At 39.4% G+C, this 144179-nt stretch overlaps 1 protein-coding gene across 1 annotated transcript; it reads left to right on the top strand.

The window, feature by feature from the left end:
* The first annotated feature begins 3522 nt into the window (after window positions 1–3522).
* Window positions 3523–94758, top strand: PDIL5-1 (PDI-like 5-1). Its single transcript, XM_089404874.1, has 4 exons — window positions 3523–3894; window positions 35244–35302; window positions 35769–35944; window positions 94211–94758. Exons 1-4 carry the CDS (start codon window positions 3778–3780, stop codon window positions 94303–94305), a joined length of 447 nt encoding a protein of 148 aa, XP_089261000.1. The 5' UTR covers window positions 3523–3777; the 3' UTR covers window positions 94306–94758.
* The last annotated feature ends 49421 nt before the right edge of the window (window positions 94759–144179 follow it).

Genomic DNA, 144179 nt, shown 5'->3' on the forward strand with positions numbered 1-144179 from the left:
TTCATCTAAAGGATTACTTCGTAATGATTTTTTTTTTGGAGGGTACATTTGATTTCTAAGGCTATTGTCTAACGGTATTTTTCGTGAGTGTGATGAAATTAGGGTTTTTGGATCATTCCTATTATAGAGTTTCTAACCCTTTCTTGGTCTCTTTAGCGAGTTCTCTAAAGGTCTTCACTTCTCTAGACCACTGCTCCTTTGATATACATATGGTGGTGTACTTTGCAAATTAGTTTCTATTTGATTCAAATGATGCATTGTTGGTATTGTCTCCACCTTATATAGAGCTTCATATTTTAGGAATTGTTACTATTATAATGAATATCATAGTTGGAGGTACAACGTCGATTCCTTAACTTATGGAAATGATTCAAGTGACTCTTACAATCTTATAGATATTTGTTAATGAAAGGAGACCCTTCTCAGCTCCTTTCATGCGGCTTCCACTCACATATCCATATGGTATGTCTAGCTCTATTTTCTTGATGATTTTACATATGGCTCTCAATTTATTTGAGTGGATCTCTTTTTCCACATTATGACATTGGTCCATTTTGGTTGTACTTTTCATGGATGTTATAGTCCTATCAAAATATTATGCTTCTTAGTGCTCTTTTAATTGACTATGTTATTTAGAGGCTCCATCTTTTAGATATTCACCCTAGACACTTGTTACCTAGTTGTGGAATTATGTTGGTATTGGTATTATGGTGTTTTGGGTTTAGCATTTGTGATGGGTATTGATACACCCACACCTTTGATGTGTTTAAACTCTCTCAACTATGTTCAAACTCTCATATTATATTTGAGTTCTTTTCTTACCCATGCTTTCTCAAGGGTATTCATACACCCACTTCCTTGTTGTTTTTAAGCATTTTGAATTGTGTTCAAGTTTTTTCAAATATTTGGAAGTTAGACTTCCTAACTTCATTTTTTTTATAACTGATATTATTAAAGTTGGGTACTTCCATCTCTTCCCCCTTATAGGATGTTCCTTCTCACACCTCTTCAAATGGGAAATTTAATTACATTACTCTTCCAATAGATGTGCAATATGACAAGGATGTCTCTTTATGTCCTCCATTGGATAAGAAATTTAGAGATAGTTCTTTCATACACATGAGCAACTCAGTGATCACTTACGTCTAAGGAATGAGCAGCTCATGGTTGGGACCTATTGCTTTTTTTTTACGTTACTCTTCCAATAAATGTGCAATATGACATGGATGTATCTTTATGTCCTCCTCCATTGGATGAGTAGTTTAGAGATAGTTCTTTCTTACACATGAGGAACTCAGTGATCACTTCTGTCTAAGGAATGAGCATCTCATGGTTGGGACCTATTGCTTTTTTTCTTTTTTTACATTACTCTTCCAATAGATGTGCAATATGACATGGATGTCTCTTTATGTCCTCCTCCATTGGATGAGCAATTTAGAGATAGTTCTTTCCTACACATGAGAAACTTAGTGATCACTTCCGTATAAGGAATGAGCAACTCATGGTTGGGACCTATTGTTCCCTTTTTTTTTACATTACTCTTCCAATGGATGTGCAATATGACAATCATGTCTCTTTATGTCCTCCACCATTGGATGAGCAATTTAGAGATAGTTCTATCCTACACATGAGCAACTAAGTGATCACTTCCGTCTAAGGAATGAGCAGCTCATGGTTGGACTTGTTGATTAATATTATTATTATTATTATTATTTTATGAGGATGTTGCTTCTAACACTTCTTCATTGGATGGACAATTTAGTAGTATATCCTCCCATGTAATGAACAATTGAACGATAACATTTTTTCAACATATTATTGGATCCACTTTTGTATGGAGTCAAGTCATCACAAGCCCACTCTCTTCTTCCATCTATGAGTAACATCACATCAAGTTAGGTATGCCCACTCACTTTATCCCTACTCTCTCTTGTATTTATGTTTCTTTACAACACTCCAATATCAGATGTCCATATAAGGATTGTATTCCACCATATCACAAGTAGTTTAGTGATGGTATTCCTTCATGAGTTGGATAATTTTGTGATGGTTGGGTATTCATCAATGCTTCCACATTTGTATTTAGTTGGGTTATCACAAACCTAATCTCTCCCCTTCAAGCAATCAATGGTTTTACAGTGAGTCAACCATGCACACTAAATTTTTTCTCTTTTACTTGTGCCTATTTTTCAACACTTCCTTATCAAATGCCCAAATTAATGTCGCGTGTCTCTAGACAAAGAATTTACTAGTGACATTTCCCCATGAGTTGAGTAGTTTTATGATGATAGATGGGTCTTCATATACCCCATCCACATTTGTATTTTAGTTAAGTCATCTCATACCCTCTCTCCTTTACATTTTAGTCACCAATGCATCTTTATTAACTTAGGTATACCCACTCATTTTTTTTGTTCTTTATCATCCTTCTTTATTTCCACATATAAAGTATAAAAGTATTAAAATGATAATAATAATTACATGAACTCTCTTAAAAACGGAAATATATAATTTTCTTCAAAATTATTTCTTTTAAAAAAACCCTCAAATATATAATACTTTCTTAAACTTCTAATAATCCACAAAACTCCCATTCTTAATCCCCAACTTCTCTCATCGATTTCAGCCTCCTCATACTAACCCATTCTCATTTCGTTCTCATAATAACACATCTTCCACCCTATAAATCTATCATCACACCCAAATCATATTATACTAATCCTTATAGCAACCCCATGTCACAATAAAATCCATATTAATCTTTATAAGTAAATCTCACATTTCTCCTTATTTTTCCACGAATCTCACATTTTCCCTCTTTTTTCTGTCGATCTCACATTCTTCCTCGATTTCCCATACATCTCACATTTCACTTTTACAGAGTCGAGCCTCGACTCTTCTATGTTTTCTTATTTCCATATAACGGAATTTTGAAAGATCTGCTGAATGGACAATAGTGGGTTCGATTGATATTCACAAGTAATACTATCGACAAATTAAATTCGCCGTAAACGAAACATCTTCTGGAGGGTTGAACGTGAAGGCAGTGGCTTCCCGTCTGTATGCGATTTAACGCAATGGTGAGCTTGAAGTGGGTGCTTTTCCTCTTCCTTCTTGCTGGCACATACTCGGTCAGGGCTGATGTTATCAGCCTAACAGGCGACACATTCACCGACAAGGTAACATTTCTTCTTTCCTTGTCTGTCATTAAATTTCGTAACGAAAGCATTATATATTTACTCATATACCCTTTTTAAAAGAATTTTTGAATTTGGGTATTTCTGTTCAAAATCCAAAACAATGCTTTCCATTCCTAGAAGACCTTCATTTATGGTGTTGTTGTCCTTCCCATAAGAGATCTATCAAGTTTCAGCAGTCCTAATGAACACTATTGGATTGCGTTCCCTGAAATTTTGAAAACCCGAGAACTAGATGCCAAACACAACGTGGACATGGCCGCTTGATGATCGAAGGTGTTAATTTTCATTAATATCCATACCAAAGCATTATACACGAATCTCACATTTTCCCTCTTTTTTCTGTCGATCTCACATTCTTCCTCGATTTCCCATACATCTCACATTTCACTTTTACAGAGTCGAGCCTCGACTCTTCTATGTTTTCTTATTTCCATATAACGGAATTTTGAAAGATCTGCTGAATGGACAATAGTGGGTTCGATTGATATTCACAAGTAATACTATCGACAAATTAAATTCGCCATAAACGAAACATCTTCTGGAGGGTTGAACGTGAAGGCAGTGGCTTCCCGTCTGTATGCGATTTAACGCAATGGTGAGCTTGAAGTGGGTGCTTTTCCTCTTCCTTCTTGCTGGCACATACTCGGTCAGGGCTGATGTTATCAGCCTAACAGGCGACACATTCACCGACAAGGTAACATTTCTTCTTTCCTTGTCTGTCATTAAATTTCGTAACGAAAGCATTATATATTTACTCATATACCCTTTTTAAAAGAATTTTTGAATTTGGGTATTTCTGTTCAAAATCCAAAACAATGCTTTCCATTCCTAGAAGACCTTCATTTATGGTGTTGTTGTCCTTCCCATAAGAGATCTATCAAGTTTCAGCAGTCCTAATGAACACTATTGGATTGCGTTCCCTGAAATTTTGAAAACCCGAGAACTAGATGCCAAACACAACGTGGACATGGCCGCTTGATGATTGAAGGTGTTAATTTTCATTAATATCCATACCAAAGCATTATACATTGCACATATAGCCCTTTTCTTTGGGTATTCTGTTCAAAATCCAGGCGATGATTTCTATTTCTGTAAGACCATCGTATCTGGTGTTTTTGTCTTTCCCATAAGAAATCTATTGAGTTTCATCACCTGTAAAGAACGCCATCGGATTGCGTTGCCTGAAATTTTGAAAACCCGAGACCTAGATACTAAACCCAACATGGGCATGGCCTCTTGATGATCCATGGTGCTGTAGCTGCACCATGTTGTACTTATGGTGGATATTATTTACAGTTAGTGATTGACAATTCTGTATAATTGTTCACAATTTCAATTATCTGTAGTTTTGATTTGGTGGTGGGGAAGCTCAGTGATCAAGGGTAACTCTATGCTTCGTAGGCACCCATGTTTTCACTGTGGCTTAGGATGTCCAGACCAGCCCAAGTTTTCCAAACTAATTTGGGAGCTAGCCCATCGCGATGAACCCAGTCTCTTTCCTGCCTGCAGGGAATAGATTCTAGAACCTTAGTATATAGCATGGTGACCGCTCCTATACTAAGCCAAGCCCAGTGTATGTAATCCATAAATTCACTTGATTCATCACATAAATCACTTGACGCAGATGAATGTGCCCGACTCAAGTATGAGCCTTTATAAATTATCCAGCTACAGCTTTTTGTGTTTGCCTTGCTAGTTTTGTCGTTGTTTCATTGTGCTTAGCTCCCCCTAATTGTAGCTCTTGATTGACCTAATCCTAGCCATTAATTGGGTTAATGGGGTCAAGAGCTGAATTATAATAATACTAGCCCAAACACATCCAAACCCGGTTTTGATATGCAGCTTGAGGTTGCATGTATTGGATTTCAACATTTGATATGTCGGCCATTTGTGTGAACTCGGGATATGCATCCTCAAGATTTGCAACTTGACGTGCATATAAAACCTGCGTTTAGAGGGGTCTGGGCTACTGTCCATACTCAATGCACTCAATGCATCATCTAGATTCAGTGCACCATTACATGGGCACACTAAGAGTTGATGGATCACCCCCACCCATCAGGGCTGCAGAATATACTGATACGAGAGTTCAGCCAATTCATGAATTGGATTTTGAACGGCAGAAGAAATCTGCCCAGTTTTAAGAGTAATCCTTGGTCTGAGCCAAAGGATGCTCAATGAGATGAGAAGGTCTAGTAAATTCCATATTCAAGTCTTCTCTAAAAGGGGTGGTCCATACTCTGGGATGGGCCTACTGCAACCAAGGATTAAGACCCTTATATCAACAATTCCAAGTGGTTTTTCAGCCATTGCTATCATTCAACATAAAAACTGCAATTTTGGACCAAGTAGGAGCAGGTGATTTTGCAATATGAGATGGAGCAGCTATCAACTCACCTAAAAATATTGTAAAGTTGGAATTTTGCTTATTTACTTTTAATTAGGGAAAAATTAGAAAACATTGAAATCATGACAGAAGATACTGTTGCTAAAGCTGGAATTTTGCTTGTTTAATTTTAATCAGGGAAAAATTAGATAACACTGAAATCATGACAGAAGATACTGTTACTAAGAGTTAAATCAATCAAGAGAAAGTATGATTCATTATGTTTTCTTTGACATGGATGAAAGTAATCACTCAGTTTACGGCACATCATCCACACATATAGATAAACTTGAAAAGCTTAGAAAACTAAATGTCAAGCATTAAAATAAATACCATTGATCATAGCCTGTATGTAATCCCTCTACTTAAACTGTTACCTTTAGTGTTCTTGTGTGGCCTGTAGTGATCTTCTTGATGAACTTCTTCACTGTAGAGGAGATCTTCATGATGCCCTTAGATAACCTTAGCTCTGAAACCATGTTGAGAATTCAATAGGGCAGTGAATATGTTAATTCTCTTTAACTTGATAACTGTTTGTGTTACCTTTTACCTTATTAGCTTTGTTCCTTATTATTATAGTGTGAGATACATCAAACAGCTACCAAAACAATAAGAACAGTGACACAGTATATAGGCTGCAAGCCAGGGCCAAAACCCCTCCTCTTGAGGGGAAAACCCTTAAATCTCTTCTCTTCTTATAGATCCTTCAATTGACGAATACCATGACCTAGTGACTCAGACAAATACCCTCCAAGATCAAGATCAACTTGGCCTCCTACTGCAAGAACTTTGACCTCCTACTGCAGATCCAAAATTCTGTCTCAACTACTGCTGCTCCTCTTGAAGACTTTGATCTTCTTCGTATGGCGTTCTCTCCCATTCGCTTGCCTTTACTTGAGACTTAGGGCTAGTGAGATACCCTAAGTGACCTTCACTTGACTTCTGTTCTCTCTTTCCTCCACGATCGAACCAAAGATAACTCTAGCGCAGAAACCCTAGCTTCGACTTGCACATGAGAGAGAGAGAACTAGCCCAAGCACTTCGACTTCCTTCGTCCTTCTTCTTCGATCTCTCTTTATCCTCTTCTTCGCATAGAATGAGATGTGAGTGAGTGTGTCTAATGGAGGACAAGTTCCTCTCTATATACAGGCCTCTTCAAGGGTAGACGTGGCTCTTCATGTAGGCCGACTTTATAGCTTCTAGGCCGACTTGATCGTGGAGGGCATTTTGAAGCACTCAATGGGTGCTTGACCTATAAAATAAAAGAACTTGAGCATGAAACCCATGCTCCAATAATAATAATTTCTTTTCATTTTATAATTTACAAGAACACATTTCATACTTATGAAGACCAAACCCAGTTACACATTTTTCAACATACCAATGGGCTGAGATTTGACGTACAAGATGAATTAAGTTTGTTGTCATTGAGGTCTATGGAGGATGCCTATCAGGCTGCATTAAAAGCTGAGGAAAAGTTGGCAAGAAAGAGCCAAGGCAGAGGTAGAGGTATGGCGAGAGGAAGAGGTCAGTAGAAAGGGAAGAAGCCTGCTAAAGCTAGCAATTCTGGACAGCAAGAACAAACAACCAAAACCAATGATTTCTGAGGTAGAGGATCTTCTTCAAGAGGAAGAGGCAGAGGCAAAGATCAACAAGTTTGGTGCTACACGTGATAAGTTAGGCCATATGGCATGGGATTGTTCGGAAAATGCTACCAAACAGAGAAATGTACAAGTTGTGCAAGCTGAAAATGAAATTAAGAGGAAGCACATGCTGAAGCTTCAGAAACTCGAGAATTTCTACTGATGAAAAGGGTATTGCTGAAACCAAATAAGTGTGTGAGCCACTTGAAAGAAGGAACTTGTTTCAGACAATATGTAAGGCGAAAGGTAAGTGGTGTAAATTAGTCATTGATAATGGCAGCACTGACAGTTTCGTCTCTGTAGATATGTTAGACAAGTTGGGATTGAAAAGGATGCCACATCGTACTCCATATAAAGTTTTTTGGCTGCAGAAAGATCACCAAGTGTTAGTGAATGAGAAATGCAGAGTAGAGTTTCAGATCAGAGGATACAAGGACCAAGTACTATGTGACATTATGCCTATGGATGTTTGCCATGTCCTACTAGGAAGACCTTGGCAATATGATAGGAGTGTAAGTTATGATGGCAGGAAAAATACTTACACCTTTGAGAAAGATGGCAAGGAGCGCACCCTCATGCCACTGAAGAAAGAACAAGCTGAAGAATAGACCAATCCAAAGGTGCTTTTGGTTAGTGGAAAGGAATTCTTGAATCAGATCTAAGAAGAGGTAAACTTCACTTTGATTCGAAAACCTAGAGTTATTTTAACCAATACAAAGACGATTTACCAATAGAAGTTCATAATTTGTTGAATGAGTGTGCTAATAATGTAGTAGATGACTTAGCAAATGAATTGCCACTAATCCAAAGCATAAGTCATCATATAGATCTGATTCCTGGATCAAGCCTGCCAAACAAAGAATCTTACAGAATGACACCAGCAGAGAATGACGAAATCTTAAAATAGGTGGGAAAGTTGTTGGAGAAAGGATTGGTTAGAGAAAGTTTAAGCCCATGTGTTGGGCCCACGGTTTTGAGCCCAAAGAAAGATGGAGAGTGGAGAATGTGCACTGACTCCAAAGCAATAAACAAGATCACTATCAGGTATCGATTTCCTTTGCCACACACGGATGATTTGATGGATTGTGTAAGTGGTGCCAAGTCTTTCTCAAAAATTGATTTAAAGAGTGTGTATCATCAGATTAGGATAAGGGAAAGAGATGAATGGAAAACAACCTTCAAAACTAATGAGGGACTGTATGAGAGGCTAGTCATGCCTTTTGGTTTGACTAATGCCCCTAGTACATTCATGAGATTCTTGAATGAATTCCTTAAAGAGTTCTTAGGAAAGTTTGTAATTGTATATCTTGATGATATCCTTGTGTTCAGTCAAAGAAAAGAAGAACATCTTAGGCACTTGAATTTGGTTCTGAAGAAGGTGCATCAAGAAAAGCTTTTGATAAATCTGAAGAAGTGTTATTTTATGAAAACAAAATTAATTTATTTGGGCTTTGTAATTTCTCAAGAAGGTTTGAAAATGGATCTGGAAAAAGTGAAAGCCATCAAAGGGTGGCCTTCCCCAGGAAATATCTTTGAAGTTAGAAATTTCCATGGGTTAGGAAGCTTCTATAGGAAGTTTATCAGAAATTTTAGTGGGATATGTGCTCTGATAGTTGAAACTATCAAAAAAGAAAATCAGCCTTTTAGATGGACAACGACAACTGAAAGAAGTTTTAATTTGTTGAAGAAGATCACTGAGAATCCTATATTAGCTCTTCCACATTTCAATAAGTTGTTTCAAGTCAAGTATGATGCCAGTGACAATGTGATAGGGGCCGTTCTTAGCCAAGATGAGAAACTAGTGGTCGATTTCAGTGAGAATTTGAATGAGGCAACGGAGAAGTACTCCACATATTATAAGGAGTTCTATTTAGTCATCCAAGCTCTGAAGACATGGAGGCATTATCTTATGCCTAGGGAATTTGTTTTATATTCAGACAATCATGCTCTGCAATTTATTACTAAGCAGGACAGATTAAATAAAAAACCTGCCAAGTGGGTAGAGTACATGTGGAATTTTACATTTGTTTTAAAACATATTAGTTGAAGTATTAATAAAGTTGCGGATGCTTTGAGCAGAAAATGTCTAATTTTGCAGAAGTTTCACGTAAATGTCTTGGATTGGATCATCTTAGGGAACTACATAAGGAGGATACAGATTTTAAGGAAGCTTATGAGGCATGTCAGAATCCAGTAAGCAGAGATATGAGTCGTTGGATGGACTATAAGCTGCAAGGACTGCTGTTCAAGGGTTGCCAACTGTGTATACCAAAAGGTTCAATAAGAGACAATTTACTGCAGGAAAAACATAGTGAAGGATTGGCAGGACACTTTGGGAATGACAAGACATATGCTCAGCTAAGTACCTATTATTTTTGGTTAGGGATGAGAGCTGATGTTAAGAATTTTGTAGAGAGATGTTTAATTTGCCAGCATGCCAAAGGAAGACATCAATAAACAGGGTTGTATCAGCCACTACCAATTCCAAATCTATTGTGGGATGCGGTAAGCATGGATTTTGTTTTAGGACTGCCTAAATCTCAAAGGGGAATTGACTCCATATTTGTAGTAGTGGAATGATTTTCAAAGATGGTGCACTTTATACCCTGTAACAAAACAAATGATGCAACACACATAACAATTTTTTTTTAAGTAGCAAGACTACATGGTCTTCCTACAAGTATAGTTTGTAATAGGGATACAAAGTTTGTTGGTCATTTTTGGAGAACATTGTGGAAGAAGTTAGGAACCAAGTTCAGTTTCAGCTCAATCTATCACCCTCAAACGGATGGCCACACCGAAGTCATCAATAGGAGTTTGGGAAGTATATTGAGAAGCTTGACAAGTGAGCATCCCTATCAATGGGATCAATCCCTTCCGCAGGCTGAATTTGCTGACAATGACTCACCAAATTGAAGCATTGGATTCAGCCCATTTAAAATTGTTTATGGAATGCACCCACGAGGAGTGTTTGAACTTAGAGATTTGGGAAAATCGGGGCTAAGCAATGCTGATGGAGAAGACTTTGCTACAACCATGCAATCTTTGCATGAACAAGTTAAGGGGCTGCAACAAGAAAACACTCAGAAGTATAAGAAAAAGGCATATTTGAAAAGAAGGGAGGTCAATTTTGAGGTTGGCACACCTACGAAAAGAGAGGTTTGCCAAGAAAGAATATAGCAAACTCAAATTGAAAAAGATCGGACCATGCAAAAATTTCAGGAGTTCTCAGCTAATGCTTATGAGACGAACTTCCAGGCGACATTGGAATATCTCGTATCTTTAATGTAGCGGATATATACCCTTATGTTGAAAACAACTTAGAAATACCGACAACTAAACTAGATAGTGACAAATATCAACAAAGAAAATGGATGAAGCAACCACCTATAGCCAAGCCAATGCAAATGGAGAAGATTTTGGACAGAAGAATGGTGAAGAGAACCTGAGACAAAGAACACTGAGTACCTGAGACAAAGATCACCCAATAGAAGATGCTACTGTTGAACAATCTAGGGCAAATGTAGTTTGTGTGATTCTTCTTAGCATGATAACTATTTGTGAGGTATTTTATCTTTAGCTGATTAGCACAATATTTTCTTTATATCATTAGTGTGTGTATTTCTTACTTCATCAAATAGCTACCAAAACAAAGAGACAAGAACACACGATGTTGGCTTTCTGCGAGGGCCAAAACCTCTCCTCTTGAGAGGAAAACCCTTTAATCTCTTCTTATAGATTCTTTTATTGACGAATACCAAGACCCTTAACAAAACTGCTTGACTCAGACTTACTTCCAAGACGCTTGTCATTATCTCACGAATTCTGCACAATCATTCTTTTCACATACTTCTAAGTTCTTTCTCCTTCTAGCTGTCGTAGCACTGGAGAAACTCGGCCTCTGAAACCTTGACACTGATCTTATGCCAAGTTTTGTTCTCCTCCTTCGCAATGTATTCCACAATCTAGGACTTTCACTTGACAAGACTATTCTAACTTCGATCATCTCTGTCTCCGGATCATGTTACATATATATATATATATATCCTTATAAGAGTACTGTCCCAAGACAGTGATTGATTCTTTGCACACGATGAGACAGAGGATATCCGAATCTGTGATGGAACCCTTCTTCGTATTATTGTAATGAACAACAGAGGTTGCCTTACTTCGAAACAAAGATATATGTATTTCACCATTCTTTCATATCACTGCGATGAAGACAGAGACTCCTTTACCCGAAACTTGTAATTGCCTTTGTATCACTGTAATTCTTCACCGAGATACGTAGATGTATCAAGTTAACTTCTTGTCCTTTTGGAGTGAGATCACTTGCATACTTATAGTGGTTCATGCATTACCTTTGAAGGCCGACATAAGATCCTTGGTTTGGGCTGACATATTCATATGAAGACTGTTCTATTCGTTTTAACTGATGGTGAGAGATAGTGACAACGTCTTGGAGTATGAGTTCTCCTTGTGTAACATAACCTTTCTAATTATATTCATAAATCCTAAAGACATCAAGAAGAAGTCTTTGACCTAGATAAAACACTTCTTGCTCATGAAACCCATGATGCAAGGAATACAATAAATACATTTGTTTCTTCTTTTCATGAAATCATAATTATAAGTCATTATGAAAACCGAACCTAGTTACACCTTTTTTCAACAACTACTTGGGTATTTGCTACAATTATACAAAAAAGTGGCAGAACAATCAAAGACCTCATGGATGAGAGTCTATGAATACTTTTTGTTCCATGGGATCTGATGTAGGTGCATTAAAAAAACAAAATTTCTTCTCAAACTTTAGGAGTCCTAATTTTATGTTTTGAGAAATAGTTGAATGTTATTTCCTATTGTAATAACTAGGAAAAAAAAGTAATAAAAACAAGAGATTAGATCTCTTTGTTAAGTATTAGTTAAGTTATGGGTCAGTTAGTAGTTAAAGGAAAAGAAGTTAGTTAGGTTACTAGTGGTTTCGATCTTAGATTCTAGGATATGTGTAAAAATAACTCTGAAATAAAAAATTGGGGTTAAATTGCAAAAAGTTTGAAATGGTTCCACAAACTAATGAAGGCAAATTGAAAGAGGAAAGAACCTTTGTGATTTCTTTTCTAAGATTCAAACCCGTGCACTCATTTTCTGGATGAAATAAAGGCTCTACATTCATGTTTTTAAAAACAGAAGGAAAGACAAAGCACCATTGTTATCTCCATGATCCAGTGGAATCTTGGATTCTTGAGTTAGGGTGTCACAACCTTTTAGATCTCATCCCATTTTTTAAATACAGAGTAAGTTTCAGGTAACACGTTTTTTATTATTATTTCATTGTTTGAAATTGATTTTGATGTGAGCTAGTGCATTGTCAATGTGAGCTATTGAGGATGAATCGAGATTGATATTCTCAGAACTGAGTTTAAATTGTCAAAGCAATCCAACTCCTGTGGGGAGGAAGTCTCTCCCACATGATCTTCCCCTGATATCCTCCTGGTTACCAACTTGCCATGCTGATGAGGTCCCCCATGCCATCAACGAGTCACAAAAGCCCAATGGAAGATTTGGATGATCTCCCCCCTGTAGCAGCGAGATCACCCCTAAAGGTCGTTGAGCTGTCTAGTATTACGATGCCTGGGTCCCATGCTCATCTCAGGAAAGTGCCACCCTGTTGTCGCTGCACTACTCTGACTCTAATAGGTTGCCCATTGTGTGCAGAGTGTGTCCTCCTCCCCTGAAACCTGGTGGCGAAATACCGACTAAGGCCAAGCTCATCCTGCCCAGGTATCTCTATGATGTCAATATCTACCCACTCATCGCTAATCTTAATCTTGAGTTGCAACTGGAAAAGCTTGCCTTGCCAAATAATGGAGGTGTCAACGATCTCCCATGTGTCAACCCCAAAGTGAGCTAGATCACCCTCTGCTATGGTCCTGCTCCTCACGAAATGGAGTGGCCTGTCAACCAATTGAATCCCTGGATCCCCTAGCTAGACTTGTTGCGGCATAACTTTAACAACTACTGGAATCCATCTGTGCCTCGCCCTTGGTCCCTGCATACAATCAATATATAGGCCCCGTATATCATGAACTAATCTGTTGCATGCTAAACTGCCCTGTGCTTGCCACTGTGTAGTATCGATGACCGTTGGAAGCACATGTGTCAAATAGCTTCCCTCTGAATGCAACTAATGGATGGGTATTTGATACTCACAATCAACTCAGTATATGTAGTTCCATCCTACTCTTACCAACCATCACCACTAGGTCTGCCACCTGCCCTCTCGATAATGTCCCAATACAATGTCTAGAGCCCGGACACATACTGGAAAACTGCCTCAGCCATACATAGTATCCTCTGCTCATGCCTAGTCTATACGTGCCCTGTGGAAAGAGTGACACATGTCTCTCCCGTCACAAACTCCCAATGCATAGGCTCAGTGATGAACGATATGCAACCCCTGCAGATGATCACCTCATCCCCCAACCTGTGGGCTGTTAACTCGCGCATCGACCTAATGCCACTATTGAGAAGTCTCTCCCCTAGTGCGCTGAGTGTCATCCAAATATCTCGAGTGAGCTCCTCGTCCCCTGCCGCTTGTGCCCAGAGTGTCAAAGGACAACAACCAAATCATTTGTGCCTGTAAGTGATGTAGAAGAGTTATAGGCGTGTGAGTCCCAATGGATACCATCAAGTATCCCTCACCTGCATCCCTGCTGGTCTTAGGTGAACTACACCCAAAGGTATGCCTGGTGTCTTCATCCATAAGTCTCCCTGGAGGCAACACTCTAGGACTTGTGCAACACCATACGCCTCTGCATACCTCTGTACTCCTTGATATGCCACTATATATTGCGACCTACCTCTGTACATCATTGGAGACCCCTTGCTACTGCTGTCCCATTCTGTATCATCTCTTGTCCTGCCTGTGTCACTGTACCTAACACTCATGGGTACTCAATGCAATGTGAGTCACTCCTACTCCACAGTGTAAACCGACATCCTACAACACACCACCATGCATCTTCATGCTCCTCTGCATGCCACTGCTCCTCGCTGCACAACCCTACACACCACTGATATCTCTACTGTGCCAATCCTTGACGACTCCTGTGCCCAATACCTCAATGGGAGAACATGGTCTCCGTACAATGCCCGGTCCGATGGCCTACCCATGCCACCTCATCCAACCAAATCCTACCAGAGAATGCTAATCATCTTGCGACCCCATGTGCAACCAACATGCCATAACAACCTATGGAGTCTGCTTGCAAATAGCCTGGCCACTAATGTCGACTGGAACTCCCCTAAGGAAGGTATGCGCTCAGTCACTGGTTCAAGTACCTCATCAATGCCATAGCCATCCCGCATGTCTGATATCGGATAGGAAGCCCCACCTGGATCCCAATGCCAACTTGGGCCTCTAGTACCCCCGGTGTCTGAGAGCTCCTGCTGAGCTTCACTCCGGACTACGACCATCTCCATGAGTCCAGCCCACTCCACCAAGTACCAAATCAAAATTTCTTGCCATCCAACCCCAAGGGCATGATCGAATGTACGTGTACCTGTACGCACAACAACCCCAACATGCAAACGCTGTGCCATGTGCAACTCAAGTCGTCTCACCACACTGTCCTGGTCAACACATGAAATCTGACTAGGTAGCTCTGCCTCTCTCTCTCCAATGGGCAAAGGTAACCTAACAATGCTACTAGCCCCATCTACGTATGCTTGAAGAGGCCTGCTCCGACACTCCAGTGTGCACTCTAGCTGTACCATTAGGGAATCCAACCGTTCCCCAACGTGAGTCAGTTTGGTTGCTAACTCGACACAAACCATTCTCATGCCCTCCAACTCCTCATTCTGCTACATAATGGCCTCTCACACTAATGTAGCCTTCCTTTTCAATGCTAGAATGTCAGCCTGAAACTGATAAAATTGTTGTGGGCGGCCATCATCTAATACCACTATACCTCCTGGCACCTCATCAATGGTGGATACGTCTCCTGGTACCTCACCTCTTTGCTACGCGCTGCTATCCACCCAAAAACTCGGACACGATCCTGGACACCTCATCAATGGACACCTCAACAACGGATGGCACTACTGGCGTATGCTCTACGCTTCCTACCAAGGTGTTAGTGGGAGCTATCGAAGGAATCTCCAACAATGGTGACTCCTGTGTCACACTAGGTAGATCTACATGCTCCTCATAGTCCTGCATGCCCTAATCCTCTCGACTCTCCCCACATGGTATAAATGGTTGCACCCCCACGACCTGCGCAACTAGTGTCTCTGCTGTAAGGACGAGGATGGATCTAGTCTGTCACCCTCCTCAACTGGACCAACCTCTCATTGTTCTAGCAGATTCCACCCCAGAATTCCTGCATACAGAATCTCCCTTGAGCCATGGGTTTGTCTATGGTTTCACTCGTCATTGTGCATACATGCCCAAATCTTCCATGATCTTGTTGGCTACCCACAACTGGGCCAAGATCAAGGCTCTGATACCACTGTAATATTCCTAATGAAAATATTAAGTGATAACAATAGTGAAATCATAAACATGCAATAAAAATTGTACATATATGCAAAAGTACCAGATTACACCAGAAATAACACCCAAAACGCTGAGCCTTTTTATTATATTAACCAGAGGGAGTGCAATGAGTAGGAACAAAATAACCTGGGCTTGCTATAACAAGCAAGGCAAGATCCCTGATGAATATGATGGTACCCAAATGCTGGAAATGGCTCTACCACCAAATTTGTGTCCACCTAGAAAACTGCTACTGCCGCTGGAAAGGAATCGCTGATTTAGCCCTCCAAATTGCTCCAAATTTTTTGAGAAATTAGCCACAAGCACTACTCCACCAACTCAACATTACAAAGAAATATCTCGCGAACCCAAGTGGTGGAAATGATCCTAGAATAAACTATTCCCTCATCCAACAATTTCTGTTGTAGACTGCTGAATGCAACTAGGAATTCTGCCCTCAGGATTGCTCAGAAAATTTTGCTAAATTAATCTTGGCCTCTCAGCAAATCTAGAAAAACCCAGAAAGGGCTGGGCCTAGTTCCAACCTTCGAAATTACCCCCAATTATAGCGTACTCCTCCCGTTGGGTAATTCGTACAACCTTGAAATGCTGCTACCAATGTCCCCCAAAATGTTGAGAAACCACCCCAACAGATCTCCTTATGACCTCTGGCAAAGCTTAGCCCTAAACTCCTGCCCAAACCTCCTCCTCAATGAACAACCTCTACAAATGACTACGCGGGCCTTGGTTCGTCACCTCTGCGTGTGCCTAGGGAAGATAAATTTGGCCTGAGGAATGGCCACTCAATCCGCCAATCAATTCCTTGCAAAAATGCTGCTAAACCCCAAGAGAGTGTGCCCCTAAATTCCAGGAATTGACTCTGCTTTGTAGCTTACCTCCCACAAGAGTGTGTCGTCCTTTCCTATGCCCAGACTGCTCCAGAATAACTCGAAGCTCCCTGAAGAATCCTCCTTGGAACAACTCCACAATAAAGCAAAGGCTCCTCTAGGGTGGCACTCGAAGTCCACCGAAGGAGTTGAGATTTCCCCTCGGAAACCTCGTGTGCTGAACAACACAATGTTGACTTGGCTCAACAGCTCAAGCAAACAATAGTATAATTTTCAGATTGACAAAATCTACCAAATGATGGCCCCTCCTCTTCTATTTATGCTTGCTGCCCTCTTCCTTTCCTCGTGGGCCCCATTCTCCACTAGTACGCCTTCCTTCTCCTTCCTTCTCTCTCCACAAGTGTGTTTTCCTAAGGGAGTGCATATTCCTTTTGTGTGCCCCCCACAACCCACCAAGAATTTGATTTTTTCCCTCTCCTAAGTCAAAATACCCAAAATTGTTGCTAATTCCAAAATTGTCAAAAAGTATAATATTTCCTAAGTGGCTTAGGAAAATTGGGGATATTACACAAGACAAAATCGTAGGGTTGAGCTGGCAGGAAAAAGTAATAACAGTAGTAGAAAATAAATATTTATAAGAAGGAAAAATGCATTGCTGCTGACGGAAGCTTCAACAACAATGGTCTCTTTTCTTGAAAATTCTTTTGTTTGCAGAGAATCTTCGTAATTTTGCTGTACAAATTGGTACAAACTTTAGTGTTGTAGGCAAAATCCTCAACGTGGGTACCATCCAAGAGATGCTCAGCTTCATGGTTGCTGATGAAGATTTCTGTAGTTGTCTTTTTAATATCCGCAATCATAAAAGGGTGCCTTGCTTGACAATTGCAAACCCATAACCAATTAACATTCACCAAGGCACACAAAATTGTTAACTTATTATAAAAAAAAAAACTTGTTCATTACCATTGGATCCAATCACTCTAATTATGATGAATAAGTGGAATAGGAATGGATGAAAATGGATGAAACAAGTGATTTTTATAAAGAAAATGGTGATAAAAGGGTTGATTAGGAGTGACAAATCTAGCCCTCATCAATTGACATCTCACCAAGTGAATCTCTCCCACCTGTCAACTTCGGCACATTTTCCACTAGGAGGGGGGAGTGTACATGATAGGTGGTAGATTTGGCTTAGCAATTTTGGATAAGACATTTTTCCAGTTGATCAGGTAGGGCACCATTCTTATTGACTTCATTGCCCATTTGTTAGGCACATTGGTTTGCAGGTCATTTTATGCAAGTCATCATTTCAAAGATATAGGTACAAATGATTTTGAGGTTCTTGGTGTTCCACAGGGGGATCACATTCCCTTGAGTTGCCATTGTTAACCCCTAGGTTTGACCTCATGTAAATCTGGAGCATTAAGGGCCAACACCTTTCTTCAAGTTGATATTCAGAGGTATTTCTTGAGACTACTTTTCATGACATAGAGGTTGGTTCACACAAAGTTCATATGCAAGATGGTTTAGTTAGATGATCTAGGATTAGAGTTGGCTTTCAGAGAGAGAATACATGTTTTCGTCAAACTGGAGAGAGTTACTATTTTTGGTAATACACCTTTATTTTAGGAGAAAAAGTTGAAAGGTTCGATGGTAGTATTGATAATAAGTTCAAAGTTCGTAGGAGCTCAAGATTCTATTGAGACTTTTCCTTGTTACATGCATGATATTTTTCGGCATCTCTAGTTCAGTGACTTGCATGTCATAGATGATAATATATTTGAGATTCTTGCGAGCTCGGAATTTCGATGAGTTATATTCGGGCTGTTGAAGAAAATGTAACTAGGTTTGGTCTTCATAAATGTAATTTTGATCTTTGTATTTATAAAAAAAAAGAAATATTATTTTTTGTTATTTATATCAACGAGTTTCTTGCTCATTGCATAGGTCTAGCACATGTCAAAGTGCTATACTGAAGTTAAAGAGTCAAAAATATATGTTGAAGACCCTTAAGGGCATGTTACACCATGTATATTTATGTATTAGAGTCAAAGAAATACCTCCCAGCAAAGTCACAAGTCTTCCTCCATGCAATGACATCACTAAAAGAAGCTATCCAAATTATTTATGACAAGTCGGCGTCAAGTCGGCCTAAAGAAGGGACAAACCTCTATATATAAGAGGTTGTCCACTCCTCCAATGACAACACAATCTACCTCTGAAATCAATGAAGTAAAGGGACAAGTTAAGGGTGAGAAAGGGACGAAGAAAGGAGCCTTTAGTGCAGTGAAGAAGGAAGGAAGAACATCGAGCCTTACAAGATTGTTCTAAGGTCCACTGTGGTCACATGTGCAAAGGAAAAGAGGGTCTCTTTGCTGTCATAGAAACCCTCCACCACAGTCTGATCCAGGTGGATATTGGTGGCCACCTGCCAAGTCCACCTGGACCCCCACCATTGTTTCTCTTAGCATTTTCAGTTTCCTTAATTGTAGCACAACTTACTATTTTTAGCAGTTTTTCGGGTCCTGAACTTCTGGAGCCGTTTTGAGGCCCTAAACGACATTTTTTGGGAAATCTGGGGGCAACATGGGTCCATGGACCGATGTTGCCCTTCCCAAAGTGGTAGTGCTCGGATAGATCTTTCTAACGAGCTATTGTACGCGTCAAACGGAGATCGTATGCCAAAGTTACGACCCCGGGAAGTTGATGTACCAATTTACCCAAACGGGGCCCACAGTTTGGCGTTTCATCTCCTAGGGTTATGTTTTGGAATGTTAAGGGTTTTCCATTGTTTCTCAACAATAAATAGGCCTTCGAGCCTCATTGTAACACAGTTCAGAGGCATGTAGCCACCACATCTCTTCTCAGAGATAAGCTACCATCGCCCTAGCTGGTTTATTTCCATTTCTGGTTGTAAGCATATTTCAGTATTTTCCATTAATGAAATGAAGTATTATTTCCGCTGCATCTTTGTGTATATGGTTATCTCTGTAATTTGTTGCGTTCCTGTTTAAATCCGGATCAGTGGTATCAGAGCGGTCTGCTTTTTCTCTGTTTTTCTTTGCATGTCCCCAACAAGGTCGGATACAAGGAGTTAGGGCTTGAACTGGTTGAACCTTTGCAAGACCAGCGTCGCAAATCCCGACGGCCTCCCATGGCGGATGAGAAGAAAGACGAGGGGGCAGGAGATCCCATCAAAATCTTGCTCGAAGAAGCCCTCGAGCGACAACGGAACGCGATGATGGACAGCTTTGCCCAGATCCTTCAGCGGCTACCCAGAAGCGACGCATCGGCTTCCAACAGCTACTCTGGAAACGCCACGCCCTTTAAGGTACAAGTTAATTTTGAAATCCCCATATTCGAGGGTCAGATAGACGCAGATGCCGTAGATAAATGGTTAAATCTGCTAGAGGGTTATTTTTCTGTTCATGAATTTTTGAGTCGGGAAAAGATTGTTTTCGCTCTTCTCAAAGCAGCCCCCCACGTCAAGGACTGGTGGGAAACCTACTGCGAGCAGAAGGATGAAAGTACTGGCTCACTATTTTCAGCCGCACCCACCTGGAATTCATTCCGGGATGCCATCAAGGAGCAGTACTACCCTGTCGGAAGCTATGAGGATGAATACATAAAGTGGACCACGCTGCAGCAGGGAAGGGACCAAGACGTGCCGGAGTTCACCAATCTTTTCCATACCCTTCGCACAAAGTTGGGTATCAAGGATTCAGAGCAACATTTGATACTCAAATACCGTGGCTGCCTGCACAAGTACATCCAGGAAGAAATACAATTCTTGAACATCTCCTCACTCGGCGCAGCATACCGATATGCCGTCAAGGTCGAGTAGAAGTTTAAACAAAAGAAGCGAGACTTTGGATCTGCGAATCCAAAGCAGGGGAAAGGTGCCCCTAAACCACAGAACAAAGGACAAAGCCAAGGCGGGACAGCCCAAGACAACTCGCTGAAGCCGCAAGCAAAGAAAAGCGCCGCGAAGCCGAAAAAGGACACTGGAAAATGGTGTGAGTTCCATAAGAGCTCCACTCACAACACAAGTGAGTGTCGAGCCAAGCAATCACTGGTGGCTGAGCTAAAGGTTTCAGAATCAGATGCATGTTCTGACTCTGAGTCAGAACTCGATAAGGGGAATGAAAAAGGGAAGCAGATCATTGATGCGGATCCCAACGCCACTGTTGCTACCGCCAAGATCCAGAAAAATGAACCCGAAGATCCAGAGGAGGAGGAGCGTCTCTTCCACTCCCAGATGTGGGTAAAGGGCTCCCCGATACAGTTCATTGTTGATAGCGGGAGTCAAAAGAACCTCATTTCGGCAGAGGTCGTGAAGCGGTTGGGCTTACCGACCACAGCACATCCACAACCATACACCATTGGGTGGCTTCACCAAGGACGAGATCTTCGCATGAGCCAGCAGTGTCGCCTTCCATACAACATCAAGCCCTTCACGGATGAGGTATTGTGTGACATTGCTCCCCTTGAAGTTTGTGATGTATTATTAGGACAACCATACTTGTGGAAGCGACATGCTGTGTATGAATCAAGGCCCCGTGCTGTTATTATTACATTGGGAAATAAGTTGTATAGGATACCAGAGGTAGCACCACCTACTGCCATCTCTTTGATTACTGCAAAACAATGCAGTAAGATCATTTCCAAAACCAGGAAATTTGTTTTCCTGATGATACGCCCTCAAGGAAAGAAGAAGACGGTGGCTGCGGCCTCCAGACGGGGCCCCTCTACACGACAACTACAGATGGACAAGGTTGTGGAGGAGTACGAGGACATCTTCACCTCCCCTGCAGGGGTTCCTCTGCACTGTCAGGTCAAGCACTCCATCGATCTGACCCCAGGTGTGCCGCTACCCAATGTACCAATTTATCGGCGCTCCGTTCTAGAGAACAATGAAATCAAGAGGCAGATTCAGGAGCTCCTGCAGAAAGGTCACATCCGTCCGAGTTCATCGCCTTGTGGGAGCCCGATCGTGTTGGTACAGAAGAAGGATGGGACGTGGAGACTCTGTATTGACTATCGGGCGCTGAACAAGATCACTGTCCGTAATAGGTACCCGATCCCGCGGATTGATGACCTCCTGGACCAACTAAAGGGGGCGAAATATTTCAGCAAGATCGATCTGAAGTCAGGATATCACCAGGTACCAATCGAACCCTCTGATGTGTGGAAGACTGCCTTCAAATCCAAGGAGGGCCTCTTCGAATGGTTGGTTATGCCTTTCGGATTGACGAATGCTCCTGCAACCTTCATGAGGCTAATGGATGACATCTTGTGGCCATTCACCAACTCCTTTGTAGTAGTATACTTGGATGGCATTCTGATCTTCAGCCAAAGTTGGGAAGAGCACCTCCACCACATCCGACAGGTTCTCCAAACACTGCGGCAACACAAGCTATGTGCCAATTTGGAGAAATGCACTTTTGGCATGACCCAGGTTCAGTATCTGGGATACATCATTGATGAACAGGGGGTGCATGTCGATCCAGCCAAGATCCAAGTCATTCGGGATTGGCCATCTCCAACCACTCTAACAGAGCTCCGCAGCTTTCTAGGTCTTGCCAACTTCTACCGCAGGTTCATGTTGGGGTTTTCTCATATTACTTGGCCCTTGAGTCAAGTCACCAAGGGAGGGGCGAAAGCAAAATTCTTTTGGTCTGAATCTCAACATAAGGCATTCATGGAGTTGAAGGATCGCCTCTGCAGGGCACCAGTGCTCGCGTTACCAGATTTACAACAACCATTTGAGGTCGAGACAGATGCCTCTGACTATGCTATTGGGGCAGTCCTTACTCAACATGGACATCCAGTGGCATATCACAGTGAAACACTTTCAGACACAGTCCGGAAGTACCCCACTTATGATAAAGAGATGTATTCCATTGTACAGGCCTGCCGACAATGGAAGCATTACATTTTGGGGAAGGAAACAGTCATCCACACAGACCACCGACCCCTGCAGTTCATACAGACCCAAGGGAAATTGCAGAATGATCGCCATCAGAAGTGGTCTACATACCTGCAATAGTTCCACTTGAATATCAAGTATAAGAAGGGCAACACCAATAATGTTGCAGATTGCCTCAGTCGACCACCGATCATGGCGTTAACCACCGTGCTCAACTCTTGTGGGCACGAGACTTCTGATTGACCACTTCTCTACAAAAGCGACCCAGAATTCGGCCACACATACCAGACACTCTTGGAGGGTCGGCATGTCCCAGATTTTCACCTCCAGGATGCCCTGTTATGCCACCTGGGTCACCTTTGTGTTCCTTCAAGCAAGTGTGCCAAGATGATTTGGGAAGCACACTACAGTCGGGCTGCTGGGCATTTCGGGGTCGAGAAAACAGTGGCAGTACTGCAAAATTATTTCTATTGGCCGAATCTTCGATAGGATGTTGGGAAGTACATCAGATCATGTACTGCCTGTGCCATTGCCAAACCGACCATTAAGAAGCACGGCCTCTATACCCCGTTGCCTACCCCTAGTCGACCTTGGGAATCCATCTCCATGGATTACATGTCAGGCCTTCCTTCCACTAAGCATGGAAATGACTGTGTTTTTGTGGTCGTCGACAGGTTCTCGAAGATGGCCATTATGGCGGCCTGGAAGAAGAATATCACAGCAGAAGCCACTGCTAAACTCTTCTTTGAACGAGTGTGGGTGCACTTTGGGATCCCACAGTCTATCATCTCAGATCGGGACAGTCGGTTTCTCAGCACATTTTGGTCCAACCTCTGGTCAATGCTGGACACCAAACTCACGAAATCCACAGCCTTCCATCCTCAAACTGATGGCCAGACAGAGGTTGTCAATAGGATGATTGTGCACATTCTGCGCATGTATAACTCAAAGCATCCACGCACATGGGACGAGAGCCTCCCCTATGTTCAGCACAGCGACAACCGAGCTCTTCACAGCTCCACTGGCCATAGCCCTTTTCAGGTGGGTTTGGGATTCCAGCCACTGTGCCCCATTGATGTGGCCATGCCACTTGCAGCTACTCACATAAATTCAGCTCATGTCCAGTCCGAAACAGATAAGGCCACTAGCTTCATTGAGCGCATCCAACATATTCGCCAGCAGGTCCATGACATTTTTGAGAAATCAAATGCCAAGTACAAGCAACGACATGATCAACATCGGGTGCCACACAAGTTTCAGGTGGGCGACAAAGTCTGGTTGCATTTGCAAAAGGAACGCCTTACTGGAGCCTATCGGAAATTGAGACCACTCCGGTATGGTCCTTACACCATTACTAAGGCTATGGGAGACAATGCATTTGAGCTCAGCATTCCCCCATTCCTTGGCCTGCACGCAGTGTTCAATGTGGACCGCCTTCGGCCATACTTTCCACCATTGCTAGACACATCCGACATTGCAGAACAGCTCAAACCCACAGAATTAAATCCAGATTGCATGGAACAAGCTGCAACTGATCGGATCATGGACACACAGATCAAGAACACTCGCCAACAGAATATCCAACTGTATCGAGTTGTCAAAGCAGGCCAACTCCTTCAGCAGGGCAAGTGGCTCACCAGGGAACAAATTTAGCAAAAGTTTCCTCATCTCATGGAGGAACTCAACGCAATGGGGACCATTGCTTCCTAAGGGGGGAGGAATGATCCAGGTGGATATTGGTGGCCACCTGCCAAGTCCACCTGGACCCCCACCATTGTTTCTCTCAGCATTTTCAGTTTCCTTAATTGTAGCACAACTTACTATTTTTAGCAGTTTTTCGGGTCCTGAACTTCTGGAGCCGTTTTGAGGCCCTAAACGACGTTTTTTGGGAAATCTGGGGGCAACATGGGTCCATGGACCGATGTTGCCCTTTCCAAAGTGGTAGTGCTCGGATAGATCTTTCTAACGAGCTATTGTACGCGTCAAACGGAGATCGTATGCCAATGTTACGACCCCAGGAAGTTGATGTACCAATTTACCCAAACGGGGCCCACAGTTTGGCGTTTCATCTCCTAGGGTTATGTTTTGGAATGTTAAGGGTTTTCCATTGTTTCTCAACAATAAATAGGCCTTCGAGCCTCATTGTAACACAGTTCAGAGGCATGTAGCCACCACATCTCTTCTCAGAGATAAGCTACCATCGCCCTAGCTGGTTTATTTCCATTTCTGGTTGTAAGCATATTTCAGTATTTTCCATTAATGAAATGAAGTATTATTTCCGCTGCATCTTTGTGTATATGGTTATCTCTGTAATTTGTTGCGTTCCTGTTTAAATCCGGATCACAGTCATACTTATCTCATTGTTTGGGCTAGAAAAGTAGGCCTATAAGGTCTCTCACTCAAGCGAAGAAGAAGCTCACTCAAGTGAAGAAGGAAAGAGGACTTACACATAAGGTTTTTGAAGGAATCCCCTCACACGTGCGAAGAAATAATGATACACTGCTTTTTTATTAGACCTGCAACTATATCTCAAGAAAGAGCTCGATTGGAGGAGGGATAAAGTACTCTTCATATGTGAAGGAATCTACCAAGGATCAAAGAGGAATATCTCTTATAGAAGAAGCATAACAAGGACTACTATTAGTTGCCGAAAGAAGGACGAAGTGCTGGAGGAAGGAGGACAAAGTGCCGGAAGAAGGACAAAGACTTGACTTGTGCTTGGAGGATATTCTTGTCAAGGGTCTAGGGTTTGGCATTTATCAATAGAAGCTTCAATAAGAGAAATTTGAAGAAGGGTTTTCCTCTCTAAGAGAGAGAGGTTTTGCCCTGGCAGAGAGCCAACATCTTGTGTTCTTGTCTTTTGTATTTTGATAGCAGTTTGATGAAGTAAAAGAACATACACTAATAATAAGAAGAAGATCAAGCTAACAAGAAAAAGTAAAAGTGCTTCACAAATTGTTATCATTGCTAAAAGAATCCTATCTTAACTATGATGCCCTAGATTCTTCAACACGGGCAACATGCGAGACATTTCTATTTTTAGGAGGGTGCATGTTAGTTTTGATCACATATTCAAACTCTTCATTGAAAATCAAGTCCCATGAGTATAGTTTCATGGACATGTGAGAACTTCTTATTTTTAGTAGTGTCGATTTTTAGGTTCCCTTAGCAATTCTGGTCATTTTCTATTTTTCCTATTTTTAGGGGGGGTTCTATTCTTGACATGCCTATTTATAGTAGGGTGACGTGTGGTTCCAAGTCATGACACAATGCAGTTCCTAAGGGTGACAAATGACAAGTTTAGGATGCATGCATGTGGATTAGTGCGCATGGATAGGACGAAGAGTGCCTTGAAGTTAATTGGAGCGCTTGCATTAGTTGACGAAAGACCACTAGGATGCACACATGGATTTAGGAGTGAGTTGGCACTTTCTTGGAGTTAACTAGATCACATGCATGGATGGGGCAATTAATAAGGTGGTTAGTTTGAATTAACTAAATGCATGCATTAGTTAATGAGGATGCTTTGTTAGTTGACTAAAGAAAGGACACTTCACATCAATTGATCATTAGTTGAACTCAAGCAATCTCCGTTGGACTAGTTCGCATGCCTTACTTCACTCAACCTCTCACTAGTTCCCATGCTTTACTTCACTCAACCTCTCTCCTACTTAACAAAGCACATGTCTATCTCTCTCTCCACCACATCCTTAGTTCACTAAAGAACATCTCAAGATGATTAAGGCACATGGGGAAAGGAATCCAAGAGATCTAAAGCACATGGCTATTCTTCATCACTTCAACACCAACAAGTTAATACTTCACTCCTCCCTTTCATAAGTTACATCTCTATTGGATCAAAATGTGCGAGGGAGGAAGACTTCAATGCAAGGGTACTTTACTCCACTCATTCATGTCGAGAATTCAATAGGGCAATGAATATTTTAAATCTCTTAACTTGATAATTGTTTGTGTTATCTTTTACTTATTGGCTTTGTTCGTTATTATTCCAATGTGCAATACATCAAACAACTACCAAAATAGTAAAAAATAGTGACACAATATATAGGCTGCAAGCCCGGGCCAAAACCCCTCCTCTTGAGGGGAAAACCCATAAATCTCTTCTTTTCTTAGATCTTTCCATTTAACGAATACCATGACCTAGAGACTTAGATAAATACCCTCCAAGATCAAGTCTATCATGGTCCCCTGCTACAATATGTTCGACCTCCCAGTGGATCTGAAATTCTGCTCCCTAGCAACTGTTGCAACTGTTGCTGATTCTTGAGGAGACTTCGATCTCCCTCTAATAGCCTTCCCCTTGACTTCACTTGCCTTGTCTTGAGTCTTAGGGCTACTAATATGCCCTAAGAGACCTTCGCTTGCCTTCCCTTCTCTTCTACTTCCAAAATCGAACCACAAGAGATCCCAGCGCAGAAACCTTAACTTCGATCTTCCAAAGAGCGATAGATAAGGCCTAGAAACACTTCGACTTCTTTGACTTCCTCTTCTTTGCACTTCCTTCTTCGACTTCTTCTTCTGCTTCTTCGCATAAGAGATGAGTGAGTGAGTGATCCAAGTGGAGGACAAGTTCCTTTATATATAGGCTTCTTCAAGGGTGGACGTGGCTCTTCATGTAGGCCAACTTGACAACTCATTAGGCCGACTTGATCTTGGAGGTATTTTGACACTTTAAAGATAAAATATTTTTTTCTTTACAATTTACAATGTGTCCATAGGGTCTTCAATATATGATAATGACTCTTATACGTAGGACAAACCCTAGAAGCACTCAATGGGTGCTTGACCTATAAAATAAAAGAACTTGAGCATGAAACGAATGCCCCAATAATAATAATAACTTCTTTTCATTTTATATTTACAATAGTACATTTCACACTTATGAAGATCGAAACTAGTTACACATTTTTCAACGCTCCCTCTTAACTAGGGAGGTATGCATAAGAGGTATAGGGTCATTCTCAATCTGAAGAGATGTCGTAAGAAGAGTCGGATTGGTAACCTATCTCTCTAGCATCATAGTAACCAACATTGTCATATAACAAGGTTTTGACTAACAATTCTATCTCTCCACAAGATCAGAGCACAATGTTGGCGAGACCAATGATGTATAGACACCATTCATCATTGTCTCCCAAGGTACATACTTGACCCTGGTGTTCACAGAGTATGACCTTCCATTAGACTATTCTTATCTTGGGTAGCTAATCCTCAAAGAATATCGGTCCACGACAACTCTTATCTTGAATGCCCTACCACATTCTCAAAGAGTATCGAATGCCAAATGGTTACCCAATCCTCCATTCTTTCTTCCCAAGTGAAGACAATAATGTAGCATCTATCTCTCCTTCTCAATTAGGGAGGTCAAATCAACCAAACCAATCTTGTCCCTTAAGTATACAAGCTTCTTGTTTGGAAGTGATTTCGTCAATATGTCAGCGACTTGTTCATCAGTGGAGATATACTGTAGCTGCAACACACCATTTTGTACTAGCTCTCGAATATAGTGATACTTGTTGATGTGCTTTGTCTTTCCATGAAACATTGGATTCTCAGACAAACAAATACAACTGGTGTTATCACAAAGTATCACTGTAGGGTTCATCGGTCCTTCAAACAAGTCGGATAACAACTTTCTTAACCATACTGCTTCTCTGCTTACTTCACATGCTACAACATATTCAGCCTCAACACTACTCAAAGCAACGGTGTCTTGCTTTCTGCTCATCCATGAGACCATGGAGGATCCTAAATTGAAACATCCTCCCGTAGTGCTTCTTCCATCCTGTTCACTGCCTCCCCAGTTAGAATTTGTATATCCAATCAATTGGACATCATTCCTTCTATCATATTTTAGACAATAGTTGATGGTTCCTTGCAGATATCTCAGAATATGCTTTGCTGCTATCCAATGATCATGCTTCGGCTCCACTTGGAATTGACTGAGTACATTTACTGCAAAACATATGTTTGGTCGAGTATTCACCAAGTACATCAATGAGCCAACAAGTTGTCTATACCTGGAAGGATCCACAGGGCTTGATTTAGAACTCCTCAGTGTCTTCAAGTTTGTGATCATCGGAGTGGTCAGAGGTTTATAGTTCATCATGTCGAACTTCTTTAGAATCTCTATCACATACTTTCCTTGACCCAAATAGATTTCATTCGGTCCTTGCCAGACTTCTAGTCCCAAATAGTAATGCATCAACCCAAGATCCTTCATGTCAAATTCTATTGTTATTTGCTTCTTACATTCTTCAATTCGACTTTCTACACCTATCAAGAGTAGATCATCTACATACAGAAGAATAATTACAGGTTCATTATTTTCAACCTTAATATAAAGGTTCGAGTCAGCAAAACCTCTTGTGAAGCCTATTCTCTGTAGGTATGCATCCATTCTAGCATACCATGCCCTTGGTGCTTACTTGAGGCCATATAATGCTTTCTTCAATCTGCAAACATATGCCTTCGCATCTTTGCTTCAAATTCCAAGGGTTGTTCTATATACACTTCTTCATCTATGGTGCCATTAGAAATGCAGTGTTGACATCCATTTGGTGGATGTTCCATCCCATTGATGCTGCTAGAGAGACTAATGATCGAATCGTTGTATATCTTGTTGTTGGAGCAAATGTTTCTTCATGGTCAATGCCTTCAAGTTGAGAGAAACCTCTAGCCACAAATCTTGCTTTATACTCATCTATACGTCCATCAGCTACATGCTTGATCTTATAGATCCACTTGGAAGTAACCACATATTTGTCTTCGGGCCTAGGCAAGATCTCCTAGACTCCATTATTCATTATAGATTGATACTCTTCATTCATGGCATCCTTCCATTCTCGATGTTTTACAACCTCTTCAAAGGTGGATGGTTCTGCTTCCATTAATTTTGTCATGTATGTAGCATACCCAGAATATTTCTTGGGACTCTTACTTTCTCTAAATGATCCTTGTGCCCATGACCTTCTGCATCAAATAGTGTGGATTTCAACCAATTAGGTCTTTTCCTTGTTTCTGGAATGACCACGGGTTGAACATGTTCACTAGGCCCTTCTTCTTCATGGTGTGATTCTCCTCCTTCCTTGTCAGCTTCCTCCCCAAATATCGGAAGTTCTTCATCATCAGAATCTATAAAAAGTTCTTTTGACTTCTTGAATGCTATACTCTAATCAAATATGACATCACGACTAACTTCAATGCGATGTCCATCTTTCATATAGATTCTATAAGCTTTCGATGAGTTACTATACCCAACAAATATACCTTTCTTACCGGAAGGATCCAACTTCTTTCTTTTGTCCTTTGGATATGAATATACACAGGATACCCAAAGATCCAGAGATGATCTACAAAAGGCTTCTTTCCAGTGAACACTTCTTTAGGAGTCTTGTTATCTAGAGATCCATGAGGACATTGATTTTGAATGTAGACCACTGTCTTTGTTGTCTCTTCCCACAGAAACTTAGGTAGATCTTGATCGTGTAACATTGCTTTTACACTTTCTTCAATAGATCTATTCTTTCTTTCTACGACTCCATTTTGTTCGGGATTGTATGGGACTATCAACTCCCTCTTAATCCCAGACTCCTTACAGAATGCTATAATCTCTTTGGATGTATATTCTCCTCCATTATCAGATCTTAGTATCTTGATTCTTCTTTCTATAAGATTCTCCACTTCAACCTTGAATTCTTGAAATTTTGTAAATACTTCATCCTTGGTTTTCATTAAGTAAACCCAAGTCTTTCTTGAATGATCATCTATGAATGTGACATAGTATAGATGGTCTCCAAGTGATTTTGGAGTCATAGGGCCACACACATCAGAGTGAATGAGATCCAAGATTTCTTTCGACTGCGAAGCACTGCTTCCAAATGGTCTCTTGGTATTCTTGCCCAAAGCACATCCCTTGTAGACACCTTCATGATCTTCCTTTAGATTCGGGATTCCATCTACTATGGAACTTAAAGTTGGAAGTATTTTGAAATGTAGATGACCAAACCTTCGATGCCAAAGTTCACATGGACTAATCTCAGTGTGAACTAGGGCTTGGTTTACAGGAGATATTAATCTGTAAAGCCTTCCTTCTCAGATACAGATAACTTTAGCTTGATCTAAGCTTGAGTCTTTTCCCCAAACAACTACTTTGCCATCAATGAAGGCTACTCTATCTCCTTTATCTTCTATACTTGAAATAGAAAGTAATTTTTTGTGCAAACCTAGAACAAATAGAATGTTTTTGAGGTGGATGTTGCTTCCATCTTTGAGTTTTATGGAAGTTGATCCAACACCCTTCACAGGATAGCTTTTGTTGTCTCCAAGTTCCACAGAGTAGGCGGATTTTCCTTTTGATAAGGTCTTCAATCGGTTGGAGTGGCCAGTAATGTGCCTTGATGCACCACTATCAATTACCCAGATGTCTTCATCTTGGAATGTACCAGAGAGAGCCGAGAAGAGACCTTCATCCCTTTCATTGATTGATGCTTTCTTTGAAGAGAACAAGAAACTCCATGCTTCATTGATACCTTTCTTGAGTTGGCTTGTAATTTTCTGATGACCTTCTTTATTGTAGAGGAGATCTTCATGATGCCCTTAGAGAACTAAAGCATACCATGTTGAGAATCCAATATGGCAATGAATATGTTAATTCTCTTAACTTGATAATTGTTTGTGTTATCTTTTACTTATAAGCTTTGTCCATTATTATTCCAATGTGCAATACATCAAACAGCTACCAAAACAGTAAAAAAAATGACACAGTATATAGGCTGCAAGCCAGGGCCAAAACCCCTCCTCTTGAGGGGAAAACCTTTAAATCTCTTCTTTGCTTAGATCTTTCAATTTGACGAATACCATGACCTAGAGACTCAAACAAATACCCTCCAAGATCAAGTCTATCATGGCCTCCTGCTGATTGTCTAGGAGACTTCAATCTCCCTCTGACTTCGCTTGCCTTGTCTTGAGTCTTAGGGCTACTAAGATGCCCTAAGAGACCTTTACTTGCATTCCCTTCTCCTTTGCTTCCAAAATCGAACCACAAGAGATCCCAATGCAAAAACCCTAACTTCGATCTTCCCAGGAGAGATAGATAAGGCCCAAAAACACTTCTACTTCTTCGATTTCCTCTTCTTCACACTTCCTTCTTCGACTTCTTCTTCCTCTGCTTCTTCGCATAAGAGAGGAGTGAGTGAGTGATCCAAGTGGAGGACGAGTTCCTTTGTATATAGGCTTCTTCAAGGGTGGACGCGGCTCTTCATGTAGGCAGACTTGATCTTGGAGGTATTTTGATACTTTAAAGACAATAAATTTTTCTTTACAATTTACAATGTGCCCATAGGGTCTTCAATATATGACAATGACTCTTATACCTAGCACAAACTCTAGAAGCACTCAATGGGTGCTTGACCTATAAAATAAATAACTTGAGGATGAAACCCATGCTCCAATAATAATAATAACTTCTTTTCATTTTATATTTACAAGAATACATTTCACACTTATGAAGACTGAACCTAGTTACACATTTTTCAACAATTCAATGGGTGATCATGACTCTTTTCAACTCAAACTCATCAATGTGCATTGGTCAGAGGAAGAGTCTTGCATGGGTAATTCAACCTCATTGATCATGAAAAGGGGGAGATCGCTCTTGGATAGTGGTGGGATTTTCTTCTTCATCAGCAGCAACATATCTTTCTCTCTCATGCTCTTATATTCTCTTCATGCTTCTATACTTTCTGCAGGAATCATCATTGGACCAGTTCTGTACTCTGTCTCTATGGTGCAATCAACCATTTGGTTAATGTAGAATAAAACTTGACTATGCTTTTTTCTGGCTTTTGAAGTTATTTGGTACCTTGTGGCTTCTTTGTGCATCTTATTAGATTGTCCTTTTAGTCTTGTATCTTGATAAGATTATCATTTATAAGCGATTTCTTTTGATTTTCTTCTTATCATTTTTATGCCGAGTAAAGAGAATTTCCCCCATACAAATTCAAAACTATTTTCATAACCCCTTTCGCTGTTTAATCGCATGCCAAAGAATATATCGTGTGCTGTTATATGAGTTTTATGTGCAGATTTCAGGAGTATTTGCAACGCATGAACAGTAAGGGATACCCCCCTGAGGTTGGGAAGCACCAGCCCAAATGGAGAGGAGATCTGTTGGTGACACATTGGGCAAATTTTCCTAAATGTTGCACTAGTTTCCATGTTAATTTCATACTTTTTAGAGTGCAGAATTTTGTGCTAACATTGAGTTACAATGATTTTTTTAATTTAAACAAGTTATTCTAGAGTTGCACTTTTTTGTTGAGTTCTTCCACTAACAAGCCATGGTCATGTGGTTGGTAGAAGAAATGTTATTATGTTAAGCATGTTTTTTTTTAATCCATGTGGCTTTCATTTCTTTCTTTAATGGTATGTTTACCTTTTAGCATTGTGGCCCGTGGGTTGATTTCTGAAAGGGTGATGTTAACCTGAAAGTCAAAGCTGGAGAGCCAAGGGGGCACTTTGTTCACTGGACGACTTGATTTGTAGAATGCCTAAGCTTTTGATAGGTTGAATTAGTCTCAGCAGTTAATGTGTTATAGCTCCACTGCATTTAGAGTTAGAACAATAATTATTTTAGTTGCATTTGAAGCCACAACACCTCAAAAGCTTATGCACCTTAGTCAATAGTTTAAGTAAAGCTTAGGGCACTCAGCAGCTTAATATTTTGCTGTAATTCTTTTAGCTCACCAATAAACTTACTATGAAATCAAGACCATGGGTGTAAAGTAACTCGTGCAAAGAATTTGATACTTACAAAAGATGTGGTCAAGTACACAACATGGAGAAATAGGGCTGCAGTATTGTGTAACTCAGGAGCATACTGCATAGATCTTCACCAAGCCCTTTGTTCCAAAATCTTAAGGAGAAGTTGGTGTAGTGTAACATATGACAATTAAGTGAGAGTGATATGTAGCACAATGATCATATTATTATGTACCTTCTGTATTGTATTAATTTTTAGTTAGTGGTCAAATAAAGTAACTTATGATATTAATTAAGTCACGTGTGATTTTAGTTATTTATTGTAAGTTGCTCCCGTAGTCTGTTTCTCTCATAAGACATCTCTTTTTACTCATTGAATGATAATCAAGTCTTTCTCCCATTCTAGGCCCCAAGACAGACACCTGTAGATTGGCAGAGGGATCAGCTTTAGGAGGTCCCAAATCGAAAACTCTCTGCTTGCAAACTACTTTCTAGGTTTTGGCCAACCAATATTCGATTTAGAGAATCTTTCCCTTGTCCTTGGATGATAGGAGTGATAGACCTTTTTGATCTAGGGCTCCTTCCAAGATTCATAGTGGGACCCCGGTCTTGTGTTTTCTCCATATGACATTATCAGACAATGCTTCTACCCCTTTGTGGTGATTGAAGACTTGGTTGAGGAACCTTCTTTTCTCTTTCCTCGTTCGGCCTTGGCTTCTGGTTCTAGCATACTTCGACATCCTCTCTTTATACTTGTCACGGTTTAGTTTCTGCGTCCTTTTGTACTTCTTTTAGCTACACTTAGCTTTTCTTTAATCTTTTGATAGTGTAGCAATAAGAGCTGGATGTACCATGTACTTAAATTGGATGTAGTTTTGAGTTCCATTTACCTACTTATTGTGGTCATTTGTTGGACTATAATAAAATTTTGCTATCTTTTTTTGCCTTTGCAACTTTATGTATTGCTGTGTATATGCAAATTTTATAACAGATTCAATTACTTAGTTATGAAGGGATTCTTCGGAAGTGTGAAAGCGTGTTCCTAGATTCTGTGTTTTAGAAACATTTCTACAGTCAATCATGATAAGGAAATTTCATTGTGTATTTACTGTACTACAACTTGTAGGAGGACTCTGAAACGTAAATCATTTCAGTCAAGTCAAATATTCCAATCAAGTTAAACGCTTTAAAATCCAGTTTAATTCTAATCGAAGTCATGGAACTGTTGAATAGAATTGACTAATGGAATTGTTAGTTGAGCTGATCACCAGATCATCTAAGGTTCTTCTCTTTTTCCTCATGTGCATTTGTTAAAGTTAAAAATGTTCATAGTTTACACTAAAGAATTATGGGATTTTTGTTAAAATTAAAAATGTTCATAGTTTATGCTAAAGATTTATGGGATTTTGTTATGAACATTGCAATTCATCCAGAGTTCCTGAGATGCGTTTTAACCCTTTGAAGTTCAATTTTATTGCTAACATGGTTAAATCTGCTGTAAATTTGTAGCATGGAAAGGAACAACAAATCAATATAAGCAGGGAATTGTTGAATGTGAACATTTAAAGCTATCTATCCTGGGCTACGTGATATTTTTACTGAGTTAGCCAACAATTCAATCAGAGTTCCTGCGTTCTGTTTTAATCCTTGTGTTCAATTTTATTGCTAACGCGGTTAAATCTCCTGTAAATTTGTAACCTTGAAAGGAACAACAAATCAATATAACTAGGGAACTGTTGAATCTGAACATTCAATGCAATCCATCCTGGAATGCACAATATTTTTGCTGAGTTAGCGAACTATTATCTAGAGCTTAGCCTTATTTGTTGTTAGATTTATCACTTAATTTAAATATGCAGTTTCCTGCATATATGTGCTCAACATAGCTCAGTTTATTTGATTTTCTGCTGATTCAGACAAAGGAGAAGGATACCCTCTGGTTTGTCCAATTCTGCGTGCCATGGTGCAAACACTGGTACATCCTAATACTTAAGATTCTTCTATTAGTAATTCTAAATCATCTTCGCTTGTCTTCTTGGAGTAATGTTGCTTGGTTTTGCTCTATTTTTTCTAGTTAGTAAGTTACTGTGGTTTTCTTATTTGATAAGGAGAGTTTTAATTTTTGTGTGTGTAATAAGCCTACCTTGGCAACAAATTGTGTGACAAGGGTGGTATATGAATTACTAAATGCACCAAAATCTATGCCAATCTGAAAGATGGCTGTGGGGGGGCAAGTCCCTAGGTTGATGTGATAGCATCCTCCCTCACTCCAGTACTAACATTCAGAGGTGCATGTGTGCTGTGCAGGGCCACTTGATTATAATTGTTGTCTTTATAATATCTTATTAAATGACAGTGGCATGCCCCTTGTGGAGGAATTCTTTTCACATTTATTACTATTTGTTAGATTAATATAAGGCCAGTGCTTTGGATATGTGCAGCAAGAAGATAGATACTTTGTGGGAAGAATTAGGGAAGGTTGTTGAAGGTGAGGATGCAGTGGAGATAGCAAAGGTGGATTGCAGCACAAGTAAACCCGTTTGTACAAAAGTTGACATTCATGCATATCCTACGTTTAAGCTATTTTACAATGGAGAAGAATATGAAAAGTATACAGGTATCTCTGTTAAAGAGTTTATATTAGCAAGTTCAATTATATTATTTATTATGATTCTTTTCACTTGAAAGAAAGTTATGATATACTTATTTATGTGCTCTATGTCAATATTCTAATATATATTAATAGATAAATGCAATGCTGCTGTTAGTTTATTGTTGTAACATACATAGATACCCCTATAATAAGCATCATCATCATATTAAACATCATCAAATAAATCAAAGGTCACATGTCTATTCAAGTCACATGCTAGTGTAAATATCAATCATATTATTTCATTACAAATATATTTTTATATCCTATGGGGATTTATTTACTTCACCATATTTATTGTGGATAATGAACTAGTTTAGTTTGTTACGTTGGTATCAGAGCCTGTCTGATCCCTGATGTTTGGCCACATGTTTATCAAAGTCTATTTGTTCAGCTTTTAGCCACAAATTTTCAGAGCACAATTCTATTATGAAGATTCCACTGCAAATTTAAAGAACACAACCAGAAAATCAAAAAGGTTAACTTATAAAAAAGAATTATTAAGAAGCATAACAAGAGTCGAGGCTCTGTGAAAATAAAAATAAAAAATACAAAACCAAAAATGTATTGTGAAGTCACAAGCTGCTAAGGAGATAAAATAGGGGGTAGCTGAGATAATAACAGCCACCATTCCAAATGATGCCATCGACACTGTAGTATTGTCAATAACCATCAAAGAACACAATGGTTTCTATTCAAGTTTGTGACTATTCCATGTGTACTTCCACAGAACACCACATCCTAGTGTAATCATCACTTGTATTATTCAATTAGAAATATATTTTTATATCCTGTATGGATTTATTTACTTTTTAATTTCTGTTGATGAACCAGTTTGGTTCATTACATTGGTATTGGAGCTTGTCCGATTCCAGTCTTTGGCCACATATTTATCAGAGCCTATTTGATTCTGGCCTTTGGCCATTTCCATTATTAAGCTGGCTTGGAGCAAGTCTTTTTGAAAATTCTATCACGAAGATTCTACTGCAAATTTAAAGAACAATGCCAAAAACTCAAGAAGGTTAGCTTATAAATTTTTTTATCAGAAGTATAACAATCCTATATGAAAATAAAAATAAAATAGGGATAAAATAGGGATGAGTTGAGATATGATAGCAATCACCATTCCCAACTGTTGAGAATTCAATAGGGTAGTGAATATGTTAATTCTCTTTGTTGACCACTTTGTGTCAACGACCCCATAGCAGTACACCCCTTTTTGTGCAAAAGGGATCCATCATGTTAGAGTGTCCGTGCCATTCAGATTTCATCATCAGGGAGAGACATCTTATTTTATTTTGGACACCTTGTGCTGCACATTGTATTGATTTGATGTTGGAGGACATAGGAAAAATTTCCTTTGTCAAAGATATTGTTGACTCATCAAAAAGCATTACAAAATTATATATAATCATGCATTTGTGTTTAGCTTGATGAGAAAATTTACCAACAACAAGGAGTTGGTGCACCCCGCCATTACATGGTTTGCCACTAGTTTCATATCTCTTCAATCCCTCTTGAATTCTATGTGGGATGTGAAGAGAATGTTTTTTCAGAGGAGTGGCGTGCTTTGCCAATGAACCACAAACCAGAGGGAGAGGCCATATGCAGATTAGTTCAATACCAAGAATACTTCTGGGCGGGAGTGCAGGAGGTGTGCACTGCCACTGAATCTTTGGTAAAGGTTCTTCAATTAGCTGATGGTGAGAAGCCCGTAATGGGCTATTTGTATGAGGCCATGGACAGGGCCAAAGAACCCATTCGGACCTACTATGATGATAAGGGAGATGAGGGGTTTAAGATCAACTCTTCCTATGGGAAGTGATTGATGAACAATGGAACAACACACTCCATCGTCCCATTCATGCTGTAGGGATCTATCTGAACCCTGCATTTTCTTACCGATGTGGGTTTTTATTTGATGCTGAGCTCATGGATGGATTCTTAACCTGTGTTCAGAGGATGGTGCGATCTCCAGCAAAGCGTGCATAAATCTCCAAAGAAATGGAGATATACAGGATGACAGGTGGCACATTTGGCTTTGAGATGGTTGTGGTTGATAGGAAGACTACAATGCCAGGTATTTTTTAGTTTGTCTCAAATTTCATTGTCTCTTCAAGTTCATAACTTCATACTTTGCTTTAACTTTCAAATTTCATTTTTTTTCTTATGCTTATTTTATTTGTAATTTTGTTGTAGATACCTGGTGGACTCGCTATGGTGCTAGAGTACCCCATCTGCGAAAGCTTGCCATTCGAATCCTTAACCAAACATGTAGCTCCTAAGGATGCGAGCGCAACTGGAGTGTATTTGAAAAAATACACAACAAGAAGTGCAACAGGTTAAACTTAAAACTTAAAATATTCCAAATTTCCAATTAATTTTTTGAATTCATTAAATAACATATTTTTTTTTTTATAATTACTATTTTATGATCTTTGTACAGGTTGGAGACCCAGCGACTTAATGACATGGTCTACGTCTACTACAATCTTCGATTTTGTGTGAAGCAACTTGAGAGGATACTTGATATGGAGGCCATCTCATTGGATGGGGTTGACACCATTGTTGTATGGAGGGTTAAGGCCGAGAGGCCTCTCATGGAGTCTGCCGATGATTGGTTAGAGCAGGAGGTAGTGGAAGGCGTAGAGGGGGAGGAGGAGGAGGAGCAACAGGAGGAGGAGGTGACACCACCTACCCAGGCTACCCCTGCCACCAGTAGGGGACGTGGTCTACCTCCTATAGCTTCTACTTCTTCAGCTTCTAGAGCACAGCAGAGTCCATTACCAACTCCATCGGCATCTACATCTAGAGGGAAAGGGAAATCTATAGCATTTTATCGCAAGAGGGGCAGAGGAAATCAGTAGTATTAGAATTTAGTTATTTGGTTCATTTCATTGTATATGACATTATGATTCATGATATGAGATACATTATTATAATTTTTGTTGGTATTTTGAGGCTGAGTTGGGACTTAGGAGTCAGGACTTACTATTCAGGACATGATTCATTGTTATGTGTGATGTAGCACTAGAAATGATATTACACATCTTATATATTAGTTCTTTTATCATATTTATGTGCCAATATATTTATGTTATGTTGTAGATGCTTTAGATATTAAAAAAATTGAAAAAACATGAATATTTTTGTATTTTGTGATTTTTCCCAATTTTTACCAATTTTTTCCCAATTTTTCCGATTTTTTCCCCTCGCCGATTTAATCCCGATAACGATTTTCGCAACATTGATTTCATCCAGGAGGTCGAATTACCCCCTCCCGGGTCGACTTGATGAGGCAGGGTTGACTTGGTCTTGTTGGTACATAAATGCAATTTTTGACTCAAATCCAATTCTTTTTCCACTTTCTTTTCAAATTCCATGTTACCGTTCAAACTAGTAGGGGTCCTAGGAGGGGATCCTATAAAACAACTACTAGGTTGAGGGAAACAATGGAGTGATAGCCCACTGTCACCTCAGCTAAGGCTCCGTGCTCTTTACGGACTTTCACACATGGGAGGAGTCCTGGTATGTGAGGAATCACTAGAATACATATAGTCAATGATAAGATAAGGAAGTGATTCCTAAGCCTATTTGCAAGAGAGACTCAATTAAATGAGTTGATTGCTTTAGAAGCAAGGTGATGGGCTCTCTCTGAAGGGCTAAGAGGCCTTTTGAGGATAGGATTTGCGAGTAGGCTTTGTTAAGGAAGCCCCTAGTTTCAAAGGTATTATGAATGCTTGGCTTCTAAGTGATTTTTGTGGAATTGGAGTCAACAAGTTGCGGGACCACAAAGGGCCAAGTGGACCTGAAATTAGGTCAAGGATATGGAGTTGATTAGTCAAGGATGTACTTGACCCAATTAGGGAAAGCAAGGGGATCAAAGAAATAATATTCTTTTGATGATTTGATGCTATGATCCCAATGAGGTCACTAGTCAATGGGAAACCAAGGGCAAGAATTGATCTTCGAGATAGGGCTTGAAATATCTCAAGATCGCACTATTGGAATCTTGTGAAATTTGGAGGGATCGTTGAGGACACACCAACGCAGTTGTGGGCAAGAGATCGAATTCTTTTGATGGTTAAATCGTGAGAAAAGTGATTCCCTAGGTGACCTATGGAGGTTAGACCTAGAAAAGGAGGGGAAGGTGAGAGGAATTCTCTTTGAAAATGATCACCTATGGAAGGATCAGTGCCTTATCCTTAGGGGAAGATGGAGTCAAGATGAAATTTGTGATTTAGAGGAACTACACCCAATCAAGGAGCCTTCTAGACAACTCTGCACGGAAATTAGGGCATGGGAGTAGCTGCTAGAAGAATTTATACTTCAATTAATTGATGACTTATCAAGATATGTTCAATAGAAACAACCTCTAGGAACATTCACCCTTTCACACACGATACATGAGATGACACAATGCTACAAAAGACTAAATTTCCACAATTTCGCATAAGAAAAGCAGTAAATTTCAGATCTAGTACAGTGAAAATCCCAGCAACATCAATGTATTAAAGTAAATAACCAGAATAGACATGAAATGATTACTTACATGCGTAAAGAGTATATCCAATCACCAAATTATGCCCATAATGAAGCTCCAAGAATAGAGAGATATCCAAACATCAAAATTCATCCATTACATCCAAAATCCTCCTCCAAGAGGGATAGCGAAAATCTCATAAGAGATAATAACCCAATCCAAGTGATGATGAAAATGAATCATCTCACTTCTATTTATACACTTCTCTAATTAATTTGATTTAGCTAAATTTGTCTAATTGAGCCCCTAAAATAAAATAATGTGCATAATAATAATACTTTTGGTGACAAGCCCACCAAATAGCTCAATAATATAAAGATAAGCCTCTCAAGAAAGCAAAATGGTTAACATAGTGAGTCGTTGGGCCTTTGAGGAGGCCTAACGAAGTCCAAGGGGTGCCATGATGAAGAAGTTAAGAACTAGACTCCAGAGTCCAAACATAATAAACAAGGGATTGGCCCCTTGTTTTCCAAGCAATAACCTAGGTGCTCCCAAGTGGGTGTGGGGGCACAAAGGCATCCTCATATGTCTCCAAGTGGATAAAAAATGCCTGTAGACCATCTGTAAGGGCTAGGATGATGACATAAGCCCTCCCTCTGTAGTGGGAGACATCCTCTGGATCTTGGAACACCTGCCAAGTGTATGGTACATTTGTGGAGTCGGCTAGGCACGGTGAACGAGATGCATCATCCTCATCCAATAGGTGGAACACGAGCAATCACCGAGTGGTGTTAGGGATCCATGAAGTACACTTTGCTATAGTGGAGTCCCATGGCTCTCCACGCTCACCCTAGAAATGCCATGTGGCCCTTTGGAGGGCTAGGAACCCGTATAGGGAGACAAAGCCCCAAAAGGAGACCCACTTGCAATCCTGCATAAGATCCAATACGTCCCCTTGCCCTCCAATATAACAAATTGTTAGAATAATCAAGTAAAATAGCTTACAAGTCATGGGATCAACTGGGCACTTCATGGTGGCATGCCCTTCCACAGTGGCCTTTCGCATGTACAAGTGTTTCCAAGCTCAATAGGGGGGGGGGTAACCAAGGACCCTATTAGGTGGTTTCAACCTCTAAAGGGGGTGACATGTCCGTGGTACATCCCTCAAGTGGTAGGTGGCAAATGATATAGTAATGGAACAAAGTGGGGATCAGGGGAAACATTTAGACCACAAGTCATGGTGCAAGGGTAGCTATAATGAGGGAAGTGCACAACTGGGTATATGAGTATAGGAGGGAGCAAATCGTGGTACATGAGTTACCGCGACCTTTGTTTTTCCACCCTTCTTCATATGCCTTTTGCCTTTGGCTAATTTTTCTTTTTAACTGCTCGAGGCTCTAGGGGATGGGAGCATGATGCGTAATATGTAGCAGTGGATACCCCCTTAAGATGGGGCAGTTCATCGCGCACCAGGGGTTGGGACAATCATGGGTTCCTTAATGATGGAGGCAGGCTCATCTAGGGCCCATAGGAACCAGGGTGATCACACAGATAAGGGGTAGAGCTCATGTTTGGCTTTTGCCCACGTGCTAAATATTTATGTCCCGACCATTTTTTGCATGTTGTGGTACATTTCTTGTTGAGAGTGGCCAAATTGTGCTTTTATTTTGTTTTTAGTTGCATCAACCTCTGGGGCACTGTTCCATGCTCGACCCAAGGTGTGGACAAGGGAAAGGGGAGGCTAACCCTATATGACCCAGTGGACACATGTGGACTCGGATGAGAAAAATGATGAATGGGGTTAAAATGAGTGGAAGGGGGGTGATGTATATGGAGTTGGGAAGCGGGACCGCGCAACCAAAATCGGGATTTCCCATGCAGTGTCAGCCCTAAAGCTAATGGCTAGTAAAAGAGATCGCATGGGACTAGGATACAAGGGTAACCACAAAATCAGACAATGGAGACAAGAATACAGGCCTAACCTACTCTTTCCGCTGAATCCCCCCACTAATCCATGTCCAAAAGTGCCCATGAAAAGTAAGGAAAATTAATCAACTATACCAATGAAAAGCCATACCTTCGAGGTCGGGAGGCCCACCTTTAAACATACAATCATAACAAGTTGGCGAGGGGACACATGGTTGGCTCAGGTGGTATAAACAATGGCACATTGAGCTATCTGGTGGCTGTAAGGGGCTTCTGACTAAGGATCATCTAGGAGAAATTTTTTTCCTATATACACTATCCACAGGTGGTGGGTAACAATCCAAATGGGACTTGACTCCAATACAATATTGACTTATGACAAATATCCTTTTGATTAGAAGCATGAAGAACATGCTTGACCTAGATGACCAAATAATTTGAGCATGAAACCCATGCTTATAAAATAATATTTATTTTCCTTGTTTTGATGTTTACATGAAATATACAATGATATAAGTACAATAACAATTATGAAGACCGAACCTAGTTACATTTTCTAACAAAAGCATGCTCTAGGGATTTAGGATCAAAGAGACACACCTCATGTTGGATGCTTTCCATTAAAGTTCCCACAAAGAGTTCTAAAAAATTGTCCTTTGAAATGTTCTTTATCCCAAGACTCATCTTTTGGAATTGTTGAATGTGCCATGTAATTGAACTTGTTTGTCGAAGATTTCCAATTGACTAAAGAATGTATTGCACTTAAGATTCCCCATATTGTGCTATCAGTTGCTTCGTAAAAATGGACCAAGATACAATAGAATCCTCTTTCCTTTCACAAAGTCATTGATACCATACAATTTGATTTTGTTCTAAATACATGGATGTAATATTTGTCTTTTGTAACGTTGTCACTTGGTGTAGATCAAAGTATTGCTCCATTTGAAATATCCAAGTTATGGGATTGTTACCATCAAACTTCCCCATATCAATATTCCAAATGAAAGTACTTCCTTGGGGTTGACTTGAAGCCATGATGATGTGGATCTTAGATTGAAAATCTTTGAAAATCATAAAGGCAAAAAGATTCTCTTATATTGATAATTAATTGTGATATTCTTGTGGACGTATTATCTTCTCTTTTTGTTCTTTTTATCTTTGTTTCATTAAGCAATCATTAAAACAAAAATGAAGATCAACGACACTATATGTAGGCACTCAAGAAGGGCTAAAACCCCTCTCTAGGGGGGAACTTAGTCAAACTCTTCCACTAATCAAATTGAGATAGACCAAGACTTTAGAGTTGACCAAAAGACCTTCCTCCTCCACCAAGTCAGCCTTTCAAGATGATTCAACAAACTTCAGTAGTCTCTTCTTGTCTAGCAGCTTCAGCCTAGCAACAATCCAAAGTTTTTGCCCTCAGCGTCATAATTTCGGCCCTACTACAGCCCAACAACTTCGACCTCCCTAACAATTTCAAAATTTCGCATGTGTGAGAGTAGAGAGAGAGAATTCGACTTCTTTTTCCTTGACAAAGACTTCCTTCTCCTTTGCGAGGGTTTTCTTCCTCTTCCTTGAACTTCGTGCCCTTTTTCTGCCTCTTGCTACTGCAGATTGAACTTGTATATGTGCTTCAAATGAGTCGAGTTGCTGCCCTTTTATAGTGATTTTTGCCTCCCTAATTAGGCCGACTTGTCCATGTTGAGGCCAACTTGGCGAAGGAGGCCTAGATGACCTATTTTACATAAAAATACATTTGTTTCTTGATTGATAATGCCTAAGAAATGTATGTTACATATTGACAAAGACAAGGAATCTTGACATAAACCCTAGAAGCCTACAATGGAAGATTTGACCTAAAAACCATTGACCCAAGCAATGAAACCCATGCTTTAATAAGTCATTTTCTCTTATAAGTCAATTTCTTTTTTCTTTCTTTTGACAAATACATTACATTGTGACTCAAATATAATTATGAAGACCGATACTAGTTACATTTTTCAACACTCCCCCTTAACTAGGGAGGTCTTCATAATTCCATTTATACAGAGGTTGTTAATTTTAGGTATGTTCTATGCTGATAGCAAATTTACTTAATTTTCCATGTTAGCTCAATATCAATTCGAGATTAGCAATCACATTTAGCATGATAGTAAAATGCAGATAGAACATAAACATAAACATCAGAAAACAAGCCAAGACAAGAGGACACAAGATGTGGCGCCAGCCAGGAACAAACCCCAATGTGGGGAAACCCTTGATCAATTCTTCTTATATTCTTCAATAGTTCAGCAGAGAGAGAGATAGTACATATACATCAGAAGTCAACACTTTGACTTGACTAGATAAGAGCAGAGATCTTCACCATGAAGATGACACAATAGTTCTGATGACAAGGACTGCAGATCTGAACTCAAGTGAAGGCACACTTATTAGATCTCATTCTTCAACTCCAAGGTGATTCCATCACCATGCTACATCCATCATCACTATGCTGCACTCATCATCACTATGCTGAACTTCACTGTTCTGCACTCATCATCACTATGCTGCACCATCACTCAACTATGTTGCACTCATCATTTTGCTGCACTCATCATCACTATGCTGCACTTCATTGCGCTGCACTCATCACTGTGCTGCACACATCATCACTATGCTGCACTTCACTGTGTTGCACTCATCATCAGTACGCTGCACTTCATGCAACTATTCTGCACTCATCATCACTATGTTGCACTTCACTGTCATGCTGCACTAAGTTGTACCCTTCATTGCACTATGCTACACCCATCATACACTCAATGCATATTGCAATACATCATGCTACTACTATACATCCATCATCATGTTGCTGTAATACATCCAGCTATTGCTATACATCCATGCTGCTGTAATACTTATGCTGCATTTAACATACTGCATCCAATTTGCTGCAAATGCATACCAGCCTTAGCTGCTTGTTATGGCTTGCAACCTAGCAGAGCAGCTAGGCTATAGTTGCAAACTCCTTCAACAGGTCTTCATGACACAGTGTTTAGGATACTTAAGGACAACGTTCAAACTCGGAGATAGAGGACCTTCTTCATGCTTAAGGTCATCTCCTATGACAATGCAAGGCTTCTTCATATTTAGGCAGCGTAGAGCTTCTCCATGATAGTGTTAGGCTTCTCCGCAGTACGACAACGTAGAACTTCTTCATGTTTAGGTAGCGTAGAGCTTCTCCATGATAGGGTTAGGCTTCTCCACATTAGGGCAGTGTAGAACTTCTTTAGGACAACGTTAAGCTTCTTCATATTTAGGCAGCGTAGAGCTTCTCCATGATAGTGTTAGGCTTCTCCACATTAGGGCAACGTAGAACTTCTTTAGGACAACGTTAAGCTTCTTCATATTTAGGCAGCGTAGAGCCTTCTTTCTCATGACAACATCTAGATCTAGGGCATCTCTTCTTAGAACAACGTATTCTCTTAGGATCTTCTTCCTTCCACCAAAATCCAAACAAGTGGAAAGGAAGAGATCACATGAGATGAGTGACTAAATGATTTGCAAGCCACCTCTTTTTATATTAAGATGTTAAGGATAGACAGGGGCAATTTCGTTGCTGTCTGACCTTGACGAATTATTGCATAACACAAATAAATTCATATCTCTATGAATACATGTCGGAATCAAATGATCTTTAGATCAATACTGCACCTCTCGACAAGAGGAATCCAAGAAAAATATCAGTTGCCATAAATAAGAAGACCCACATGGAGTTTGGCACTAGTTTCCAATTTTAACACTCCCTCTCAACTAGGGAGAACTCCATCTGCCAATCCATGTGCCAGACTGTACTATCTCTGTCATCAGTGCCTTGCACTGCTTTGCTTTGCTCTGCTCTGCTGAACTATGAAGAAGAAGAAGTGATCGAGAATGTATCATACCATTCTCTACTGACCCGAAGTTAGTCCCATATGAAGAGAGTGTCTCATACCACTCTTACTGATCCGAAATGAGTTCCAAATAAAGAGAGTGTCTGATACCACTCTTATTGATCCGAAATCATTTCCAAATAAAGAGAGTGTCTCATACCACTCTTACTGATCCGAAATCAGTTTTATTGATCCCAGATCAATATCATCCTAGCATAGGGAGTATGGTAGATACACGATGCGTCCAGTGATACTACTATGGTCCCTATCCTCATTGCCCTACTCATTGGCTAGATGAGAGGTACTTCTCATGAGTCTCGGACTGCATGGGTAGGATGTCTCAACAGGAGAAGGATGAACTAACATGTCGCCATGGTGTATCCCAGGGGAAGGCTGAACCACTCACCTTGTAAACAACAAATCACTAGGGGAGGCCTGAACCACTCACCCTATGATTGTATCTCAGCAAGAGAAGGATGAACCACTCATCCTACCTACATAGCAGACAATTAGGGGAAAGTTGAACCACTCACCCTATGGTTGCTCATTGCTCCACAATGTACCCCCAAGCCCCTCAGAGCTCTTAGAGCTCAATGTCCATATTATACAGGACCTTCAGGAGAGAGTCTCTCCACGACTCCTAGCCGTTCTCGGAAAGTCAAGAATTTGACCTTTCCCAGGGGCTTCATATGAATATCGACGACCTGCACATCAGACCCAATACGAAGGAGCCTCCTTGCTCCTTGTTGTACCATATCCCAGATAAAATGGTACTTGATGTCTATATGCATAGAACACGAGATTCCTCAACAATCGAATCCCCCTTTGGTTGTCACAGAAGATCACGATGGTATCCAACACGTGTCTAAACAATGCACCGAAGAGCTTCCACAACCAGATAGCTTCACACGAGGTCATGCTCACAGCTATGTATTCGGCCTCAGCGGTGCTCAGAGCAACCGACTTCTGCTTCCTGCTCATCCACGATATCGAAGCAGAATCCAAAGAGAACCAACACCCATAAGTGCTCTTGCGATCCTCCACACTGCCTGCCCAGTCAACATTCGAATAATCATGCAGCTTCACATTTCCGACAGTATATTTCAATCCATGAGAGATTGTGCTGCGAAGATATCTCAAAAGATTCTTGGCACCAATCTAGTGAGGCTCAACTATATATGAGCTCAACATGCTAACTGCAAAACATATATTCGAACGAGAGTTCACGAAGAACATCAATGCTATTATGAGTTGACAAAACTCAAAAGGCATTTCCCAAATCAGGCTCGGTATCACTACCACATAACTTCTTAAAGTTAAGCTCCATAGAGGTAGTCACGGGCTTGCAATTCACCATTCCAAATCCGGAATCCAACTCCCTCTTACTTTTGCAAATGAGAGGGTCTGCACCTGTCAGAAAGAGGTCGTCCTCATAAGGTACTAGCATGAGAGGTCTATCATCCACGACCTTTAAGCAAGGGTTTGGATGGGCTTCACTCCTAGTGAATCTCAGCTTCATCAGACAGTTACCAATCCTTTCATATCAAGCCCGAGGTATTTGCTCTAAATCATAGAGAGCTTTCTTCAACTTGCATACATGAGATTTCTGATCATGAATCTCAAACCCCTTGGATTTTTCCAAGTCTGTGGACTTGCTACATGAGGGGAATGGTCTCCTTGTAAGTTTTCCTTCAGTACATCTTGAACATGTACCTTCATGCTCTTCTTGAGTTCAGGCATCCCTGTCATCATATGATACACATCGGGTAGGACCCCATAATGAGCAGACCTCCGGTGCTATGGAAGAGATGTGTCAACTAACATGGTCCCCAATGGACTTCCTGCAACTTGATACAAATTGCCAACCCTGAACTTCAAGAGCATCTTTAAAAACTTTCTCAAATACGTACCTTTCCATTGATGAATGTCTTCCATTGCCAAAATGGACATCAGGTTCTTCTTGAGATCAGGTACATAAAGAAAGAATCGAGTTACCTTGATCCAATTGAAGGGTAAGATTCCCTACACCTTTTCCGGGATAGGTGGCATTGACTCCAAGTATAATCTCCATGATTGTTTCTTTTTATCAAATTAGAGAGAGCTTCCTTCTATTCGATGAAGTGTCTTGAAGCACTACTATCAATAAGCCAGATTCCCAATGAGTTCGAAGAAGTAGTGGAGAGGGCCAATATAAGATAATACTCCTTTAGCTTATCAGAAACAACATTTGATTCCTCATACCTGGAGTTCCTTGATTTCTTTGAAGAGTTGACCATTTCATTGATGACCTGCATTCCTCCGATCATTGAAGATGCCCCTGGAATGATTGTTATCATCATCAAGTGATGTGTCCCTTATATTTGGATACTTCCTTGCATAATGGCCAAACTTGTTGCAAGCAAGGCATCTGCCTTTCCTTCCATTCTTAGCTCCGGACTTCTTATTGAAGTGACCTAGAGGTAGGCCACCAGATGCTTCCGTTGCGCCACTTTGATGATCTTCCTTTGCTTCAACTTCACCCTTGGTGAATTTGAAGTGGGATGAGGAACCCATTGATCCTTTTGACTTTGTCCAACTGCCTTTGGTGATTACTCTTTCACTCTTGCTTGGGCTTTGTCTTCGCTTCACCTCTGATACCATGTTAATTTTAGGTATGTTCTATGCTGAGAGCAAATTTACTTCAATTTTCCATATTAGCTCAATATTAATTCCAGATTAGCAATCACATTTAGCATGATAGTAAAACGCAGATAGAACATAAACATAAACATAAAAAAACAAGCCAAGACAAGAGGACACAAGATGTGGCGCTAGCGAGGGACAAACCCTAATGTGGGGAAACCCTTGATCAACTCTTCTTATATTCTTCAATAGTTTAGCAAAGGAGAGATATTACGTATACATCAGAAGTCAACACTTTGATTTGACTAGATAAGAGCAGAGATTTTCACCATGAAGATGACACAATAGTTATGATGACAAGGACTGCAGATCTGAACTCAAGTGAAGGCACACTTATCAGATCTCATTCTTCAACTCCAAGGTGATTCCATCACCATGCTACATCCATCATCACTGAAATTGATGAAGATGAAGCCCCTGCTGTTGGTGTTGACGCATGGAACCTGGGAACCAAGGGGCCAGATGGGGGTGGCATCTCAACTCGATCGTCATCATTCTGGATAAGAGCATCCTCTAATTGCTCTAATTGCAACACTCCATCCTCCAAATTGGGCTCCTCTGGATTTCTGTCCCAAACCTTAAGGTCTTTATTAGTCTTTGCATCATCACAGTAATGGGACAACAATCACAAGTTGTAGTGAACATAAACCAAGCTCTTTGCCCGGTCTAAATTTAATCTGTTCCTTTAACACTGTGGATGAAAGAATAAGAGCTCCAACACCTCTTTGCAGAAGAATTGTTTGCCACCTGTGATAGCGCCCACAATGCCAAAGTTTGTAGAAGTGGAGTAGCACCTCCATGCATGTTCCACTACTTAAGAGAAGAAAAATTCTCTCGATCTCTAATTGCATGCATGCTCCCAAATGGACCAGTGCTAAGCATATAGTTGCTCAACTGTTTCTGTACCATGGCAACATCCTCCTCATCAGGGACTAATTTATCTAATGCTCTAATATAAGCCTCTAGAACCTATGGATCTAGGTGTGGTTTTCTCCTGCTCTCCCACCCCCACAACCCCCACCCCCCACCCCCCACCACCCAGGTGCTGGTGTTGAAAGCCATGATGGATGATAATATTTAGGTGTCAGAACATATGCTAAGTGAAGCAATGGAATGTTTAGCATATCCCATCGTTTTTCCACCTCTGCACAAATATAATTGTACAAGGTGATATCTCTAGGCTCAACAATGTCTTTAATCTGCCCCAACATGCTATCCATTTGCTCATACACCTCCCCAATTATTGGTCGATCTGAATCTGCAAACTTGATCATGTAATAAATTGGTTTGGTGAATTGCAAAACATATTTAATCTGTGACCAAAATAACATGTCAAGAGTAGTGCCCTTGGTTACATTAGCACCATCTCTATCAGTGTTAATTTCCTCCCATGATTCAGAGGTCACGATATTAGTTAAAGGTTGTCTCACCTTCATTATCCGCCTAAAGGTGAGGTAATAACTTGCAAATCTTGTTTCTGCAAGTTTAAGTAACTGCAACTTGGAGTAAGTGCCATAAAAGTAGTTTACCCTTGTATGCCCTGTGATAAATTTAATGAGTTGCTTCCCTCTCTTGTAAAGCTCATTAATCCATCCACATTCTTTATGCTTCACAATATCATGCATCAAAAGGTTCAATGTGTGCACCAAGCACCTAGACCAAAAGATGTGTGGATGAGTACGCTCAATAACTTTTCCTGCTGCCTTACAATTTGCTGTATTATTAGTGATCACTTCAACCACATTATTAGTACCAACATCTCTAATTGATTGCAATAGGTACTACAATGTTTTGGGAAGTTGCACTGACGAAGGAAGAGTCATGACATGTAATAAATACTGCTCCACTAGCAGAAACACCAAGAACATTTATCAAATGTTGGTTTCTAATATTTGTCCACCTATCTAATACAATGGGTACCCCACAATCCACCCACTCATTTGTAAAACGTGTTAAAGATCTTTGAACCTTTGCTTTTTCTCTTTCTAATAACACTGTTCCAGCTTTCTCATAATTGGGGCTTTTGTATCCTTTTGGGACTTCATTGATGGCCTTAACCATATCATGCCAATAGGGAGAGTGAAGCACATTGAATGGTACACTGCAAGCACAAAAAATCAAACTATCTTCCCATCCACATCATCCCTCCCAGAAACATTAAGGAAATACCCTATTGTTCTACCTCCAGAGGTTGCAAAAGTACCATGAGGAGATGAGCTACCAAATCTAGAGGTTGACCTTGATTCAGACTGAGTTTTTTGTTTCTTTTTTGTTGTGCAACCTCTATTTGGATGTATTTTCTTCTTTGTTCAATTGAAACGTTTGGGCAAATTTGTATCCCCATGACACTCTTTTTCTCATCACTGTCCATCACCCCACAAAGATACCTCCTCACATGGGTATATGAACCACTATATGGTTTTCCTCCATGACAACCATGAGGGCACAAAAACTTGTAGCTTCCACCACCTTTTCCCTTTCAAGTTTGGTCACATAGTTCCACAACGGTGTCAATGCAACTTTCCCCTCTAGTGTTTCAATGTTCTCTTCAGGTTCATCCCCTTCCTCTTCAAATCCTTCCTCCTCATCATACATTGGGTCACTCATATGGGGACCACTATCCTTTTATTCTTCTTTTCTTATATTCCTACTCTCCTTTGTCATCATGAAAACGAAAAGTGGAATGATACATAGAAGCCAAAATAACACCATTTTGGAATATGAATATAGCTGGTGGACAATCTGAAATTAAATAAGCAAGAAGAAAGAATGGGAAAGAGTAAGAGAAGGAGGAGAAAAAAATACAAAAATTAATGACAGAAAAATGAGGGAGTTTGGGGTTTGCACTTACCTCTTTATCTCTTGTAGATGGAATCCCTTCTTTACTACTCCAAGCTCCTCCTCCTTCACTTCTCGAAGCTCTCCTCAAGTCTCTCCTCTCCAAGCTCTCTTCTCCATTCTCCTCCCTTCTCCAAGCTCTCAAAAAATACAAGAGTGAGGAAATGAGAGGAGAAATAGACTTTTATTCCCTTCATTCTTTTCCCTAACCCAAGTTAAACCCACCCCAACCACAATTAAAAAAAAAATTGAATATTGTGGGTCCGCATGGCAGTACTACCCGACGGCCCACGGAAGCGGTCGGGATCTGCCGGAGTCTGCCCCGATTCGCGGTGGATCCAACAGGTGATCTAGCCCCGGAACCACGTGTCAGGTGTACGAAAACACGAATCAAGCCGGACAGTTCCCACATAACAGGAATCATTTTTTTTGCCCCGATTCGCGTTTCCAAATTCCAGGACTTGGTTCTAGGGCCAGATCACCCATGGATCTGTACGGGTCGCAAATCCGGGTTTTTATCCAAGGGGGGTTTCGTAAAACACTGATTTATACACTTTAATGAATTCGATTTAGCTAATTAGGCCTAATTTAGCCCCTCATAAAATAATGTGCATTATAACAAAACTTTTGGTGACAACCCACCAAATAGCTCACTAATGTAAAGATAAGCCTCTCAAGAGGGTCAAATGATCAACAAAGTGAGTCGTTGGGCATTTGAAGAGGTCTAATGAAGTCCAAGGGGTGCCATAATGAAGAAATGGACTCCAAACATAATGGACAAGGGGTCGGCCCCTTGTTATCCAATCAAGAACCTGTGGTGACCCCAAGTGGGTGTGGGGGCACAAGGACATCCTCATGGGTCTCCAAATGGATCAAATATGCCTGTAGACCATCTGTAAGGGCTGGAGTAATGACATAAGCCCTTCCTCTGCAGCGGGAGGCATCCTGGAACATCTGCCAAGTGTATGGTGCAACTGTGGAGCTGACTAGGCATGGTGGACTAGGTGCATCATCCTCATCCAAAAGGTGGAACACGAGCAATCAATGAATGTTGCTGGGGATCCATGAAGTAATAATTGCTATGGTGGAGGCCCATGGCTCTCAACGCTCACCCTACAAGTGCCAATGTGGCCCTCTGGAGGGTTAGGACCCCGTATAGGGAGACCAAACCCCAAATGAAGACCCACTTGCAATCCTGCATAAGGTCCAATGCGTCCCCTTTCCCTCCAATACAACAAATCATTAGAATAATCAAGTAACACTGCTTACAAGTCATGGGATCATGGGGCACTTTATGGTGGCATACCCTTCCATAGTGGGCTTAGGCATGTACTGTTAAGAAAAACACTGAGAGTGGGGGGGGGGGGTGAATCAATATTTTAAAACTTACTTCAACTTTACTTTTCTTATTCCAATTTCTGTACGCAACTGTTATTCAATAAACCCGCGTACATACGCGACTATGATGAAGGCAAACTACGTATATCTAGTTAACTAGATTTACATATAATTCATAATTTGTTAAGCTTTAAGCAATGCATCATTACTTCATTAAAACATGTAATAAGAAGAAACTATGAGCAGTAGGGAGCAAATAGATCATAAACACATAAGAAACATATCAATAGACATGAACACCAAGATTTTAGGTGGAAACCCAATGTGGGAGAAAACCACCGCTACTGTCGTCTTTGTCTTCTTTAAAAATAAACTTCTTACAATCTTGTACTGGTGCAAACTTTAACTAGTAGGTAGGCTCGTACATGCATAATGCTACAACCTTCTCTCATTTTCCAGCTCCTATTGGAAGGGAGCTACAACCTTCCTTTTTGAAGACGGCTATCCTCAGTGCTTTATAGATCACTCTTGAGAATGTTTCAAACTGGATCCACTTTCAACTATTCTTAAATCAAAAACTCAAATACTGAACCAACTGAATCATCAACCAATGTAACCAATGTAACTAGATCAAACTGTTAGAAAATCAGAAAGGCAAAAATATTTTCTTATACTTGATAATTACTTGTGATGTTCTTGATTTCTTATTAAATTTCTTTATATCTTCTTTATTTTAGTTCATCAAGCAATTACCAAATCAATAGCACATAAAACAATGGACACCAGATATAGGCTTAGAGCCAGGGCAAAACCCCTCTCTAGGGGAAAACCCAGTCAGTGATTCTTCCGTCAATAGTTTTATGGAGATGTTCCAAGAATCTAGACCTTGACACAAACTTTCCTCCACACCAAGTCAAACTTCCTCTTTTCTTACAGATGATCCTACTTGACCTGGCAACAACAACAACAATAGCAATACTTTTCTTCGACCCAACAACTTCAAACTTGCCTTGGAGACTTCGATCCTCACTGGAATGCTTCGATCTTCACTTAGAAACTTCGATCTTGGTCCAATACAACTTCTATAGGCAACAACACCCAACAACAACAACTTCGATCTATACTTTGATATGGCAGTAACAACTGGCTGCGACATCAACAAGAGAACTTCGATCTTCCAAACTAGGGCACGAGAGAGAGGGATGGATGCACCAAAATTTCGGACTTCCTTCCTTCCTTCTCCTAGACCAAACTCGCACTTCCTTTTCTTCCTTCCTCTATTTTGCACCTTATCTAGCTTCAAGGAGATACCAAAGTTGCTTGTTATGAGTGTGCTTCAAATGGATTTCGAACTACTTTATTTATAGTCCTTTGTGTTGAAGAATCTAGGGCAATTGAGATTCTTCTAGTCATGAGAACTATTTGTGAGGTGTTTTTCAACTTTTCTTATTAGCACTATTCTTCAACTTGTTATTATTATAGTGTGTCTTTTCAATTCATCAAATAGTTACCAAAACAAAAGAGGCAAGAACAAAAGATATTGGCTTTCTGGCAAGGCCAAAACCTCTCACTCTTTGAGAGGAAAACCCGCACAAATTCTTCTTATAGAGATTCCAATTGGCGAAGACCAGAACCAAGACCTTTGACCTATACTTCCATTCCTAGGCCAAGACACTGTCATCCTTCTTCTCTTGAGTGTTCGATTACTTCATGGCACCAAAACATGATTACTGCAATATTCCTACGTTGTGATCTATCCCTGAACTTTGGCCTCATCATTCCTTCATCATGTAAAATTTAGTAGCATCATGTAGTACCTTGCATCACTGATCATATCACTATAACACCTTCTATCATCGAACATCACTGAGCACCACTGTTCATCCACATTTTAGTGAGTATAATCATGAGACAACGAGGAGAATATCACTGTAATATTACCCCAAAACAATCCGCACTGTGATCACTACAATAACCGATCTTCTTGCTGCCTAGATCACCGAGAAACTTAGAGAATACGCCGAGAAGGTTTCTGTGTATAATCCGCATTTTTCTTTCCTGTACCCATTCGAAGTTTCAGAGATATGTCGAGTTTGTCCACTGTGGAAATGCAAAGGTACAGACTCCTATTTATAATTGTTGGGTCATACATTTAAGCCGACCTGTCCTTATGAACTGACGTGTCATTTTTGTTGAGCCAACATGTCATATCTATATATATGATGTTCTCCAAACATTTATTGAAGCCGACATGAAGTTTGAGCATATATATATTGATGCCGTGAGGATGAGTGTGCTTGTCTATTTTGGAGGACTCTTACAAGTGTAACAACACTTCATAGACTGAATTATATATTTATGACAAGATGATAAATCCCTAAAGACATCAAGAAGAAGTCTTTGAACTATGAAAAACACTTCTTTTTCATGAGAGCCATGATGCAAGGAATATGATAAATATATTTGTTCCTTCTTTACATAAAAGCATAATTACAGGTTGTTATGAAAACCGAACCTAGTTACACTTTCTTCAACACTCCCTCTTAACTAGGAAGGTATTCATAATGGTTCTTGGTCATTCTCAATCTAAAGAATTTCTCATAAGAAGAATTGGATTGGCAATTCATCTGTATAGCATCATAGTAACCAACATTATTTCCACAGCAAGGCCTTTACTGACAACTCTATCTCTCATTAGATCAGAGTACAATGTTGGCGAGACTAATGATTATAGACACCTTTATCATTGTACATACCCACCCGGGTGTTCACTGAGTATGACCTTCTAGGACTATTCTTATCATGGGTTCCCAGCCCTCAAAGAATACTTGTCCTCTTGCCTACTCTTATCTTGGATGCCCTACACATCCTCAAAGAGCATCAGATGCTAGATGATTACCCAACCCTCCATTCTTTCTTCCCAGGTGAAGAGAAGTATGTTGTGTCTATCACGTGTCTACATTTCCATTCATGGCCTTCACCTAGACTTATGGCTGTTAGTCCTGGTCTAGTGCATGACACATGAGATATAAAAAACACAACTGTCACTCCTTTTTAATCAGGGGTGATCTAATCCAAGATCCCTCTTGATCAGGGACCTGTAAGAGCTCCCTCTTAGCTAGGGACTCTTCTATACATCAACAACTTCTTCTTTGTGGGTCCTTCAGCTGCTTGATCAACTTCTTCTCCTTGATGTCATGAAAGTTAGTTGAACTTCTTTCTTGTAGGGCAATAATCATTGATCACTTTCCTCCTTAGTTCGTAATGTCATTCCTTTCTTCATGGAAAGTGGCCTTCTTCATATCTGGAACCTTCGTCATATGACCACTTCTTTCTCATCATGCTTCTTTCATTCATCATGTGAATGCTAGTTGTACTTGTAAGGAGCCATGCATGAAATTATCCATATATTATTCAAGAAACCAAATATATCATTAAATCAAATCGTACCTTACTAGGTGTTTCTTCATCATGACATCTTTCTGTAGGTATTAACTTCCTGCATTCATGTTGACACATCTCCGAAAGATATCCATTGTCAAGGGTCTACATTTTTCCCATCAGAGTCTTCATATCTTTCCGGGAGATTTTCTAGTCAAATCTTCTTGACCTTTTGGATGTTGATTGCCTTCATCATGGTTGCATATCTCACGATCTCATCTTTCTTCACACATTCCATTCCCATGAGCTTTCAATCAGAGTTTCTTAATTGTAGTCAATCACCTCATACTTCATATGAGGACATATTGTGTTGATTTCATCTAGTGTGACATATGCCTTCCTGCATCCTTTCAGAGGAGGAGATCTTTTTCTCTTGATCGTGCTTCTCAAGATAGAAGCAATGATCCATGTTACCTGCAACCATATGACATGACATTATAATATTAAATATAAGCATGCATACCTTATTTTACCTTTAGATCATCGAGGCTTCTTCCAACAACTTCCTTGATTGAAAAGATCTTCAATCCCTTGATCTGCTTCATGTCATCATCATCTCATGGATTCCATAAGTTGGATTTCCTGTTGAAACACTTGCTTCGTCTCTAGATTAGTGAACCCTACGATGAGGATTCTATCAGAGAATTTTGAGGATCTTGTATATCCCCAATTGGCAGATGTTTCCTCTGATGTATGATGAGACTTATCCTAGATGATTTCTTCCTTTCCTTCAATATCCACTAGGTTCCCAAGAGCTATATCCTTCATGTTTTGTCTGTCATTGATTTTGTCCTTCATGATTCCCATGGTGATGTCACGAGCTCTTGTTTCTAATGCTTCCATGATGCCACGATGCATCTTATCATCATTTTCATAGATTATAGCAAAAGCTTATGATAGGACCCTTTTGTCAGGGATACCATCTTACTCCTTTTGTTGACCCTTTTCATTGGCCCTTTTCTTCAGCTTCCTCCATCTTCCCGGTGATATGAGCTTCCATAATCTCTCCAATCCTAGCTATACTATTCGATCTTGTTTGAGGACCAAACTTCTCTTTTCTTTCTGCACATGTTTGAGTCCTTTATCCTTCAATACTTTTGCCATCAACTTGTCTTTCTCTATCTAGCATAGAGACCACAAATTATTGAATGAGGTATCCTTCTTGTTCATGGACACTTGTTACTTTGCCTATCAGTTAGAGCAATGATGATTATCTCATTATCATCTTTTCCAGATCTCCCAATGGAGATCTCATGAAGATATTCCTTCTTTGATATCTTCAATTTTGTGTAGATCACGTCTAAGTGATGTGACCTTCTTTACTACATTTTTCAGAGAATATATCTTCTAGTATGTCATTTGTCTCCTTTCCTGCTACATAGAGATGACCTAGGACTGATTTCATAAGAATCCTATGAGTCCCTTTATTCAAACAATGTTTGACCTTCAGAGACTTTTCCATAGATATCACTGACTTCTCTTTTCTATGAGGATTATGACAATCCTCGTTATTTCATGCAAGGACCTTTGATGACCCATCCAATCTATAGATTTCCTTGCAATCATGAAGTCATTTTACCAAATTGATTAATGAAAATACTTACTTGACATGTGAAGATAAAATCTTCACCTTGATCATGTTGAAGATGCACTGATGCTTTCTCCGGGTGACCTTCTCCAAGGGTAAGGATGAGATCCTTGCCACAATGTAGAAATGTTCTAGGATCTTTAGGTTATTGCTTTACTGTAATGCCTGTTCAACACCTTAGAAGAAACTCGAGCACTGTGGTTACTTGTAGCACTGTGACCATCGAGACTGTGAAATGAATGTCATCTGACTGTGGGTGGTACTGAAATGTATATCCGAACTGAACTGTTGTATGAGCTCTCCTAATCGAGTCTTCTGTGTGTGACCATTTGCATATTTTGTCCGAGCTTCCTGAGGCTGAGACTGTGGGAAGAATCCGAATATAGGCCATCAAGCTGTGGGAGACTGTAATCCAAAATTGTGACTGTGGTCCAAGTTGTGAAAGAGATCCAAGATTCTCTTATCGAAAACATCAAGGGGAATGCTGAGGTTCTGTGATAGCATCGAGTAGCGTTGTTCAGTACTGGACTTATCATTATGTAACTTTACTGAAACCTTGCACTAAGCATTATCCTTCATGACATGAGGTATACTATTTGTGCTGCAATACTTGTAGACTTAAACGAAAGTGCAGTGTAGATGACCCAACTGAAAACTACAATACTATTATATAATCTAGAACTCTTCTGTGATTATACACCGAGCCTTCAGAGGCAAGATCCGAACTGTTGCTGTGATCTTGATTTTATCCAAGACTTTGCCAAAACTGAGATATAATTTCGTTGGTTCTGATCTTGATTACTCCATCCTTTGAACTGTTGATTCTGAACTGTAATCAATCACAGTGATTCAATGCCCTTCCTTGATTGTAACCATAGCTCTGATACCATGTTGAAGAATCTAGGGCAATTGAGATTCTTCTAGTCATGATAACTATTTGTGAGGTGTTTTCAACTTTTCTTATTAGGATAATTCTTCACTTGTTATTATTAGAGTGTGTCTTTTCAATTCATCAAATAGTTACCAAAACAAAAGAGACAAGAACAAAAGATATTGGCTTTCTAGCAAGGCCAAAACCTCTCACTCTTTGAGAGGAAAACCTGCACAAATTCTTCTTATAGAGATTCCAGTTGACGAAGACTAGAACCAAGACCCTTGACCTATACTTCCATTCCTAGACCAAGACACAATCATCCTTCTTCTCTTGATTGTTCGATTACTTCATGGCACCAAAACATGATCACTGCAATATTCCTACGTTGTGATCTATCCCTGAACTTTGGCCTCATCATTCCTTCATCATGTAACATTTAGCAGCATCATGTAGTACCTTGCATCACTGATCATATCACTACAACACCTGCTATCATCGAACATCATTGAGCACCACTGTTCATCTGCATTTTAGTGAGTATAAGCCTGAGACAACGAGGAGAATATCACTGTAATATTACCCCAAAACAATCTGCACTGTGATCACTACAATAACCAATCTTCTTGCTGCCTAGATCACCGAGAAACTCAGAGAATATACCGAGAAGGTTTCTGTGTATAATCCGCATTTTTCTTTCCTGTACCCATCCGAAGTTTCAGAGATATGTCAAGTCTGTCCATTGTGGAAATGCGAAGGTACAGGCTCCTATTTATAGTTGTTAGGTCATACATTTAAGCTGACTTTTCCTTATGAACCGACGTGTCATATATATATATATATATATATATTTATGATGTTCTCCAAAGGTTGTGTCTCCATTTATTGAAGCCGACATGAAGTTTGAGCATATATATATTGATGCCGTGAGGATGACTGTGCTTGTCTATTCTGGAGGACTCTTACAAGTGTAACAACACTTCATAGACTCTGAATTATATATTTATGACAAGATGACAAATCCCTAAAGACATCAAGAAGAAGTCTTTGACCTATGAAAAACACTTCTTGCTCATGAAACCCATGATGCAAGGAATACAATAAATATATTTGTTTCTTCTTTACATAAAATCATAATTACAAGTTGTTATGAAGACCGAACCTAGTTACACTTTCTTCAACACATTGGTGAGGTCGAATAGCCCTCTTTGAGGCCGACTTGATCATCTTAAGGCCAACTTGGTGTGGAGACAACATAATTCTTATTTGACTCAATACTTAACCTTTTACATGATTCAAAAGCCCAAGAAGGGTCTCTTTAAAAGTACAATGACTCTATTGACTCATAACAAATCCTAGAAATCCTTAATGGGGACTTTGACCTAAGACATGATGACCTAAGCATGAAACCCATGTTTTAATAAGTTATAATAATAATAATAAAAATTCTTTTCTTTATTCTTTTGACAAGTACATTACATGATGACTCAAATACATTAATGAAGACCGAACCTAGTTACATTTTCCAACACAAACTAGATCAAAACAGATCATGCCAATGCATAGCCACTCACCAATATACCAAGCCAAACATTCTTACCCGTCACAAAAACCAACTGCTGCCACTGCAAACCTTGATCAATCATACATTAAATTGTATACACTACTGCTCTTAATCATACCTGTGTATGTATGTGCTTCCCCTGAAGCACACCCACATATAAATCTCAAAAACACTGATACCTGAATCTGAATCACTGTCACACTGAAACAATCACTGCATCACATACTAAACCCATCACAAATCACAGAACCAAATACAGATCGTTATACAACATCACCACTTAGTTAACATTTCATTCCACAATTAGTTCAACCCAAACAATAATGTCAAACATAGATCATTATGAGAGAGAAATCATTTACAGACAATAGCAAGCATATCTGAACTGATCAACCATAATTAACAGTTCATGCTTCAAAACCAAAACAGTTGTATGCGACATTTATAAATAACACCCACGTATGTACGCGCTTTTAATATTTCACACCTGCATATAGATTCTGAAATTTTGCAGAATATATACGCGACCCCACTGAAGTAGATCTGCGTATGTACGCGACCTTTCTGAAGAAAACCTGTGTACAGATCTGTAATTACTGAATCATTCCTTTGCTGCAACCACAAAACATATTTCGCAATCCTTATTGTCACATGTTCATGTCAGAATATTATTACCATCACAGATTTATCATTGTTAGTCATAATCATAAAGGATCAAGCAAGCATGTTTATTAGTCACTACAATGCTTTCAGATTTATCCAATCTGAACCTCCTTCATGCTGCTTGGTGCACACCTGTTTCAAATCAAACCATTCATTCATAACCCATAACTTGCACCCATATCACTTTGATCAACATCTATTTATATAGCTTAGGCCTTAGTCAATACCTTAGGCCAATCCTTTAGTAATGCCGATGGTATTCTTTGACATGATCAAATATCCATTGTTGCGCTTATTACTATGGGCCAATACCATGGTAAAGACCCTTGGTATTGGGAATACCATGGTGTGGAAACTATACGTGACTTTGCTTCAACATACTCGCATATGTATGCGGTCTTTGTTCACAGGACCCGCGTATATTTTCCAATATTTCACCTTTATCATTCCTTTGTCTTAGAATTGATATTCCTTTGTCCAATCTCTTTGTCACATCTGTACTAGCCTGTATAATCATCCTGCTACCATCATGTTGACATCTTTATCAAGTAGGTTTCCATCAAGGACAACACATTAGTCATAATGCCAACAATCTCCCCCTTTGGACTTGATGACAACTACTTTGGTGTTTGGTTACCACCACCTGTAAATACCTGTAAACACATTTGTAGACATGTCAAACTTCTTTCCCAAGTCACCAAGCATTCTCCAAACACCAAGCTTCTCCTTCCCTTTGACATCGAGGGCAAAGCGCTGTCCAATGCTGAATGAAGACTTGGTTCTCCTTTTGCAGAGATGAACACTGTAGATCTGATGCTGCTGAATATGAACATTGACCATGTTCCCCCCAAGCATATGTTGAAACTTCTAGAAGATATACAAAGAAGTACATGATGCTATGACTCAGCCAAATATGGCTTTTCCTATCATCAAGGACTCATGCTGACATCAATCACCCAACATAGTGGGGTTACATATTTGACTCAATATTACATCAAGTGCCCAAAACAATGGGATTACATACATAATTGACTTGACTCCAATAGTCCAAACATAACTGAATATTACAATTTTACATCATGGGTCTTTATATGACCTTTACATCAAGAGACAGATATGACATTTATAACCAAAACTAAAGACCTCAATAGAGAGGTAACAAGACCATGATAGTCATCAACAACCATCATTCACCATATAAGAATTTGTACTATGAGCATCTAATAGCAACAATATGATCATAATTATGCAACAATGAATGCTCAAGAAGTCATAATGCCAACATTCATTGTCAGCTCTAATCCTATTCATAGTAAAGTCATCAAAGCAACTTCATCAATCAGTAAGACCATCAAAGCAACAATGTCATTTAGCAACCATCATAAGCCAATATTACTTCTAAGTTTCATTTGAGCAACAATAGACTATAACCAGTCAACATCAGAAGCAGAGGGCCACAAAACCACTGACTGAAATATACCAGAACCTCTCCTTGAGTCTGTCCCATAGTTTCTTCTTCATAGAGAAACATACGCTACTGTCTAGAACCAAACTCGCGTATATACGTGACTGTCCCTCATGTGATCCGCGTACAGAAAGTAAACTGTAGTAATTTCAGTTTCAACTCCCCTGAACATGAAAGATCTGTCAGAATAATTAACAAAGTGATGAGGCAGAGACCACTCCTAGTTTCTGTTTGAGATATTCAAAGGAATCACTGGAAGTGGCTTTGTAAATATATCTGCAACTTTTTCCTTTGAGGGAACATATTCTAGTTTGACCTTTTGTTCAAGCACTTGTTCTCTCAGAAAGTGATATTTGATTGGAATATGCTTGGTTTTTGAGTGCATGACAAGATTTTTAGAAATACTTATGGCACTAGTATTATCACACAGAATAGGTATAGGTTGAGGACAAGTGATTTGAATGTCTTGCAATGTTTGCATCATCCATAGAAGTTGAGTGCAACAAGATGCAACAACATATTTTGCCTCAACAATAGATAAAGCAATGGAGCTTTGTTTTTTGCTGAACCATGATACCAAGCAAGGTCCCAAATAAAATGCTCCTCCACTAGTACTCTTTCGATCATCAATATTACCTGCCCAATCTGCATTTGTGTAAGCATGAAGTGCAAAATCTACATCTTTGGGATACCATAGACCAAAATCTTGAGTTCCTTGTAAATACTTGAATATTCTCTTGACTGCATGGAGATGAGTTTCTTTAGGATTTGCTTGAAATTGTCCAACAATCCCAACTGCATGCATAATATTTGGTCTTGTTCCTGTAAGGTAGAGTAAGCTCCCGATCATAGATCTATATTCTGGTTGGTTTACTGAAGGAGAATCATCATGTGAACTAAGATTACATCCTGTTACCATTGGTGTGCATACAGGCTTGCAGTCTTCCATTCCATATTTCTTCAAAATATGCTTGAGGTACTTGGTTTGTGAGAGAAAGATACCATTCTTTGCTTGCTAAACTTGAAGACCAAGAAAGTATGTTAGTTCACCAAGTAAGGACATTTCAAATTCTTGTTGCATAACTGAAGCAAATCCTTGACTCATAGATTCTTCATTGCTTCCAAATATGATGTCATCAACATAAACAACTATCAAAAGTTTATCTTTATCCATCTTTATATATAGATTGTTGTTGAGTCTCATTTTTGATGCCTTTCATACCCCATATTGTCCTCTATTTTTGACCAACTTTACCTCGAAATCTACTCACCATTTGCCTACTCTCTTTAAAAACATAACTTTTTACATCCATGTGTATATACGGGGTAATTTATATTTTAAAGCATGGTTTTTATGATTTCTTGTTAGTATGAATGAAATAATTGATTCTTTGTACTCTCTAACTGTTTGAATTGCCTCACATAGATTTTTAGACCCTGTTCCTACTCATCCGATACCAACATAGCTCATCCGGTATGTGTGTTTCTGCTTATCCGATACCCGTGCACTTGCGCCCATCCGGTACCCATGCACCTGTGTTCACCAGTACTCGCATGCCTGCGTTCATCTGACACTGAGATCACCCATCCGACTATGTTCATCTGGTACCTGCGACTGTCCTACACCACCTGCGTTCATCTGGTTCTTCACCCGATTCTTCAACATTGACGGTTTGAGTGAGCTGCCTTAAATGAGACTGAGGGAACTGATGGTTAGCTCATTACCTTTTTATGGAAAATCGAGATGATATGCCTCATCACTCATGCACTGCGTGTCATGAGGATGAAGCCAAACATGTAAAGAAAGCGCATTGCATATTTTTATAATGATTTGATCATATCCTTTAACATTGTATGTAACGACCATTTCTCTATAAGAGAAGGCTCGTAGATGATGGATGTTAGTTAATAAGAGAGAGTTAGTGAGACAGTAAGAGAGAGTTGCAGTTAGAGTTGGAGACAGAGTTTTAACATTATTGTTATGTTGGAGACTTGATTTTTGTAATCCTTTCTTCTGAAATCAATAATATGAACAACAATTGATGAATTCAATGTGTTAATAAATTCCTTAGTTCTGTAAATTCTTCCAGCGTTTCTTGGTAGCTCGACAAGGGCCCACCGAAGCCATCAAGGCAAGTTTTTATTGTAGTTATTATGAGTTTAGTTTGGTTTATGTGTGAAGAGTGACTTAGTGTTATAATTCAATTTTAGAGTGTTTGATATGATTCTAGTTTTGATTTTATGCAAGTAATCTATTTGAGAGTGTGAGACATAAATCTGGAAATGTTAGTTTCTGAGTGATAACTCATTGGTTTTATGAATGCAAACTTATTTCTCAAGCTGTAGGTTTAAGTGTTGAATTCTAATTTGAAAGAACAAGAAGAGTTAAGGACATAGATCTCACCATTCACCTACATGTGTTGTTAAGTGAAGACTCTTGTCATACCTAACATTTCCTGTACAAGAATGTATGGATTCCTTTAGAACTATTTAGATTAGGAATGTTTAATTTGATGCTTGATTGCAGTAAGTTAATTGAAATTAGTTGCTACAGGAAAACAAAGTTGAATCCATCTTTTCATTTCATGAGCTTGTAAATGGACAATCTTGTTACCCGAGCAAGAATCATTAGATTACATGCTTATTAAGATTTTATTTTTGAGTTTTACTTCTGTTGGTGTGAGGAAGTTAGATTGAAATTTGTATCTAGGCTATACTCATCAGACATATGAACTTATCCATTAATGGCACATTTAGTGTATCATATCTATTGATTACGAATCCCTGGTTAAAAATTTAATTTGTGGTGATATATCATTCATATAATTGCCCCAACAGTTGCTATCTGCAGACCCCTTGGTGAAACCTTGTTGTTGAAGATACCTGTCAAGACGATAATACCATGCACGTGGGGCTTGTTTTAGCCCATATAGAGCCTTCTTAAGTTTGCAGACAAGATTTTTATCATTTCCTAGAATGAACCCTTCAAGTTGTTCAATATAAACTTCTTCTTCTAGATCTCCATTTAGAAATGCAGATTTAACATCCATTTGATATACTTTAAAGTTATGAAAGCTTGAAAATGCAAGGAACATTCTTATGGCTTCAAGTTTGGCTACGGGTGCAAATGTTTCTTCAAAGTCTATTCCTTCTTGTTGAGCATAGCCTTTGCATACGAGTCTTGCTTTGTTTCTAATTACCTCTCCATTTTCATTTAGTTTGTTTTTGAATACCCATTTTGTCCCAATAACATTTTTATCATGAGGTCTTGGTACTAGTTCCCATGTATGGTTCTTTTCTATTTGATCAAGTTCTTCATTCATTGCCTTAACCCAACATTCATCTTTGCTTGCTTGATTTACATTTTGAGGTTCAATAGTAGATAGTAAGGCTAGATAATTGGAAGTCCCAACAAGAGTTCTTCTAGTTTGTACTCCAGCTTCCTTTTCACCTAGAATTTGAGATTTCGGATGATTTTTCTAAACATACCTTGAAGGAGTCTTTTCTAATTCTTTTGTGCTTTCAATTCCTTCTTCTGGTGCTTCATTAATTCCCTCTCCTACATCCTTTTGGCTTGTTGTAGGAACAAGTTCGTCATTTGCTGGTGCTTCCCTTTTGGTACCTGTGGATGCTTCATCAATTACAACATCAATGCATTCAACAATCTTTTGAAGCCTTTTATTATAACATTTATATCCTTTGCTTCTAGAGGAGTATCCAAGGAGAATTCCTTCATCAACTCTAGATTCAAACTTTCCAAGTTTATCATCATTATTCTTTATGTAACATTTGCTTCCAAAAACTCTAAAATGTTTGATAGTTGGAGACTTACCAAACCATAGTTCATAACGAGTTTTATCACTGTTTACTTAAATATGTGCTTTGTTGAGGATATTTACAGTTGTATGTGCTGCTTCTCCCCAGAAGGTATGAGGTGTTCTGGACTCATCAAGCATGGCACATGCCATTTGTTGGATTGTTTTGTTCATTCTTTTTGCCACTCTATTTTGTTGAGGAGTTTTAGCTATAGAAAACTACCTCTTGATACCATGTTGTTCACAAAAATAAAAAAACTCATATGATATTGTTAAAATTGGCAACTAGGGCCAAACTCCATGTGGGTCATCTTATTTATGGCAGCTGATATTTTTCTTGGATCCCTCTCATCGAGAGGTGTAGGATTGATCTAAAGGTCATCCGGTTCCAATAAGTATTCATGGAGATATGAATTTATTTGTGTTATGGGACAATTCATCAAGGTCGGCTAGCAACCAAATAACCCCCATATGTGCTCAACGTTTTAGTATAAAAGGAGGTGACTTGATAGTCATTTGTGCACACACTTCACTCTTGATTTCTCTCCACTTGTTTTGGGTTTTAGTGGAAGAGAAGTCTAAGAGGAGGAAGCCCTAAACGCAGGTCTAGAAGGAGACCCTATTCGCAGTAAAAGAAGGATGCCCTAGCCACAGGTCTTGTGAAGGTTTGGCCGTAGTTCAAAGGGAGATCTATCACAGTGAAGGAGGCCTAACAACTGTCCCTAAACGCAGTCTTATCATACCTTAGATGCCCTAATCTATACGCTGTTTGAGACAACCCTTAGATGTTAGAAAAGAGATACCCTAACTGCAGTAAAGAGGCTCCCTAACTCGCTGTCTAAAGGATGCCCTAACCAACAAAGAAGGTAGGGACAACATGGGTGTCTTAGGGCTGTTGGAGCCTCTTGGTGACTGTGTGGAAGGTTGTACTATGCTATAGCCAAGCCGAGTTTGAAGAAGGGAGCACACATGTCTGTGAGGGCAGAAAGAGGTAAGGTATGACTGTTTTGGAGGGCTGTTAGGGTGCCATAGAGATCTGTTGGAGGCTGTTTGTGTGGGTTGATAAGGAGTGTTGCAACATGCACATGCCCTAACCAGGAACAGTAGTACCTCAATATTGCAGGGGATTGTGTAGTGTGTTGGGTCAAAGTTTCGACATAGTCAACTCTAATCCTATACAAACTTGGAGCAGCATAGCAGGATGTATAGGGCACATAGGAGCAACAATGAGTACATGTTGTACAGTGCAGCGTAGTGCACATAGGAGCAATAATGCATAACATGATGTACAGTGCAACATATGATGGTGCAACATGGTGTAGATCAGTGTTGCTGGACATTGGAGCAACAATGGGACAACATGGTAATGATGGGGATATAGCAGCAGCGAGAATGCATACAGCAACAAGATGATGAGGTATTGCAGCATCAGGATGATGAGGTATTGCAACATGCATTTGGGTATAGCATAGTGCAATGAAGAGCTCAACATAGTGCAAAGTACAGTGATGGGTACAATCATGATTGGTGAAGCATGATGAGAGGCAACATTGTGATGATGGGTGTAGCACAGTGAGGTTCAACATGGTGATGGAGTCACCTTGGAGAATCAATTGAAGTAGCATGTCTTCAACTGAGTTCAACTACCTCATGTATCATCTTCTTAGAGATGATCTATGCTCTTATTTAGATAAGTCAAAGTGTTGACTTCTGTTGTATATGTACTATCTCTCTCTTTGCTGAACTATTGAAGAACATATAAGAAGAATTGATCAAGGGTTTCCCCATGTTGGGGTTTGTACCTGGCTAGAGCCACATCTTGTGTCCTCTTGTCTTGGCTTGTCTTCTGCGATTTATGTTTATGTTCTATCTACAATTTACTATTATGCTGATGTGATTGCTAATCTGGAAAAGATATTGAGCTAACTGTGAAAATTGAAATAAATTGCTCTAATCATAGAACATACCTAAAATTAACATGGTATCAGAGCTAAGGTGAAGACAAAGCCCAAGCAAGATTGAAAGAACAATCATTGAAGACAGTTGGGAAAGGACAAAAGGCCCAATGGATTCCTCATCTCTCTTCAAATTCACCAAGGGTGAAGTCGAAGAAGAGAATATTATTAGAATGACGCAACAGAAGCTTCTGATGGCCTACCTAAAGATCACTTCAATGGGAAGTTCGGATCTAAGGTTGGAAGGAAAGGCAGATGCCTTGTTTGTAATAAGTTCGGCCATTATGCAAAGGAGTGTCCAAATGGTAGGGACACATCACTTGATGATGATAAACAATCATTTCAGGGACATCTTCAATGATCGGAGGAATGACAAGTAATGCAAGTTATCAAGGGAATTACCGACTCTTCAAAGAAAGCAAGGATCCCTAGTTATGAAGAATCAAATGTTGTTTCTGATAAGATAAAGAACATTATATTATATTGGTCCTCTCCTCCAGACTCTTTGGGAATCTGGCTTATTGATTGTAGTGCTTCAAGGCACTTCATCAGATAGAAGTGTGCACTCTCTAATTTGGTAGAGATGGAAACAATCATGGGATTATACTTGGAGTCAATGCCACCTATCCCGAAAGGGGTGTAGGGAATGTTACCCCTCAATTGAAAGAGGGTAACTCGATTCATTTATAAGAATCTCTTTATCTACATGATTACAAGAAGAACATGGCGTCCTTTTCGACAATGGAAGTCAAAGGTTTCATGGTGGCATTCATCGATGGAAAGGTATGTGTTTGAAAATAGAATTTTCAAAAATGCTTTTATCCTTGAATTCAGGATTGGCATTTGTATCAAGTTGCAGGATGATCCATTGGGGGCCATGTCAGTTGACACATCTCATCTATAGCACTGGAGGTTTGCTTATTATGGGGCCCCACCCGATGTGAGTTAGATGGTGATAGGGATGCCCGCATTCAAGAAGAGCATGAAGGTACATGTCCGAGATGTACCGAAGGAAAATCTTAAAAGGGGACCATTCCCCTCATGTAGCAGGTCCACAAGATTGGAGCAACCTGAGGGGTTTGAGATTCATGATCGGGAATCTCATGTATGCAGGTGGAAGAAAGCCCTCTATGGCTTGAAGCAAAACATCCCGAGCTTGATATGAGAGGATTGATAGCTGTCTGATGAAGCTGAGATTCACTAGGAGTGAAGCCGATCCAAACCATAGGTTGTGGATGATAGACCTCTCATACTGGTACCTTATGAGGACAACCTCTTTCTGACAGGTGCAGACCCTCTCATTTGCAAAAGTAAGAGGGAGTTGGATTCCAGATTTGGAATGGTGAATTGCAAGCTTGTGACTACCTCAATGGATCTTAACTTTCAGAAGTTATGTGGTAAGGATGCCAAACCTGATTTGGGAAATGCCTTTGAGTTTCATAAACTCATTCTATGACGCAGAGTCACCCCCGCTTATAAATCACAGTATGCATATGCCATGCATAATTACATTTGTCTTGCCCTAAGAATATCATTTCCCTTGCCTAATCAAACCTTCATTCGATTAAGGTTTAAGGCTCCTTAATTAATCTTCATTTCGGAAACATGTTATTTGACTAACCCAAAGTCTCAACCTTCAATTGCCTTTAAGCAGAACTTAATTCAACCTTATTGCCTCCCATAAACCTTATCTGTGCATTATTTCTATTATAACCTTCGTATAATAGGAATATACATAAATACACGTAAACTCACCTTTTTCGCCAATCTTCGGCCTTTGCACAATTCTCGATGCTTACCTTTATCGCTATCGCAATCTCGCTTCATCACATATCGCTGTTTCCACCGTTCACCAACACTTGACTTCTGCGAAATGCGATTCGCGATTAAACCTTGACCGTTGATCTGACCTTACGATCTGACGGTTGACGTTACACCCGATCAACGAAACTAATCGCTGATCCTCCACTGTAGATCAAACCCCATTTGATCCGACGATCCACAATCATTTCGGGTGGACTACTTGCACGATGGTTACCTGCCTGAAATAAGCGGTTTCCTCTCTCCTCGGTGTGCTACGTGTCACTTGGTTAGTAGAATTGGGCGACTCCCTCCTATTACCACTTACCACTATTTCTTTGTCCGATAACCCGCTTTTGCTTATAAATCTGCCTTTCTTCTTCGTTAACGTCTAGACTTGTTCACGCCTGATGACCGTAGATCTTCAACCATCGACGGCTGTGACGACTCCTCCAGATTCCTCTTCCACCAGTGCTTCTGGTTAATCTCTACCGTTCATTCCTTGATTCCAATCTATGCGATTTAATCTTGGTCGCTTATCATCTGACAAACTCGTCCGTTGATCTCCAAGATCCAACGGTTCCTGTGTACTGACACCTCACTTCTTCGTTCGTCCCTTTTCTTGACTTCGCTATTTCTTCAATGTTTTCTTGTGGTTTTGGGTTCTTCAGGGTTTCATTCTTCTGCTCTTCCGCTGCTCAACTCTCTCTGAGCTTAACTCCGCGAATTCTCACTTCACTGCCTCTCCAGAGCTTCACTCTGATCCTTCAATTGGATTCGATGATCCATTATGATTCCTCCGAATCATTCTTCTCCTCTGTGTATTCTACAGAACTCTGCCTGCACACATATATTATACAGAATTCCGATTCACTCATAAAACATCATTCAATACTCAAAACACACATTTATACAGTTTCAGGATAAACCTCTGTATTATATAAATACAAACAACTGATTACATATCGAGACTCTCTGTCTCTTTGGCCTAATCTTCAATATCAATGGCCTCTGTATTACAGTCTGCCCGTAGGCTTACAATCAAACATATCTCCCCTATCTAACCTTTTTCTAACCTGTCTCCCTACTGATCATGCCTTTTAGGCTTACATTTATACAAAGGGATTTTAAAACCAATTTCTAGTTTAGATCTACAAACTCCTCAAAAAAATTCTAAAATCTCTTCCTCATTCCTAAAACTCTTCTCTAATCCATAAATTCATGAACTAACTCCTAATCTCAGATTTACAACTAATTCTCAATCCTCTCATCACTGAACTATCCTAAATCTCTCATGTTCTCCTACATTCGAGAACATTTACAATTATGCCTCACAATATTCAATTAAATCTGATTCTCATTAAAATCACTCAAAACCCTTAATAATTACATTAATTCAACACTTAAGAAACCAACTTCCTTAAAACACAAGACCCACTATGTCTACTAGAATACAATGATTTTCCTTGAGCTGAATGCTTTTGCATCATTCTAGCATTGATGTTCTTGGTGAACTCCTGTCTGGATATATGTTTTGCAGTTACCATGTTGAGCTCATATATGGTTGAGCCTCACTAGATTGGTGCCAAGAATCTTCTGAGATATCTTCGGGGCACAACCTCTCATGGATTGAGATACACTGCCGGAAATATGAAGTTGCATGACTATTTGAATGTTGACTGGGCAGGCAGTGTGGAGGATCACAAGAGCACTTCTGAGTGCTGGTTCTCTTTGGGTTCTGCTTCGATATTCTGGATGAGCAAGAAGCAGAAGTCTGTTGCTATAAGCACCGCTGAGACCGAATACATAGCTATGAGTATGACCTCGTGTGAAGCTCCCTAGTTGAGGTAGCTCTTCAGTGAGCTGTTTGACACATGATGGATACCATTGTGATCTTTTGTGACAACCAAAGGGGGATTCAACTATTGAGGAATCCCGTGTACTATGGTCGCTCCAAGCATATAGACATCAGGTACCACTTTATATGGGATATGGTACATTGATGAGCAAGAAGGCTCCATCGCATTGGCACTGATGTGCAGGTCGCAGACATTCTGTCAAAGCAAAAAGGTCAAATTTGTGGCTTCCCAAAACGACTTGGAGTCGTTGAGAGACCCTCTTATGAGGGTCCTATATGATGCATGCATTGAGCTCTGGGAGCTCTGGGGGGCTTGGGGTACTTCTTGGAGCAACAAGCGACCACAGGGTGACTCACCCTCCCCTAGTGGTGCATTGTGTATAGGGTGAATGGTTCAGCCTTCCCCTGTGATACCCCATGGCGACTTGTGGGCAGGATGGGTGGTTCTCCTGCCGAGGCATCCTACCCATGTAGTCTGGGACTCATGGGAAGTACCTCTCATTTGGCCAATGAGCAGGAAACGAGGATAGGGGCCATAGTAGTACCGATGGACGCATCATGTATCTATTGTACGCCCTATGCTAGGATGACCAACATTGATTTGGGATCAATTGGAACTGACTTCGGGTCAGTAAGAGTGATATAGTTCACTCTCTCTTGGAACTGATATGGGATTAGTATGAGCGGTTTGAGACACTCTCTTTTGATATTGATTTGGGATCAATGAAATTGACTTCGGGTCAGTATGAGTGGTTTGAGACACTCTCTTTTGATATTGATTTGGGATCAATGAAACTGACTTCGGGTTAGTATGAGTGGTTTGAGACACTCTCTTTTGATATTGATCTGGGATCAATGAAACTAACTTCGGGTCAGTAAGAGTGACATAACTCACTCTCTTTTGGAACTGATTTGGGATCAGCAAGAGTGGTATGACACACTCTCTTCATATGGGATAGACTTCGGGTTAGTAGAGAATGGTATGAGAAGTTCTCGATCAATTCTTCTTCTTCATGGTTCAGTAGAGCAGAGCAGTGCAGGGCACTGATGGCAAAGATAGTACAGTTCGGAAGATGAATCAGCAGATGAAGTTTTCCCTAGTTGGGAGGGAGTGTTAAAATTGGAAACTAGGGCCAAACTCCATGTGGGTCATCTAGATGGAGACCCTATTCACAGTAAAAGAAGGATGGCTTAGCTGCAGGTCTTGTGAAGATTTGACCTCAGTTCAAAGGGAGATCTAGCATGGTGAAGGAGGCCTAAAAGCTGTCCCTAAATGCAGTCTTATCATACCCTAGATGCTCTAATCTATACACTGTTTGAGACAACCCTTAGACGCTGGAAAAGAGACAACCCTTAGATGTTGGAAAAGAGATACCCTAACCGCAGTAAAGAGGCTCCCTAACTCGCTGTCTAAAGGATGCCCTAACCAGCAAAGAAGGTAGGGACAACGTGGGTGTCTTAGGGTTGTTGGAGCCTCTTGGTGACTGCGTGGAGGGTTGTTCTATGCTACAACCAAGCCGAGTTTGAAGAAGGGAGCACGCAGGTCTGTGAGGGCAGAAAGAGGTAAGGTATGACTGTTTGGAGGGCTGTTAGGGTGCTGCAGAGATCTGTGGTAGGTCGCAGGCCTAGCCACTCCAAAACAGGGCTGCGTGTAGGCTTGAGAGGCTTCCATATGCCCAGAACAACAACATATGGAGGCAACACTTTACCTTGACTAGGCCGCAGTTATTTGGAGGCTGTTTGTGTGGGTTGATAAGGATTGTTGCAACATGCACATGCCCTAACCAGGAACAACAGTATTGCAACAACGATTGTGTAGTGTGTTGGGTCAAAGTTTTGATGCAGTCAACCCTCATCCTATACAGACTTGGAGCAGCATAGCAAGATGTATAGTGCACATAGGAGCAACAATGAGTACATGTTGTACAATGCAACATAGTGCACATAGGAGCAGCAATGCATAACATGATGTACAGTGCATCATATGATGGTGCAACATGATGTAGATTAGTGTTGCTGGACATTGGAGCAATAATGGGACAACGTGGTAATGATGGGCATATGGCAGCAACGAGAATGCATACAACAACAGGATGATGAGGTATTGCGGCAATAGGATGATGAGGTATTGCAGCAACAAGATGATGAGGTATTGCAACATGCATTTGGGTACAACATAGCGCAATGAAGAGCTCAACATAGTGTAATGAAGAGCTCAACATAGTGCAACAATACAGTGATGGGTACAGTCATGATTGGTGAAGCATGATGAGATGCAACATTGTGATGATGGGTGCAGCATGGTGCAACACAGTGAGGTGCAACATGATGATGAGGTGCAACATGGTGATGGAGTCACCTTGGAGAATCAGTTGAAGCAACATGTGTTCAACTGAGTTCAGCTACCTCATGTATCATCTTCTTAAAGATGATCTATGCTCTTATTTAGATAAGTCAAAGTGTTGACTTCTGTTGTATATGTACTCTCTCTCTCTCTCTGTTGAACTATTGAATAACATATAAGAAGAATTGATCAAAGGTTTCCCAACATTGGGGTTTGTCCCTGACTAGAGCCACATCTTGTGTCTTCTTGTCTTGGCTTGTCTTTTGCGATTTATGTTTATGTTTTATCTGCAATTTACTATTATGCTGATGTGATTGCTAATCTAGAAAATATATTGAGCTAACTGTGAAAATTGAATTAAATTGCTCTAATCATAGAACATACCTAAAATTAACAAATATAAACTCTCCTCCTCTATTAGATCTAAGACATTTGATTTTTAAGTCTAACTCATTTTCTACTAGAGCTTTGAAGACCTTAAATTTATCAAATGCTTCATCTTTATGTTTCAATAAGCCAATCCAACATATTCTAGTAAAATCATCAATGAATAATATGAAGTATTATTCACCTCGAGGAGACTTCTTTCTCATAGGACCACACAAATCAGTATGAATAAGTTCAAGTGGCTTACTTGAAGTACCTTCTTTAGCATTAAATTGAACTCTAGTTTGCTTACCGAATTGACATGATTTGCATATGTTGTTTTCTAGCAGAGAGATGTTAGGCAAGTCACGTACTGCTCCCATTCTGCTTGACTTGTGTAATTGAGTGAAGCTTAGATGTCCCAATCTTTTGTGCCAAAGCCAACTTTCTTCTGATTTTCTCAAGTAACAATGCTCTTGTTTGCCTTCCAAGACATAGACATTACCTGGAGTTCTTGTTCCTTTTATTATGATCTTACCTGTATCTAGATTTCGTACCACACAATTCTTTGATATGAAAACAACTTCATGTCCTTGGTCACACATTTGACTAACACTCAACAAGTTATGTTTTAATCCATCAACAAACAAAACATTTCCATCTTTAACCTTATCCTTTAGCAAAATAATTCATTTTCCTTTGATAGCAGCAGGTGAGTTATTTCCAAAGGTTATGTTCTTTTCTTTCTTTATTTCATTAAAGGACATAAACTTATCTTTATCACCTATCATATGCTTTGAGCATCCACTGTCAATGTACCATAAATTTTCTTGATCTCTTGCATACAAAGCTAAACCACAATTTTCAGATTCTATGGTTTTATTTTTCCATACCTTGGATGTTGTTGCCTTTTGTTCATTCTGAAGAGTTGGTCTCATTCTGCTTTTGCATTCAGTTTCTCTATGCCCAAAGTTATTGCACAAGGAACATTTTGTTTCATCTTGGAGAGGTGAGAAAGTATTGTAAGAGTATTTCTTTAATCCAATCTCATTCTTTTGTTTTCTTGCTTCTCTAGTCATGATAGTTTTATAAGCGACACATTGAGCAACCTTATGACCAAAATTATGACAAGTGAAGCATTGACCATTGAAGTAGAAGTTCCTGTGAGTATAGTACCTTTTTGTGTAATTTCCCTTTTGATTGTGGTAAGGGTGATTTACTTGAGAGACATTTGATCCTTCATTCCTTTCCTGAGAGCTGGAATTTTGTTGACTACCTCCCTTTACTGCATTGAGATAGTTTCCTGTACCATTTTCAGAAGATGTTATAGCCTTTGATGATTCTCCATTGTATCCAAGACCTGTTTTTATTAGAGGAGAGTGTTGTATTTTGATGATTTCTTCTAGGGTCTCGGATCCTTTAGCAAATCTAAGGTTTAGACCTTTTGTTTTCTCAAGTTCCTTTCTTAGACTTACTATTTCTAGTTCTAACTTTTCATTATGCCTCTCCTTTTCTAGAATTTGTTTCTTCAGTGCTTCTTCTACTAATTTAGCTTCTTCTAGACGAATTTTAAGCTGAGTTATTTCTTCAATGAGATTATCCTTTTCTTCTAGAGCATCCATAAAAACATCATCAGACTCATCAATACATTTATCTTCAAATGCCATAAGTAATTGATATTCTTGATCAAACTCACCCTCTTCACGATTTGAAAGACCATCATTATCTTCGTGTGTGTAGAAACTTTTCTTGTTTTCAAACCTTCCTCTAAAATTTACTTTTGCAGAAATTTTCCTGTTAAAATTGGCAACCAGGGCAAAACTTCATGTGGGTCATCTTATTCATGGCTAATAATATTTTTATTAGATTCCTCTCGTCGAGAGGTGTAGGATTGATATAAAGATCATCCGATTCCGATAAATATTCATGGAGATATGAATTTATTTTGATTATGGAATTATTATCAAGCCGACCTACAACTCATGTAGGCTCAGAAGCTCAACAGTCGCATTTAATCACCCACCAACGTTGTGTATAAATATAAGAGGACTTTTCCTCATTTGGACTCACTCATCTCATCACATCTCTCTCTCTCTCTACTGCGCAGAAATGAGTCTCTTCTCTACTGCGCTGAAATGGGTCTCTCTCTCACACATGTGAAGCCGGAAGCTGTTGAATTTGAAGCTGTAACTGCAGAAGTAAAGATTGACTTGTGTGGCCTAGAATATCTCCTCATTTGAACTGCGCTGTAGGTTCATCTGAACCTCCTCTAAAAGCCGCAACTTTTGGTGGTGGAATGAAGTCAATCTGACGAACGGTTTGCAAGATATCGACTGCCCTAGTTTGAAGCCGGAAACTGCTGAAACTGAAGCTGCAACTGCAGAAGTAAAGATTGACTTGCGTGGCCTAGAAGATCTCCTCATCTGAACTGCACTGTAGGTTCATCTGAACCTCCTCTGGAAGCCGAAACTTTTGGTGGTGGAATGAAGTGAATCCGACGGTCGGTTTGTGAGATATGGTCTGCCCTAGTTTGATAATGAAGCCGCTAATGCTGATGTTGCTGATCTAGGGTTTGCTACTGCTGATATGAATCAGATTTATTGTACTATTTCTCTCTGCTGAGTTATTGAAGATAAAAGAAGATTTGATCAAAGGGTTTCCCCACACATTGTGGGGTTTGTCCCTGGCTAGCCGCCACATCTTGTGTCTCTTGTCTTGGCTTGTTTTCTGTCGATCGTTTACTGTTCTATCTGCACTTTACTTTATGTACATGTGATTGCTAATCTGTGGGAATATAATAAGAAAAAGAAGTAAACTGTTATAAGCATAGAACATACCATAACTTAACATGGTATCAGAGCTGAGGTGAAGACAAAGCCCGAGCAAGAGCAAGAGCAATCATCGAAGAGAATATTGGCAAGGCTATCATAAAAGAACTATGGGGTCCTCAACACTCTTTCCTGCTGAAGACAAAGCCTCCATCAAATGCATCCGCTGCTGCCTGGAACAAATGAAAAAATGGAGAAGTCAAAACAATAGAAGATCATCCGGGACTCTATCGACAAGCACTTGGTGGCCTACATCTCTGAACTGGACACCTCCAAGGAAATCTACGATAGACTGGTGAATTTATTTAAAGTTAATGATGCAAATCAAGTTTTGTTTCTTAGAAATAAGCTGAGGGAAATCAAGAAGGGTAAAGATGAAAGTATGCAAGCATACTTCTTAAGAATCACCGAGATCAAGAACGATCTCCTATCTATTGGGGAAACTATTATTGACAGAGAAATGGCACTCACAACTCTTGGAGGATTGCCATTTGAATGGTATGTGTTCAGGACTATTCTTTTGAACTATAATGTGATTCCTGGTTTCGAGGAATTAATCGCTAGATGCATTCAAGAAGAAACAAGGGAAGAAGTGCAAGAAATGCCCATGCCTAAAGGTCCTCCTGCTGCCTTTTCTTCTCATGCAAAGAAAAGAAATAATTCCGAGACTAAATCAAAAGGAAAGGCTGGACCTAAGGCTAGAAGAAAATGACGATGTTACATTTGCGATAAAGCAAGTCACTATGTATGAGATCATGAGCATCATGATGAATGAGATCATGGACATAAAGGGCAACATGAGATCATGGACATATAGGATAGCATGATGATGATGCACACTAGTTTGAGCAGCATTATGATGGATAAAATCATGGACATGGGCAGCATGATGATAATCATGATTAGGGAAGCATGGTACAGTATGCAGTGGTGCAACTCGAAATCCCTCTGATGGCAATCAAAGGAATGACAAATTCAACAGCAAAGGTAAGAGGAGAGCTGGGAATCAAGGAAGAGGACAAGCATTCAAGAAGGCTAGAAATTCTAGGATGTATTAAATGCACCTGACCTCAAAAGGAACCTAGTGTCCATCTTGGCAATGGAAGACAGAGGCTACAAGGTAACCTTTAACAATGGCAAGGTATGTATATGGAAAAATAATGTTAAAGATGCCTTTACTCTTGGGTTTAGTGTTGATTCATTATATCAGGTCGATGGAAGTCCGCTAGGTGTCATGTCTTGTGACACAACTCTTTAGTCCGAACTTTGGCATCAGAGGTTTGCCCACCTTCATTACAAAGCTCTACCTGATGTAAGACAGATGGTAACAGGGATGCCCGAATTCCAAGTAGAGAAAGAAGGTGTATGTCCGGGATGTGCCAAAGGAAAGCTCAAAAGGGGACCATTCCCCTCAAGCCAAAGCAAGACCTCCGATATATTACAATTGGTTTACTTAGGCATACCTGAGGTTGGCATTAAGAGGGAGACTACTACACCACATACTCCTGAGCAGAATGGTGTGGTGGAAAGGAAGAACCACACGATGATGGAAGCTGTCCGGGCCATGCTACATGATCAAAGACTTCCAAAGTTTCTATGGGCTGAAACTACAATCACCGTCGTATATGTACAAAATCGATGCCCTCATCAAGCATTGGGTTCCTAAACTCCTGAAGAACTGTTCACCACCGGTCAAAGGGAAGTTGTGATTAGTCATGATGTCACCTTCGACAAAGATATGGCTCTCAGCAAGGTGGATAATCTACTGACTTTGAGTAGCTCTCAAGAAGCCGACACCAGGGAACTGAAAGAAAAGGATGATGAATCAATGCCTGATGTAGAAGAACCCATGGATCCGATTGATCCTCATCCACATGAGCCTTCCTCTTCTAGGAAGAGGCCTTCATGGATTAGGGGGATACTTGATGATGCTGAAGGACATGCTGCACCCTGAGGAACCTTCCATCAAAGTAAGAAACTTAACAGGTATCAAGGACACTTGACCATCATGAGCACGATCATACAAAAAGAACCTTCATCATTCTCAGATGTCATCAAGCATTAACTATGGAAGGATGCTATGACCATAGAATATGAGTCTATTATGGAGAATGATGTCTGGGAAGTAGTTCCCAGACCTTGGACAAGACAATTGTTACTTCAAAATGGCTTTACAAGATAAAGCATGCAGCAAATGGAAGTATGGAAAAGTATAAGGTTCATTTTGTTGCTCGTGGTTTATCCCAGAAGGGCGGTATAGACTATGATATGCACCTGTTGCCAGATATACGACCATCTGCTTGATCATAGCCTGTGTGGCTTCACAAGGATGGAACCTACATCAGATGGATATTAAGACCACGTTCTTGCATGGTTCCATCAAAGAAGAGGTCTATGTGGAGCAACCTAAAGGATTTGAGATTTATGATTGAAAATCTCATGTATGCAGGTTGAAGAAGGCTCTCTATGGGCTGAAGCAAGCACCCCGAGCATGGTATGAGAGGATCGATAGCTACTTGATGAAGCTGGGATTCACTAGGAGTGAAGCTGATCCTAACCTTTACTTTACTTTAAGGTTGAAGATGACAAGCCTCTCATACTGGTGTTGTATGTGGATGACCTCTTTCTAACAGGTGCAAACCCTCTCATTCACAAATGTAAGAGGGAGATGGCTTCTGAATTTGAAATGAAGGACCAAGGACTTGAAGTGTGGGAGAAGCCAAGGGAAATTTTCCTATCTCAAGGAAAATATGTGGTAAATATATTGGAAAGATTCGGTATGATGGACTGCAAGCCTGTGACTACCTCAAGGATCTTAACTTTTAGAAGTTATATGGTAGTGATGTCGGACCAGACTTGGGAAATGCCTCTGAGTTTCAAAAACTCATTCGCATTGATGTTCTTGGTGAACCTCCGTCCGAACATATGTTTTGCAGTTAGCATTGTGAGCTCATATTTGGTTGAGCCTCACTGGATTGATGCCAGGAATCTTCTGAGATGTCTTCAGGACACAATCTCTCATGGATTAAGATACACTACCGGAGATGTGAGACTACTTGGATATACTGATTAGGCAGGCAGTGTGGTGGACCGTAAGAGCACTTCCGGGTATTGTTTCACCTTGAGATCTGCTTCGATATCCTGGATGAGCAGGAAGCAGAAGTCAGTGGCTTTGAGCACTGCCGAAGCAGGATATATTGTTGCTAGCATAACCTCGTGTGAGGCAGTCTGGTTGCGAAAGCTCTTCAGTGAGCTGTTTGGATTTACATTGGATACCAATGTGATTCTCTGTAACAACCAGAGGTGGGATTCGATTATTGAGGAATCCCGTATTCGTCAATTGCTCCAACAGATAGACATCATCTGGGATATGGTAAGTCGATGAGCAAGGAAGCTCCATCACATTAAGATGATGTACAGGTTAATACACCTTGTCAAAGCCCCGAGGAAAGATCTAATCTGTGATTTTCCCAAACGACTTGGAGTCGGTAAGAAACCCTTGTACAAGGGTCTTGCATGTTGCATACATTGAGCTCTGGGAGCTCTGAGGGCTTGCGGTTCCTACTGGAGCAACATATGACCACAAGGTGACTCACCCTCCCTTGGTGGTGCACACTGGAACAAGATGATTCGCACTCTTGTGGGACAAGATGATTCGCTCTCTTGTGGAACAAGATGATTCGCTCTCCTGTGTAGCAGGATGATTAGTTCTCCTGTGAGGCCTGGATTGATGTGTTCTCCATGGCAGCCTAGATTGATGTGTTCTCCACGGCGATTGTAGCAGGATTGATGTGTTCTCCTGTGAGGACAGGATTGATTAGTTCTCCTATCGAGACATCCTACCCATGCAGTCTGGGACTCATGGGAAGTACCTCTCATCTGATCAATGAGCAGGGAAATGAAGTTAGGGACCATAGTAGTACCGATGGACGCGTCGTTGTATCTACTATACTCCCTACGCTAGGATGACCTCCATTGATCTGGGATCAATGATACTGGTCTGGGACCAGTGGTAGGAGTTGTACCATACTATGACGCTGACTTCGGGTCGGTTGAGACTGGTCTGGGACCAGTGGTACATACTCCGAGACTGACTTCGTGTCAGTGCAGTACTGGTCTGGGACCAGTGAGAGTGGTACATACTATGACGCTGAATTCGGGTCGGTTGAGACTGGTCTGGGACCAGTGGTACACTCTCTGAGACTGCGATACTGGTCTGGGACCAGTGGTAGGAGTTGTACCATACTATGACGCTGACTTCGGGTCGGTTGAGACTGGTCTGGGACCAGTGGTACATACTCCGAGACTGACTTCGTGTCAGTGCAGTACTGGTCTGGGACCAGTGAGAGTGGTACATACTATGACGCTGACTTTGGGTCGGTTGAGACTGGTCTGGGACCAGTGGTACACTCTCTGAGACTGCGATACTGGTCTGGGACCAGTGGTAGGAGTGGTACTTACTATGAAGCTGACTTCGGGTCGGCTGAGATTGGTTTGGGACCAGTGGTATGCACTCTGAGACTGACTTTGAGTCAGTGGAGGATGATACTGGTCTAGGACCAGTGGAGTTGTACTCACTATGACGCTGACTTCGGGTTGGTTGAGACTGGTCTGGGACCAGTGGTACATACTCTGAGACTGACTTTGAGTCAGTATGATACATCCTCAATCATTTCTTCTTCTTCATAATTCGGACAAAAGCAGAGCAGAACAGAACAATGCAAGAGTAGAGCAGAACAGAGCAAAACAATACAGATCAGTGCAGGGCAGAACAGAGCAAAACAGTACAGATCAGTGCAGGGCAGAACAAGACAAAGCAGAACAGGTAGAATAGAGCAGAGCAGGGCAAGGGTCAGGCTGTATAGGGCAATGCATTTGATGGATGAATAGTAACGACCAATAGACAGATTGCAGATGAAGTTCTCCATGGTTGAGAGGGAGTGTTAAAATGCAACCAGGGCAAAACTTCATGTTGGTCATCTTATTCATGGCTGATAATACTTTCATTAGATTCCTCTTGTCGAGAGGTGTAGGATTGATATAAAGATCATCCGATTCCGATAAATATTCATGGAGATATGAATTTATTTTGATTATGGAATTATTATCAAGCCGACCTACAACTCATGTAGGCTCAGAAGCCCAACAGTCGCATCTATTCACCCACCAACGTTGTGTATAAATATAAGAGGACTTTTCCTCATTTGGACTCACTCATCTCATCACATCTCTCTCTCTCTCTCTACTGCGCAGAAATGAGTCTCTTCTCTACTGTGCTGAAATGGGTCTCTCTCTCACACATGTGAAGCCGGAAGCTGTTGAATTTGAAGCTGTAACTGCAGAAGTAAAGATTGACTTGCGTGGCCTAGAAGATCTCCTCATCTGAACTGCGCTGTAGGTTCATCTGAACCTCCTCTAAAAGCCGCAAATTTTGGTGGTGGAATGAAGTCAATTCGACGAACGGTTTGCAAGATATCGACTGCCCTAGTTTGAAGCCGGAAACTGCTGAAAATGAAGCTGCAACTGCAGAAGTAAAGATTGACTTGCGTGGCCTAGAAGATCTCCTCATCTGAACTGCGTTGTAGGTTCATCTGAACCTCCTCTGGAAGCCGAAACTTAAGATCCCATGAAGCTAGTCAACGGTAAGGTTCTTCAAATCCTGCTTTTGTTTAATGGTTGAGACTTTCGAATCGAATTTTGGGGTTAAAGATCTTAGTATTTTCTCAGCAACCATTGATTCTTTTACTTCATCACCAAGATTTCTTATTGAATTAACTATCTCATGTACCCTAAGAAAGAAACTTGCAATACTTTCATCACTATGCATTCTGAGGGTTTCATATTAAATTCGAAAGGTTTGAAGTTTGACACTCTTTACTTTAGTGTCACCTTCATAACTCTGGATGATCTTGTCCCATATAGCCTTTGCGGTATTTAGCTGCATGACCTTTACAAATTCTGATTCTGCCAAGCTTCCCAATAGAGCGTTGAGAACCCTTGCATTGGTCTCATATTTTTCTTTTCTGCGTCATCTGTGGGAATGGGCAATGGATACTAATAGCCTCCAATGATTTCCCAAACATCAGATAAGCAGATAAGCTCTTGTTCTGACTTTCCAGAAAACCAAGTTGGATCCATTAAATAATGGTAGCCTGATAGATGCTATGCCCTTTTGATTGCGCATCTTGATGAATCTTCCTTTAAGCGATTAGGCTTCTTTTGAAGGTCATGCTATGAAACCAATTGTTAAAAATATTGAGAGGAGGGTGGGGGTGTGAATCAATATTTTAAAACTTACTTCAATTTTACTTTTCTTATTCCAATTTCTGTGCGTAACTGGTATTCAGTAAACTCGCGTACATATGTGACTATGAGAAAGAAAACTGCATATATCTAGTTAACCAACTTTACATATAATTCATCATTTGTTAAGCTTTAACTAGTGCATCATTACTTCATTAAAACATGTATTAAGCAGAAACTATGAGCAGTAGGGAGCAGATAGATTATCAACACATAAGAAACACATCAACACACATGAACACCAAGATTTTAGGTGGAAACCCAATGTGGGAGAAAACCATCGCTGTTGTCGTCTCTATCTTCTTTAAAAAAAAATAATCTTCTTACAATCTTGTACTGGTGCAGACTTTAACTAGTACATAGGCTCCTACTTGCAGAAGGCTACAACCTTCTCTCATTTTCCAGCTCCTACTGGAAGGGAGCTACAACCCCCTTTCTGAAGACTGCTATCCTCAACTCTTTATGGATCACTTTTCAGAATGTTTCAAACTAGATCCACTTTCAACTATTGTGAAATCAATTACTCAAATATTGAACCAACTGAATCATCAACGAATGTAACCAATGCAACTAGATCAGAACAGATCATGCCAATGCATAGCCACTCACCAATATACCAAACCAAACACTATTACCCATAACTGAAACTAACAACTGCCACTACAAACCCTGTTACCCATCACAAAAACCAACTGCTGCCACTGCAAACCCTGATAAAGCATACATTAGATTGTATACGCCACTGTTCTTAATCACACTTGTGTATGTACGCGTTTCTCCTGAGGCTTGGGGACCTCTCCTGCGTATAGATCTAAAACATACTAATACATAAATCTGAATCACTGTCACATTGAAACAATCACTGCATCACATACTAAACCCATCACAAATCACATAACCAAATACAGATCATTATACAACATCGCCACTTAGTTAACATTTCATTCTACAATTAGTTCGACCCAAACAATATTGTCAAACATAGATCATTATGAGAGAGACATCATTGACATATAACAACAAACATATCTGAACTGATCAACCATCATTAACAGTTCATGCTTCAAAACCCTAGCAGTTGTTCGCGACTTTATAAAGAACACCCGCATATGTATGCACTTTTAATATTTCACACCTGCGTATAGATTCTGAAATTTTGTAGAATATATATGTGACCCCCCTGAAGTAGATCTGCGTATGTATGCAACCTTTCTGAAGATAACCTGCGTATAAATCTGTAATTACTGAATCATTCCTTCGTTGCAACCACAAAACATATTTTGCAACCCTTACTGTCACATGTTCATGTTAGAATATCATTACCATCACAAATTTATCATTGTTAGTCATAATCATAAAGGATCAAGCAAGCATGTTTATTAGTCACTACAATGCTTTCAGATTTATCAAATCTGAACCTCCTTCATGCTCCTTGGTGCACACCTGTTTCAAATCAAACCATTCATTCATAACCCATAACTTGCACCCATAGCACTTTGATCAACATCTCTTTATATAGCTGAGGCCTTAGTCAATACCTTAGGCCAATCCTTTAGTAATGCCGATGGTATTCTTTGACATGATCAAATATCCATTGTTGTGCTTATTACTATGGGCCAATACCATGGTAAAGACCCTTGGTATTGGGAATACCATGGTGTGGAAACTATACGTGACTTTGCTTCAACATACTCGCATATGTATGCGGTCTTTGTTCACAGGCCCCGCGTATATTTTCCAATATTTTACTTTTATCATTCCTTTGTCTTAGAATTGATATTCCTTTGTCCAATCTCTTTGTCACCTCTGTACTAGCCTGTATAATCATCCTGCTACCATCATGTTGACATCTTTATCAAGTAGGTTTCCATCAAGGACAACACATTAGTCATAATGCCAACATGTACAAGTGTCTCCAAGCTCAATATGGGGTTAACCAAAAAACCTATTAGGTGGTTTCAACCTTTAAAGGGGGTGGCATGTCCATGGTACATCCTTTGAGAGGTTGGTGGCATGTGATATAATAATGGAATGGAGTGGGGGATCAGGGGAATCATCTAGATCACATGTCAAGGTGCATGGGTAGTTATATAAAGGGAAGCCCACACCTGGGTATATGAGTGTGGGAGGGAGCAAATCGTGGTACATGAGTTACCTCGACCTTTGTTTTTCCACCCTTCTTCATATGCCTTTGGCCTTTTATTGATTTTTCTTCATAACTGCTCGGGGCTCCAAGGGATGAAGAGCATGATGTGTAATATAAAGCAGAATATACCCCCTTAAGGTGGGGCAGTTCATCGCCCACCAGGGGTTGGGACAATCATGGGTTCCTTAATGATGGAGGGGGCTCATCTAGGGCCCATAGGAACCAGGGTGATGGCCATGAATAAGGAGTAGAGCTCATGTTTGGATTTTGCCTAAGTGCTAAATTTGTATGTTCCAGCGATATTTTGCATTTTGTGGTACATTTCTTGTTGAGAGTGACCAAATTATGCTTTTTACTTTCCTTTTAGCTGCATCAACCTCTGGGGCATCGTTCCAGGATCGACCTAAGGTGTGGACAAGGGGAGGGGAAGGCTAACCCTATGTGGACCCGGATGGGAAAAGAGATGAATGGGGCTCAAATAAGTGGAGAGGGAGTAATGTAGGTGGTATTAGAAAGCGGGACCACAGAACCAAAATCAAGATTTCTCATGTAGTGCCAACCCTAAAGCTAATGGCCAGTAAAGGAGATCCCATGGGACTAGGATACAAGCATAACCACGAAATCGGGCAATGGAGACAAGAATACAAACCTAAACCACTCTTTCTGCCAAATCTCCCCACCAATTCAAGCCCAAAAGTGCCCATGACAAGTAAGGAAAACTACTCAACTCTACTAATGAAAAGACATACCTTTGGGATCGGGAGGCTTCAAACATACATTTATAATTTATGAGCGAGGGACCACATGGCTGGCTCAGGTGGTGGAGAAAATGACAAAACACGCTATCTGGTGGCTACAAGGGGCTGTTGGATACCCACTGAGGACCATTAGGAGAATTTTTTTCTCCTATATACACTACCCACGGGTGGTGGGTAACAGTTCCTTCCTCCTCAACTCTTCTTTCAATTGACCTTCAAGCTGCCTTTTCTTTCTTTCTTCACTTTAGCTTTGATACCATGTTAGAAAATTAGAAAGACAAAAAGATTCTTATATATTGATACTTACTTGTGATATCCTTGTGGACTTATTGTCTTCTCTTTATGTTCTTTTTATCTTTGCCTCTCAAGCAATCATTAAAACAAAACATGAAGATCAACGACACTAGCTGTAGGCATTCAGCCAGGGCTAAAACCCTTCTCTAGGGGAAAATCCAATCAAACTCTCCCACTAATCAAATTGAGATAGACCAAGACCTTAGAGCTGACCAAAAGATCTTCCTCCTCCACCAAGTCAACCTTCCAAGATAATACAACAAACTTTAGTAGTCTCTTCTTGTCCAACAACTTCAAACCAACAACAATCCAAAGTTTCAGCCCTTGGCTTCAAAATTTCGGCCCTACTGCAGCCCAACAACTTCGACCTCCCCAACAACTTCAGAATTTCACACGTGTGATAGTAGAGAGATAGAATTTGACTTCTTTTTCCTTGACAAAGACTTCCTTCTCCTTCACTAGGGTTTTCTTCCTCTTCCTTGAACTTTGCATCCTTTTTCTGCCTCCAACTACTGCAAATCGAACTTGTTGTGTATGTGCTTCAAATGAGTCAAGTTGCTACCCTTTTATGGTGGTTTTTGCCTCCCTAATTAGGCCAACTTGTCTAGGTTGAGGCCGACTTGGTGGAGGAGGCCTAGATGTCCTATTTTACATAAATAAATTTGTTTCTTGATTGATATTGCCCAATAAGGGTCTGTTACATATTGACAAAGAGAAGGACTCTTGACATAACCCTACAAGCCCACAATGGAGGCTTTGACCTAAAATCCAATGACCCAAGCATGAAACCCATGCTTTAATAAGTCAATCTATCTTATAATAAAATTTCTTTTTCTTTTGTTTGACAAATACATTACATTGTGACTCAAATATAATTATGAAGACCGACACTAGTTACATTTTTCAATAGAAAAGTCATGATTATCGTTTTATGATTCAATATTTGTCCTCCCCAATTGTGATAAAACACTCCCCCATATGTGATTGAATTTCAACACAATTGTTCTCCTTAATTTCATGATTTCATGGGATCTCCATATCTTTTTAAGGAAGCCTCTTTGAGAGAAGCTTTTCCATATATTTCACTGACCCTTGCACCTGTGACAATTGGCTTTTCAACTCAGATACTGAGTATTAGACATTTTCTCTTTCTTCATGAGTCATGGATGGCCTTTTTGGAGGTTTAAGGGGTGAAGTAACTTTTGAAGCACCCTTAGGAGCCATGTGTGTTTGTAATAATACTCTTCCTTTTCTTCTTTATCACAAATTTTGTATCACCAAAAATGGATCTTTCCTTCAAAACTTATGCCAAGTGTAAGTTACGTACCTTTCAAAACCCTATTTTGTAGGCTATTTGGATGGATAACATTTGACCTGATATATGTATAAAATTTGAGCCCTTTTGACTTTGAAATTTTGGCGTGTGGTACTTTGATATGTTTTTCCTACAATTCCATAGGTCTGACCAAAATTTGATGCGCTGAGTAAAAGTTATGGTAACTTTCCCAAACCTTGTTGATTTTTGGCCTCCTCCCAAGTGCAATCTTGTATAGTGTGCCATGTGTCTAGGTTTTCAAATATTATTATGAAATTTTCACCCAAGGTACCACAGTATGTCTTCATCAAATCCCTTAAAATTTTATAGTCTAAAACTTCTCTGAGAGAAAGTTAAAGCAAAAATTTCAAGATTAATTGTTTGAAATTGATTTGGGGACTATTCACAAACCCTAACTTCCATAGGGTATATCTCCAAAATTGTAGCGAACAATAATCTAAATTTTTTATGAGTTTTACCCTAAGATCTCTCCTGTGTCCTTTTCAATACTTCACGGTTTGAGGTGTCCCATAAAAATCATAATGAAAATTCCAAGATAACTCAATTGAAACTAATTTCAAGACCATTCACAAACCCTAACTCCATAGGGTAAATCTCTGAAATTATAGAACTAGAACTTGTTTTTTGTTTTTTTTCCAGATGTACTTAGAGATACTTCTTGATCATCTCAAAATTTCACAGTTTGAATGTCCCATGGGCCATAACAAAAGTTATAACAAAAATTCCAATATTACTTGTTTGAAATTGATTTTAGGACCATTCACAAACCCTAACTTGCATGGGGTATATCTTCAAAAGTATAGTGAACAAAAAATTGGATTTTTTACTATAAATACTTAGAGAGCTCTTTTCAATTGCCTCAAAATTTCACGGTCTAAAGATTTGCAGGAAAAAGTTGTAGCGAAAATTCCAAAATGACAAATTTGAAGTAGCGAAAGTTGACCAGTGTTGCACGAAGCGCCCCCCCCCCCCCCCCCCCGGATCGAAGCTCCGAAGCGCGCCCCGTACGGAAGCGTCGTACGAAGCGCGCTTCCAAAATTCCGAAGCGCGATTCCTGAAATTTTTAGCGCTTCCTGGAATTTCCGAAGCGCCGGCTCCGAAGTGCGCTTCGTACGACGCTTCGGGCCGCCAAAGCGTGGCGCTTCGGAGCAGGAAGCGTGCGCTTCACGCAACGCTTCCGTACGCTTCGGCGGAAAGGGGCGCGCCCAAGGGAGAAAAACACATTTTTTTAATTTTTTTTTTTAAGTTATGTTCACTCAACCTTAAGGGGGTGGGTTAGGGTGAGGTTAGAGTGAGGTTAAGGTGAGGAATGAAAAGAATAAAGCCCCCATTCATTCCTCATTTTCTCACTTTGAGTTTATGAGAGTTGGAGAAGAGAAGAGAGGAGAGGAGAAGAGAAGAGAGGAAAGGAGAGGAGAAGAGAGGAGAGCTGGGAGGAGTGAAGAAGGAGGAGCTAGGAGAAGGAGGAGGAGCTTGGAGCAAGAGCTTGGAGGACTTCATCTACAAGAGCTAAAGAGGTAAGTTCAAACCCCAAACTCCCTTGTTTTTTTGAAATTTTTTTTGTATTTTTCTCCTCCCTCTCCTACTCTTTCCCATTGTTTCTACTTGCTCCTTTATTTACAGGTTGCCGTTGTCCACCACCTATATCCATATTCCAAGATGGTGTTCTTTTGGCTTCTATGTATCATTCCACTCTTGGCTTTAATGATGGCAAGGGTGAGGAATAGAAGGGAAGAAACAGAAGAGGACATTGGTGATGGTCCTAATAGTAGTGACCCAATGTATGATGAGGAGGAAGGGTTTGAAGAGGAAGGGGATGAACTTGAAGGGGACACTGAAACACAAGATGGGAAAGCTACATCAACACCCTTGTGGAACTATGTGACCAAACTTGATGGGGGAAAGGGTGGTGGATCTTACAAATTTGTGTGCCCTCATGGTTGTCATGGAGGAAAACCATATTGTGGTTCATATACCCGTCTGAGGAGGCATCTTTGTGGGGTGCTGGACAGTGATGAAAAAAAGGGTTCTGTGGGGGTACAAATTTGCCCAAACATTTCAACTGAAGAAAGAAGAAAATACATCCAAATAGAGATGGCTGCACAACAAAAAAACAAGAAACAAAAAACTCATTCTGAATCAAGTGCAACCTCTAAATTTGGTAGTTGCTCATCTCCTCATGGTACTTCTGCAAGCTCTGGAGGTAGAAGAACAATAGGGGATTTCCTTAATGTTGCTGGGAGGGATGATGTGGATGGAAAGATAGTCCGTTTTCTTTGTGCTTGCGGTGTATCATTCAATGTGCTTCGCTCTCCCTATTGGCATGACATGGTAAAGGCCATCAATGAAGCCCCAAAAGGATACAAGGCCCCCAACTATGAGAAAGCTAGAACAGTGTTATTAGAAAGAGAAAAAGCTAAGGTTCAAAGAGCTTTGACACGTTTTACAAATGAGTGGGTAGATTCTGGGGTATCCATTGTATCAGATGGGTGGACAAATATTAGAAACCAACATTTGATAAATGTTCTTGGTGTTTCTTCTAGTGGTGCAGTATTTATTGCATGTCATGACTCCTCCTCCATCACTGCATCTGCACAAAACATTGCAGATCTCCTATTGAAATCAATCAAAGATGTTGGTCCGAATAATGTGGTTCAAGTGATCACAGATAATGCAGCAAATTGTAAGGCAGCAGGAAAAATTATTGAGCGTACTCATCCACACATCTTTTGGTCTGGGTGCCTGGTTCACACATTGAACCTTTTGATGCATGATATTGTGAAACACAAAGAATGTGGGTGGATTGCTGAGGTTTACAGGAGAGGGAAGCAGCTCATTAAATTCATCACAGGGCATACAAGGGTAAACTACTTCTATGGCACTTACTCGAAGTTGCAATTGCTTAAAATTGCAAAGACAAGATTTGCTAGTTATTACCTCACCTTTAGGCGGCTAGTGAAGGTGAGACAAGCTTTAACTAATCTGGTGTGTGCTGAAACATGGGATGAAATTAACACTGACATAGATGGTGCTAATGCAGTCAAGGACACTGTTCTTGACAGTTACTTTTGGGGACAGGTTAAATATGTTTTGCAATTCACCAAACCAATTTATTACATGATCAAGTTTGCAGATTCAGATCGACCAGTAATTGGGGAGGTGTAGGAGCAAATGGATAGCATGTTGGGGCAGATTAAAGACATTGTTGAGCCTAGAGATATCAACTTGTACAATTATATTCGTGTAGAGGTGCAAAACCGATGGGAAATGCTAAATATTCCATTGCATGCATTAGCATATGTTTTGACACCTAAATACTATCATCCATCATGGCTTTCAACACCAGCACCTGGGGGGGAAGCAGGAGAAAACCACACCAAGATCAAGAGGTTCACCAAAAATATATGGCTGCATTGAGTAAATTAATCCCTGATGAGGAGGAGGCTGCATTGGTACGGAGACAGGTGAGCAACTATACGCTCAACACTGGTCCATTTGGGAGCATGCATGCAATTAAAGATCGAGAGACTTTTTCTGCTCTTGAGTGGTGGAACATGCATGGAGGGGGTACTCCACTTCTACAGAGTTTGGCATTGCGGGTGCTATCACAGGTGGTAAACACTTCTTCTGCAGAGAGGTGTTGGAGCTCTTATTCTTTCATCCACAGTGTTAAAAGGAACAGGTTGAATTTAGACCGGGCAGAGAGCTTGGTTTATGTTCATTACAACTTGCGATTGTTGTCCCATTACTGTGAAGATGCAAAGTCTAATAAAGACTTGTTGATTTGGGACAAGAATCCAGAGGAGCCCAATTTGGAGGATGGAGTGTTGCGACTAGAGCAATTAGAGGATGCTCTTATCCAGGTATGTCCATTGTGGTATGAATTTTCCAATTTTCCCTTATAAAGCATTTCTCTAATTCATGTTTTTTAATTTTTTTGTTAACTAGTGTTTTTTTTTTTTGCATGAATTTTTTGAGCGATTCTAGGATGATGATGACCGTGTTGATATGCCACCCCCACCCCCATCTGGTCCCTTGGTTCCTAGGTTCCATGGTTCAACACCAATAGCAGGGGGTTCTTCTTCATCAGTTTCAGTGCCACGACTTCCACAGGCACCATCTTCTTCATTGCCACCACGTGGAGGCCCGCCACCACGTTCTGTTCGTGGTGGAAGGAGGAGAGATTAGTAGATATATTCACAATCTACTACTTTTTGTCATAGATTACTCATTAGACTTGTAGACTTGTGAATTTGAATTTTGAACCTTTTTGGCTTGGCGGTGACCAAGTGACATATTTTGTAAACATTATTATTTGAATTTTGGACATGACAAATGTTGACAGTTGCTCACTTGCTAGATAAATCATAATATGCTCTATGTTTTATGTTTTATAATATGCTTAAATGTTTTATGTTTTATAATATGCTTAAAAATTTGATGTAAGTTTGTAATAGCTAGAATATAGATGATTGTTGTACATACTAGTAACTACAATGGAATCATGGATGCCATATCTATCTTGATTTATGCAAAAATATGCATGTTTTCATGTCTTCTACAATTAATTTGGTATTTGGGATGTTTGTTTTGAGTATAAATGCAAAAAAATATAAAAAAATATATATATATAGCAGACGCTTCCGCGGACGCTTCGCTTCCTAGATTTTTGGAAAATGACGCTTCGGCGTCCCCGCTTCCGCTTCGCTCCCGCTTCGTGCAACATTGAGCGAAACCCTAGGTTCATATTCTCTGATACCAAATATTATGAACCTCGTGCCTTAAAAATGATAAGAAGTCAATGAATACAATCCATTTCGAGTGTGGAACATCCCTTTACAATGAATATGGAATAAGACAAGTTATGATGATCCTATGACTAGGTCTCCTTGCTATATATATAGGGGATTAAGGGTACAATTATAATGAAAGGGTACAATGAAAGGTTTGGCCTACATAACAATATAATGAAATAAATGTAATAGTTCAATATCTAGGGCTTAATCATAGAGTTTTAGGGTTAACAAGGGGCTTGTCTAGGGCTTAACATTTCTGAATCTGAATATGAATCATGTTTAAACTTTATTCATTTATAAATTTGAATTTAATATTTACATTGCACAATGACGAATTTGCATGGGATGAATTGTTATTGTTGGGATTTTATCATTTTAATATTTATAATTTTAGACAGTTCCTCCTATGCCAAGGTCTCGACGACCCCCCATCCCCCATGTATTTCCCTAAAATTTGGGGGGGGTGTCTCCACGTGTACCCTATGTGCATTTCCATTTCCACACTCGAGCACACCCACATCCTAGAAACTTGGTGGAATATTGAATATATCATGTAATGATACTTGATTGTTGTTGGCTTTCTGCTTTGTTTGATTTATTGTCCAAGCTTCTATGTTCTTCTTAACACTCCATTGGCAAAAGCAGGATGCTTGTAGAAACACAAACACAAATATGGTGACAAACTGGCTTCCTGTGAGATCTTTTTGTTTATTCGCACTAGACTGTAAATACAAGGATACAGTGGGGGCATATTATGCTATTACTATCTCACAAAGTGCACTAATAGCTGTTACATTTTAAGTCACTATCTTTCTGTGCATAATGTAACTTAAAGAAAATGTTGTGTATGTGCATCAGGGCTCAGGGATGTGGAATCCTTAAAAACATATGTGGAGGATAAAGCAGAAAAGCTTGCAAGAGGAGAACTGGACAATGAGAATGCCTTGCTATGAGAAATGTGGAGGGACACTTTCTGGACCTATATATCAGTTTCACTTGTTTTAGCTCTGAGTCTGGATATTATGTGGTCCAGGATTTATGACGAATGGATTCTTCTTGAGAGAAAAATATGGACTTTTCTATCTTGCTTTGTTTTTATTGCAGCAGGGAGTGGCGACACAGTAATTGCTTTGCTTTCAAAATTCTGGATAAATGAAGAGGTTAATAAGATTGAACTAGGATACTAATAGAGTCAACCTCTCTTGGTTCTCTAATGCTATCACACTTTACCTCCCATGGAAAAGTGAAATGGACATTATGTTTTACAGGGTTTTCAATGCAAATGTAATATATTCTTTCTGTCCATTATCAACAGTTTTTTAACTGTAGCTCATGGCATTGTGAAATCACTTCTAAGTATTTAAAATAATCTTCATCGTAATGGACACTATTAAATATTTCATTAATCTTGCATTTGAATGCTGTCAAAATATGGAACTAGTGGTTTGTTCAGCCGTTTGATAATATTATTGTTTTTAATACTAGGGGCTATTACCTCAGAGTTGCCAATTTCCTGAAAGACTTGCCTGTCACTTTTTTAGCAGTTAGCTGCCTCTCTTGATCTTTAATTGGCAGTCAATAATGAACAACCAAACAAGAGAAATTATCTACCATTTACAATCAATACCCAAATTTCTTGTTATTTCTGGAGCAAAAATCAACAAATTGCTCAACCATGCATCTAACATTTTTGTAAACACCAAGACAAAACACAGCCAAATGAACTGCAAGTTGCTCCTCCTGTAGAAATATGAATTTTATTCTTACAGAACAGTTTCTAGATGAATTTGAAGGAAACAAATTATATGCCTCAACAAGTATTTGTGGAATAAACTTTGTAAACATCTACCGGTTGAAATTCGCGAACGTTTAAATACTTAATTACCATTAGGTTTGTCAAACATGTGATGCTGAAGCAGCATTTGAAGAAAGTGTTTACGAACATGAAAGCGCATGTCATGTTCCAGGGAAATATTTGCCAACAGGATTTTGTGATTTACAGAATATCCTATGATTACGTGTTAAAAAAATATTCTGTCATCATGATACATAAAAGCATGCAAAAGAGTAAGAATGCGTTTTTTTATTGCACTCTTATATTTTGGTTTCCATCTGTTTTATTGTATGGCAAAGGCAGAACACTCTTACGTTTCCAGCAGAGATTTACATATTGCATAGGAAGCACCGAATGCGTTTGTTTATTGCACTTTTATTTATTTTGGTTTCCATCTGTTTTATTCTGCGGCAAAGGCAGAACACTTTTACGTTTTCAGCAGAGATTTACATATTGCATAGAAAGCACCCACTTGTCTCTGGCAACAATATGTCTAGGAGTAATTAGGGACATATTTTGTGAGTTATTGCTTTGCTTCCAACAGCTTCTTTGCGAACGGCAACGATAATGTTGTAATTTTACATCAACATGTTTCTCAGATTTGCATTCGAAGAATTTGTCCTACATCTAAGGTAGAAACACTGAAACACCAATTAATGCTTCAGATTTGCATAAACAAAAGCATTAAATGGAAAATTTAGAAATGCAAACACTAAATATCAAGGGATGAAATCAACCCTGCAAAATATGATATCTGACCTATATGGCAACATGTTGAAATTCTATAACAATTGCTATATTCTCATTAACACAATGTTCTCAGGGGAATACAATGGCTTCTCTCAAGCCTTCACACGCTCACTATGTCTTCACACACACCACATGTATGAATCAATGTTATCAGAATTGGACTGGTCATCAAATTTGTTGACCCTGAAAATGTGAACTAGACTGGAACCAAAAAACAACCAGACCAAAACATCGTTCAATAAAAATACATAAAATATTCAAATTTTCTAAAAAAACATATATAGTTGTGTGCATCCGAATGAATTCAAACCATTATATACAAATATGTAAACTTTCTAGCGTATATAGCAAAGGTGCATATAACCAAAATATCACCTAGTGTAATACATCTCTGAACCAAACATACAGCAACAAAGATGCTCTAAATTGCCTCTAGAGTACCAAAAATGTCACGCTACAACAAATAACTACATATCAAAATCTTGCCTACATCATTTATATCGCCCTCTAAGCATTAAAATAAGATAGAAAAAACATGTCAAATTAGTGAGTTTGTTTGAGTGAAAGGTACATTTTTACTAGGGTCATGATAGAGTAGTTCAATAATCAATGCCACCAACATTGAGGTACATAAATAGTTTCGTGATATTGATACAATGCCAATTCCATATTTTCATACATGACAAAATCTAATAGAAACATTGTAATCTTGCTAATCTTGACATGTTGGAAATTGTTAATTCTATTGGATTTTGAATGATATATAAAATCTACTCTTTGTATGAAACCCAGTGAGGTTGGAACCATTGTCAAACATTTTGAAACAATTAATGATAATGTCAAAGATCTAAGTAAAATGATGAAAATGAATGATAAAGGAGAATGCGATTTTTACTTTAAGATTTTAACATCACCATTAATGACTAGCGTGAGTGCAATGGAGGGGGGAGGGTTTCTTTAAATAACAGAAGTAGGGCCTTGGGGGTTAGATATTAAGATTGCAAATAACCTAATTTATTATTTTATTCATTTATTTTATTTTTAAATATTAATTTCAATTTAGGTTTTCATGAACCCTAGCCATACAATAGACAATGCACGAAACTAGTCAAGTTGGTGAAAAAAGGCCCATTCAATACTGAAATGACCTAAAATAGTCTAGAGCATCATTTTGGATCAATTTTGCCACCAAATCGGTTAGATCATCTGGTTCAACGAATTTTAGTCCAATTCTGATAACACTTGTATGAACTTATAACACTAAATAATGCACCCTTCATCTAGTCAAACTTGACAACATATAAGGTGGTTACAGAACTTAGTTGCCAATAATAGGCCTCAAAGAAAACACCCCACAAACAAAGGAATCTCTCCCAAGCAATGCACCCTACTTGTGCCTAGAATAGCTCTTACACATTATACCATGAACAAATTATGTCATAACTATGTAAGAAATCCATTATAAGGTTCTTATAGCTATGTAAGAGGAATTTGTGATAACCTTACATTGAGAAAAATAGGGAATGCCATCATAAGTGTAAAAAATCTATGATAGGGATGTTAGGTCTCCCACATGGCACAACCATCTTGTAAGGAAAATCCCCTCCAATACATGCACTCGTCGTAATAGAACAATTTGGAGCAACCCAAAACTAAAACGCCCTCTTTGCAAGTAAAGTGTTCATTAATTTGAGCTTATGTCTCAAAATCCTTGAACTTCCCCTTTGCAAGGGGTTTTGTTAGAATTTGAATGATTTGCAAATAAATCGAAACATAATATAAAATAATAACTAACTTTTTTATTTTATCTCCCAAGAAATTATATTAGATATCAATGTGTTTAGAGCTATCATGGAAAATATATTCTTATAGAGCTTAATGTCAACTCTTATTATCATAGTACACAATAATGTGCTCCAATATTTGATTGATGAACTCTCCAATCAACTTGCAAAGTGAAATGACCTCACAACATGTTGATGACATTGTGATATACTTTTTTTCAACTGAATTGAGTGCAATTACCGTTTGCTTTTTGTTGAACTAGTAAATCAAACTTGACTCCATGCTAACACAGGGTCAAAGTACTTTTCCTTTTGTTTGCATCTTTTGCATAGTGAGAATCTACAAATCCATTTAACTCCTCATATCCCACGTACATATGCCATAATGAACTATGCCCTTTAGATATTTGAGGACATGTTTGGAAACTTTCCAATGAATCTATATGGGTTCGGCCACGAATAGGCTCAAAGAATTCACTGCAAAACAAATATTAGCTTTGGTATTCACAAGATACACAAGGGAACCAATCAATTGCCTATACATACATGGAACTATGAAATTATAATCTAAATTAGTAGACAACTTTCGAGTTGGCACCATAGGAGTGGTCTGTTATGTATCCATATCCAAAACAACACAGAAACACCATAAAATATAGCTCAACGACTAGATAATAAGCCACTTTGAGGGGGAAGCCTCCCTTTAAATCACAGAAATGAACAATTTTTGGATGATTCAAATGACAAGACCTCCTTGGTATATATAGGAGTCTAAAGGGTCAAAATATAATTAGGGTCTATAACAATAATAATGTAAGGGCTCAACAATAACAATAGTGGACTTCTATGGGGCATAACAATAACAATATGGGGCCTACACTAGTATTATAGGGATCTAAGATGCCCCTCTCCTTCAAATAAGTGTTGTCCTCAATGCTTAAGTAGTTATGGATGCTTCTGTATTAAATGCTTATCCTCCCACGTGGAACTTTCAACAGGTAAGTTCTCCCACTTAATAAGATACTATGAAATTGATCATTATGTAGCTGTCAAATTATTGTTTCCGTGATTGTTTTAGGCTCAAATATGATTTTTCCTTCCTCGTCAAGTTCTGGCAATATAGTTTAATTTGAGAGCTTGTCACCTATAATCTTTTTTAAGCATGAAACATGGAAAACTGGGTGTACTCGCGAAGTTGCGGGCAACTCCAATTTGTATGCCATAGTATTAATTTTCTGCAACACCTTATAAGGGTCATAGTACTTGGGTGATAATTTATTATTCTTCTTAGCTTTCTTGAGGGACATTTGTTTGTATGGATGTAGACATAAAAATACCCAATCACCCACATCAAAACCTCTTTCATTGCGATGTTGATCTCTTTGTTGTTTCATTCGATTTTGTGCTAGAGTCAAGTTATCCTTTAAGAGCCAGAGAACTTGTTGTTGATGCTCGATGTGATCTTCCATTGTTTTAACCTTATATTTGTCTTTTAAAGACGATGTGATGGATGATGGATGATATCCATAAAACACCATAAACGGGGTCATTTTTGCTGCGATATGGAAGGAAGTGTTATACCATCATTCTGCTAGAGGTAACCACTTGTCCCATTGTGTTTGTTTATCAGATACAAAGTAATGAAAATATCCTTCCAAACATTTTTTCACTATCTTAGTTTGCCCATCAGATTGAGGATGATAAGATGAAATATGAGCTAATTGAGTACCAAGACAAGAAAATAATTTTGTCCAAAAATTTCCAGTGAAAATGGGATCTCTCTCACTTACAACAATCCTTGGGTTTCTATGTAACTTTTGAATTGTTTCCACAAATGCAGAAGTGGCTGTACGAACTTTGAAAGGACGAGATAGTGCACAAAAGTGTGCATACTTGGTAAGTCTATCAACTATCACCATGATGACACTCTTTCATTCGAACTTGGGTAAACTTGTGATAAAATCCATCGAGACCTTCCTCCCAATGTTGAATTGGAATGACTAATGGTTTTAAAAGACCCGAGCTCTTATTTGTCTCCACTTTATTTTGTTGGAAAACTAAACATTCCACCACAAACTTTGAATATTAGATATACGACCATCCCCAAAAAAATTGCTTCTTGATTTTGTGGTAAGTTTTTTAAAATCCTGAGTGCCCTCCTATAGGAGAGGTGTGCAATTCCAAAAGAACCTTTTGTTTGAGTTGGGAGTTCTTACATAGATATAAGCGATCTTTGTACCATAGTGAATCATTTTTCCAGATAAATGTATCAAATGCACTAGGATCTTGCTGCAACTTTTGAATGAGTGTCCACACCTCTTTGTCATTCTTCCATTCATCCCTTGCTTCAGTTATTAAATTAGGGTGGATAATAGAAATGACACAGAGCAATGCTTCCACATCCTCATCCCTTCTTGAGAGTGCATCTGCAACAACATTTTGCTTGCTTTTTTTGTACATGATTTCAAAGTCATAACCCAACCTCTTTATGACCCTTTTTTGTTGCCATTCTGAATATAATATTTGTTCCAAGAAGTATTTAAGACTATCATGATCCCTTTTTGCCTTGAAGTGTCTTTCCATAAGGTAATGACACCATTTCTTCAGAGCATGTAGTATTGCCAACATTTCCTTCTCATAAATAGGTTTGTGTAAATACTTTCCCTTTATTGGACAACTTTCAAAAGTAATGGGTCTTCTTTCTTGCATTAAAACAACACCAATGCCATTTGATTAGACATCACATTCCATAATAAAGGTTTTTGTGAAGTCTAGTGTAGCTAAGATTGGAGCTCAACACATTACCCCTTTAAGATGTTCAAAGGCCTTAGTTGCTTCCAGAGTAAAAAATTGCATCTTTCGTCAGTAATTTTGTTAGTGATGCTCCTATTTCCCCATAATTCTTAACAAACTTGCGTTAATACCCTGTCAACCTGAGAAATCCTCAAAGATGCTTTAAGGTTGTGGGAATTTTCCATTTATGGCTTTAATTTTGTTAGGGTCTACCTTAACACCCTCATGAGATACAATATGATCCAAATACTCCACTTCCTCTACCCTAAAGAAACATTTGGAGGGTTTTACATGCAATTATTTCTCCTCCAATAGTTTGAGCACTATGACAACACGTTGAACATGATTTTTCCAAGACTTGCTGTAGATTAGTATATCATCAAAAAATACTAACACAATTTTTCTAACTCTAAGTAAGGGTTTGAAAATGGAATTCATCAAACCTTGAAATGCAGAAGGTGCATTAGTAAGACCAAATGGCATGACCAAAAATTCATAATCATTAGAAGAAATTTTAGCCTAAAAGTGACCATGAAATTTTCAAGTACATAATACGTCAAGCAATCAAAATCCCTAAAATTTAAAAAGAGGTATATGTAAATATTTTGGAGGGACAATAAAAAAACACTTTTTTTTTTAAATTGTATTTTTGACTTATCTCCTTATAAGCTTACTCAAATTTTAAGTGTAGACACTAGTTGGATGCAGAATTAAATTATGCATCCAACGAGTACCCATTATGCATACTTTTGAGAAGTCTCATATTGATAAAAAATGAAGATACATTAAAAAACGTGTTGAACACTTGATGTTCAAACATCTAAATCATACATTTCTTGAGATCTCCAAAGAGTCCTTGATAATTATTCCAAGATATTTGAGACTTCTAAAGGTCTTCCACTTATTTGTGGTCATGATCATGCTATTCACTTGATTCCAAGAAGTGTTCCTCCAAACATTAGACCTTACAGATATCCCTATGCATATAAGAGTGAAATTGAATGTATGGTTGCATAAATGATAGAGGCAGGTATACATCAACCTAGCTAAAGTTCTTTTTCTTCTCCAGTAGTATTGGTGCATAAGAACGATGGATCGTAGTGTATGTGTCTAGATTATATAGAGCTAAATAAGCTCACTAGTAAAGATAAATTTCCCATTCATGTCATTGATGAATTGTGTGATGAACTACATGGAGCAATTTACTTCACCAAGTTGGATCTTCGCTCAGGATATCATCAAAATTAGAATGAAGACAAAAGACATTCCGAAATAGCATTCATAACTCATGAAGGCCCGTTAGAGGAAATTTCAACCTAAAAGTGGCTTCCTAAGGAAAAATTAAAAAATAATAAAATAATAGTTATGAATTTTGGAGGGAAAAGAATATATATATTTTTTTCCATTGTATTTTTGGCTTATCTCCTTATAGGTTTACTCAAAATTCAAGTGTAGACACTCATTGGATGCGGAACCAAATTACACATCCAATGAGTACCCATTATGCATACTTTTGAGAAGACCCACACTGATAAAAATTGAAGATACATTAAAAATGCGTGTTGAAGTTGTTGTAGTGTCAACATTGTAGGCTGTGAGAGGCAAGGAGTGGCAACACTTCCATGTTTATAGTTGTGAGTGGTAGACCTCTTTGTTGCTAAAATTTTTCTTTCGACTTTTCTTTTCACCCTAAATACATTGTCTAGTGACCTAGGTTCCTAATGGCGAACCTCATGTTGGATGTTATCCTTTAAAGTTCCTAGGAAGACATCAATCAAATGTTCATTTGGAATATTAGTTACCTTGATATTCACTATTTGGGTGTCCTCAATGTGCTCTATAAATGAACCCTTTTGTTTGAGATATATCAATTGTTTAAATAAGGTATTTTTCTTTGTATCTTCATAATGTTCTATCAATTCCTCCGTAAAAAATGTCCAAGTGACAAGTGATTTACAAAAACAAAACCATTGATATCACACAAACTGATTGGGTTCTAAATATAAAGATGCAATGCGTACCTTTTGTGTGTGTTGCACATCGTATATATCAAAGAACTGCTTCATATGTAGAATCCATGCTACTGGATCCTTGCCATCAAACTTCCTCATATCGATCTTTTGAATATGGTTGGTATTCAACCCAAAGTTAAAGCCTTTAAAATCATGATTACATTCCTTTTTTTCTCATCACGAGTTTCATGGTCTACCTTATCACCACTAGGAAGCCTTTATTGTAGCAACTTTGTCAAACTTTTCATGTCTGCTTTTAAACATGCCTTGTCCCCTTTCATGTCTGCTTTTATGTATGCTTTTAAGCCTTCTAAACCATCAATATTAAATTCAAATTCATTTTTGGTTTCTCTTTGTGATAGTGAAAACTATTGCACATGGTCTTGTAATTTTGATATATCATGTTGCATTTATTCTTGTTCATGCGTCATAGTAGAGTTTTTTGAGTACTTGACGGGTGTAGAATTTTTTTGTTTGGGATGCATTTTGTAATCAATTAATGATATATATGCTTCAGTATGCCCTTTGAATCACTTCAAACCGATTTTTTGAAACAAAAGTTATGCAAATTTAAAATACACACCTTTTAAGAGCTTGATTTTAAGCTTGTTGATAAGGTTGACTTTGAAACTGTTGTATCTCTGTGATTTCGGCCTTCGAAGGTATGAAATTACGTCTTGTGGTATCCCTCTGTGCCTTCTTCCCAACCCCACGAATTAGACCAAGATTGGATTCTTCAAGATGAAGTTATACCAAATCTTTCATGATGTCCTAATTATGAGCTGGTTCATTAGAGCAAGCTTGTAATATGCCATGTCTCACTGTTTTAACCATAATCCCTAAAATTGATATAAAAAATACATTCCATGCAATTTTAGTAACTTTTTACGAAATTCAAATCCGATGCATGAAGGGAAATTTATGATGATTTTCCCTGGAACACCTATTTGAGATTGAATTTTAGAGCATGTAGAAACCCTAACTTACTTGGAATATATCCACGAAAATATAGTGAACCAAGGTCTAAAATTGTAACGAGATTTGAATAAATATTTCACCTTCGCGTGGTATCAATTTTTTGTCTGAAGCTTCACAGAAAAAAATTATAGCAAAAATTTCATGATGACCCTTTTAAAGTAGCAAAACCCTAAGGTCCAGAGCTCTGATACCAAAAGTTATGTATCCATATCCAAAACAACAAAGAAACACTAGAAAAGATAGCTCAATGCCTAGATACAAAGCCACTTCAAAGGGGAAACCTCCCTTTACATCACATAAATGAACAATTGTTGGATGATTCAAATGATAAGACCTCCTTAGTATATATATGAGTCTAAATGGCCAAAATATAATAAGGGCCTACATAACAATAATAATGTAAGGGTTCAAAAATAACAATAGTGAGCTTCTATGAGGCACAACAATAACAAAATGGGGGCTACACTAGTATTATATGGACCTAACATGGTCAAGGATTTCTAGTCTAGCATCTGAAATCTCTTCTGAATCTTCATTATATTCTTTTCTTGCACAAAGAACTTCATTTGCACCTTGAAAAACCTTTAGACTCCAAAATTAATGCCTAGGGATAATGTACTTCATGTCATATTCACTTGAAAATTTATTCTAGCACCAAGTAGCGAGCTTCTCTAAACTCTCTATAATAATTGGATCTACAAATATGATCAAAACAAGAAAATGAGTTTTATCATATAAATAGAAAATATTTGGATATGTGGCGGTCTTTGTGAAGCATGAAGTTACTAATTACTCATCAATATTTGAGTACTATGCACATGGTGTTTGATTTATTCAATCTACATGTTATATAAAAATAAATTATCCCTGTAACTATTAGTTTAATCAAGGAAAAGGGCATGATCAAAGATCATGCCCATTCACCAAGAGGCACTTAGGGTTGTATTTAAGCGAGGGCCTCTCACTCTGTAAACCATCCATTCAATCATTTATTAATAAAATATGTATCATTGCTAATAATTGCTGAGTATTCTACTGCATTTGGTATCAGAGCTAGTTGCTCCTCGGACTCGGTTGTTGTTTGACCCCAGTACACACATAGTCGCCAATTTCCCCCGCCCTCTTCTCCGTCATCAAACTTGCAGCCATCCCCACCTTCTTCTCCGTCGTCGAACCGCACCTGTTCCCTGCCCTCTTCTCCGCCATCGAACCCTCTACCTCTATGTGCCTTTGTTGCTGTTGGGTATTTCCACCGGTTGTCGTCGCCCCAACCACATGTATTGCTGTCGTTCTAAAACACTAAACAAATGCAAAATTTCGTTTAATTGGGGATCGTGGCATTAATATATATATATATATATATATATATATATATATAATAATAATAATAATAATAATAATAATAATAATAATAATAACTTCATTATATAATTAAATTAATTAATTTAATTTATTTATATAATAAATAATAATAATAATAATTATTATTAGAGTCAAGTTACACTAGATAAGTATACTCCACGTTAGACCTACTCAATGGCTTCATCAATGTCTATGGCCGATTTCAATAAAAGACTAGTAGACCTTGAGACTAAGGTGACTGGATAGGGCGATAAAATCGAAGAGCTCCATAATACAACAAAGAGAATAGACAGTCAACTCGAGAAGAACAAGAATGCATTTAAAAAGGATTAGGCAGACCTTTCAGTTAAGGTGGATCGAGCGATGGTGATGTTGACCTATATTTGTGACAATATGAAGATTACGCCCGATCAAATACTCCATAATAATGAGGCTACTCAACATCTCAATTCTCCAGATTCGTCAAAATCGTCAGAAGCACATGAGAATCCCGAGTCTCCAAAGGCATATTCCACGCTTAATCAGGGAATAGTAAAACAAATGTTCAAAATAGGCAGCTTTGGAATCCATACACCAATATTTGTTTTCAAGTCAACACCCTTTCTTCACCCCGATGATAGCTACATATCAACGAAGAGAAAAACTTGAGCTATCCAAGTTTGACAGTAACGAAAAATGCAACATTGCTTGGTTTAATAAAGCAGAAGAATATTTCGAGATTTACGGTATTGAAAATGATGACAAAAAGATCAGGCTTGCTTCCATGAAAATGGAAGGTGAAGAATACAATTGGTATATGTGGTGGAAAAAGACGACACTTGCAATCAGTTGAAGGAAATTCAAAAATGCGTTCTTTAAAAGGTTCCAAGGTGTCAAGGAAGAAGAATTATTCTTAGCACTCACCAGATTACAACAAAAGGGAGATGTGGACGAATACACTTGAGAATGGGAGAATTTAGCAACACGAGTACCGGGATTATCAAAAACTCGTCTCATTCAATCGTACACCACGGGACTTAAACCCCATCTACAAGCAAAACTTGAGCTTCATGACATTACCTCGATATAAGTAGCAAGACAAAAAGAAAAAGATGTTGAAAAGAAATTTGAAAAGATGTTGTGCTCAAAGGCTAAAAGAGTATATTTGAGATGAAGATTTCCCCAGTCTGCAAACACGGATAATAAAAAATATGTTCCACCACATCTTCATGAAGGAGACAAAACTAATGTGGATATGCAAAGGATGAAAGATGGAAAGTGAAAATGTTGTGGCGAAAAGTAGGACCCTAAACATAGGTGTGCTAAAGGAAAAGAGACCAAGAACCTGTATAAATGTGAAGCAACTAATGATTCAGACAGTGATGAATCAGACATAGAAGGAATTGAAGATGCCCCATAATTCTCTCCAGAACTAGATGACGAGATCATTCCACAAGTATCATTATCAATTACGACATGTATATCACAACCCCAAACATTAAATCTAAAAGGACATATCAAGAAGAACAATGTAATGGTTCTCATCGATACCAATAGCACCCACAATTTTTTGGACTCAACCATGGCAAAGAGACTCAACATTTTCACATTTAGCATGGCAAACATGAAGGTTATGGTAGCCAATAGTAAGAAAATCGAAAAAGTAGGGAAATGACATAAAGTCAAATTTCAGATTCAAGACTTTAGTTTAGAATATCCATTCTACATAATACCATTAGGATGCGTGGATGTGGTCTTAGGTATCAAAGGCTACAAACCCTCAGTACTTACTCTGTCAACCATCAAAATAAATTTATAAAATTTAAACGAGAAGGGAAGAAATACAAATTATATGGGTTCTAGCCACATGAGAACCAAATAATTTCATCATCTCAGATGATGAAAATGATTCGGAAGGGAGCGCTATCCTATGTAGTACAATGTCATCAATTAGAAATGTTAACTTCAAATCTAGTCAACGAAGAAGCTCCAGAAATTCACGAGCTAATTCAAAAGCACAAAAAAGTATTCCAAGACCTTCCGATGAAGATGCTACCTAAAAGAGTTATCGAGCATACAATAGAAGTCAAAGCAAGATTAAATCCCATCAACATCAATCCATATCGATATCCACATCATCAAAAAATTGAAACTAAGAGATTAGTCCAAGATTTGTTATAGTGTGGCATCATCTCAAAAAGTAAAAGTTCATATGCTGCTCTAGTTGTATTAGTTCGAAAGAATGATGGATTGTTCAGATTATGTGTTGATTATCAAGGACTAAACAAAATAACAAATAAAAACAAGTTTCCAATTCCTTTTATCGATGAAATGTTGGGTCAGAACTACATGGCGCTAAATACTTCTCAAAATTGGACCTAAGGTCAGGATATTACCAAATCAGAATAAGATTGGAAGATGTAGCAAAAACTACATTCGAAACACATGAAAGTCATTACGAGTTTAAAGTAATGCCTTTGGTTTAACCAATGCATCGAAAACATTCCAAGCTACTATGAACAAGTTATTCCATCCATATCTAAGGAAGTTTGTATTAGTGTTATTTGATGACATTTTAATTTACTGTAAAACTTGGAAGGAGCACTACAACATTTGGAGAAATTTCTTACTATGTTGGAAGATCATCAATTCTATGCCAAGAAGTCCAAATGAAATTTTGGGAAGGAAGAAGTAGAATATCTGAGACATATAATATCCAAAGGAGGAGTCAAAGTAGATCCTAATAGGATCAAGGCTATAAGGGAGTGGCCCAAACCAATTAATATCTCCAAGCTAAGAGGATTCTTAGGATTGACAGGGTATTATCGAAGATTTATTAAAAACTATGCCCATATAACCGCACCCCTATCGAACCTTCTAAAGAAGAACTCATTTCGATGGAATGATGAAGCAGAAAAGTGCTTTGAAGACTTGAAGGAAGTTATGTCTAATACCCCTGTATTGGCAACTCCAACCATTTGTAATTGAATGTGATGCTTCGGCTTTTGGCATAGGAGAAGTACTAATGCAGGATGGTCGCCCAATCACGTTTGAAAGTAGAAATATCAATAAGCATGAACATCTCAAGTCTACATACAACAAGGAAATGATTGCTATTATGCACACATTGGCCAAATGGAGACAATATCTCTTGGGAAGTAAGTTCTTAATACACACATATCATAATAGTCTTCAACATCTCCTCTAGCAGACAACACTATCTACAAAACAAAAAAATGGATAGAAAAAATCGCTACCTTTGACATGGATATATTACATAATAAAGGGAAAGATAACTTAGTCACTGATGCGTTGTCAAGGAAAGACAAAGAACCATCATTACTTGTAGTTTTAGTGGTTGTGCCCAAATGGATTAATGAGATTCGAAGTGAATTCAAAATTTGAATGGAAGAACGATATTCTATGATACAAGGAAAGAATTGATCTAAATGAAGATTCCAAATTTAAACCCAAGGTTCTCAAAGAGTCGCATGATTCAATGTCAGCCAAACATGTACGATTTTTAAAACCTACTATAGCACACGTCATTCATTCTTTTGGAAGGGAATGAGTAAGGATATTCAAAAATATGTAGCTCAATACAATAAATGCCAGAGGAATAAAAATGAAAATATTATGACACCTAAACTACTTCATCCCTTAAACATCCCAAATCAGAAATGGGAGGAAATATCAATGGACTTTATTGAAGGTTTACCTGTGTTTGACGACAAGGATAAAATTCTTGTAGTAGTTGACAGACTCACCAAGTATGTTCACTTTATTGCAATGAGGAAATCAAAATTAACAAGACAAATTGTTGAGATATTTTGCAAAAATGTTTACAAATTACATGGATTTCCCAAGGTCATTGTGAGCGATAGAGATGCCAAATTTAAGGGTAATTTTTGGAAGGAATTTTTCAATCATATAGGAACCTATCTCAACATGAGTTCTTCTTACTACCCTCAAATAGATGGCCAAACATAGGTTGTCAATAAATGTTTGGAAGCCTACCTACGTTATTATGCCACAGACGAAGGAAACAAATGGGTTTAGTGGTTACACCTCGCTGAATGGTGGTACAATTCTACTCACCACACGTCAGCTAAAATGACTCCATTTCAAGCTCTTGTACAAGTACGAACCTCCGAAATGGAAGGAATTTGCTGTCGTCCAGAGAAAACTACCAGTTGTTAAAAACCAGTTAGAAGAAACCCAAAAAGTCATCCAAACTCTAAAAGAAAATCTAAATAATGCAAGAAATCGTATCAAGTAGCACGCTGACTGAAGCAAAACAAAGAGAGAATTTGAAGTTGGAGGATGGGTATTTGTCAATCTTCAATCATACAAGCAACTATCCTTAAAACAAAAAGGAAAAATAAATTGGCACTAAGGTTTTATGGACCATGTCAGATCAACAAAAAGATCAAGCAAGTCGCATACAATTTAAGCCTTCCTGATAAAAGTCATGTTCACAATGTCTTCCATGTATCCTGCCTCAAAAAGGAACTTGGTGAATGTCAATCATCATAGACAACACTTTCAAATTAAATGACGAAGGAAGGGTTATTCTAGAGCCAGAACATATCATATCCAGTAGGGAAAGGACGCTGCGATCACGAGTAATCAAATAATACTTGATCAAGTGGAAGGACTTACTAGAAGAATAAGCTTCTTGGGATACTGAAGCGTTTCTTTAACAACATCCATCGTTACGTATGCTTTGAGGACAAAACATCTTTTTGGGAGGAAGGCAATGCTATATAAAATAAATTATTCCTGTAACTGTTAGTTTCATCAAGGAAAAGGACATGATCAAAGATAATGGCCATCCACCAAGAGGCACTTAGGGATGTATTTAAGCTAGGGCCTCTCACTCTGTAAACCATCCATTCAATCATTTATTAATAAAATAGGTATCATATTCAATTACTAATTATTCATGGTGTTTGAGTCCTATAATGAGATTTATTCAATCTACAGACGTGGGTATCTTGCCCATGCACGCCAAAGCCTCTTTGTTGATTAATGTATGCTTCCTATTCAATAATAAAATTTAGAAAGATAGAGTTTACATCCATCTATTATAAAGGCTAACCAAAAACTAATACAAGAGACATGATTACTCTACTAGAAGTATGCCTTGCAACTAGAGAAAAGGTCTTTGCATAGCCAACTCCTTCTCATTCAATGAATCCTTTAGCTACAAATCTAGTTTGTATTTCTCCATGCTCCTATCTACAACATTCTCAATTTTTTACAGCCATTTGATAGCTATCTAGATTTTTCCATTGTTTTGGGAACAATTTCCCATATTCATGCCATTTATGATTCATGATTCATGCCATTTATGCTCTGTATTAGCATCCCCAAAGTTGGAATGTGTAGAAATTTTGAATAATTTGACACATATTCAACAAAGATTATCCTGATCATGTACTATTGTGGAATACATACACAATACATAAGCTACTCTACGTTGATCATCAATATAGCAGCATCAATAACAATAAAACATCAAGAGCATTCACACATTAACACAGTATGTAACCCGGGGAAAGCATCTCGCTAAAAACCCCAACTATCTGTATATTAATGATTGAGACCATGTAACATTACAAAGTATAATGCTTATCACAAGCAATCCAGTACCAGCTCCCCCTGTTACACACAATACAGCTAAGATCTGATCTCCAAATCTATTCCACTGCTTGCCTGCCTCCACTGCTCAATACCTACTCGAGAATGAATGAGAATGGTTTACCAAACTCGTATTTCACCTCCAAAGAATCACTCAAACTGTGTTATACATGAGCAGAGGCTACAATACTGCGCAAATACATGAGCAAACTCATTGGCATACTCAATCCCTTGATTGTGCAAGATCTGATGCACAACTATAATCACAACTGATAGCAATCTGATTCTCTAACACCTGTCCCTGCTGAACTGAACATGCACTGACATGAAACTGAGTTAACTGATGTATTCTATAGTTGTATTATGGTTAATAATTAGTTTAACAACTCATCATTAGTCTATTTGCAGTTAGACTAACTACAACTAGTTTAACCAAGTCAAACTGAACACAACTCCATCAACTCCACAATCAACTCCACCAAACTCAACTGATTGAGTTCTAACTGAAGTCATGCATGCAACAACTCAACTGACTCATAAGAAAAGAGTACTTCCTTCTGACAGCTGCATGGGCCACATCTGTATCTCAAATTGAAGTGCTCCAAGAGAATAAGATCAAGTTTATAGTCCAAATATTATTATGAGACAATAATATTTGACTTTTCTATTTTGGACAGCCAGTCTAAGAATAGACTTTGATCACTCCTGCTGTGATCACTCCTGCTGCGGTCAATCCTACTGTGATCACTCCCGCTGTGGTCACTCCTATTGTGATCATCCCTACTGGGATCCAAAAATAGAACTTGCGCCATAATTTGCCTGCGGGCCCACTTAGTGAAGGCGACTCTTTTCACTAAGCTCCATCATCTTGTTGCAATCTCAACTACATCAATGGTAGATACATCAATGCAACATTAAAATGATATATTCTATGTGGATGATACACCTAGAAAATAAAACTTGGTGCTCCCATTTGCCATGCTTCCTTCAATTTTTGGGTAAGCCATCTTGGATTCCTTGTTTAACTATAGGGTTATTATTTCTTCTTCCTCTGAACTAGTATCTTGTTGATATCAATATGAGTTTGATTTATTATCTTGTTCAATGACCTTTCCACCTTCCACAATATTTATGGGAGGTTGTTTTGACCTTTATGACCATCCATCCTCATCAAACATGTCACCCATACATACAACTATGTTCCGTTGCATTAGATTGTAGATTCGACAAGCCTTGGATGTTTTAGTGTACCTGAAAAATATAACTTTGATACTTGATGATTTAGACATGGTTATCTTCTTGTCAATCACTTGAATATAAATATGAGAACCAATCTTTTACAACCATTTAATATCTATCTGGATTTCTCCACTAGTATGGGCACAACCTCCCATACATCATTCTTCAAGATTCATGCCATCTATGCTCTGTATTAGCATCCTCAAAGTTGGAATGCTCTACATCAATGATAAAATACATCAATGCAATAGAAAAATGATATCTTCTAAGTAGATGACACACCCAAAAGGTAGAAATTGGTGCTCCCACTTTCTCTACTAACTTCAATTATAGGTAAACCATCTTGGCTTCCTCATTGAACTATAGGGTTATTAATGCTTCTCCCTATAAACTAGGATATTGTTTGTATGAATTCAAGTTTGATTTATTATCTTGTCTAATGACCTTTTCACCTTCCACACTCTTTGTCGGAGGTTGTTGTGACCTTGATGACCATTCAACCTCATCAAACATGTCATTCATACTAATAACTAATATATTTCAATGCATTGGAATGTTGTTTCAATAAACCTTGGAAGTTTTAGTTTAGCCCATAAATATACCTTCGATACTCAATGATGTAGACATAGTTATCTTCATTTGAAACACTTGAACATAAACATGATGACCAACTACATGAAAGTATGATAACTGTGGTTTATCACTAGTGAAAACTTCGTTTAGTGTCTTGTCGTTCAATGCCCCATGAGTACATTGACTTAGAGTCTAGATAATTGTATTGTATCCTTACACCCAGAGACACATGGGAAAATCCAAGTCATGGATTATGGCCTTGGGTATCTTTATGATGGAATATAGCTTCCTTTCAACAATCCCATTCCATGTTGGGTTATAAGGCATTGTTAACTCCCTCTTGATTTCCACTTACACAATGCATCAAAATTCTTGGAGGTGCACTCTCCTCCATTGTCAATTTTTTTTATTTGTCCGATTCTCCACAAGAGCTTTAAATTATTGAAACTCACAAAAGGCTTCATCCTTTGTTCATAAAGTAAATCTAGGTATTTTTATAGGAATCATCAATAAATAAAGCATAATAAATGTCACCTATCCAATAAGTTGATGACCTTTGGACAAATAATGTTCACATGCTTGTCAAGTGCACAATGCTTGCACACTCTCAACTTCTAAATATTGAAGTGTATTGATCCTTGCACTATTTCCTTCAAAAGTGACAATGCTTCATAGTGGCGACAATTATTTTGTGCCAAATTTCTCTTAACATGTCGCAATCATGCACTAAAGCACCATGTTTCATTGGATTCGTAAGCAAATTATAGATGGCACCTTCTGGCACATTTTTGGGCAAGACTTGACCATCCATTTGGTTTGCAATATATTATTGTTAAGTAGAGTATTGAATAACTCCACATATTTTATATATTTCATTAACTCAAAAACATGCACATGTATAAGAGGAACTGGCTACTCATTTCCCCAAGGTTGTTCATTTCACCTACCTACGAATTATGTACAATAATAAACTTGAAGGATTATGTGTCTAACATCCCCCCCCTTAAGCCAAAGGGTTGTTTGTGAGTTCAAGCATCATTCTAAACTTTTCAAAATTTTCTCTTCCAAGTGATTTTTTTAATATGTATGCAATTTGCTCATTTATGGAACAATGTCTCAAATGAAAAGTCTTGACCTATGCATGATATTGAATTACACAATACCTTGTGTTGATGTGCTTGGTTCGATCATGGAATCTAGGATTCTTGACCAACTTGATTGCATATGTATTGTCAACTAGAAGAAGAGAATAATTCACTTGTTTCTCTTCCAAATCTTCAAGCATTTTCTCGAGCCATATAATTTCCTTTGTTGCTTGTGCAATTGCCACATGTTTTTCCGTTGTTGTGGAATATGCTATAATTTATTTTTTGTATAACCTCTAAGAGACAACTCCTAATCCAAGACTCATAATATAGGCTACAGTTGACACTACATTTTCTTTATTCCCATCAAAGTCTAAATTAGAATATCCAATTAGGTTGAAGTCATACACCTTACAATACTTGAGTCAAATGTCTTGAGTTCCCTTTAGCTACATTAGAACTCCTTTTGAAGTAGACCAATGTCCTTGACAAGGTTTTTGAATGAACCTGGAAATGATCCCAACAATAAATGAAATATCTAGCCTAGTGGTGGTAAGGTAGATGAGACTTCCCACAAGTTGTTTTCACTTGGTTGCATCCTCAAATTTATTTCCTTATTTAATGTAAGCTTCAACACCTATTCCATTGGAGTAGAGAGAAGCTTATGTTGGCATTATGATACAGGTTTTGTCCTTGATGGCAACTCACTCAGATGAAAGATCACAGTACAACAAGTTAACAAAGAATTATAGATCAGACTACAAGGAATGAAGAAAGAGAGGTATTTGTATTGTATCTTATTACAGGTCGCCTTCTAGCTCGAAAAAACTTTGGATCCTCATGATAAAGCATTTCACCTGACATCAAAAGATTAACGACCTCATGCTTTAGGGGGCAACTGTTATAGACATTTTTGGGCACTGCAACCCAAATCAAACATGTCCATAAACCAAGGACTCCTAAATCCCAAAAAGTGTTATTCCATCCCCTAAAAGAACAAGGTCAGCTGATTACATCATCTCCCAGAAGTTCTCCATGAAAAACTACTTAGAACTGGTCAAAGCTGGACCATCTCACCTGCTCCATGGTCAAAGTGCGATGCATCCCACCTAAATGCACACGGGAGGTGCGATGCATACTGGAAAGCCCTTCTATGGGGTGCGATGGGAGAGAGTGGACAAATGGCAGAGTCAATTTGCGAGGTGGATGATCATGGAATCTTCCAGAAACTTCTCCTGTGACACTCGCCTCTCTGAATTCGCCTAGGGATGAGTAAGAGATCATCAATCTCTAAGTGGAATCAAGAATTATCAGAGAGAGGACACTAATCAAATCTCAGAAGCTGACTCACCTCCTTGCAATCATCTATATATGGATCCCTCATCCCAGAGATCTAGAGGCTGGAATTTTGTATCTTGCAAGGAAGTGCTGCTGGTTTCTTGGTGTAATATCAAAGTGTTCGTGATCTAAGCTTTTCATGAGGTGAAGAAGGGCTTTCTTGCTGAGAGGATGACTTTGGGTCAGAACAATTTGTTGTAATCCTCTTTGCTATTCTTGATATTAATAAAGCTATTCAAGTTTTCCTCCACATTCTTGTATGATTGATGATATATGCATTTATGTGGTCAATATATATATCTGGTCCTATATTGTTTGTGATAGTAGATCTCTATTCTTGGATAGTGTTATGCTGCTTTGATTCCACAGGTGCTCTTTGAAGCTGGGTAGACGAGGAAGCGAGTGGCAAAGATCTATCAGAAGGGAGAGGAATCAAGCAAGGAACTAAGCACAAGATAGAGGTTGGTCTCCTTTGTTCCCCTCTTATCTACTTCTCATAAAGGAAAACGAAAGTAGTTTTAGTTTGTTTGTTTCTAAGATAGCTACTAGTCTTAGTGGGACTAGCAGCTCTGCATAGACACTAGATTTCCCGATAACAGTTCTTTCTTACCCTTCACCGCAAAACCTTTAGGTTGCTTCATGTAGATCTCCTCTTCCAGATCCCCGTGAAGAAATGCTGTCTTCACATCCATCTTTTCTACCTCAAAATCAAAAGCAACAACAACAGATAAAAGTAATCTAATAGAAGTTACCTTGGCAACAGGAGAAAAAATATCACCAAAATCAATTCCCTGCACCTGGGAATAACCTTTTGCTACCAGCCGAGCTTTTTATTTCTCCACCTTTCCTTTTACATTTGTCTTCTTCTTTAACACCCATTTGTTGCCAATTGATTTCCTTCTAGCCGACAACTCCACTAGATCCCAAGCCTGATTTTTGTGAAAAGATGCCATTTCATCAACCATGGCCTCTTTCCAGAGTTTTCCATCCTCTGAATCTACTGATTCCTTCACAGTTCTGGGATCATCATCAGTAATAGATAAAGAAAAATTTGAACAGAAAGCAGATGGACTATACCTTTCTAGCTGCCTTCTTCGCAAACTGATCTTCTCACACTCGGAGTTTGTGGCTCTTCATCTTCTGGTTCCTCCTCTACTATAGAGTCTAGTTCTTCCTCCTTTAGCTCAAACTCTATCTTCTCAGGTTCCTTTGGTTTGAATTCATGTTTAATAACATATTTTACCTCTCTGAACACAACATCTCGGCTATACACAACCTTCCTTGTTACTGGGTTCCAAAGCTTATAACCCTTTAAACCATATTTATACCCAATAAAGATGCACTTTTTAGATTTACTACCCAACTTGGTTCGTTTCTCCTTTGGAACACATACATATGCATCACATCCAAATACCCTCAGATGTGAAAGAGAGGGTTTCTTACCAGTTCATACCTTTTGTGGAGTCTTATCCTCCAACACCGATGAAGGTGATCTGTTGACCAGGTAGCATGCTGTCTCCACTGCCTCTGCCCAGAATTCGTGTCCTAACCCGACACCACTGAGCACACTTCTTTCCCTTTCCATCAACGTCTTATTCATTCTTTCTGTAACTCCATTTTGCTCAGGTGTGTATGGAGTAGTCTTCTGTCGTGCTATACCACACTTCTTACAAAATTCTTCAAATTCCTTACTGCAAAACTCTCCACCGTTATCTTTCCTCAGCACCTTTATCTTCTTCTCTGTCTGGTTTTCCACCAGAGCCTTAAATTCCTTAAACCTGTCAAAGACTCCAGATTTCGTCTTAAGGAAATATATCCATGTATTCCTTGAGAAGTCATCTATAAAGGATACATAGTACATAGACTTACCCAGTGATGGAACTTTCACAGGTCCAAACACATCACTGTGCACAAGCTCTAATATCTGTTTCGCCCTCTTACCACCAAAGGGGAAACTCACCCGATTCTGCTTCCCATATACACAATTTTCAAAGAAATCAAAATCCAGAGAGCTATTAGTCATACCTTCTACCATACCTTTACCATGAAGTATTCGAAGGCCCTTCTCTCCAATATGTCCAAGCCTTTGATGCCACAACATGGTCTTCTCTCCAGAGACCACTAGATTTTCTGCTCCACTTTCAGGAACCATAGAACTATTGCACCCATCAACAACAGTGCTACCTTGCAGCTAGTACAGTGTTCCAATTCAAACTCCTCACATCAATACCAGTGCCCCCAAACCATCTTGCAGGTATCCTTCTCGAACACTGTTTTTACACCTGCATCATCCAGCTTGCTTACATAAATCAGATTTTTGGCTAATGCAGGGATATGCAGAACACTCAGAAGTGTTCTAACCCTTCCACCTTGCAAATTCAACTTTACTTTTCCGCGACCAATGATTCTAGCCTTCCTGTCATCCCCCAAGAAGACATCACCACCATCATATTTCTCATACTCACAGAACCACTCTCTATGGGGAGTGAAGTGAAAGGATGCACCTGAGTCAATCAACCATGCCTCGTGATCTACATGTGCACTTGAAGAAGCCAAGTACACATCCCCACCTTCATTTGAGGTGGTTTTCACCTCTGCAGAAGGAGCATCATCAGATCCCTTTCCTTTATCATGAGATTTAGATTTACACTCCCTTTCGTAGTGCCCTTCCTTTCCACATTTCCAGCACACCACCTTTACAAGTTTTCCTAGAGATTTAGATCTCCCTCTAGATTTAAACCTCCCACTCGATGACTTATTTTTATTTCTGTTCTGGGACATGTCCTCATACAAACAAGGCATCACCATTTTGGCTCTCCATATTTTTCTGTCTCATTTCCTCCGTCAGCAAGGATGAGACTATTTCATCAAACTACAAGGCAGTTGCATTGATACCTATTGCAATAACCAGACTATCCCATGAATCTGGTAGAGAACACAACAAACTGATGCACTTATCTTCATCTGAAATTTTAATATCAACAGATGATAACTGACTTACCACAGTATTAAACGCATTCAGATGCTCTGTCACCGAGTCTCCATCTTTCATCCTCAGGTTATACAACTTTTTTCATGGGAATTGTTTATTCACGAGAGACTTAGATTGGTACAAAGTCCATAACTTGTCCCACAAAGCTTTCGCCGTAGCTTCCCCTGATACATTCAACAATACTTAATGAGACACACAATCATATTATGCGCTTTGCCTTTCGATCCAACTTCTTCCATTCTTCATCGGACACTCCCGTTGGTTTAGTACTTGGATCTACCGTGATCCTTCACCAACAGATCCTCCATATTGAGTTTCCACAACTCAAAACTCTGACCATTAAATTTATGGATCTGTATCTTTCCAATGCTCGCCATCTTCTTTCACCACCAGAATCAATCTCACAGATCTCCCACTGAACAGGGTCTACCACAGGCCTGAGCGAAACCCCTCAGCAACAAAGGTGTCCCCTTGAAACCAAAACAGCTCCGATACTAAATGTAGGTTTTAACCCCGTACAGAAATTACCTGCATATGAATTCTAAAACACAGAAAATAAATAATGTGAGAGAATAACACATAAAACACATATACATAGATATTTCCCCCTGGATCCCAAAACTGGGACTACCAACTTGCTTTTCATTATATTCCTTTCAATGTTACAATACATTTTTATACATGCCGAAGCATCCAATACCATGGACCGAATACCATCCCGTTCAAAACCATGGACCGAAAACCATCGCGTCCAAAACCATGTGTGAAAAACATGCACAAAACCATAGGTAGGTCCGCCCAACCTAATATAGGGTCCAAAACAAAAATTTTCCGAGGCGTTGCCCCAGACCCCATAGAGTGGGGTTACCTGCACCCCTCAAACCCCTTGTGACCCCTCCCACTATGCAATCGGAGCAATGAAAGGGGTGCTTCGCCCCCCTTCTAACCCCCAGGTTAACTACATGGGCTAATCGTGGAAAGAATATAACACAACCCAACAAATCTCCTCTTCTAGATCCCCATGAAGAAATGTTGTCTTCACATCCATCTGTTCTACCTCAAAATCAAAAGCAACAACAATAGATAAAAGTAATATAATAGAAGTTACCTTGGCAACAGGAGAAAAAATATCACCAAAATCAATTCCTGGCACCCGGGAATAACCTTTTGCTACCAATCGATCTTTGTATTTCAACACCTTTCCTTCTGCATTTGTCTTCTTCTTGAACACCCATTTGCTGCCAATGGGTTTCCTTCTAGGCGACAACTCCACCAAATCCCAAGCCTCATTTTTGTGCAAAGATACCATTTCATCAACCATGGCCTCTTTCCAGAGTTTTCCATCCTCTGAATCTACTACTTCCTTCACAGTTCTGGGATCATCATCAGTAATAGATAAAGAAAAATTTGAACAGAAAGTAGATGGACTATACCTTTCTGGCTGCCTTCTTTCTCGAACTGATATTCTCACACCCGGAGTTTGTGGCTCTTCATATTCTGATTCCTCCTATGCTGTAGAGTCTGATTCTTCCTCCTTTATCTCAAACTTTATCTTCTCAGGTTCCTTTGGTTGGACTTCATGTTTAATAACATCTTTCACCTCTCTGAACACCACATCTCGGCTGTACACAACCTTCCTTGTTACTGGGTTCCAAAGCTTATAACCCTTTAAACCATCCTTATACCCAATAAAGATGCACTTTTCAGATTTACTATCCAACTTGGTTCGTTTCTCCTTTGGAACATGTACATATGCATCACATCCAAATATCCTCAGATGTGAAAGAGAGGGTTTCTTACCAGTCCATATCTCTTGTGGAGTCTTATCCTCCAACGTTGATGAAGGTGATCTATTGACTAGGTAGCATGCTGTCTCCACCTCCTCCACCCAGAATTCCTGTCCTAACCCGGCACCATTGAGCATGCTTCTTGCCCTTTCCATCAATGTCTTGTTAATTATTTCTGCAACTCCATTTTGCTGAGGTGTATATGGAGTAGTCTTCTGCTGTGCTATACCACACTTCTTACAAAATTCTTCAAATTCCTTACTGCAAAACTCTCCACCGTTATCTGTTCTCAACACCTTTATCTTCTTCTCTGTCTGGTTTTCCACCAGAGCCTTAAATTCTTTAAACTTGTCAAAGACTTCAGATTTATTCTTAAGGAAATATATCCATGTATTCCTTGAGAAGTCATCTATAGATGATACATAGTACATAGACTTACCCAGTGATGGAACCTTCACAGGTCCAAACACATCACTGTGCACAAGCTCTAATATCTGTTTCGACCTCTTACCACCAGAGGGGAAACTCAACCAATTCTGCTTCCCATATACACAATTTTCAAAGAAATCAAAATCCAGAGAGCTATTACTCATGCCTTCTACCATACCTTTACCATGAAGTATTAGAAGGCCCTTCTCTCCAATATGTCCAAGCCTTTGATGCCACAACATGGTCTTCTCTCCAGAGACCACTAGATTTTCTGCTCCACTTCCAGGAACCACAGAACTGTTGCACCCATCAACAACAGTGCTACCTTGCAGCTTGTACAGAGTTCCAATTCGAATTCCCCGCATCAATACCAGTGCCCCCTGAACCATCTTGTAGGTATCTTTCTCGAACACTTTTTTTACACCTACATCATCCAGCTTGGTTACAGAAATCAGATTTCTAGCTAATGCAGGAATATGCAGAACACCCGGAAGTGTTCTAACCCTTCCACCTTGCAACTTCAACTTTAATTTTCCGTGACCAACGATTCTAGCCTTCTTGTCATCCCCCAAGAAGACATCACCACCATCATATTTCTCATACTCGTAGAACCACTCTCTATGCAGAGTGAAGTGAAAGGATGCACTTGAGTCAATCAACCATGCCTCATGATCTACATGTGTACTTGAAGAAGCCAAGTACACATCCCCACCTTCATCTGAGGTGGTTTTCACTTTTGCAGAAGGAGAATCATCAGATCCCTTTCCTTTATCAGGAGCTTTATATTTACAGTCCCTTTTGTAGTGCCCTTCATTTTCGCATTTCCAGCACACCACCTTTACATGTTTTCCTAGAGATTTAGATCTCCCTCTAGATCTAGATCTCCCACTTGATGAATTATTTTTGTTTCTATTATGGGACCGTCATCATACAGACAAGGCATCACCATTTTGGCTCTCTATATTTTTCCGTCTCATCTCCTCCGTCAGCAAGGATGAGAATATTTCATCAAACTGCAAGGCAGTTGTATTGCTACCTATTGTAATAACTAGACTATCCCACGAATCTGGTAGAGAACACAACAAACTGATGCACTTATCTTCATCTAAAATTTTATATCAACAGATAATAACTGACTTACCACAGTATTAAATGCGTTCAGATGCTCTGTAACCGAGTCTCCATCTTTTATCCTCAGGTTATACAGCTTTTTCCATAGGAATAGTTTATTCACGAGAGACTTAGATTGGTACAGAGTCCCTAACTTGTCCCACAAAGTCTTAGTTGTAGCTTCCCCTGATACATTCAACAATACTGAATATGAGACACACAATCGTATTGTGCTCTTTGCCTTTCGATCTAACTTCTTCTATTCTTCATCGGACACTCCCGTTAGTTTAGTACCCGGATCTACTTCTATCCACTGATCTTTATCCACCAACAGATCCTCCATCTTGAGTTTCTACAACTCAAAACTCTGACCATTAAATTTATCAATCTCTATCTTTCCACTACTCGCCATCTTCTTTCACCACCAGAATCGATCTCGTAGATCTCCCACTGAACAGGGTCTACCACAGGCTTGAGCGAAACCCCTCAGCAACAAAGACGTCCCCTTGAAGCCAAAACAACTCCGATACCAAATGTAGGTTTTAATCCCGTATAAAATTTACCTGCATACGAATTCTAAAACACAGAAATAAACAATGCGAGATCATAACACATAAAACACATATACACAGAGATTTTTCCCCTGGATCCCAAAACCGGGACTACCAGCTTGATTTTTCATTATATTCCTTTCAATGTTACAATACATATTTATACATGCTGAAGCATCCAATACCATGGACCGAAAACCATCGTGTTCAAAACCATGGACCGAAAACCATCGTGTGCAAAACCATGTGCGAATAAGGAGTCTCACCCGAGGGATAAGGAGTCTCACTCGAGGCGTTCCATGACCAAAACTATGAAGGGTTCAGTATAGGGTCAGGGATATATTAACCATTACTCTCTAAGTGGCCCTGTGCATATATTCAGACTAACAATATATCAACATGAGGATCATTCTACCATGAGCATAGACTTGCAACTCATTCAAAGTTTTAATGGGTCCAGATCGCATAATCAAATACAAACATCATACGAAGTAACTAGTCTGAATCTTAATTTATATTAATTCAATAGGATATCATTACATTATACATTAGACCTCAGCCACAGACAATTGCATGAAATATCCAGTTACATGACATGACTGGCAGCAACATACTTCAACCCCACTTCCCAGCTACCGCTCTGGCCTTCAGGTCGGATGCTTTGGTAGGTCACATCCTCCTAGCTGCTCGTCTATGACCAGAACTATTCAACCCCTCTCTCCTTGTGGCCTTCTCCTTTTGTATTCACCTCTGCCATTTACACTGTCAGTTCTTACTTTGCTGTCTCTTTCCTTGGCTGCCTCTCGTCCGCCTTGTCTGCTCAGTTTCCCCTGCTTTCTACTGACACCTTGTTGCGACTGTATCGCAACTTCCTATTCCTATTTTTCTCCCCAACTGTTTTGTCCACAACCTGACCATTGTTGCCGCGACCTATTTCCTCTTCTTTGTATCTTCAAAATCTTTCAAAATTTAAAACAAAGGTCCCAACATCTTCCCCGTCTGGATCAACGACAGGGAAGGCATTTCAGCCCCCTTTCCCTATTCTCTCGTAATAGGTAGGGGGTCAAAAAAGTGGTTTCCCCTCCTAGGCTCCTGTGTAACAAGTAAACCACTCAACAATTCGTACCCTCCTCGTGCAAAACAACAAACTGCACCCCCCCCAAAGCGGGTTCCTTTCTCCCACTAGTTTTGACTTTCTCGTCGCGTCATCCTCCACTTTCCATTGCACGCCCACTCATTTTCTACCACGTACCCACTCCCACTCCCTAATGTGTCTATCCTATCCATTGTTTCCTCCAATCCCTTCATGAAACTTTTCCACCTGTTATAATAATCCCTTTAAGCAGTTAATGATCTCCCCCCGTTCCAGTTAAACACCAACGGTCCCTCTCCTCCTAATAGGAAATGCACCATAAACTATATAAACTGCTGAAAAGATGACTGACCCCCCTCTTCTTTCTTTCAACTATAGAATCTTTGTCATAGTTTTCAAGCTCCACTGCACAAGCTCATTTATCCAAGCCCTCCACAGTGATCCTCATCACCATAATGCTCAACCATTCTCTCGAGTAATTCTTGGGACTCACATCCACAACTCATTTTAAAATCTAAAAATGGCACCCAAGGCCAAATCGGCTGCTCCTCCTGAAAACCCCATGGTTCCTCCCCCTCTGGACCTGTATCACATTCCCCTAGTAGACCAAGATTATAAAATCACAACAACCAATTGTGAGTTCGACTTGTTTGAACTGCACAATTGGCTCAAAGACATTTTCCTAGACCATAATGATGAAATCAAACTCTGGGAGTCATGCCTACCTATGTACATGTTTCCCCAAACATATCATTTCCTTGACCTAGTTCTAGAATGACAAGCTAAATATATGCCCAGCCAGAGAGCCATCGTGGCCCAGAATGGTGACATTATGTTTTCCATTACTCCCCAAGCCATTGACCAAATTCTACAAATCCAACCTGATGACTCTAAAACTCCTTTTACTGCATACAACCTATTAGAACTCTATCAGAAACTTACTTTTTCCCAAAGGGATAGAATTTTTGAGATTTTCCTCCGTGAGGTTGTACAACTACCAAAGAAGAACCCACCCTATTCATCCTCAATGTTTCCAGAAAAAGCCAAGGAAATCATCTCTATTCTTTCCTGTCTACTAGGATACCAGTCTAATGAGTGGGTAGATGAACCTATTTTAGGTTTTCTTTCCATTTTTTCCACTGAAGAAAAACCTTCTATGATTTTCAATTTCAGCCAGTTCCTTATAGACAACATCCATGAGAAATTATTGAACCTTCCCACAGAAGGGACCTTTAAATATTCCTCTGTTCTAGTCTATTTGTTTTTATTCCATCAAGCAGAGAGATGTCCATTTACAATGCAGAAGTTATATTAATAAGGCAGTGCACAGTCAGTAATTTATTGGTCCTCTATAGTGAGGAAAAATTTAGAAGAGTACAGTTATAAGGACTTCATTGATTAGTTTGTCTACACAATTGTATGTTTTCTTAATAGTGATGTAGAACCCAGGGTTATTTCACAAATACAAAAGGTTCTTCACCTCAGTGAGCATGTCAAAACATGGGAATTTTACTTGTACCAGAATTTTATAGAAATTAGAGTGTATGGGTGTGAGTTGCCACCATACAGGTTTTCAAAGTATGTTCCAATGAGAATTCTCTCATTGGAGTATATTAGGAAAATGATAAATATGGACGAAATTCATTTTGTTTCAGCTAAGAAGAAATCACAATTCAGAATCAAGAATCAGGTTGGACCCTTCATCTGCAACATTCGAGCAGCAGGAAATGAGGCAGATGCACTTTTGAAATAGATGAATTTTTAGTTAAGTTTCACATGGTTATATGACCCATGTTTTATCATCTCCAATCTAAGAGTGGAGAAGAAAACAACTCCATATGTCCACACTCCCAGGCCTGAAATTGAAAAATATATGAACAAATCATAGTGGGAAGAAAACACTTTGCAGGAAGCTGAGGAGCAGGTTTTGTCTACAGCTACTTCACAAACTCCTACACCTCAGGAGAAAAATGACAAAAGGCCCAAGGAAGAAGACTCCCCTACAACCACAGAAATTGGGGCCATGGAATTCAGAATTTACATGAAGAGGCAAAAGACAGGCATCTTGCCAGAGTTTGAAGACCCAGTTCACAAGACAATCTAGATGCCACATAGATTTCAGAGTTGGCTCAAGGATAGACATAGGCAAGTATTTTTGCTAAGTATAAGGAGATTAAAATGAAGAATGAACAACTTAAAATTAGCACTTATACTCAGTTCTGGAAGTAGAAAACCACATCCAAACACAGACTTCTATCAAATTTCGACACAGAAAAAGGAAGAATGCAGATGGCATTCTTACAAGCACCAGTTCCTGTCCCCAAAACAGCAACCGATTACATGAAAACTGCATTTTCATTTGATACCAAAGATATCCATCCAATTGATCAGATGGATATGCACAGGAAAACTAGAGAAATGTTATTCTCCACTTGAATGAACACTACCATGACAACTTCTAAATTGCAGGCATCCCTCAACATTATATAGTCACAATTGAAGCTGGAGAAGAATTCCTCCTTGACAAAAGACACCAAAATTAAATCATTGGAGGACTTGGTGATCAAAATTGGATATGATCCAAGTAATGTTTTTTTTTTGTTGTTTTTCACGGACACCTTGGTCAACGAGTGGTCACTACGTCCACGGAGAAATATAGGCTGATCGACCCCGAAGGGAATCTAGCCTCGTGGCCCACTAGCAAGGCCTAACCCCGTGTGATGCTTTATTCTACCTTTACTGCATTGTCTAATAAATCTCTGATATACTAGTTAAAGTTCAATACATGATAAACTGTCTAAATCAAAAGTTCTCTACATATACATTGGTTGCTTTAAGTACAGTCGTGTGTACACACTAGTTCACTTAGCTGAAGTAATGTATATAAATATGTTTGGGAAATTAAATGATTGATTTGATAATATTGATTCACCCCCTCTCAGTGTTATTTCCAACATCAGTGACTGTCATTATTATGTTACTTTTAGTGATGATGCAACCAAGAAAAATTGGATTTATTGTATTCAAAATAAATATGATGTATTTGATACTTTCAAGAAATGGAAAGCTTTGGTTGAAAATGAGACAGGAAAAATGTTGAAGTGTGTCAGATCAGACAATGCAGGTGAATATTGCAGCAAAGAGTTTGATAGGTACTATTCAGAGAATGGAATTCACAAAGAGAAGATAGTTCCAGGACCACCACAAGAAAATGGTGTGTCCTAAAGGATGAATAGGATAATCATGGAGCGTACAAGGTGCATGAGATTGCATGTAGGATTGCCTTTACAATTTTGGGTAGATGCTGTAGATACTGTTGTTTATCTAATAAATAGAGGGCCTTCAATTTCCTTGGATGGTGGTATTTCAGAGGAGGCATGGATAGATAAAAAGGTAAACTACTCATTTTTAAATACTTTTGGTTGTGAAGCCTTTGTCCACATTAATAAATAAAATATAACAAAGCTTGAGGCAAAATCAAAGAAATGTACCTTTATTGGATATGGTGTTACTGATTTTGGTTATCGCTTTCATGATTATGAAAAACACAAAATCATTAGAACCATAGATGTCATATTCGATGAAAAGGTTTTGTATAAGGATCAGATGCAGGAAAAGAAACAGGAAAAAGAAAACAAAGAATATATGGTGCTTGATGATATCATAGAAAAGGTGAAGGTGCCTGAAAATCATAATGATCAACAGCCAAAACAACAACAACAACCACAACAACAACAAACACCTCAAACACCTGAAAGTGGTGTTAGAAGATCTACCAAGATAAGTAGAACCCCTGAACGATATTCTCCTTCATTATATTATGTATTGTTGACTAATTCTGGTGAACCAAAATGTTATGAAGAAGCAGTGTAGGTAGAAACCAAGAAAAAGTGGGAGCAAGCCATGAAAGAAGAGATGGAATCCTTATCACATAATCAGACTTGGGACTTAGTCAGGTTGCCTACAGGTAAAACACCATTGCAGAATAAATGGGTTACAGGTTGAAGGAAGATTCAAATGGAGGTAGAAAAAGGTATAAAGCTAGACTTATGGTGAAGGGGTTTACACAGAAAAAAGGTATAGACTTTGATGAGATATTTTGTCCTGTTGTTAAAATGACTTCAGAACTATTTTAAGTCTAGTAGCAATTGAAGATTTTCATCTTGAGAAGTTAGATGTAAAGACAAATTTTATCCATGGGGATTTGGAGGAAGAGATATATATGCTGAAACCACAAGGATATGAGGGAAAGGGAAGGAGAAACTAGTGTGGAGGTTGAAGAAGAGCTTGTATGGCGTAAAATAGGCTCCAAGGCAGTGGTATCTAAAATTTGACAGGTTTATGTCTGAACAAGGTTATACTAGATGTCACTTTGATCATTGTGTTTATCTCAAAAGGGAAAATGATGGGAACTATATTATATTGTTATTGTATGTAGATGACATGCTTGTTACAAGTTCTAATATGCAGGAAATAAATGTGCTCAAAAGAAAATTGGCAAAATCATTTGCAATGAAGGATTTGGGTGCTGCAAAAAAAATCCTTGGTATGAGAATAACTAGAGATAGGAAGAATAAAAAATTAACATCATCTCATAGTGAGTACTGTTATCACCCCAAGAAACTCACCTAGGTTGTATATCAGTGATGCTCGGGAACATTACAAACTCAACAAAAAGTTGGATAAATTGGTGGATGAATAAAACAAATGCTGCATGTTCAAGCCAGATAACCACTCCTACTATGCTTAACCCCAGACATGGGTGAACACCCCCAGACTACAAGGCTTTTAACCACCAATTACTCACAGTTTTAGAGACAGTGTGATGATGGAGAACACTGATCACACCAGCAGATGCGTAGGACCCTGTGATGGCCAGCTGCAACCAGTAAAGAGGTTTGCAAATCTATCTTCTAATGCACAGACAGGATGACAGCTCTCTGGCATTAAAACAACAGAAACCTGCATGCAATTTCAATGAAACTAACTAGATTTTAACATAGAGGTGGGATGACAGCCTCCTCTGATGCTAAACATCAGCAGCACATGAACAAATGCATACAAGCACAGCCTGGAACATAGAAGAAGTGAAAAATGAGCAATTGACAACAAAAGAAGCTTGTATTAGTTGGAAATGAAGACCAGAAGCTACAGGTCTCATAATAGTTATAGTCTCCAGATGTTGAAATTTTCACAAGAATTACATTCATCCAACCCTCATCAACCTCTTACATTGTGTTTCTAGGTATATATAGAGATTGGTTTACAAAATATCTCTGCTACTAAGCGGGGAGATGTCAATAAATGATCACCAAACACATTTACAATATGAAACGGGCATCTGCTGCAATTCTGATCACTTTAATGGAAAAAATGACCCTTTCTGATATTTTGATATCCTTCTCTGGCAGCTGGAGTGAATCATGAATTAAGTTCCATGCCTGATAAATGCTTTTCACTGCTCGAGGTCGTCCTGTTTGTCCTCGGACATGCTCTTCTTTAAATGCAGTTGGTTGTAGATTGAATGTTGGGTATAGGTAATTGATCATTGCTGTCCATTGGGAGCTCCAAATAGTCAAAAACATGGTGGAAACATGAGCAGAAGGCGAATAAACACTAGCCGTTAGATTAAGGAATCGAATGACGAAGATCGTCGTATGGAGACTATCGGAAGACAGGGGAGCGGGGAGAGCATCGTGAGCCATCGTATCGTATAGATCAATGGCTACGATCACATTGGGAGGAGCTATTGAGAGCAATTGTGGGTGAAAGTAGATGGGCTATTGGATCAATAAAATCAACGGCGAAGATCGAATTACGCGGGGTATCGAAGGTCAACAGGAATGGGAGAGCGAGAGCCGTCAGATCATAAGCGGGGATAATCGGACGACCATCGCATGGGGAAGATGTGCAATAGATAGTCGACCGAGAGACGTACGAGATGAGCTGTTTTGGGAGGCAGGAGGTATTCCCCTCACCGCCTTACAGGGTTCGGTAGTATCCATATAGCGGGGCGTGATCCAACAAAAAGGCATTGTGTGGCTTCTGCAACCGGCGGGAAACCACTCTTCCCGTGCATTAACAAGTGGGCAGGTTGCGGTGGGAGACGGTGCAACTGCCGTCGGATCTCCGATGGACGGTTGGATGATGCGGAAGGCGTGCCATGTTTAATGCGCGGGCAAAAGAAAAATGACCGTTAGATCGCGGCAGATACGACCAACGACTTAGATTAAAAGCAATAAGAAGGGCTATGGTGCGGGTTATATGAATACGGTCAGATGGACTTAAACCTTGCGCCTGGGGGTTAAAACAAAAATAGGCTAATACGAGGGGTTTAACAGGTTTTATATAAAAAGACCGGGTTCTGGGAAAAGAAGGGATTACAGCGGGGTTTTGCAGTGTTAAAACAAATTAATAGAGGCGCTGGGGTAAAGAGAGATTAAACAGAGGAATATGGATAAGGCAAGGAACGAAGAAGTTTCACAAGGAAAACAGAGAACAAGAGGTTAAGAGGGTATAGGGAAACCTGCAGGAGTAGAAGGGGAAAGACTATTGTGAAGCCCTTCAAGCATCAACAATACTGCTAAGCTGTCATTGACCCTAAAAACTGCTCAAACATGTAGCAGAGCTAACATTGGCTCCTTCTGGGGATGAGATCCTCCCTGTGAGGTCTCAAGAACCTGCAGACCAATGCCTTCATGCAAAAACAGCTATAAAAACACTTGCCTAGTATCCATTGGGCATGGAGTCAACTAAGCATACAACAGGAAACTGTAAAAGAACTTGATTACAATCATTAAAGCCTGAAAACTTAAACTTCAAAAATTGCCCATTTGCTGGGCCACCAAAATTGTTGCCTGTCAGCCGGTTCATCATAGATCAGCAGGACAGGATTTATTTGATCCTCCACCTCAAACAGTTTAGGACATTTGAGCTTGATAGGTAGATAGGGATCAAATTTCATTCCCCTTCTGTGTATTTTCCTCCTTGGATGTTCTTCATGGGAGCCTTTGTACACCAGCTGAATACTCATTGCTGCTGTGTACATGTCTGTGTCTTGTGTATTCTGCACAATTAATATGAAAGATGCACCACTGTATTCTTGTGCAGGGGACACAGAAACAATTTCTGCTCCTACATCTTGCTGAGAATAGTCCACCTCCAAGGAAGGATTCCAATACTGTGCACCCTCTTCCTCTGTTATCTGGCAAGCTGCCCTTTCATTCTGTATGGAGACCATCTGAGCAGATATCAAAATATCAAGACTGGGATGATCAACTTCAGCCTTGAGCATTGAATTATGTTCTACCTCAGTGTTTAAGTGGCAACTGTGAGGGATTGTCATTTGATCAGACAGAGAAACAAAAGATGATGGAGAGCTTTCCTATCCCTTTTCAATCACTGAACTAGGGATGATAACAGGCTTTAAGCACAGGTTCTTGGAGGAAGAAGGGATCTGCTGCTGGTTGCCACTACTGGCAAGCTTTCTGTTCTGTAGGCACAACAAACTGACATGCAGTGCCTCTTGATAATTCTTTTTCATAGGTAGCTCTGGTTAGGAAAGGAGCACCTTCCAAACCATGGATCTCCTCCTCATGCTGCACCTCTTCCATGACTATATTTTGACAAAGGGTCTTCACCCTTTGATCTTCATTTGTATCTCTGTTTCTCTGCAAAATCTGCACATGGTCATGTGTTCCTCTACATGGATCTGGATTTGGAAAAGAAATGGAACAATGAGCTCCTGCTTCTTCAAAATGCTGCTCAGCCTCTAACTTGGAAACTTCAGAGGCCAAAAGCTCAATCATCCTGGCCCATTCCTCGATCTTAGGATCATAGGATGATGAGGATTCACCTCCCTACCTTCTGCTTTCATCATCACCTTCGAGTCTTTCTACAACAATAATGTTTGCTTCTACTTCAAAGGATGCAACTTGCATCTCAGCCAAAGAAGTGCATCTTCTTTCTCTTAACAGCAGGTAGAATTGAGAATCGAAGGCATTAGAATAAGTAATCATGGCAGAAGTAGGGGTAGGTCTTATTTCAGCTGGCATTCTACTGTACATATGATTGAATCTGATGTTAAAATCAGACAACAACTCACCATCTTCTCTTTGCAAGTTTCCAAATTCATCATGATAAAAGAGCAGATCTTTATTATTTCCCCAGTGCTTTAAAAATACATCATCTAAAGCATCAATGTCTACAATGGACCTAGGTGGAAATTTCTAAACCATTTTCTAGCTTCCCCTTCTAGGCTTTGAACAAAAACCCTCATCCAGACATCCTCTTCATTAATATCCAGGTTATCAACATAGCTATAAAAGGCTTCTAAATGATCTTCAGCTGTTATTCCTTATGCACCAGTAAACTTTGGCATGAATTCTTGATAATCTCCTGCACACATGGCATTTAAAGGGACAGGCAAGACTAGAGGTCCATACTGTTATCGAGAAATCTAGTGTCTATGCAGAGCTGCTAGTCCCACTAAGGCTGGTAGCTACCTTAGAAACAAACAAACTAAAACCACTTTCGTTTTCCTTTACGAGAGATAGATAAGAGGGGAAAGAAGGAGACCAACCTCTGTCTTGCGCTTGGTTCCTTGCTTGATTCCTCTCCCTTCTGATAGACCTTTTCCACTTGCTTCCTCTTTTACCCAGCTTTAAAGAGTACCTATAGAATCAAAGCAGCATAACATTATCCAAGAACAAATATCTACTATCATAAACAATGTAGGACCAGATATATATTGACCACACAAATGCATATATCATCAATTATACAAGAATGTGGAGGAAAACTCAAATAGCTTTATTAATAATCAAGAATAGCAAAGAGGATTACAACCAATTGTTCTGACCCAGCATCATCCTCTCAGCAAGAAAGCCCTTCTTCACCTCATGAAAAACCTAGATCACCCAACACTATGATGTTACACCAAGAAACCAGTAGCATTTCCTTACAAGATACAAAATTCTAGCCTCTGGATCTCTGGGATGAGGGATCCATATATAGATGTTTGCAAGGGGGGTGAGTCAGCTTTTGAGATTTGATTAGTGTCCTCTCTCTGATAGTTCTTGATTCCACTTGGATATTGATGATCTCTTACTCATCCCTGGGCGAATGCAGAGAGGCAAGTGTCACAGGAGAAGTTTCTGGAAGATTCCATGATCCTCCACCTCGCAGATTGACCCTGCCATTTGTCCACTCTTTCCCATCGCACCCCATAGAAGGGCTTTTCAGTATGCATCATACCTCCCGTGTGCATTTAGGTGGGATGCGACGCACTTTGACCATGGAGCAGGTGAGATGGTCCAGTTTTGACTAGTTCTGAGTAGTTTTTCATGGAGAACTTCTGGGAGATGCTGTAATCAGTTGACCTTGTTCTTTTAGGGGTTGGAACAACACTTTTAGGGACTTGGGAGACCTTAGTTTATGGATATTTATGATTGGGGTTGCAGTGCCAAAAATTTCTATAACAGTTGCCCCCTAAAGCATGAGGTCGTTAATTTTTTGATGTCGGGTGAAATTCTTTATCATGAGGATCTGAAGTTTATTCAAACTAGAAGGCTACCTATAATAAGATACAATACAATACATTATCTTCATAATATTTTCATGATCTAGCTGAGGCGGGCATTCCCATGCTCAGCTTTATAAATTCATTTTCATGTACATAAGACAGACAATCGTCTGAGTGCAGACTGATGATTCTGGTAGAGCCATCATCCCTTGGATTGGATGATTATTTGTGCAGCAATGATGTACATTTGATGTCTTTATTTTCCTGAATATATATCGCAGCCCGGATGGATGAAACTAGATCCGGGGTCTTCAATCTCGTTCGATCTTCACTCAAAGTACAAGTTGATCCATGTGAGAGATGTTCTGGAGTCGAACATGGAAAGACATTGCCTGATTACCGGCCAATGATGTAAGCTGTTGACAGGCGCGAGAGGAATCACCGATAATGATGATGACCCTCAAGGTATACACTACAAATCACGTGGTGTGAATAAGGGACTTGGCGTCAAACACCACACAAATTCTTTCGGTTGAAGGCCATTGATGTAAACCTGTCGCAGGAAGTGAGAAACTTGCCATTGAGGCATGCAAGCTTCAAAGTACTGAAAGGGTTGTTCCTAGATCGACTTCTTGGATAATGAGCTGATGTCGACAAGAAGCGATCCGTCATAGGAGGGCCTTAGTGAATCCCACATCAATGACACGGAACGGAGCAAATGATTTTAATGGAGGTGAAAACGATCTGATGACATGAGGTTCAGGGTGGCAGTCATGAAAGAATGGAGTGTAAATGTATTGTAGTGGATGAGACACAGGTGAATTCTCTGAGCGACTTCTCTTGAACATATCGGCGACACTGACATGATGGATTGGTAGCATTAACCCCAAATATGTATGGTGTGATGGACTAATGGTGATATGACCAGTGAATGGAACAACCCAACCCGACTCGGATGCGGAGTGAAAGTGTCATGTTTAAGAGCGACTTGCTACCAATAAAGTTTCTTCAAGTTTTCTTCCCAATTTTTCCCAGTCATTGTTGACTAGTACCTCTTTATTTTTGTCAAGCTTGAGGAGGATAACATACGCTTGTTCTATAATTTTCCCTTCGGGAAAACCCATCGCTATGTTTTAACGAGCCTAGTGATAGTGAAACTCGTTCTTGTCTGTATGGACAAGTTTGTCGATATTCGGCTTTAACGAGTTTAACGACAAAGATAACTCGGTCCTTTTCAATTTTAGAGAGTCTGAAAAGGGACGTAAAGAAAACTCCGACAATCATTTTTCGTCATGTAATCCCTTAAGTTCGAAAAAGTATAAAATAATACAGAAGGGATGAAGTTTCGGTAATTTTAATGAGCCGAACAAAACAAGCGCTCGATCTTTTTGTGTAATAATCCCTCAAGTCCAAAAAGATTAAAATCTAAAGGAGGGATAGCACTTCCGGTCACTTTAACGAGCTAGAGAGGCCAATTGCTCAAAAATATTTTCATATTTTACGAGTCAGATGAAAAGAGCTTAAAGGAGACTCGTTTTTCAAGGAACGAGTGATAAATTTGAGTAGCAGCTAATTCCAAGTAAGGTTTGGAATTTTCCAATCACGATAGTGTCACAAGGATGGCTAACAGGATCACTCTTCGCAGTTGTTCCTCAAAAATGGTAAACAATCAAATGGAGGTGAATGATCGGCCAATACAGAGTGGAGGTGATGATGAGAACATGACCAAGGCTTCAAAGGCTGATGATAATGCATTCATGATGGTTATTTACCGGAAATCGGTTCATTTTTTAATGAGCTTAAACTTTGGGGGAACATTTGCTCATTTCTTATGTTTATTTTTTAACGATCTTGAATTCCGCGTTAAAACTGCTCGATCCAGTCGTATAATAAGGGTGTCTAATTTAAAATGGCATTTTTTCAAAGCTTTGCCCCGCATCCTTTCTTTATGCAAGTTAGGAAACGACCAATCCTATGAGTTTAAAGGGTTAAAGGACCTACAAATTTGAAAAAATAAATGGTCGCTCTTCGCTTGCATGCCAAAAGGTTTGCATGCCCCCAGGTATAGCGAAAAATTTCCAGGTTACCAAAGATTGTTCTATCCACACTTCAGAAAAAACACTTCCTCGGCGATGTCTACCGAAATAAACAAAGGTGAATGGCGCAACTGGCTCCACTCACATAACTTTGACGGAGGAATCTTATTCTAGTCTAATCTCATAAACTAGTCATATATCCTTCGTGGAAACCTACTCTATACCCAAGGTTTTCTTGTCGAAACAGGCCAAGGTGCATGCCCCATGGGTTTCAGTCATGTCCTCCAAATCACTCGCGCTCATCAGGTGGACGGACTGGGGATTGATGAGACATTCCTTGTGTGAAAAGACCATTCAGGGATGGTATTTGACTATTTTCTATGTGTGAACCGGGGAATGAAAGCTGGTCTACGAGCTTGACCACTCTTCCTTCATGCGGAAAACACATTACTCTAAAGAGTGAGGAGACAATGGCTCCCATGCAATAAATATAGTCACGTCCAAGGAGTAGATTATAATCCAGGGGTCCTTGGACTACCATTACGTTCATGTGAACGATTTTCCTTCTCAATGTTAGCGGCACATTGGGAAGGACCCTTAACGGTCGACTGGTTCCTTTGTCAAAGCCTGTTAGATTTCTCATTTCAGGCAAAAGCGATGGCGAACCAAGCGCTTTCCAAGAAGTTGAGGAAAGGATACTCACAGAAGCCCCTTCATCTATGATGGTACCGGCCATGACCATTCTATATATTTGAACAATGATTCAAAATGGTACACTAGCTGGTAAACGGGGTCTGCCTAGCAGATTCCAATCGAAGGAAACAACTAGGTTGCTTGGAGGTGGGACCGAATAGACGGCCGATACGACTCTGACGAACTTCCTTCCTGTGGTAAAGGAACGGGTAGACTGCCCCCATGTTCGTTGGAGTCTGTGATTACGAAGAGAATTTGAACGGTGTCGTTCTTGTTCTCTCCGGTGACTGTATCATCCGAAGATGGACCTTCTGAAGGCAAGACCGGGTCAACTGCCACCTCGACCTTTTGACTTTCATCTGGTGTGGATTCAAAGGGTTCATCTTCAATGATAGACGCTTCAGCAGACCACAATGGTGTGTCAGCTGGATTTTCAACTAGTGACGGACTCGGCAAGGGTTTCTTATATCCAGGAGGAAGCCGAAACTGTGAAACCGGACGGTCGTCCAAAACTATTTTAGCTTCATCTAAGAAGGGACAACGGTGGACGGCGTGATCACCTTCACATAGTTTACAAGGGAATTTACATTTTCCTTTTTGTCTAGGGGCTTCACTTTCACTAGTTGACGGTGTATTCTCAACATGATCATCAGAGGTTGATGACACCAGATTGTGCAAACGAGGAGACCAATCCCTTAGGATCCGAGGGATGCAAGGAAAATCTCGATGATAGTGATCTCCTTTGCAAATGACACATGGAGATTTAGGCCTGGATGGTGAAGTGTGTGGATTTTCGCTAGATGATGCCTGGTTGCCCCTTTTCGCCTTTGGCTCCTTATTCTTCTTCTCCTTCTTCTTCTCGGTTACTTGATTTTTGGCTTTACCAGCTTCATCAAGCGAAGAGGAAGGAGGAGAGGGAGAATTGGACGAAGTAGAAGGTTTGGGGGTAACTCTGGTATCATTTAGTTGCTGACTTGATTTTTCAGGAATCACGGTGTTCTGAACGACAGAGGTCGAGAAGAGCCATACGGGCAAGCCGATTGTCAATCCTGGAAGCGAAAATGTGGCCATATGGGGTGCACCAACATCTCCCCAAGAGGAGAAAGGACTAGGATTTCCTCCAAGGGGGAATCCTTGGTTGGTGGATTCCATTTTTCTCAACCTAAGACCAACGTAGGAAAGGTGATGTTTATTCCGATTAAAATAAATTTTATACGCTTTGACACAACTTGTTTTTTCAATTTTTAAGAGTTGAGAAAAAACAAAAGATGACTCTAGTCGCCTTCGATTTTTAATGAGCTTGAAGTGACAAGTGCTCAGATGGACCTTTTCCTTTAAGGAGTCTGAAAAGGAACGAAAGAGACTACTCTGGAAATCTAGACAGAGGGATTACCAAACCAATCGCAAAACTGCAAAATACTTTTTATGGTACGGCAGTCAATCTTCCCGAATGTTGTGTTCAGTGCATTGCGATCGATAGGGCGGCAGACACGGCTTCCTATGGATAAAGGATAAAGCCTATTGTGGTCTCCCAATATATACTCGACGGTACGTGGGAGCACAAGTCCGTATTGGCACTTTTTGTCTCAAAGTGGAGGAATCACCCAACCAACAATGAAAACAACAGTTACCAGGCTTTACGACGCCGAAATACGTCTCTAGCCTAGACTTCTAAATGTTGTGCATAGGTTCCAAAGCGTTTTTAGATTCATTAAATTTATTTTACAGTTGATCTTGCTTAAGAAATTTGCCTTTCAGGTTCACCGCGTGATGTAGATATACAATTCCTAAAATCAAATCTAAGATGATAAACAATCATTTAATCTTCTTTTTGCAATGAAAATCCCACCTACTAAGGAAAGAGAGACGATATTCTTTCAACATAGAGCAAAGAGCACACACTATATGCACCGTCCTAAATCAAACCAACAAACAGTCTAAATGCAAATGCACATGCATGTATTTGTTTTCAGCCTTCTTAATGTGCGAATGATAAAAAGAAAGCTAAGCACAAATCTGAATTATTTTTCAAAGCGACATTACTAACAAGTTTCTTTTCAAGACAAAATGAAGACAATGACAACACTTTGTTATTTGGAATTGAAAACTTGCTTTCGACACTTGAAAACTATTAATTCAAATCAAATACAAGAGTAATAGTGAAATCCACTATCAAGAACAATCAGATTCTCTTCTATGACTGAAAATGACACTTGTGACACTTCCAGATCAAGAAACGACAGTTCAATTACGCTACTTCTTTGTAAAAGAGAACTGAAAATGGCTCACAATACATAAAAACATTTACAGTTCTTTGCACAATGGAGGTGGAATAATGGCAAGGAAGGGGGTTTCCAACAGAGGTATACTGATTACAGACAGCAAAACTCCTGAATAGAGCTGAAAAGAGTGAAAAAACCAAAGTCTGAAGGCAAAATTAGCCCTTTCTGATCAGCGCACCTGTTACACAGGGATTCCAGTATGCATCCCACCTACAACACATGGGAAGTGCGATGCATACTGATATCCTTGAAGGGGGGGTGTGATGGTACAGTGTGAGACTTTTGATCCAACTCTTGATCACAGTGTGCAACACAGTTCAGGGATTTTGGCTGAGCAAGTGGTAATCAGTAAATAAATCACAGGGGTAGATCTAAGGAGGTTACTAGAGCCACCACAAGGGCAATTAGAGAGCTTGTAAATCGATTGTCCAGTTCATAAACAAAACCTGGAGATACACTGAAGCAGCATTGATCTACTTTGCACTTGCATAGGAAATGCAGTTCGAAGGCTAGCTGGCTTGACTTCAGGCTATGTCTGTAAGTTTATAAAACAAACAAATATAGACAAACAAAAAATCTATTCACTGCCCAGTGGAGTTGCCATTTTGTTATCAGGAAATCTAGTGTCTATGCAGAGCTACTAGTCCCACTAAGGCTGGTAGATACCTTAGAAACAAACAAACTAAAACCACTTTCGTTTTCCTTTACGAGAGATAGATAAGAGGGGAAAGAAGGAGACCAACATTTGTCTTGCGCTTGGTTCCTTGCTTGATTCCTCTCCCTTTTGATAGACCTTTCCACTTGCTTCCTCGTTTACCCAGCTTCAAAGAGTACCTGTAGAATCAAAGTAGCATAACACTATCCAAGAACAAAGATCTACTATAATAAACAATATAGGACCAGATATATATTGACCACACAAATGCATATATCATCAATCATACAAGAATGTGGAGGAAAACTCGAATAGCTTTATTAATAATCAAGAATAGCAAAGAGGATTACAACCAATTGTTCTGACCCAGCGTCATCCTCACAGCAAGAAAGCCCTTCTTCACCTCATGAAAAGCTTAGATCACCCTACACTATGATGTTACACCAAGAAACCAGCAGCACTTCCTTACAAGATACAAAATTCCAGCCTCTGGATCTCTGGGATGGGGGATCCATATATAGATGTTTGCAAGGGGGGTGAGTTAGCTTTTGAGATTTGATTAGTGTCCTCTCTCTTATAGTTCTTGATTCCACTTGGAGATTAATGATCTCTTACTCATCCCTGGGCGAATGCAGAGAGGCAAGTGTCACAGGAGAAGTTTCTGAAAGATTCCATGATCCTCCACCTCGCAGATTGACCCTGCCATTTGTCCACTCTTGCCCATCGCACCCCATAGAAGGGCTTTTCAGTATGCATCGCACCTCCCGTGTGCATTTAGGTGGGATGCAACACACTTTGACCATGGAGCAGGTGAGATGGTCCAGTTTTGACCAATTCTGAGTAGTTTTTCATGGAGAAATTCTCGAAGATGCTGTAATCAGTTGACCTTGTTCTTTTAGGGGTTGGAACAACAATTTTAGGGACTTAGGAGCCCTTGGTTTATGGACATTTATGATTGGGGTTGGAGTGCCCAAAAATGTCTATAACACATACCTAGCAGCAACTATCTGTTCTATCTTTGTAAGAGCTTGCTGACTTGCCATGGCTCGGGTGTATGAAAGGATACTGGTGAGCTGATTGGTTTGAATCAATGAAGATTATGACAAAAACAGAGGAATATAATGGACAACATGGATGCTTCTTTCAACTGAGGTCTGAAAGGGAAATGAATGACTAAGGAGCTGTATGAATCTCTGAAGGTATTTCTACACTAGCAGAGATACATAAAAATTCTAAGGCTTACCTCATCCTGATGCTCCTTACTTCGATATTTTCTTCTGCTGAATGATCTTCTCAGGATCAGGCACTGGTTCAGCTGTTGATTTTTGAAGATATCTCTGAGCATGCCTCACCAACTGCTCCAGAACTTCAATGTGGAGTCACCAAATGATGGCCTTCCTCTAGTGGAGTCGCCAAATAGATGATTACAACCAAAATATGTTTTCAAACCTTGTCTATCATCAAAGCTTGAAGCTGTGTCGTTCTCCCAGGGAAGCTGAGCTTCAATTCTCCTCTCCGTGGCAACGACGCCAATCAATGTTATCACCCCAAGAAACTCACCTAGGTTGTATATCAGTGATGCTCGGGAACATTACAAACTCAACAAAAAGTTGGATAAATTGGTGGATGAATGAAACAAATGCTACATGTTCAAGCTAGCTAACCACTCCTACTATGCTTAACCCCAGAAATGGGTGAACACCGTAGACTCCAAGGCTTTTAACCACCAATTACTCACAGTTTTAGAGACAATGTGATGATGGAGAACATTGATCACACCAGCAGATGCACAGGACCCTGTGATGGCCAGCTGCAACCAGTAAAGAGGTCTGCAAATCTGTCTTCTAATGCACATACAGGATGACAACTCTCTGGTATTAAAACAACAGAAACCTTCATGCAATTTCAATGAAACTAACTAGATTTTAACACAGAGGTGGGATGACAACCTCCTCTGATGCTAAACATCAGAAACACATGAACAAATGCATACAAGCACAGCCTGGAACATAGAAGAAGTGAAAATGAGTAATTGACAACAAAAGAAGCTTGTATTAGTTGGAAATGAAGACCAGAAGCTGCAGGTCTCATAATAGTTACAATCTCCAAAAGTTGAAATTTTTACAAGAATTACATTCATCCAACCATCGTCAACCTCTTACATTGTGTTTTTAGGTATATATAGAGATTGGTTTACAAGATATCTCTGCTACTAAGTGGGGAGATGTCAATAAATGATCACCAACCACATTTACAATATGAAACGGGCCTCTACTGCAATTCTGAGCGCTTTAATGGACAAAATGAACCTTTCTGATATTTGATATCCTTCTCTGGCAGCTGGAGTGAATCATGAATTAAGTTCCATGCCTTATAAATGATTTTCACTGCTTGAGGTCGTCTTGTTTGTCCTCGGCCATGCTTTTCTTTAAATGTGGTTGGTTGCATATTGAATGCTGGGTACAGGTAATTGATCATTTTTGTCCATCGGGAGCTCCAGACAGTCAAAAACATGGCGGAAGCATGAGCAGAAGGCGAATAAACACTAGCCGTTAGATTAAGCAATCGGACGATGAAGATCAGCGTATGGAGACTATTGCAAGACAAGGGAGCGGGGAGAGCATCGTGAGCCATTGGATCGTATAGATCAACAACTACGATCACATTGAGAGGAGCTATCCGGAGCAATCGCGGGTGAAAGAAGATGGGCCATTGGATCAATAAAATCAACGACGAAGATCGAATTATGCGGGGTATCGGAGGTCAACGAGAACTGGAGAGCGAGAGCCATCGGATCATAAGCGAGGATAATCGGACAGCCATCGCACAAGGAAGATGAGCAACAGATAGTCGACGGGGAGACGTACGAGATGAGCGGTTTTGGGAGGCGGGCGGTATTCCCTGCACCGCCTTCCGGGGCTCAACGAAATCCGTCTAGCGGGGCGCGATCCAACAAAAAGGCTCCACGTGGCTTCTGTGACCGGTGGGAACCACTCTCCCCGTGCATTAACAAGCGGGCAGGTTGCGGCGGGAGACAGTGCGACTGCCGTCGGATCTCTGATGGATGGTTGGATGATGCGGAAGGTGTGCGATGTTTAATGCACGGGCAAAAGAACAATGACCGTTAGATCATGGCGGATACGATCAACGACTCAGATTAAAAGTGACAAGAAGGGCTATGGCGCGGGTTATCTGAATACAGTCGGATGGAATTAAACCTTGCACCCGGGGGTTAAAACAAAAATAGGTTAATACAGGGGGTTCAACAGGTTTTATATAAAAAGACTGGGTGCTGGGAAAAGAAGGGATTACAGCGGGGTTTTGTAGTATTAAAACAAATTAACAGAGGCGCTGGGGTAAAGAGAGATTAAACAGAGCAATATGGATAAGGCAAGGAACGAAGAAGTTTCAGGAGGAAAACAGAGAACGAGACGTTAAGAGGGTATAGGGAAACCTGCAGGAGCAGAAGGGGAAAGACTGCCGCAAAGCCCTTCAAGCATCAACAATACTGCTAAACTGTCATTGACCCTAAAAAATGCTCAAACATGTAGCAGAGCTAACAAGTACATACAAAAGGTGTTGAAAATATTTAATATGCAGAATGAAAAAATAGTTAGTATACCTTTGGCTAGCCATTTCAAACTAAGTAAGGAGGTGTGTCCCAATACTTAGGGAGAAATGGCTTATTTGCCTAAAGTTCCATACGCATCAGGAGTTGGAAGCTTAATGTATGCAATGTCTATACAAGGCCTGATATTGCACATGAAGTGGGAGTTGTAAGGAGGTACATGAACAATCCAGGAAAAGAACATTGGATGGCGGTGAAGTGGATTCTCAGGTATTTGAGAGGTACCACAAATCAAACATTATGCTTTGGTGGTTCAAACATTTCTCTACAGGGATATGTTGATGCAGATATGGTGGGTGATAGAGATAACAGGAGGAGAAAAACAGGGTATGTGTTTACTGTAGGTGGAACAACTGTTAGTTTGGTTCAAAACTGCAAAGTGTTGTTGCACTCGCAACAACGGAAGAAAAGTATGTTGCTGCTACAAAGGCTAGTAAAGAAATGATTTGGTTACAAAGGTTTCTGGATGAATCAGGTAAGAAACAGGAGTTGGGCAAGTTATACAGTGACAACCACAGTTCCATACATCTTGCAAACAACTCTGCATTTCATTCCAAGACTAAACATATACAGCTCAAGTACCATTTCATATGGTCAGTGTTGGAAGATGGACATCTGAAGCTAGAAAATATACACACTATCCAGAATCCTGCAGAGATGTTAACAAAAGTTGTAACCAGGGAGAAAATGAGATTCTGCTCGGTTTCAATTGGTCTTCAAGTATGATGATGAAGATGAGAAACATCGAGGTCCAAGTGGAGTCATTGTCCAGCAAATGAAGTAGTGGTGGAGTTGCTATAATTAGTCTCCAAGTGGGAGATTATTGGATGTGGAGACTGATTATCTTCTTTATTCAGAGGTATCGCCACATTGCACCCAAGTTCGTAATGTGGCAGCAATGCTGCCTGTAATATGTGCACTGCAAGGGGGGTCCAGTGGAGGTGGAAACGATCTTTAGGAGCCCCCCCCCCCCTCGGCAGGGGATCGGGGGTAGCACCCCCGAAGCTAAAAATATATGTAAAATTTCCTTGTAAAATATTGTAATTTCGTAGTCAATCTGGGCCATTCATTACGAGGAGATCTAACGATAAATGTTATGTTTAATTTAGGGTTTTTTTTCCCTAGAAGGCAACCCCTCGCTATATATGAGGGAATTTAATTCCGTATATGTAGATCTATATTCCGAGTGAGAAAGAGAGAGGAGATTGTGTGAGAGCGAAGAGGGAATTACAATGGATCTATTGTAGGTTGTATCTGTTCAGTTTGATGGATAATATAAAAGGAAGTACTGGATGTTTCTCCGTGGACGTAGCCCAAATTGGGTGAACCACATATCTTTGTGTCTCTCTTGTTTTATGTGTTTTTTGTGTTTATATTTCTGCAAAATATTTTACGTGTTGCATTTCTCTGTAATATATAATTTTCTAACACTTGATTGTGATATGACCATGACACGTGCTCCTACTTGAGTCAAATATATTTTCTTTTATGATAGCAATTTGGATGTAGAATTTTTAGAGGTATTTTTGAGGTCTTGTGAATGCCTCCTTGTTAAACTTATATGTTTCCATCTTATGAGGATCCTGTATATTCCATGGTTGGACCTAGGATGCCTAATGTGACTGATGTTGAAAGACCTATGTGTCATTCTTATTGTACTTTGTATCTCAGCTAAACATTTGATGGATATTTGTTGATGATGATAGAAGTTCACCAACATAAAGGGGTCTCCCAGGTATGAAGTCCCAATTACACCTCACACTGTTTGGGATAGGAGCCCCATCTAGGAAATCAAACCAACTATCTTTATAATGATCTTAAATATTTTCCTTGGTTGAAATCGACAACACAAGAGACCATGCACATAACTTTTGAGATATGCAAGTAAGTTAGTTTTGTAAAACACACAATTGAAATGTATATAAATTACTTTCATGGATGGGAGAATATAGAGTGGGCCTTTAGAAGAAAAGTAATAATAATATCCTAATAAAGACACACACATACATAGAAAGAATCGTTAATTTATCTGCAAAATAGTTCACAAAATAACAATGATCATGAAAGCGAGTAAGGATGCACAATTCAACTAGATGTATACCAAAGCTAACGAAATAGTTCATTTTATTTATTACACATGAATACAAACATACATCACAAACATGAAATAATAGTCTTACAACATTCACGATATAGACATGAAAGTATTCTAAGCTCTGAGAGCTTCAAAATATTAAGTGAAAGTGCCAAGATATACAATTACAATGATGCAACATTAGCCTCAATAATGGAACATGAAGCAACCACTTGCTCCTCCAAAGAACGATCATATCTCCTATGCCAAGCTTGAGAAGCCAAGGATAAAAGTCCATTACTTGAGGCATGAGGGATTTATTTATAACAAGTGAGATGACCCTTCACCTCCTTGTGTGACTCTTGAGCTCCCTCATGACTCTTGAGCTCCCAAATGACTCTTGAGATCTTCTATGACCTTTGGACTTCCTAATGATTCTTCACATTCCTCATGTCGTTAGAAAATTATATATTATAGAGCAAGGGAACACATAAAATATTGCAGAAATATAAACACAAAAAACGCATAAAACAAGACACAGATATACGTGGTTCACCCAATTTGGGCTATGTCCACGAAGAAACAACCAGTCCTTCCTTTTATA

The sequence above is a fragment of the Pinus tabuliformis genome, chromosome 2_2, assembly GCF_031772625.1.
Source record: "Pinus tabuliformis cultivar Carrire ecotype Pingquan chromosome 2_2, CPIR1, whole genome shotgun sequence".
NCBI lineage: Eukaryota > Viridiplantae > Streptophyta > Pinopsida > Pinales > Pinaceae > Pinus > Pinus tabuliformis.

Bases quoted from the DNA above. Each gene is read 5' to 3' on its own strand.
- PDIL5-1 (XM_089404874.1), top strand. From the start codon at position 3,778: ATGCGATTTAACGCAATGGTGAGCTTGAAGTGGGTGCTTTTCCTCTTC. The intron at 3,895-35,243 runs GTAACATTTCTT...CTGCTGATTCAG, and splicing joins GCGACACATTCACCGACAAG to ACAAAGGAGAAGGATACCCT. The intron at 35,945-94,210 runs GTATCTCTGTTA...TATGTGCATCAG, and splicing joins AGAATATGAAAAGTATACAG to GGCTCAGGGATGTGGAATCC.